This window comes from Balearica regulorum, chromosome 1 (assembly GCF_011004875.1).
Source record: "Balearica regulorum gibbericeps isolate bBalReg1 chromosome 1, bBalReg1.pri, whole genome shotgun sequence".
In the NCBI taxonomy this organism is placed as follows: domain Eukaryota; kingdom Metazoa; phylum Chordata; class Aves; order Gruiformes; family Gruidae; genus Balearica; species Balearica regulorum.
The window spans coordinates 40,904,119-41,025,233 of record NC_046184.1 but is presented as its reverse complement, the minus strand read 5'-3'; the positions used below and the strand labels follow the sequence as shown (position 1 = coordinate 41,025,233).

Below are 121,115 nucleotides of genomic sequence, written 5' to 3'. Positions count from 1 at the left end.
GGTTTGTTTTTTTTTTTTCCAGAAGACATTTTCAGTAACATGTCAGGTTTAACATATGGCACTGGGGAATACACCTTCTGTTTAGTTTAAAAATTGCTGCTAAGAAAAATGCTAAGGGAAAGACTTTCTAATTAAAAGCCGAAACAGCCAAAACACTGGATTGTAAAACAAGCTGACACATGGTGATTTGTGCTGGCTTAAACATATCGAGAATAGGAACTTTCCTTCCATCGTTCTCCTCTGCTCCTTCACCCTCATTGTCACCTGTATAAATGACCTTCTTTCTTACTTGAGTCCAGTGGCATTAAGCATTATTTATGTTTAGTTTATAATTAGAGATGGCCAGATGACTAGATACGGCTTCATCTTGGACAAGTTTTATTTTTCCTTTTATAAAGGAATAGACATAAGAGGAAAAGGCATGGTGCTACACTATGCTGTGGGTAAAGTCCTATCTAATGAGAAGCTGGAAGTTTGCCACAGGACAGATAGGCTCCCTAGGATTCTGGATCCTTCTCTTCTCCTCCCTCCTTTCTCTCTTATCATTGCCTCTTCTCAGTCACCTCTCAAGTTGGAAGGAACATCTGAGGAGGCATCAATGGAGCGTTGCCTGTGTACCACCAGGCCCCAGTGACCACCCGCTGTTTCCTATTCACCCTGTGCTTTGAAATCATGCCATCGCCATCCTTTGCTGTGGAATTTTCCTTTTTATTTCAATCCTTTTAAAACTATTCAGTACTACTCTACTAAATCGTAACAGTTTACTCAAAAGCCAACATTTTCTATCTCAAGTTTTAGGCTAAAAATATCTACTTTTGTATGAGAATTAAATATTTTAAATTTCCAAATTAGGTGGCTGAGATGCATTATTTTCCCCAGATGTTCTGTTTTCATATTTATCCATGTCTATTCAGCAACTGATTTTTTCTTTTTCTTCCATTCATTTCTTTTTCCTCATTTCAGCAGCAATTAGAAGGAAAACAAGTGTCCTTATTCTCCACTAGCAAGTTTTAGTTAAAGTATATTTTGATTCCTTTACAAAGGGTTTTTTTTTTTCTCAGTGTTTTTAAACACAGCTTCTTGAAGGTGTTTTTTTTCTAAGTGTGAGCCATTTCAATTCCACAAGTTCAATAATGCCATGTTGTTAGTAGTGGGGTGCAGAGCATAGATATAATACTGTTTGTTTCTTTCACTGAATAATTACACTTAAAACTGGCTAATTGGAATCAATTAGTAGTAAGAAGTTAGTCTCAGGGGGAGAACAAGAATTTGTGGAAGCTCCAGATTGTGTTAGGAACCAACATTTCCACACCTAGATCGCGTCTTATCTGCTAGCTCAGCACCTTTTCACTGAAAAATACAAGGAGAATGATAGTGAGCAAGGCACGGGTTTATTTCCATTAAAATTTATTTTAAAACACATTATTTTAAAAATCTGTGGATAATCTCTTTGTCCATTTAACTCTACAATACACGTTCAGATTTCTGGTACTGGATGTCAATGCAGAGAGAGTTTAGTGTGCTTTGTAAAGCATTATAAACATCCTGCGCTCTTTTGTTTCTTTCCATTTCCCATTTTACAAGGAAAGAATATGGATGTTCCCTCGTGGCTCTCCTGATTTAGCTAAGCTAGACAGTCCCTCCTTATGCAAGAGCACTTGTCATACTTTACCATCACCTGCCTCAGGCCCATTTTTGTGTCCAGTAGACACTGTGTAAGTATGTGAATGTATTTACTCAGCTCCACCATAACCAGTCGTACTCCCCTATGGACTCCTTGAGTTATTGCAAGGATATACACACTGATCTTCACCTTCCCAATCAAAACACCTTAGGAATCCATGCCATATGTCCTGGATAAGTATAAAATAAACAATTTTTAAAGAAATGTGGCCAAAATTTAACTGCTGAGGGAAATACAGCCTACAACAATCCTTCAAGAAGAGTGATCTGTAAAGCCAATAACAAGCTTCTACAAACAGAATCACTGTGAAATTCCTCAGTCCAAATTCTGATGGAGTCCAAACTTTCTCTGAATGAGGACTGCAAGGAAGCAGGTCAGCATGTGTTTATGGTTGCTGTGTTTTTGTAATTGATTCCAGTAAAGCACTTTTTGGTACACGCTGAAGTGTAGCTTTCTTCTGGCTAGCCTTTAAAAAGGAGCAAGTGCTGAAGGGAAGTCCTAAAAAGGGGGGGGCTAAACAATAAAAGGGAAGAGGAGTTCAACTGGACGGGCAGGAGCATTTGCCTCAGTGCTTGTCTTGGCCAAAATTTGCCCGGCTTTGCTTTTACTGGGATCCTGAGGAATAGATGCTTTTTTTTCCTCACGCAATGAATAATGCGAACCAATCGAACAAGGTCTTTGAATGTTAGAATACCAGCTATTGATTGTTGTTTGGGGGTTTTTTAAGTAACTGTTTGCAGTGATAAAACTACTCTGAATGCACCAGCAGCACTTAAACTTTAGCCAATGTTTAAAATACTAGTAATCCCTAGTACTTCTAGATTCCAGTCTTTCAAGCTACACAGGGGTCACTCTTGATTTCCAGGGTGGGTGCAAAGATGCGATTTCATTAAACATCAAAATACATTACCAACACATCTGATCATTCGGGAGGTCCCAGAGCACACTACCAGGTATTTGGTAATACTGCTCACCTCACAGAAAAATATTTTAGAATCACTTTAAGGATTTATTTTTTTTTCCTAATGCATTGATACTATTTAAGTTTGTCTCTGCAAGTAAACTTCTGCCCCCTATCGCCCTTAATAGGACTGATCCCATAGGCACACATCTCAGAAGAAATAAAAATATTATAGCCGGTCCGGTCATAACGGTCTAGAAATTACTCTGATGTAATTTATATCCTTATGTCATAAGCTTCATGTCAGCAGTCTGCAGAACAGTCATGGCTGCTACTTTGTTGTTAGAAAAATGTTAATCTGACCACTCTGTTGTAACTGAGCTCAAAAAGAGTTTCATTATTAAGATGTTTTGGTGAGAATTCATACTCATTATCAAAGTGACAAGATTTAACCCCTGTTGGTATAAAATTCTTGATCACAGAACCACATTATTTCAAATAATTTGTTTATGAAATAACACCAGAGCACTTAACAGCAAAGGCATAAAAATTAAGCAATCAAAACATTCGAGTAGAAAACTCATTCACATCGCAGATGATAATTCCTCGTGTCCTATCTCTTACCAACATGACTAATAACTGAAGAGAAGATTTCAGCTTGTAGTTCATTTGAATTCCTTTATTCCTTAGAGAAGAAAATTAATTAACTACATTTTGATCACAATTATCCTCCTTGAGATTCTGTAAGTGTGATAAGTAGACGTCCTACGTCTGGTTCATTCTGTTTAAAACTTAACTTTTGATGTGGGATGGGGGCAATGAACTATCTTTGCTGCTATATAGCTTTAAGGCTTTTCACAAAATAAAATTTAACTGACAATAAAGGAAGCGTGCTCCTAATTAAAATAATATTGATTCAGCATATGGTATTTTGCCTTTGGTTTTCACTTTTTATTAGCCAAGTTGTCACTTTTCTCTTTAGTGCCACCTTGTGGGTCAGCCAGTTATAAAAGCACACCCATCTCCGGCTGCACTAGAAATGGTCAGGATCTGGCATTCAGAGCATCACGGGGAAGGAGGGAGGTTCTGGTTTTGGGGGTTTAGAGCGTCCTTTTTTTTTAAGAAAAAAGCAATAACGTACGGAGAAAATGTTTGCTATACATTTATAATAGGTATGCAAGAAGACAGAACAATCTCTCTGGGATAGAAAGTAATGGGATCTACAGAAAAAAAAAATCAATGCTCATTTACAGGATAATCATCAAACTTATCTTGGAAAATGTAAGTGGTAAGCTCTGACTTGTGTGATTTCTGCCACAAGAAAAATGCTCCTGTAGCTTAGTGCCATTACTTTTACAACAGCTTTCCATGAGAAGTAAAGCTAGATAATTGTAAACTCCCACTAATCCCACTTTCAGAAAAGATGACTGATCTGATGCAACATCATAGCATATTTGCTTGTGAAATTCAGGGTGGATTTGCACACAGCAGCTTCAGATTCTGCTGATGATAAAACACAGACATTCAAAAACATATATAAAAAATTAAAAGTGTCAGGGGACATATGTACTGCAAAGGACATTCAGATCGAGACTTGACTGGAGTATGGTCACAGTACGTGTTCCCTAATACAGCACTAATAACTCAGCTGTCCCCTAACCTTACAGAACTGAACAAACACGTCCTCGTACATTCCTGGGAGAAACTGTGAACAGGGGAATTACGTTCAGTTTGTCTTCTTGAAAGGAACAGAGAGAATGTTTCTGATGTTTCTAATTTTTAAAGAGCCATTTTTGTTACTTTTATTAACCCTTTTTGTTGCTTTTCTTAATGCCAACAACTTCTGAAGCTATGAGAAAGAAGTTTTTGTACATTATAAGCCCCCAAACAAAACATCTTCGTTTTATTCTGCACACACATTAAAAGCAACAAACCTCTTTACGCTTACAAATTCTGATTTCCAGCTAGCCAGCTCCTTTGCATTCTCTCTTTCTAAATACAGACTTATACAGGAAAATAAGTCATCCCTGAAAATCTCTTAAACTAAATCACATAGTCCTATATCAGGTAATCTTGCTGGTAAGGAGAAGGGTCATTTTAAATGGTAGCTCTTGGGTTTTACTGAAATTAGATTTCATCCTTAAGACATGATCAGAGCAAGTGACAGAGAATATAAGACAGTGGAAAATGCAGTTTCCCATGATCAGATATAGCTATTATTTAGATGGAAAGAGACTAAGGAGCACATGCCACAGCAGGCATCAAAATTCAGTGAAATTTCCCAAGGATGAAAAGCGCAGTAAACTCCTCTGCATATACACCCTACCAACAAGTAAGTAGGGGTCCAGCAGTTTCTCCGAGTCTTAGTCAAGTTCAAACATAATAAGTTCAGGTCAAGCAAACGAAATAAAGTAGGAAGAATGGTCTAACAGACAGCTCACTAGCCCAGACTGCAAAAAAAAATCAGCAACTGACTTCTCGGTACAGCCACAGCCTTCTTCCATAACCCCTGTCTTCCTGTACCCCTTTGCTAGCTTTATCCCTCCAAAGAGTGCCAAAGCCTTTGAGGAAAAGAGCTATTAATGACTGTGTGGCGTTCGGATGCTACACGCCATGGAAATACTGAGACAGCAACGGCTGGCACAGCCCATCACATTCCAAAATTTGCTGTGAGCTGAACAGCCACCCACTGCAAACCACTGATGGGTAAATGCTTCTCCACTGAGAAGACAAGAGGAGGGAAAAGTAGTTGCAATAAGGTTGAGCGAAGAATGACACACAAGCGAGAGAGCTTTCACCCTGTGCTCACATCTCAGCAGTTGCTCAGGATACAGCTATAGAGACAGCTGTCTCTGCATGACTCCACCATGCACCAGTTATTCTTATCACTCTTTCCCCACCTTTTCCCACCCAAACCTTCACATAGACCAGACTATATGATCAGTTACCAGGTACTTCTATATATTTACTGGCACCAGAAGACATGCACTGGCAATCTGCCTCTCTGAAAGTTGCACTTACTGGACTGAGGAATGGCCACCTGCTTAAAAATGGGCTTTGGATATTTAGTTGGTTGCTTTGGTTGTTTGGGGTGGTTTATTGTTTGCTTTTTTTTTTTTTTTTACACTCCTGAAATGCTACAAAAGCATCAGATGAAGTCTAAGTGGGGAGAGTGAGTATAATGGCATAAAACAAATACCTAAAGAAAAAAGTATCAGGGTACCCAAGACTACAACCATTGTTTCTACAGAAGGTCCTTGTGTTATTTTTTGTGAAATACTTAGCAGAACAGGGTTCTGTTTTCTACAAGGGGTTTTTAGCCTCTGCTGCATCAGAAACCATGTACATGCACTACAAGCTATGCTTCTACCAGGCCTGGTCTCCTACCAAACACATCAAATGCGAGGCCCCTCACCCCAGCCGGCTGGCAGCCCGGACATCTCACCGGCAGCTACACTCACCCCAGCCCTGTCTCAAGAGTCAGCCGGCAACGGAGTCACTAGGAGTGTGACCATCTTGCCTGCTCCACTCCTCAGACAAGCATTTACCCACCTACCTCCCTGCCTGAAGAAGCTGCTCAATTTGCTTTTGAAAAGTTACATAGATAAATAATTTCACATGTCTAAGGTTTTATTCCTATTTGAAATGCAAGTTCTCCACAGCCCAGGAAATTCCAGTTTTAACACTATATATATATGCAGATGGCAAACTTAATTTTCCTAGACTGCAAGATAGAGAAGACTAGCAGTGTCACCCTGCTTCAGTAAACACCAGAGCCTTGCCTTTGCAGTATTTTTAGTTACACTGAATGGTAGGTATCTGTATATGTATATAGCATAACATCACCTGGAAGAGCTGTGATCCAGCTGGGCTGAAGGGGTTTAGCTGCTTTAAACACCATGCTGTTCAGACTGCTCCAACATGTTTTTCAGCAAGATCATCTGTGCAAGACCAAGTGCCCCACAGGTGCCACACAGTGCTGCTATTAGAGGTAGCCTCAGGGTCTCTGCACAGCACGGAGCTCTACCGCACAGCCGAATCCCACCAAGGCAGCAGAAGCCCGCTCTGAGCAGCAGAAGCCTGTTGCACATACTTGCAGTGAAGTCAAGCATGCCCATCCCATGTCACCCTCTCCAGCCACAAGAGAGCCAGTCTCCACAGATAACAAAGAGCTCAACGTCATGCATTGTAGATGCAAGGGGTTGCAAACTCAGCTACGAGCCCCCACCCTAACTTCAGACGCTCTAGCCCAGCCCATTCAGGTGGGAGCAGAGATGGCCAGAGATGCTCTTTCCAGCCAGCTCTAGAACAAGCAACAGCAAACCATCATTCCCTATCTCTCTCCCTCTTCCTTTGCAGCTTCCTAGCTCCCTGCTTGGCAGTTTTCCTCTCCACATTGCTTTTTCCACCACTCCCGTCAGCCTGTATCTCTGAAGCCTCTCCAGGGCAGCCTGCAGCCTCACCACCTGCTGCCCCATGATGCCCAGGCAGCAGCCTCTTACAGCAGCTGGTTCAAATCTGCAGCCTGATCTCAGCTAGGGGAGGTAATTAAGCCATTCATTAACACTCCCTGAGCTGTGAGCAGGCAGACTGTATTTACCCCATCCCAGTAACTGAGGGCAGTAATAACATCTGTAGGTTATCATCCTGCATATGGGCCAGCACTAAGGAGCCCAGGTGCCAACGGGCTTTACAGACACATCTTTATCAACATCAGAAGGAAAGTTAAGTCTGGGTGAGATTTTGGAAAGAGTGTGCTCTTTTTCTGAATATCCTTTTGTCCTCCCCTCCTTCCCTGATGCTTTTTGCTTCAACCACTTCATCCTGCTTTAACTCCCTTGTCAATCCCTGGATGTCTCACCTCGGTTTTAGTCTCCATTCCTCAGGCTCCTCATCGCAGCATCAATCTCCTGGAACACCTCGGTGCAGAAAATCATGATGTGACATTTACAAATAAGATTTTTATATGAGATTTCCAATTTTCCAAATTCAGATCTCACCATGAGGGCCTAACAGTCTTTGTACAGCTAAAATATAACAAAGCAATTTTTTTTTCTGTAGTTTTGATTCTGAAATGCATCACAGCAGAGGACAGTTTAAATATAGGCAGAAAACACTGCTCAGTTGTAAAGCCTCTCAGAATTAACTTCCTCAAAAATTATTTTTAAGGCTGACAAATCATGTGCAAGGTCTTTTCCCAAAGGAGAATTTTTCTTGGATTCATTTAGTAGTTGAAGGTTGTGTCATATGTCACCGGAAAGGTAATTTTTCCTAGTTTATGAAAAATGCCTTGAATTTGACTTTGCTGTCACAGGGGAATAATGATATCTATACAGGTAATAAACTGGCACACAGAGATTGTTGTTGGTAGCTTTGCAAGAAGTATACAATTTTATAGAGTATGATAGGAAATAACAGGGTGAATTAATATCAAATATGCAATTTATTTATATATTGTCTTCCTGACTCAGGTTTCCAGCATTTTTAATATTCTTTTAAATGTTAATAGTTAAAGCATAACAAACACAAGATCATTTTAGAGGAGCTAATGTACAGCTCTGTAAACTCAGTAAGCAAAGGCTATTAATGTTCTCTTTTGTCTTCCAGACAGAAAATCAAAGCTATTTAAATTAAAGGATGCATATAAAATCAATGTATGTTGATAAGGTGTGCACATTAACAATAATGTTTGAAAACATTCTTCGTAACTTGTGTATATAATCTTCTCTTTCTGGATAGATGGCCACGTTAGATGGCATCATTAAGAGCTCCTTAAATTAATTTTTTCCTTTGTTTTCTTTAAATTATTAATTTTTAAGCCTGTATAGTAGAATTCTAGGGTAGGCTATAGCTGTGCAGGTGTTATGGTGGCACAATGGCATGCGCATTCCGATGGGTGGGATATACCTATACAGCCTGTTTGGCCCAGGCCGAGGCTGAGGAAGCCTCCTGGTTCGTGGTGCTGAGCCGAAGTTCGGACACAGGCAGACACCACGGCTGGGGCCAGCCAGCCCTGGCCCCGCTGCCAGGCAGCGACCGCAGCCAGGTCCTTCCTCCTGGCTGAGACCCCCACCCGTCCAGGGGCTGCTTCCTCCCATGGTGCCCCGGGAGGGTTGATCACCAAATTGTTGGAGCATAGGGTAGTAAGCCAAGCCCCCACAGCTTTGCTGGAGGCAGCCGTTCATGTGCCGTGCAAGTCCCATGGCAAAAGCACCGAAGATCTCATTTCCTGAGCTGGTTTGAGTCCATTGTGAGGGGACCCAAGTGTAGGTTGCTGGCTGGGTGGAAAACAGGCAAGTGAGAGCACAAACATAGGCTGAAACTATGATCAAATGTGCAAAGGAGGCTTAGCTTTAGCTTAGGAAGTGATTATCAAAATCCTATGTGATGTACTGAACGTGCAGCTTTGACTCATCACAGCTGTAGAGATTTAACAATCTAAAAGGAAGCAAGAATAAACCAGTTTCGGGGGTTTTTTATTATCTATCCATTCAGCATGTCCACATTTGCACCCATATCGTCTAATTAAAACCAGTTAAAGAATTATCCACATAACAGCTATTCATTTCACTTGGAGTGGTCTAGCTAAACCTTGTAGCTGGCTCTGTAAGTCTCAGCTTTAGTATTTATCATATTTAGCTGTGGTCTATCCAGCTGTAAAATTACCTGCACACCAACTTGCAACCAGTTCAGAGGCCAGAGACTTTCAATGCAGAACATTTGTCCCTAGGCCCCCTGCTATCAAAAGTATCCTGGAAAGGATGAAAATAGAGATGGCCTTTTACCCACTGGTAAGTCATTGAATCGGAAGGAATCTTAAATATCTAGGGAAACCACCCTGACAGAATCAAAAGAGAGGACATGCAAGGCATCGTCACTCAAGAAAAGCAAGTCTGTTGGCTGTGGGGAATGGCACTGCAAGGTGTCATTACTAGGGGTGTGCACAGAAAGGCGCAGGGACCACGGCAGCTCCCCAGAGGAGGAACATCTCAGCAGGTTTTGTGGAAGGCTCCAGCCCAAACATGTAGAAGCTAAACACATCAGATGATAACCTTATTTACATGAAGAACCTGTTTTTTTCCAGCTTCTTCATAGGCTGAAGCCCCTTTTACTCCAAAGGAAATGTTTCCCAGTTAAAAACTATCAGAACCGATCTCCTGAAAAGCTTTTTCCATATGAATAATTCCACCTTAAGAAAACCATGAAAGGTCAATTTATCTGTGGTCTCATGTTGGCAACGGTTACTGGAAATATCTGAAACATGATATATATTTTTCAGGGAGATACACAGGAACAAAGACCTGTGTTCCAAGTCATCAGTCATCGCTACAGCTTAAGAATTTTATTTCTGGGATAACCAGGAACGCTCCGTTGTCTCCCAAACTTGAACCCAGATACACCACCAAAATACCAGATCTCACTTTCAAAGGTGCCACTTTAAAAGAGACCGTTTGACAGGAAAGTTGAATCAGCCTTTCTCTCCTTGGCAAGGTGCCTAATGAGGTACAGAAAAAAGGGATACACCTGTTTAGAAGCCAGCTGAGCCAAAAGGCTTTTTACAGAAATAGAAGGGGATGCTCAGTAAGAATGAGAACCTGAATCATTATTGTCAGGAGCTTGACTGGATGCCAGGAACAGGGGCACAATGGGAAAGTCACAGCCGCATAATCAATGCCACATCTAAGGCATACCACAGACTGCGGTTTATTTTGGTGTTATCTTCTTGTACTACCTCCCCATACTGAGGATAAATATAATAACCATCATCTAAACAGAGTATTTTACCCAGTGTCAAATATTGAAAATAATTTCTCGCAAACGGCTTCTTGCTCAATAAAAATTAATTAAAGGAAATTATGTAAAAAAAAATCTTCTCGGGAAGAATATGCTCAAAACAATGAAAACAAAGCATCCTTTTGGAGAGATTCTGTTGACAATAATCCCAAACACCACCGTTTCCAGCCGAGGTAAGACTTGTTACTTACACAGTAGTCACTATATTAAGTTGCAGATTTGTCTGTCATGTGTTAATATATATTCCTATGGCAGATGAAAAGTTCAAAATCAATTTGAGCTTTGCCAGTGGCTCCAAAATGAACAGTCATGCACACAACTTCATATAATGGCATTTAAAGCGTCCACAGATGCACGCATCTCACATGCACTTTAAATCTTGTATTTAAAAGGAATTGAGAAAAAGTATGAACTATTTCATACATTTACCCAAGACTGCTGCAGGAAATATCGGACAGTTTAAAGTGAAAACAAAATTATTATATGTCTTTCTTCATAAACCAGGAAATTATTCACATTACGTGACACCATGAAGCTCTCTATGGGCAAAGCAAAATTGTTGTAATGATAATTGTATTTAGCATTCAATTTACGTGCTTCTTACTCTGAGTAGAAAGTATAAATGGGTATTTTCAGGGAGAAGGGAGAAGAAGGGAGAATCAGACTGTGTCAGATTTAGTATATATAAAGGATTTAATATAAAATGGTTCCAGTCTTGGTTAAGGCTTCTTGGAGCTACTGTATGCATGTATGTAAGTTAATAATACTAAGGAAAAAGAAAGGAAACCAGTAGTACCATTCACTTTTCTCTTCATGAATTGAAGTATTTCCTCTCCTGTGCCTCTGTATTCAGTCCTTCATATGCTTTTTCTGAATATCTGAGTGGATTATCCATTTCCATTAATTTTCTAATTTTATCTGTCAAATATATTCTCCAATTTCCTTAACTTTTTAATAAGACTATGCATGAATATACATCTCACTGGAAATTGCTTCTGGAGGATACTATAATAGATGCTTATCAGGTATATTATATGAAGAAGACTTTGTTTATTTCTCCATGTAAACTGACACAATTAGGATACTACAAATTAGAATGTAACTCGTGTCCTGTGTTTCCTGAGGTCTTCTGAAGGAGCTGAATGCTGTGCAACTCATTACTTCCCCCTAAACATGGCATCTGCCATTTTTTTCTGAAGCAAGCTATTATATGTTGACTATCGACAAATATTTTACAGGACAAGTATTTTCCCCTCAACAGGGTTAAACATTATTAGCATTTGAAAATGGTCTTTTCTAAAGGGTGATTAATGTGCGATCAGCAACCACTCCGAGGAAACTAGAGAGTATTTTTAATGTATAACCAAATTACATAAAATATCCTTTATCTTTGTGAGCAGGTTTCTCATCAGTGCATGTTTCATTAGCTGTCAGTACCCCGGACACGTCAGCTGGCCATTGATCACCCTCAGGCAAGGGCTATCTCAAGCATTTAAGATGGAGGACTCCTCAACTGAGCTGCTTTTGAAATCCAAAATAGTGATTACGCAGCTCTTCTAGATTTCAGTAGTAATTAGGCACAAAATGCCAGAAACTGGGCTGAACCACGCTTGAGTGGTAGAAGGGACAAGTGACACTAATTAAGAAGTCTTTCTGCACAGCTGCTTGGTCCAAAATTTTGTGGGTTGAACGAGACTTACTGTAAACCGACCGTTGTCACGTTGTCCTGGGAATTAGTTTTGTAGGCTTGGCCTCATTAAAGGAGGACAAGCATGAATCATGCAACTGAGCCCGCGGAACCACACAAGGAGTTCACCCGCTCAGTGCTTAGTCTGGTCAATGAGGAGTGAAGAACAAAACTGCCCTCAGCACAGCTGATTCCCAGGTCAGGTGTTTGGAAAAGGGACGATGTCCTATGGAGCACAACCCTGCTCGTTGATCTGGGCTACCAAAGATTCGCGTGCCTCTGAACACACTGACAAAGTATGAGGACTTACTCTTTGCGTTGCTTTTGTGACTCCAATCCACCAAGCTGTAAGAAAATTGATAGTAAGCTTCTTTTACTTTTCAGAAAAAACCTCTACATAATTAGGTTGGTATATTTGAAAAATAATCATAGAATCTTTAAGGTTGGAAAAGACCTCTAAGATCATCAAGTCCAACCGTCAATAATACTTCAGTTACACACTATTTCAGAAATCTGAGGGTTTGAGCCAATTCCAATATTGGACTTTTACAACACCCACACCCACCTACCCTTTCTCTCCTTGATGCAATGGCTGCAAAGCAGTGTAGGAAGATAGGAACAACTGCCATTTACTTTACTTACTCTTAACTGATTTTTTTTCCTTCTTTATTTTGTCTCTCCTTCAAAGGAGTCTTTTATGATTCTGGGATATGATAAGCCACCTTTACAACTTTAAACCATCTCACTACTTCATTCTTCTTTTTCCCCTTTTATAATATATTTTCCACAAGTAATGTGTATCACAGAATATTAGGCAGATCTGTTTCTTTGCTAGGTTAAAGAATGATATACATTTTCAATTTATTTTCAATGAAAGTTAGAAAATGACAGCTATATTTGTTTTTTACTATGTAAAGTGAATGATAATGGTTCACCAGCTGATTTATTTATTTCTGTTCTTTCCACACTATGCTACTTTGGTTGTATAATATTATCTAGTTTACCTTGGAAGAACTCTGCTTGACTATAAGAAGTCCTTTGCTTTTGAAATTTTAACATATATAAATAAATAATGTTTTGGAGAATAACCTTTTGCAAAAGGCTTAAATCTATACAGGGTTCTCCTAACTATTCCTTACAGAACTCTAAGAGTAAGGATGCAGAGAAAGGGATGCTCTACAGGACTTCCAGGATTACAGATATTGCTCATCTTTCTTCAGCTATGTAGGCATTATTAAAAGGAGCTAAACTGTTTCTTTTATGTTTAAGAAATGGTTTAGAATTTTCTCTGTAATTGAGTTAATTTCAATCAAAATCATCTAAAAGCTTTTAGTCATTAAAGAAAAAATGTATAGAATCTATCAAACAACTGTATTAATAATATGTGGGATAAGAGGGTGTGAGGAGGCTGAGGAGTGACATTACAATTACCTGTCAAAAACTCTTCTGGACAAACAATTATGTTTCTTCTTCTCATATGAAAAGACCAAAAGTTACTTCTCTTCACTAGCTCTTTCAGAAGAGGTCTTGATGTCAAAGGAGGTAAGACAACTATACTAAGGTCAAACCCATAGATTTGTTGTGATACTGCTACTGTCAGCTTAGCAATGCTGTCATCATTGTGCCCGTGGGACTCTGGCCTGGGTATCCAAAAGGGAATTTAAGTGCAACCTACATGCTTAAACTCAAAACTGTGATGCTAAAAGCTTTGCTGAAACAGGCGTCTGCCCAAAGAAGGTTCAGATCCATATCTCCCAAAATAAATGATAACATAACACTGTCTTCTTGCATATGGAGATGTGGCTTTGAATCCCTTGGGAAGAAACGAAGGTTGAGCCTCTGTTTCCCACATCTTGCCTAGAGCCTCTACCCACTGGGCTATAAAATGACGAGGAGTCCTTCTGGTTTTAAGAAAAACAGTGATTGAAAGAGCCATGTGATGTAAGACATGTGCCATTTGGACTCCCCTGTCCTCCATGTTTCCTTACTAGCTAACTCCACATTCTGACCTATTTCTCATGAGGTCTACTGTTGATTCTGAGATTTTATCCTTTTTATAGTAGAGTAGCCTGAGCATCTATCATCTAGAGCATTTGTGTACATAGATATTTGCAAAGAGGGAGGTATTAACTGTTATGTACTAGAGTCATGGCAATTTCAAATCATATCATAATACCTTTTTCCCTACCTGTTTTCTACTCATCACTAAGTGGTTACACATACATTTATATCAATTCTTTAGCACTTCCATGAATTAAAGGCGGGTGAGCAGTGCTGATCCCTGTTTAGCAGCACAGGTTTGATTAGTCTTCCCCTCACCCAGCTGGCAATGTGGTTCAGTTTAAAAATGTGAGGAGGGCTCTGTGCTCAGTACCGAATGTAAAGAATAATCTGAACAACAAACTCATGCTCACATATCTCACACATTTATTTTTGGGCTTAAATTGAAGTTACAGCTAAACACTTAAAATCATTCTCAAATGTGTAAATAAAGCACAGGGATTACTCTGTATGTATGAGGTCATAGCAATAGTCTTTCAGTGATGGTATAAACATCGTTCATATGATGTGATAACATACAAAGAAGTATTTTATTAGAAGCAAGGTATGATCTGAAAAACATGCCTGTCACTGAAGCATCATGTGCCACTGCTTAAAGTACAGTTTCTAGTCTAAAAAGTAACTTTTTAGAACTTCTATCATAAAGGCTCCACATTCGCATCTCACATCTTGACAACTGTCAGCTCAAATCTGCTGAAGTCCCAAAGAAAAGTTATCTTCCGCTAATGGGCAATCCTGCAAAGTGGGTCTGGGAGCAGAAAGCTGGGTCCATGCATCCAACTTCACGCATCACCAGCAATAAGCGTGCTGCAGCCTGAACTCAGGCAGTTTACCTGCTGACGAAGCACAAACCTGAGAGAACCTGGCTCACGCTTCCACGGTAATGGTGGCTCTTCAGCAGTAACAGAAGGAAAAAGTAGCAAACATATATTTTAGTCAGTAGTCATCATTTATGACTGAATACGCAAGGGGAGAAGGTCAGCTGGTTACATTATCCCCTTTGTTCAAAGTGACCTGTCACAGTTGAGGCAAAGCATTTCAAGACTAGCTAGAGCATTCAAATACCTCTAAGCCTGCTGATTCAGGTAAGGGCTTCTGCTAGAAAACCCAGGCCTACACCAGGGGAGGCAGGACTGTTGAGAACAGGGGTGGAGGAAAGGAGCAAGCTAGGTCTACACAACAGCAGCTGCCAGCCATGGCTGGGTGCCTCCAGGTCCTTCCTCCCCAGCGATGACTTGCAGGGGCTTTCCTCGCTGCAGGTGGCTGCTCCTCTCCTGAAACATCAGCAAGGCACTTAGGGCAGCTGAGGCTTTTGGATCCAGACCCGCCGCAGGATCTGTGATGAGCTGGGCCTGGCAGGACTGAGTGGCACAGCTGGTGCCCGGAAAGATGCATACTGGTAGCTGCTGAAATTTTTTTAGGATGCCGTTGTCTTTTTTATTGTGGTGCAAAGAGACGTGCCTGTGAGAGGAGAGCACACTCCACAGGTTTCTGTTTCCTCTGCTGTCATTTTCTTCAGTCAACAAACTGATTTAAACCAAGCGTGGATCTGAGCTAAACAAGAGCCCCAACAGTCTGATTCTCATAAATGTTTAAGGACATTTTGTACCATTCTGTCAGCTTAAAAGGGCCTTGTAGACTTCGTAAACTATTTTTGCATTCACTGTAATGCTTCTGATATTACTTATAGGGAGCAGAGCAGCATTCATATAAATAAGAGTCAAGACCTAAAATGCAGTCTTTCAAAATTTCTGCAGAGAGAAAGCAGAAGTACTTAACAATGATCCCATCCCACAAGATAATCCCACAGCTATGCAATTACCTTACTGCTTACTACAAAAAATGCTACCATAGTTGTAGCAGTAATTGGTAAGTGAAAGAATAAGTGAAGTATATTAGCATTAACAGTCATTAGTGTCTGGTGCAAAGGTTGGCGTGAGTTTGGCTTCATCTTTAGTCAGTTTAAACATCATCGGATTTTTGCCTACATTAATTTTTAAGTAAGAAGCAGCAAACAATGGTGAAAGCTGTAAAGTTACCTGATCTTTTTGAATTGCACGTGCCGGGCGAAGCAAATCCCTAGTTATAACCCTATTTTGTGCTTCCAACTTTTGAGGACATGTCCTCTGCACTGGGGACACAGAGGTTTTTTTGTTGGGGAACAGCAGAAAAACCTCAATCAGCCATTATTGACAGCAAGCCAACAGTATGGTTTGACTGGTAGGATTCTCACAAAAATATTGACTGTCAGTCAGGAAATATGTGCTAGAAACTGTACTAGCAAAAGCCTTTTTTGACCACCACAGGCCTGATTCATGTTCCTTCAGGAACATAGTATGAGATGGGCTATACAAGGAGGGGGATACAAGAAGGGTGCAAATTTGGCACAAATCCCTTTCAGGTCTCCTTTACAATCCCAAAACAGAGTAAGAAGGACTTCAGGGAGTATTTACAAGAGTTGCCAACGCTGGTCTCCCTCCGTGGCCTCTGTAGACCTCGCAGAGAGGGAGATAGTCCCCCTGTTGCCCCCCAAAGACTGGTGCCCTCTCTGACCTGCTCCCTGGAGCTGCCTGTTTCACCCATGGACCTTGAACAGGAGCTGGGGGCCATTAGCCTTGGCAAGCTGACGATGACTGCCACGAGTCCCCCATAATGTGGACAAATGCCAGAGCACAGAGTGAAGAGACCAGAGAATCAGACTGGAGATCCAAATTCCAGTCATGCTCCCAGCCCAAATTAACCATAGCGGCCACTGCACAGATATAATAATTGAAGAATAGGCTGCATAAATATAAAGGTGTGTGATTTTTATATTTGCCATTTTAAAAGCCAGTGATAGTCACACAGCGAGGAAAATGCTGCATTTTATGAGTCATCAGCCCCCTTTATGAGATACATTTTGGACTGTATATCACTGTATTGCGAGGGAAAGTATTTCAATAAGATTAATTAGCTGATGTTTGTAAAACATTTTGAATCTGGAAAGCACCGTATAAATGTGAGCTATTATTATTGTTATTTATTATAAGGGAGATGCAAATCCTCTCTAAATGTTGACTAAAGCCTTGAAATTTTTATGGTCACAACTTTGTCAAAAAGATTTTTATCTTCCTAGCAGCAATGTGCTACCAAAGATGTTGTGCCTTAAATCAACAGCTGTTATACCTCAAGCAAGTTATGAATTTTCCTTGATTTACAGCAGTTGGGTTTTTTTTATTTTTCTTCTTAGGGGATGGGGCGGGGGGGGAGAAGTGTGTGCTCTTGCAAACACGTAACACAAGGCCAAGAGTTCCTTAGGGGAAAGCCACATCCACCCCCAGTGAGGCTGTTAAATTCACATTCAGACACTCGGCACAAGACCTGGCTTTCGTCACGCAGAGGAGGTAGCAATTCCCACCAAACACGCCAGGAGCTGCTCTGGGAGCACATGCCCTTAACAACATCGCTTATTTGCTTGGCTAGGTCTGGCTGCAGGATCCTTCATTCTGATACCAGCTACGTTGGTTTTTGTTTGGTTTTGTCTGTTTGTTTGCTTTAAATCCTGGTCCATCATAGAGGGAGAGCTGTGCAAATACCAAGGGAGCTTGAGTTATTCAACAGAGTCCCCGAAGGGGAAAGGCAGCTCCCTCCCAGCTTCCCTGGAGCACTGCTAATTATCCCATGTTAAGAAATTCTAAGGGAATCCCTAAGGAGAGTTGTCAGCAGCATTTTTATACCCTCTTAACCTCATGCAGACAGCGACACATGTGCAAGCCAAGGACAGGTAGCTTACCTTGGGCTTGAATACAAACAGAATTAGGACCCTTCTTCTTTCACATTCCCCTTCTGAGTGTCAGCATGAGCAATACATTGACTGCAAACAGGCCACGTGTGTGAACGAAAGCTATTCTCTTTAGCAGTGCTATTGAAAAAGCACCTGGAAGAAGCAGAGGGTGAAATTTGTGGTATTCATCCTCTATTTGAGGACTTCTGGGAAGCCCTGACTCTCCAGTAGCTGACGGGAGTGTTGCACATTTGCCATATGTATGCATACAGCCTGCTCTTGCAATTATGCACTTTGATCAGGAAAGTTTGGAAACAGTGCCTTTTTACGCACCTGCAGCGTGATGTTGTTTTCAAGAGAAGAAGGTGTGTATTGCACACGTTCTTTTCTATCCTGGCTGATTTTCTGAACAACAAACATTTCTGGCCAGCAGTGCACTTTAAGGGTATCGGCAGAGAAACCATCTGAATTATTGCTGTAACAAGTTTGCTCACTGAAAGGGCCACAGCTGTTCCAAAAGCCAGCCAATCACACCATCTTATCAGTGAAATATGTATTTTCTCCTTTTAGGACATCCAATGCTGGGAGCATGTGTACAGCTCTCCCTTCCTCTGCCTGCCTTCACAACACATGGGTCCACCAGGAGGTCCAGCTCCCATTAAAGGAATCCTCTGTAGACCCATGGTCACCTCGATCCTGACTCAAAGCTCTGTGAACTCTAAGTCCCGTGACCACAACTGAGTGCAAGTAACAGTTACCTACTTACATATTGCCAGGTTATTGCAGCAGTTTTTTTGGGCCAAACCCTGCCAATTTCTTCATATGGATGTCTCCAATTCAGCGGACATTGCAGTGCAGTTATAGGGTAGGACAGAAGAGGATCAAAAACCTGCTGGTTTTTAAGTAAGACTCTATGACTAATGGACCAACCAGCCATCCCCCATGGGAGAAAAGGTGGCAATAAGAGACACAGGAGTCTCATGGGAATCCTACTTGCTTCTCCCACCCAACAGTACAAACTCTTCATCCACAGAGACCTCTTCTACAAGTTCTTGAATTTGGCCATAAATAGGACTTCAAACCATACATACAATAAATGTGGACTTCAAAACTGTGTTTCCTTATTTATTTTGCCTGTGTACTGTAGCACTGATGTTTCAGGACAGATGTAATATTTTTTGCCAAAAATAGGCATCTTTTAATTAAATCCTGCAGTAAATAATGATATTTGTACTCCAGGGCTGTCAAATATTTCATTAAAAAATCAACTTAAAATAAAAAATATGTATTAAATGTGTTGTATTTTTTTCCTAGCTCCAGTTTGCATCTACAGCCATGCCAAAAGACATGAATGTTTCTCTCTGACACATATTTGGCTGAGAGGGTAATATTTTGCTCTAAGTGTTTCCCACTAAACATTGTGACAAAGTTATGTTGATGTTGCACAGCAATTTGATGTTTAAACCGAGATTTTAAAACTGCTTGTACATGCATATCTTTATGATTCACTAGATCGTACCCATGAAAGTCCCTTGTATCTCAGTTTGTATTCTGTTGAATCCACAGCTACCTCAAATTTGTAGACATTGCTATCCCTGTACAAGAATCACCCATTAAATTGAGATGATTTGAGAACTATTTCTGGGCTTTACAGAGATTAACCAGACTTTACTTCCTACTATTGAAAATGCTTCTGCGACATGCTGTGCATTGGCAACAGAATAACAGATTGACAGGCGTGAGAAATTGCCGTGTCCCCTCAGATGCTCATTGGATTTTAACGAGTAGATAAGCCCCCAGAAAGCTGCTGGGTACTGCTGTACTGGAGCAGTTACTGTGAGTACCAGGAAAGAGTGTTAACCAAGCAGTCTGCGTGTAGTCGGCTGCGGGAGCTCCACGGGAATGGAGCCGCTCCAACATATCTTAAGGGACAGAGTGTGCAGTTCCCACCCTGCAAACCCGGGTGTGCAGGGCCGGGGAAGAGGCAGGGAGGAACCGAGCGGCTGCTTCATTTCCTCTGCATCCCTCTCACCCCGTTCAAGCTCGTGGTAGTCAAAGAAATGAGAATGAGTTTGGTAGAGTCAAAACCTGACCTCTGAAGCTAAGCTTGTCCTATGCCATCAGATATTCTGTATTTAACAACACAGTCATGCAGTGACTGGAAGAAAGGTTTGCTGTGCTGGATGGGGCGTGCATGGCTAATTTATCTGTGAAGACAGCCTGCCGCACTGAATCCAGCCTTGTCAGAGGTGCACTGAACGAGTCCTTGTACTATCAGTACCTCTAACTATGGACATTCAGGCGGAAGAATACAAGAAAGTGTTACAACAACATCTTTTAAACCTGTCTTTAAATTATTCTAAAAATAGCTGTGTTGAACATAAACAGAATCTGTGCATGATGTGTCACGTGGCAAATTTTTTTATTGGTATCTGCTGTGCTGCAGAGAAGTCTTACACTGAAGTAACCAGCTGTTTTCTCAAAGAGCTTGTGTGACTCTGAGCTGATGCTGTGGCCCAAATCAGGATGACACTTGCCTGTAATACTCCATGACTGGTTGCTTCCTATTAAGCATGGGCTTGCAATTTCATTTCTTGCATTCACAGACAGGAGCACCAAAGCCTGCTTAGATCATACCCGCCTCAGTAATCCCTCTCTTCCCTGTTACTCCTGGCCTCCAGCATCAGCACCAATACCTGATCTGAGCACCCAGGAACAGAAGAGGGAAGGAAGAGCAGGGAAGAGTCCTTGTGCTTCACCTCTTTGTCCTGGACAAAAGGAATGGGAGCACACAGCGTACAAGGAGTGGCTGATGGCTGGGTTTATGCAATCTTAAGAAGAGACTGCTAAAGAGGAATGTTCTTGCTGTCTTCAGCCACCTAACAGAAGTGTACAGCGAAGGCAGAGACAGACTCTTCCCAAAGATAGTATGAGAGGGCAAGGACACAAGTTGCAACACAGGAAATTCCAATTACAAACTAGGAGGAAAAAATTCACCCTGAGGATTGGATCTGTTTGAGGTTATAAAATCTTCATCAACAGAGATGATACTCAAAATGTGACTGGACAAGATCCTGAGCAACCTGATTTCAACGGACCTGCTTCGAGCCAGCACTTGCACCAGACGACCTCCAGAAGTCCCTTCCTCGCTCTGCCATTCTGCAGTTCCAGGATTAGCAGCTTCTTAATACCTTTCTCATACTTCAATTCAGAATTGAACCCAACCACCCTATTGCACTCTGACCTCCAAGGGCACGGCAGTAAAGAGTTATGTCGTGTATGCTGGGGAATTTTAATAATTTGCACAAGTTTCCAGCCTCAGAGATGAGTTCTCACCCGGGTTAAATATCTGGTGAGGATGCGCCTCAGCAAGCACCCCGAGCTCATGCTGATAATGCTTTGCACGCATTTGTTCTATAGCTATCTATCTATCAAAAGACTTATGTGGTAATTTAATGCTTTATGGCAAGTGGCTGATAGTAAATGAAGCAATCAAAACCTGCCAAATATTCTGCTAGGCAGTAACAGGGAAGAGTTACCAGGGTCTCATGTGTCATTATCTCCCCCACTGATCCTTTGGGGGTTCTTTCCGACATTTCTGTCTCCATAGCACAAACGTTGTGCTCTTCCCACTACTCACTCCGTTAATATACCACCGCACTGTCACAGCACTTGACTATAACAAAATTAGAAAAGCAACCTTGTTCCCATGAATGTCATGGTGATAGCACAGCCTCCTTCTGCTGGGAAAACTGACCTTACTTCCTATTCTTGTGATCTTAAAGCCAGCAAAGCATGCAGAGACAAGTCATTGTTTCCTTTCAGTGACATACCGCTGGAACAAAAGACCAAGCATTTCTTCGTCATAGGAAATGCATCTATCCATGATGAAATAAATACCAATTTAGTCAATAGATTACATGGCTTAATGGGAAACCTCAAAACAAGTGTAGGTCTTCCTGGTAGGGAAATGAAAATCTAGAAATCACATTGCCTTTGGCTACTTCAAATCAATCAGCATCAAATGAAAAACATATACAAATATCACTTAAGTAAATTCATCCTTCTCCACTAAAATCTGTCAATCACAAGAACAATGAATATCACTGGACAACTAAATTTTGAATGCTGAGTACATTTTGTACTAATTGTAGTATTTTATTATGTCATCAAGAGAAGGAAAACTGTCAGTGTTCTCAATAACTGTGTGCACAATAAATGCCTGAGAGATTGTTGCCATGAGTATTATCTGTCAAGCAAATACCAGTGCTTCAATTATTGTTTTCTTTCAGCAAATATAGAATCAACCCACAAAGAGTGACGGTGGAAGAGCGCTGGCACCCTTATAGCTCTGTAACTCTGCCAGGGAACGATTTCGCCAAATACCCAGATGGTGTGAACCAACACAGCTCCATCAACTTCTTCAGAATTAACCCACTTTAGACCATCTGAAGACCTGGCCCATGGAAATCACCACCAGGTCTTCCAGTCACACACCAGTGCAGGGGTGGCCGCTGCAGCCTTAGCTTTCCAGCCTCTCTCAGGCTTAGCCCAGGTCTTCCTCCATCTGATGCTTCCCAGGCCATGCCAGCACTGAGAGGGAATACCAGCATCCATGTGGAAAAAAAATATTTAGTTTCTAGCCTAACTGCTTGAAGAGAAGCTAAGTATCAGAAATCTAAAAAAACCAAAAAAACCCCACCAACAACAACAAAAAACCCAAACCAAACCAAAAAAAACCCCACCCACCCAGAAACCCAAAGGTGAATAAAATGATCCTGCTGTTTGGAGGGGTTTTTTTAATGAAAAATATTGTCTCCTAATTTCTAAACTATACCTCCTCATTTTTCGGAGGTGACAGTCCTGCTACTATGTTTTGATTGGTTAAGATTTAAAGACAAAAAATTAGTGCAGCTTTACCATTTTCTGCAAGAAGCCAACACACACTTTGAACCACTTCATTCTTCAGGATGTTCTTCCTGACACTCTGTCCCAGTTTTGTTCTTCAGGGTTTCTCTTGTCTAAGCAGCTGGGAGCAGCATTTCAGATTTCAGGCACTTGATATTTCCTATTATTTGGGGTTCTTGTTCAGAAGTTGATTGCTGTCCATTTATTGGAACAGATAGACCAACAAGGAACTGCATTCAAGAAAAAAAACACAGCATCCTGAGTTCTGCAGATCTAAAATACGTCATCCACACAGACATATAGCTTAACCCTCACTTGTGAAGACTGCAATAGCTGGTAGCACTGATGTGACTTTAAATTGTACCCATCTTCAGAATCTTTTTGGCTTTCTTTTATGTGCAATATCTCCTTTCATAAAGTCTTCAATTCGGATCAAGTTGTGTTTATGAGAAGAGAGATGGGTCCTAAAATCGGGATCCAATTTTTGCAGTAAATTCCTCTCTCTTGTGTATACATAGACTACTGTAGAATAAGCCAGCCTGACTCCTACTGAAAAACGTAGGAGTATATGTAAAGCACTGAGAGGGCTTTATGAACCCCTGGTGAATCTGTTGCCCACACATTGGATAAATTTGCAAGATGGCTTTGCAATAGTCTGTCTGAGTAATTATCTGTCTGTTAAAGAACAATTGTTGTCTATTTCAGTGGCTTTCTGCCATGTTATAATTAATGATTTTTTGAGCTGATTAATTTTTTCTGTATTCATTAAGATGATACAATCAAGTCATTTGGGCCAAATACTTAACAAGGGTTTTTGATAGGGAATATAGTCTTTAATTTTCTTGCTACTGAATAGTTACAGAGAAAAATCAAATAAGAGCTTGTTTACATGAAGAATTAGAATAGCTATTTCACTTTAAATTCATGTCCTTCTTTAATCCTAAATAACTTTAAAAAGTCCTAATTTAGGGAGCAGGTAGAACAATGAAGTTGTGCCTGTGTGACTTTGTTTATACTCAGGACCTACAGTAAGTGTCTCCATTTGTTTTGCTTGATTTTAATGAATTGCTATTACAAGTAGGGGATTTTCTAGGCACGTGCTCCCACCCCTGTGCAGGCCTGTCCCACTGACATTTTGTCAGCCCTATTCTAACACGCCGTGTATGTGCATATATGTGCGAGGGCATGCACAGCACCTCCTATCGCCTCAGACGCCTAATGTTCACTCTATGTAGCTGACTGCTGCTAGATACGGGGCTCCGTGCTGTGACAACTAAAGAATTTCTTCTGGCTGAGTGGTTGTGGGCTCTGCTTCTACAGTGGCAGTTTTTACACTATGCTTAACACCATTCACAGCTTGATGAAAGGCTCTGTCTCCGTATTTCAAGGTATTTCAAGGATTCATTGGAATACCTTTGCACATTGTTCCTCCCTTTAATATATTTAAATTTCTGTCCTGAATGATTCAAGAGCAAACTCTCAATTCAATTGTATCCTTTCAGTTGTTTCCCATGATATTTCCAGCTCTGCCTGAGGTCAAGTTCCAATAATGGGCCAACAGGAGCCTTATGAAATTCAACAAGGACAAATGCAATGCCATGCCCCTGGGAGGAAGAAATAAGGCAGGCTGGGGAGCAGCCCTGCAGAGGAGGTCGTGGGAGTGCTGGTGGGCAGCGAGCTGAGCACAGGCCAGCAGTCAGCCCTGGCAGCGATGAAGGCCAAGGGCACCCTGGGCTGTGTCAGCAGGAGCACAGCCAGCAGATCAAGGGAAGCGACTATTCCCTTTACTCAGCAGCTGTTAGACCACATCTAGAGCATTGCGTCCAGTTTGGGGCTCCCCACTATGGGAAAGGCACCGATAAACTGGAGTGAGTCCAGGGGAGGGCCACCATGATGGTCAGGCTGGAGCATGTGCCCCATGAGGACAGGCAGAGGGACCGGGGCTTGTTCACCTAGAGAGGGAATGGCTTTGGGGGGACCACACAGAAGCCCCCAACACCTATGAGGAGCTTATCAAGGAGATGGAGCCAGGCACTTCCCAGCAGTGTGCATCTGGAGGCTGAGAGGCAATGGACATAAGGTGAAACCATGGAGGTTCCGACGGGACAGAAGAAACATTTCCCCACAAGGACAATCAAGCAGATGAGCAAACTGCCCAGAGAGGCTGTGCAGTCTCTGTCCCTGGAGGTTTTGAAGCCCACACTGTGGGTGCAGCCCAGAGCAATCTGCTCTGAACTTGTAGCTGAGCTTGCAGTGAGCATAACATTGGGCTAGAGGCCTCCTGAGGCCCCCTTCCAGTCTGAATTACCCCATAATCCTATATATATATCATAGAATTAAGCTATGCAATATATTCCCTTTGTGATCAGGGCAATACAAAATGTCACTGATGTCTTTCTACCCCTCAAGACATGTATTGTTGTTTCAAATCTTGCAGGCATGCCATAAAGCTTACCTAAGCAAATCTTGGAAATAACCTGAAAAAATTCTTCCTTTTTTTGATTCTGAAAATTATGAAACATGAGCTCAAGATGAAATAATGTTTCTCTAAAAGCAGAATAATTTACAGCAGCATTCAATCAGATAGTTTAGGAAGAAATAAAGCCCTAGTATTAGGTTATGCTAAATATAAAGAGCCAGACCAAGTCTGGGTGTAACTCTTTAGGGTTTTGATTAAATTACTTGAGATCTGAGTGGAATACGAAAATACTTTTGAGTTTTCCTACCACAGACCTAATGCACTGCTGGCCTGCAAAAGGGATTAGAAATTGAAGGACATATGGACAATCGTGCCAGAGCAAGAGTCTGGCTGTGGAGGAACATCACAGCATTTCATAGATGCTTTCACTTAGTGATCTGTCTACGACTAAATGTCTCCTCCAAACACACGGAACACAGATAACATTGAATTAAGTACAAATGTCTTATCTGGCTGCCTTGGATATTTAGACCGTAAATTTCAGGTACAGAACTTAGCACAAAGGAGTCAGTGCTTGTTAATTAGATTTCTGAAGAATTATCACCAGACAAAAAGTTAATTATTAGTTATTGGTATTATTAGCATTCTGCAATACTACTAATAATTCTTATCAGCTGATCTTTAGCTGTCTCTTACCAGAATCTAGCAAGAACCCTGAATCTCAACATCACCAGCTATTGAGAAGGTATGGATTGAGAGCTATGTGATTGTAGTTATAAAATCATCTCGTTACTCTCCCAGCAAAATAATCATTCAGTATAAGCTATTGGAAGATCCTTTCCTGTTAGCTAATATTAGCATTGTCACTACTTAGCAAAAATATTAAAGCAAATATGAAAGTACCGTAGTCTGAAGTGAAAAAAAATAATGTGTAGCAAAACTAAATCTTCCCAGGTTCTGGACGTGTCAAAAATAGTTAACTGCTCAGCAATCCCAGCTCCAACTGCTAATGGGATAAATCTAAACTCTCTTTGTCAATTAATTAACTTATCTCTGCTTCTCAAATTAAGAAATCAAATAAAGATAAACATGTAATTTTCTTTCCTTCCATGCTTCAATTCCCAAAAGTGCTGCAAGAACATTTTCTACGAAGAGCATCAAATGATGCAAATGATGCAAGAGGTACAGTAGATAAATGCAGCCAGAAAGAAACCTTTGAAGTACTGTTCTCTATTTGTTTAAGAGAAGAAAAAGGAAGTGTTGAAGTGAAGAGGTGTACAAAAGTGGACAAATAAGACTCTGTCCCGGACAATTGTGACCACAAAATTCCCACTGAAGTTATTTCTGGACAGAGAAGGAGCCAAGTACAGCAAGCACCTTCCCGCACCTGTTTAATAAAACGTCAAACAGTGCTTCTCCTGCCATTCACTTCTAACATAAAGGTAAAAAGCCATTTGTTATCCTCCTCCAAATCCTTATCGTCTTAGGACCTCCTTACTCAGGAGGGACTTGAGCCAACCTCTGCTGCAAGAGTCCAAACCAACAGTTTTGCAGGAAGGTTGACAAAGAAATAGTGAAACTGGTCCACTCTCTCCAAAAAGGGAGGAGAATAACTGTTGCTGTCAATCAGTGGACGTTCTGCTATCTCAGAGCCACTGGGAAGAACAGCAGGGCACAGCAGTCGCAGAGGTCTTCATGATGGTGCGGCCCCACCAGGGCTGTAGACCTGTAAGAGGGACCTTCAGCATGGAGACAAAGCCATTAGTTTGACTTCTGCTCCTGGGACACTTTTTTTTTTTTTTTTTTACAAAAATATCTCTTATTAATTCCAAATTTCAAGGAAAGAGAAAGCTGTTGGTCCCATATTTTGATCAAATAGGACTACCCAAGAGGAACAAATTTAGGCTGAGAATGGTGGTGCCTTTCCATCACTTTGACTTCAGCACTGGAATTCCAGACTGGTGTTGAAAAAAAGCAGCTTTGCACTGGTTCCTGTTGAGTAACTCTGAACTGGTTCCTGTGAGTAACTCTGCTTGGTTTTCCACTTCAGTGAGGGGCCTCTTGGGTTACCACTCTGGGGCACAGTTAAGCATTTCACTTGAGGAGCTGGGACCCAGATACCCAAAAAGTTGCAGCGTGGCACCTGACTCTGTACCACTCATGTCCACAGGTAGTTTTTATCTTATCTTCCCAGTTAATTCCATACCTAAAACTCAAGAATCCTAATCTGGGACAGAGGAATTTAAATGCTGTGATTTTTTTCATTTTTTTTCCTGACAAGCCAGAAAGGAAGATTAGGGAAAGGAAAAGGACTTATGGGGGAAAAGCATTTGCTTATGAATGAATAGATAATCAAACAGAATGGGTTTAAATGTGAAAATCCATCTGAAGAAAACAAATTCTTAATCTACCTAATTTTTACAAGATGTTCACAGGTGTTGTAGATTTTTTCTCTTCAGGGAGCCCATTTGCCATTTCTCCTGCTCATCAGAAGCCTCCATCAACCAGTGATTGTTCTTGAGATATCTCCCTATCTCAGGGAGATCCCCTATTGCCATTTAAGCCATCTTCTTGTCTAACATGCAGAGGACAAATCTGAGGTCGAAACTCCTCTATTTTTCAATGTAAGATAAATATATAACTAATTTGCATCAGCAGTCACTATATGGAGCAGAAATTATTTCAGATTCCTTTAGGGATTCTCTAAGCCTAAGCCTATCAGCCCAGCAAGGTATTTGGACATCCTAGCTTAAAGTATATGAGCTACCCTAGGATTTAGTGTGCTTTAGGTAACTTGAGTTCATTTACTGAATGAGGTTGGCATAAAACACTAATCCTTCTCTTGCCTGCCTCCAACATGTATTACTGTGGACGGTAGGTACCCTGTTTCATAACCAGGCACAGAATTGCGACAGTAGTTGTGGTTTTCAAGGACATGGCATTAAAAATGATGCTCAGAAAGAGTTTTACCTGTTGCTGCATTTAAAATGGGGACATACAGTTATACGATTAATACCTAGTGTAAAATTGTACATGCATTGCGTGTTAGTAGAAGAGATCATATTCTCTAGCTATTCAATTATGAGTCACATCAAAAGACCTGCTATCCATCCACTGTGGACTGACTCCCTCAAGTTATCCACAGAGATGATAGCTTCAATTTATGGCCGAAGCAACTCCTAAGACCCCACTGTTTTGGTAGATCCCTTAGACCACAACCTTGCTACCTTTTTTCTTTGGTTTTCAGGTTTGTTTTGGTTTGGGGTTTTTTGTAGCAATTATGCACCAAGCCCTCACTGTACTGATACCCACAGAAAGAAGCTGTGATGACGGGCGCAGGCTGGGTGTGCCAGTAGCTCGGCCGTGGTTTCTGCAGGCACAGCATGCCTGGGGAACTAGGCTGACATCTAAAAGGTGAATGATGCTGCCACTGGGAGACTGCTGCCTCCTCACCCGGCCTGGGTGTCAGACAGGCCCCTCTGGGTGCTCAGGCTGGGACAGGCCAGCTGAGCAAAGCTGCAGTTAAGCAGAAATATGTTTTTTTTGCAGGGGTGGGTGACCCTCGCTTATCACTTTATTTAGACACCTGTTTCGACACATCATTTTTTGTCTATAACCTGTGCCTGCCTAAAGGTGTTATCTGTAGGATATTCTTGAGGTCATTAATGATTAGATTTTCTTGTGCCCACGTATACCCACTTACCAGCCCCGGCGTACTACCATGTTGTTAGAAATCTGGAAGACATGCAAACTAACATTCCCCATGTGTGATATTTTATACTACTTTTATCACAGCATCAGCATACCAGCTGAAATAATACTGAGAAAAACGAGGAAGAATCATAGTACACCTGCTCCATCTCTGTTTGTGCATTAAAGTATTAGAACAATATCCCCGAAAAGGCAAACTGCCACCGACAAACATCTCTACTGCGCATTGGAGGTAGCAACCTCCAGTCCCTATGAATGGTCTGTTCTACTGCGACAACTGAATCTGGCCCAAGACCTGATCCCGTCCTCTCTCTTGGGATATTGAATTGTTTTGCCAGCCCTGCTGCCCTCTTTCCCTGTAGCCCCACATCATGTCTTCACATGGCCAGAAGGAAGCACCTTCACCATATAACAAAACACCGAGGCTGGCTGGCAGGTGCGTGCTGCACTCTGTGGCCAGGACTGCTTGGTGTCCTCTCATCTGGCTGGAAACACAGCACAAGGTAAGGAGAGTACATGGGTGAGGTTCAGGGACCTTCCTGTCACATGGGGAGATGACCACCAATCTACCCACGTGATGGAAAAATCCTGGCCTGTGATGACAAGTGGCTGGAGTATTGCCCCCAAAAACCTTATCCGACCTGCTCCAGTTGAAAATTCCTGCCAGTGATGCACATCCTGATGTATTTTTTATTCTGTTGTCAGCTGCTTCCAAGCCACTGCTTACCACATACTTAATGTATGTTCATCAGCTTGATCCTGCACTCAAAAGCACATTCTTACCTAAAAATCCTTGTTTAGCCTTATGGGAATCACTCACACGCTCAGTTCCTTGGGTGAATGAGATCAGTTTATTCATAGAATGGCATGACCAAGCCCTACAGAAATAGATGTCCAAGTCACCCTTTCCAGCCTTCCTCCTCCACCCATTTGTCCACATATTTGCGCCACAAGTGGACGGGCACCTCTTCTCTTTTCATCAATGGACGTAGTACTTAAGCAGAATTCCACACAGACCACGTGCTTCACGCCATTCCCTTAACAAGTGCAGACCACTTAATGGGAGAGTTTAAAGGATAAACTAACTGAAGCAAATTTATTAAAGCAAAAGCACAGTTTTTGCTTTAATAAATTTCCAGTTAATGATGGTTGGCATCACATGAATTGCTCCTTTTCTGAAATACACACTAAAAAGGGTCTTCAAAGGAATTATATGACAGTTTCATTTATACATTTCTATAATTATAGCCTCCAGACTTCTCTCTCAACCTTCTTTATTTCCATTCACACACACACACACAAAAAAAAAAAAAAAAAAAGGTTGTAGAGCTTTTATTTTCTGCAGAGGAATAGAGTTTATATCTCAGAGTTTATTTTGACAGAATAAGAATCAGGGCAAGCCTAGTAAACAGTACAAAAGAGCCTTGGGGTTTGTTCATAGAAGGGGAGGAGGTTCCCTTGCTAAAAAGTAACAATTATACACCGCATGAATATATTGATTCTGGACACACTATGTACATCTACCTTGTCAGATACAAGTAAGTGCCTGCTTCTTCATGCACATGAAAATCTTAAAATGTTCACTTTTAGCAAAAGAAAATGATCTTGCTTCCAAAGCAGGTGGGCTGTGGTAGTCTAAAGTAATCTCTAAAGCAGAAAATGCTTCAGTATTAAGTCTTTTGTTATTCCATGCATGTGCACAGTTTACAGTATGTACTAAGCACATAAATATTTATTATAGTTTTATAATTGTGCTTTTACTATGTGGTTCACTGACATGGGGCTTAGAAGCTTTCTCTGTTTCTCAGTTTTGCATTTAATAAAATGTACACCGAAGTACAATCCTCAGATCGAAAAGTGCGGAATGAACTGAGATGTGCAGACACTTATGTCTGGCTGTCCGTGCACTACGTAACATTGCCAAAGTGTATTTACGAGACAGAAAGCAAGCATCTCCAAGGAGCTACTCTCTCACATCTTCTAACAACGCTGCAGATTTGTTTCAAGTTGAAAACTTCCTGGCTTGATACTTCTCTTCAAGAACTGTAAATATAAGCAAACAAGTTTATGACAAATGTTGCCTTCCAAATTCCAATCATATCTGTTCTTAGTTACAGCAATTTCTACCAAAAAAAAAAAAAAAAACCACCACAAACCATTGGAGCTATTTAGACACTTATCATTTTTAAGACTTAGAAATACAGACCTGGAGTAAAGCCAGTCACTTGAATTGTGGAGATGTCCATTCCAAGTATATCTTTTATAGTGATCATTGCTGACTTGTCGTCAAGATCTATTGGCCTTCTCCAGTTTCTTTACTGCTGAAAAATAATTTTATTTTTCAGTATTTATCCTGATCCTTTTATAAGCTTTCTGCTTTTGTTCACAGTATTATTTAACTTGTCCTCTTAAATAAATCTGGAGGAAGCTTAGCCTCAAAATCACAATGCCAATTTTATCTCCTTTATCATCTTTCAGCTGGAGTACATGCTTTCGGACCCAGTGAGTCAAATTCCCAAGTTTCCTGTGGCACATTGAACCATAAGTTCTTAATGAATCTCTTCACCAGCAAGTAAAAAAAGGACTTTAATGCAATCCACTCTGATAGGTATTCAGAGAATAGTGACTGCATGCGCTCACTCAGCTCAGAACTGGTCTGAAAAAGGAACCTGAAGCGCATTAAGCAGCTTCCAATCTTTATATCTGAGTCCGACAGTTCATGATTAATGACCAGTTGCAAAAAGGCCTCTGCTTTGCACCTGCAAAATGATAGCGAGCAGGAAAGTGTCCAGGCGTCTGGCTGCCGCTGCAGTAGCAGGAATGCCTGCTTTCCCATACAAGTTATAAATCGCTAAACAGTTAAGTCTCAAAATTACTCGGTGAACAAGAAAAAGGATGAGAAAATGCAAGTGGGCATGGTGGTGGAGGATTGATGTAGATTGGGACTCCTGGAATGTGGAGTGCATGTAGATGTTTAAAAACGAGAGGCTTATATTTGCTGTAAGGCAAACCTGTGCATGGAAATTTCTGTTTGCCAAATACAGAGAATATATCTTCAGCCTCTGCCGTGATTTGCCCCTAAAGTCTTAGGGGCAAAATACATACATCGCATCCAGAATGCTCTTAAAAATTAAAGATTTACTAGAAACAAAATCATAGCAAAGCAGAGCAACAAATGCTCTCAACGCATTTTGAAAAATTTATCAACCGTGGTATCTCTTTCCGTGCAAATACGTCTACTCCTCCTGAGAGGGGTCCTGTGTCAGTGAAGGAGCCATCCTCTTTGACAAGCCAGCTATATTCTTGACAACAGCATGTCAATGAACATAACTTCCTCAACCTTCTTCAAACATTTTTATACACAGCTTTACATTTAGGCACTGTGTAAACAGTGCAAATGAATGATTCCTCTGCAGTGGGGTGCTGTGATACTGCTGGAAGTAGTACCTCCTTTTGCTCTGCAGTCCCAAATCCACTAATTTCACTTGAAGTAGCATCCAATCCAAAGCACATAACTGTTACTTATTCCATAAACCAAATCCATCTGGGATGCTGTCCACAACTCAGAAAAATCTCCAAAGGCAAATGGAGACGCTCTGGGTATTGCAAGGCCTGTTGGGCCAGAAAGAAGGTGCAGGATGGGCTGTGACAGTGGAGCCATGCAATAAGGCCACTGCGGGAGGAAATTCATGGGTTTCATGGGCTCCCACACTTTTTTTTTACCCTATCTTTGCATGATACTCAAACTGTCACCCCCTTTTCTGTGCACAGAAATAGAGAGAATAGCAAGTAGGCCAAATAACACGTCAAAGACAGAACACCATATAAAAGGCAGGTACAGATTTTTCTCTTCCTTCAGAAGTTTGTAGAGCTAGGCAATGACTGTGACTCTCCAGGAGATCATTAAATCAGACTACAGCAATTAGCACAGCCTAAATAGACTCCAAGCAAGTTCAGGGTAAACAAAAAAAATACAGGAATGAACCCAAAGAGAGAAACTACGCTGCAGGAGTTTGGGTGCCATCAGCTACGAAGAAAGGGAGCTCAGCTACGATGTCCCAAAGGGAGCACAGCTCCTGCAGTGCCTTAGCCCTGAGTGGAGAGCGACACGCAGCAGCTGGATTGCCTTCTCTCTGGCTAGAGCTGACTATATTTATAACAGTTTGCTATACTAATTTCCTGCAGGTCCACCTGGATTTTATCAGCTTATATATTTTCCCCAAAAACATTTTTTACTTTATCTGTTTTACTAACATTATGATTTGCAGCAAGTGGCTTTGTTTTGATCTTGGGATTTCTTACAGTCTTAACTTTTCATGCTTCCTCAAATATAAATTCAGTTCTACAACTGAATAAACATACAAGGAGTGCAGCTTGTGGTCTGGTGATTGTATTGTCACAAAACTATTTCTAAAGAAAACAAGGAATCATTGAAATCATCTTTTCCCTTTGGAACTAGTTATTCTTTCAGCTCTGCTCAACCCAGCAAAGAAAGCTTTTCTATCTATCTAACATGAATAAAGTACATGCAAACAGCATGAGCTGGCCATGCTAACTATGTTTTTCACCAACATGCGATTACAGAGGGCATTTTCATCCCTTCTCTCTTTCCTTAGTGTTCTTTAGCAGTCTTGTTCAAGACTAGCACCAACTTTACTTCAGTAATACTACATTGGGAAGTAAATGAGAGTCCCACTCAGCGGTAGAAAATTGATGTGCAATACCATCTGACATGTTTATAGCAGCATTTAATTATTTAATCAATTTAATAACAGAATATTTAAACCAGCATAAAAAAAATCACTGGGCATAACCAATTCAGTCTATAAATCAGACATTTTGCTCTTCTATTTTCATTCTTCAATTACATTCTGAGAACTTATCGGCAATACTTGATGGGAATATAGGATGTAGACAGACTATAACAGGTGGAGCAATCAGATCTTCACAAGAAAATTAATTTGTACAGCCACTATTACTCTCTTATACACACACATTCAGATTTGCCAAGCAAACAGCCCTGAGTATTGCTAATTGTGATTACAGCCAAATGACATAAAACACATTTCACTATATTCAAGGGAATGGTAGCTGTGCTCATTCTTTTATCTCTTTATTTTCTTTGACATTATCTTTGTAATCTTCAGATATGCTTTTCTTGGTTTTCTTCTTGATTTGCGAACAAAATAATTGTCTTGTATCCCAGTATTCATACTGGGTTTATGTGAACTTCATTAAAACCACTCTGTTAATTCCTGAATTGAATAGAAAGTATGTCAAAATGTCTAACGATGGTTCTTATGAGACACAATGAGACACTTCAGTGCGAAAAGTAATAATAAAATGTTTATAAGAATATTCCATCAAGACTAAATTTCTCCCATCATGTATCCTCCTTTCAACCAGCTAAAATTCTTACTTTCAGAAAAGGAAGCGATTCTAGCTCTGGGAAACTCTGTTAGGCATTAAGATTTCCTCTCTGGGTGCGGTGTTGTCTTTCTGAAGCCCCCAGGTGCTTCTTCGCACTCACGGCAGGTACACCGCTCCGCTCCTCCAGCAGGAGCTGGAGATGGTGACTCTTGCCCATGGATGGGACCTCCTCCAGCAAACATCAAAGCCTGGCAGACCCTGGCCTGTCAACGGGGCTTGGGAGGGTTCAGGCAGCTCAGAAGAAAGCCTCTCCCAAGGCAAACTATAACTGAACCTCTTTTTCAGACAGCTGTTAAAATCAGCATACGAAAGATAGTACCACGTACAAGGTATCCTGTGCTGCATTTGCTGCTCCTGGGGACCGAGACTTCTTAATGAGCTGAAGTGGGAGTTGAAGGATTGTATGGATTACTTAAATTTTAGGGATGACTTTAGAAGTAGAGTGTTTAGTTAAAGCACCTTGCGCGCCTGCTGCAGGCTGGCTCCTCAGAAGTTCAGCATGAGGAGCCGCCAAACAGCTGTTCAGCATGGAATTAACAAGAACGCTTAAATCTCTGTATCCTGAATACAAACTAGATTTCTCCCTTGCGCAGCATCACTACGCTGGAGCAGAGTTGCAGCAGAACTCTCAAAGGAAAGAACAGATACAAGGTGTATGATTGCAGCCCAGATGAAAGGACCAGAAGCTACTCGTAGTATGTAACACCCGCCGTCTCTTGTGCTCCCAGCGTCCCTTCTCAGCTCATCCACACTGCGCATCTCCCACCCGTGTGGGGACTCTCTGACAGGAGGGCTCGGTGGGACTTGCAGACACCCAGAGGGACAAAATCCTCCACATCCTGCATTTGGATACTGTTTGGTCCCCTGCATGACCCAAACATGTTTTGTCTTCAATTTATCATCGCTATACTGGAAAGAAGGAAGCATTTACCTTGTAACTGGCTGATTGGAGAACAAAAAGCCACATCATTCATAAGTTTTGTATTTGGTATTCCAGCATAGTCTGAATCGCAAGACGCTGCAAGACACTCTGGGGCTGCCTTTATTGGAGTTTATCTTTCATTCTTCCTACCTGCCATTAAGTAAAAGAAAATGGAGGGATACTCTAATACTCTGTGGGTAGAAGGAAAAAAGGAAAGGAACAGAAGGTGGGTGACCACCACTCCTCTGACACAACAGGAGGAGCAGGAAATCATTCGCAACAGAGCCGGGAAAAAACCAGCCCCTTGCCATAGGGACGTGCCTGTCCGAGTTCCCAGCAGAGTAGGGATGTGTCACCAAAGGGGTGGGGGTGTTTCCCACCCAACTCTGAAAGCTCTGCTAGTTGGTAGAGGTAACTCGTATTCAGCCACAAATTTGTTATCGCCATAGCTCAGCAAGATGCTCTGTCTTCCTCTGTCCCGAGCCACCCATTTTGGCTGACATGACTGACATTTCCAAAGCAGTCAGAGCTACAGACAGAGCCTGGCTGGTAGTCAGGTCCACTTCCCAGAAATACCTGTGCTGCTGAGCACTGTCTCCCAGAGGGTACTTCCAGTAGGGCCTTCTCAGCATCGAACGTCGCTCTCCCATCATTTGGTGGTCAATAGTTCATTGTCTTCCAAAACGTAAAGCAAAGCCCATACATCCACTGTCAGTGGAAAAAAAAAAAATTACAGAATTCTCTGGTGATACCATCCAGATCACATCCATCCTCACGACTATTTTATAATACATGCAGGTTACGTGTTAAGAAATAATCAGTTGATGAACACACTTATAACAAGTGTTGGAGCACCTACAGCAGAGAATCGAGGCTTTGTTCATTACATGAGTGTGCAAATGCAAAGGAATACTTCTGGAACCTGAATTTACAGCAGCTGCAATAAAGGCCTTTTGTTTTCAGTTTCAACTAAGCTCAAAAGGGGATGCAGAACAGCCAAGCTAACTTACTAAAATAACTTTTGTACTTAATTAATAGCAAACAGAATGGCTGCAAGTGATAAATCATCCAGAGCCAGGAATGCAGAGTGAAGTTTGACATGGTGTCTCTGCTTCACACCATTAAGTTTTTGTCACAGCTTTGGGGGTTAGAGACAAAGCATCAGTCTTAGCTTTAAAATAGGAAATGTGTCTCATCCTTCATATTGTTTCAGTTTAGCCTTTATATTTCATTGTATATTTAATTGTAGATTACCCTTCTTATGCAGAGAGCTTATTACAGTTTTCATTTTCCCTTGTTTACATTTTCATACCAAATTTTTTCCCACCAATCTGCAATTTAGAGGCTGCTCAATGACACTAATGTTAATGGCATATATTACACTTCTGTTCCACAACAATGCATGTTTTTTAAAAATATGAAGTGCCCATTTTGCAGATGCTCTGACAGTCTCATACTCTTATCCCTGCCTCCACTCTGCAGTTATACAGAACCTTGACTTACCCAAAAGGGACATCAAGAGACCAAAAATATCTAAATTAATTCCATCCAAGGTCTTCTCTCACAATCTCACTGCTCAGACAGAGAGTGGTTATCCCCAGTCCTGTCAATGCAAACAAACAGCGTCCAAAGAGCTAAACAGACATGGAAGAGCAGATGTAGGCAAGTGAAATTTTTCCCCAATTTATCATTGGGGAACTGTCTGGTTTCAGGATGTCATTGGAGATCACAGCGGGGATCGTGAAGGGGACAAGATGTAGGCAGCACATGTGTCTTTGTAGCTTAACATTCAAGCACGGCCAGGTGGGGAGAGCTGTAGTGTTTTCAAGAATAAGGAGGTGCGGGTCTTCCCTACTCAACCTGAGTTGAGTGTTTTCCCTAAACAAGCCTGTGCAAACACACGGCTGGCAATCCCACTGTGCTTTATACACCAGAGTGAGGGCTTTTGTCAGGCGCTCACAAAGCTTTCTGAGAAATTGTAGAAGCCATTTCAGAAAAGATCCTCATTTCATGGGATTTTTTTTAAAATCTCCATATGAGGCCAATACAAAGGGTCTACCCGGTGCTGGCTACAGACAATAACAAGGACAAACGTTCATCTATCGTGCTAGCAATAATGGGAGAACCGTTGCTGTTCTTACTGCTGAGCAGGAAGATTGGGCCTGCTCACACTGAGAAAGTATTCAGAACCTGTTCCGAGGAAAATGGAAGTTCACCTTTACTGTTCTTTTCCTGGAAAAGTAACTTCTTGCTTTCTCCAGCAGGAGTGGTCACAACTGTTGGTCAAGCTTTTTGTTCCTTCACAGAAACTTGAGTTTCCACATAGATGTGTGTAAAAGGGCATGGGAGGGAGATGTTAGGAGCCGTTGTGAGGAAGAATGTGCCAATATTTTAATAAAACTGTTTTTTCATTACAAACTTAAACTCCTTTATTTTGTATCCAAAACACTAAAATAAAAGATCCATTCTTCTGCCCATGCCTTCCATAATGTCTTTCTTTTTTGTCTTATCTTTATAGACTACATAGATCTCTCCCCTTCCCTCCTGATGCTCATCAGAATAAATGGGTCCACAAATGACAGATTTATCCCTTGGCAGAGGAGATGGGATGCAGTTTTCCCACTGCTGAATCTGGGAAACAGTTTGTCTTATGTCATTTGTGCATGTCACCACTAATGTGGGGTACTTTGGCTAATAGTAGCTAATTACTCTCTCAGAAATATGATTTTTTTTTCCCCTCCCGTGAGGAAAACTAGTGGATTACGTCAGTGGTTCAGACTATGATGTATAACACTGTGGGGAAAGGGATGCTGAGTGTGTGGACAGATCAAATGTTCTCCGAAGACTTGGTCCTCATCTCTTATGAATGAAAACAGAAGATCCCAGCTGTGCTAGCACTGACCAGGTCAAGCAGGAGAAATGCTATTTACTGGTTTACTGGTTCGGTCGCAGATTTTTCAAGATGTTGCTTGAAGTATGAACAGCTGCCTACGTACATTCACAGAGGGCTTGACTCTGTTTCTGAGTTTTCATAGCTACCTGCAGCTGTGGAACACCAAGCTACTGATTTTACTGTAACTTCGGACTAAACCGTCCCCTTTCATCCAGGCTGTTTCTCACTCTTATTTATTTTTTTAATTAGTTTTGAACTTGATGAAGCCTGTTAGAGGGAATAATTAAGATGGGCTTATTTTAAGGTTACTCCATATAACTGGCAGGATTTTAGTTCTTTTAAAATACGATACAATTCCTCATACTACTACAGTTGAAAAAATGTTTACTGTCCCAGATTTTTTCAATCCTCCATCTTTTTTCTTGTAAAACTAGCAAAGGCAAAGACAGGAAAGTGATATAGTCTGGTCCACCCACTACAGCAAGATATAAACACTTGATTGTGTCCTGCCAACACAGGGCTATTTTAGGCTTTAATCATATGAGTTGTCCTTGCTCATTAGCCGTACACTACTGAAGTGCAACAAAAGTAAGTAAGTGATTCATTGCTGACACATGGCATTTCATGAGCAGCCATTAATTAGCGAAGTAGCACTTGGATATAAATTGGCGAAGATCATCAGTAAATGGAACTTTAATCAGGATCTCCCTTAACCCTCCTCTTCTCGCACGCCTCCGTGGCGTTCAGTGGCAGAGCTCCCGTGGAAGCGCAGTGCTTCCCCGCAGCGGCACAGCGCTCACCACCGGCACGGGTCAGAAACCTGCCAAGGTGGGGAAAGCGCACCCAAGCAGGAAACAGAGTGTTTTCTTCTTGAAATCAAGAGGAAAGGAAATTTGTTCCTAGTCTGAGACCCTGCAAAAGGCCTTTGCGTGAGCGGAGTTTGCAGGCTGGGGAGAAGAGGTGCAGGGGGTTAGCCTGCTGCACGCAGGGCTGTGCTCCTCCCAAATCTATCTGAAGGCTGGCACATGTTTTCGTTCCACAACAAGTAGAAGCCTTCATAATCTACCTCTCTAGATTCTTTACAGCGTATATAACAGTCCTTTAAAAAAAAAAGTAAAGTGAAGGTATAAAAGTGAGAGCATGAGAAGTGGGCTTCCCATGCCATGGCATGTAACCTTTTTTGCTAATACAAATGGACTTCAGTTTGATAAACTTCGCTGCCGTGAGAATCAATGGAATTAATGATTTGTCGATTCTGCCACAAGGCTAGGACAAATCTGTATTTTATTTTCCAGTCCCAAGAAAAGGAAAATCAAACTTTTACAACAACAAAGCTTTGTGGTCCCCTCCCGGTTGGTAAATGAGGCATTTATCCACATGACAGATTACAGAACTGGAGAATGGCATTTACTTGAAAGCACTACCCTTTCAGGGTACGTTTTCAGAGCACTTTATAAGTTCATGCGGTGATTTCTATGTATTGCTGTAGTGCAAATACCCTTCTTAGGAGCTGTACTTACTTACAAGAGAAACGTGAAACTTGTGCTGGTTTCAGCATAGGCTGATTATGTATTCAGGATATATTTGCAGATACCTAAGGCTGCTGGCTATTAAACCAGAAGAGTATAAAAATCAAATTCTCTTTTGAAAGTTACTGTTATTTTTCTCAGCTGGAACATCAATTTAACATTTTAGGGGAACTGCTTTCTTTTTAAAGTGATGCTGTGAAGAGAAATTTCCACTGGTAGGTGACTGAGAGCAATTTATTCATCCTGTCGTAGCTATGCTAATTTCTATCACAGATAAAGAGTTATTAGACATCAGATCCAGGCGACCCCCTTCCTGGAATGGTCCTACAGTCTCTGCAGGAACGTACCTGAAATAGTCTACCGATTTTACTCGTGAAGATGTTTTAGCGACAACGTATCACATCATAGAAAATCTCAGGAAGATTTTTGAGAGGAGTTGTGAGGAGCAGGCATTCCTTTAGAAAAATCTTCAGGTTCCACTAAAACAACAACAAAACCAGGAGAAAGCTCCTAATTTGTGTAGGGACTTTTGGTGATTCCTGCCCTCAGCCTACCTGTACACACTGCAGTATTATTCTGGACTCACAGGGGAGAGCAGAAAGTATTTACAGGTACCACAACGTACTAAGTCTACCGGGAAAGAAAACTTCTGTTTGTTATTTGAGAATTCACACTAGTAATGTTAGGGCCAGAAATGTAAGAGGAGGGCTATAAAGCAGGGATACTTAAAAAGGAGCTGCGCATTACGCAGTGGCTCACAGGTGACAGTAAAGGCAACCCCCCCGGGTGCATTTCGGAGGAGAATGCCACGTCCAGGAAAGGTCAGAGGTGGTGAGGTCTAGCTCCATTAGCTAGATCAATTCAGATTCATGGCAAAGCTTAGCATTCACCATGAGATGTGGCCCAGCCTGGGGTGCTCAGAGGATCGATAAGAAAATACAAAACCCTCAGGCAACCAGTTAAATTCTTGTTCCAAATATTGCCATCAGTTGACCCAAGCCCTTCATTTGCCTTCTGAGCCGGAATGAGGGTGATTTGCATTCAGCTTCACAGACAGCTGCAATGTCATGGCTGCAGACCCTGAATGGCAATTGTAAGACCGAGGCCAACCATTTAACAAACACAAAGGCATTTCACCTTCTATAGTGGATAATGAAGAATAAAGGCGAAGCTTATACAGCCAGGCATGGATTCAAATTGGGCTTCCTTGCACTGTTACCTTTATTTCCTAAACTGTGTTGCAGCACAATTTCTCTTTTCTGGATGAAGAGAACAAACAGGCCTCCACTGATAACTCTCCAGTATCCCCTATGAAATCCAAAGCTAGATAGGAAACACCAGTATGTAACTATGCAAGACTTTTTTATTTAAAACAAACTGCCTGAAGAGTGAAGTTGGATTACTACGCATGCTGCAATGATTCATCAAATGGCTGCTATTTACTGGTATGCAAGAAAAGAAATCTTCATTTTCTTGTGTATTATCAACTTTTAAAACTAAATAGCATGCAAGAAAAAGATACTTTTTTCTCCAACATGATGATCAATCCTGTGAAAATCTGGGCAGTGTTATCATTGGAGTTCCACATTAAATGAAAAGTGTATTGCCCTTTGATATAGCCTGAGATATATTTAAGACATTAATAACACAAGACCTCATTAGTCTCACCACTAAAATGGACCAGGAGTACAATCAGGTCACTAATTATTTAGACAAAGTAATAAAAAATATAGAATTTAGAAGACATCAGAACAAGTCAGTTCTAAATTTGCACTAAAATTTTAACAAACAGCTAAGTTTAAACCTCCGTGTTTTCTGAGAAGGACACAGAGCAGCCTTTGTAAATAAGTAAGAAATACACTACATACTGAGTGAATTTTTGTGCACATACGTTACAAAGTCTGTTAGTTTATGAATCCATCATTTAAAATCATCCTTAGAATAGCTCTAAGAATATTTCTACCATTCAGACAAACAAATCAATTCCAGACCTTTTAGAGGTGACAACTGTCTTACTTGCTTCTAGTTTGTATGGGCTTCTAACCCATGCTGCTAAATTATATTTGTGTTTTGTTCTATGTTTTATGTATTTCAGTGTCACAAGAACCAGAAGACATTTTATAAAATAAAGACGACCACAGAAATTCAGCATTTCAACCTGTAATTGAGGCTAAGCATGTACCACAGTATAAAACATATTCTTTATAACTATGTAAGAGTGTTATGCGGAACATACTTAAGGACAAGAAGTCAAATACCCTGCTTTAAGGTCATGCAGATCTCTTTTGGAGACTCGGATGAAATATCATGTGGGAGCCAAGTCCCACACCTGTTTGCTGCAGAACTGCTTCACCTGCTTTTGAAGCACAGGACGCAGGACTTTAAGTCTGCTCCAATGCTCTTATGATCCTATGAAAATCATGAATAGATGCCATAGGCACAATGGATTATCTTGTCATAAACCAGTCTTCAAACACACGCGCGCGCTAAACAGGAAACATTTTCATATTCTGCCCTGGTTGGTTGCTAGCCCTTTCCGGCAAAGACATGGCAGGATTGTCTCGCATTTAATTATCTACCAAAGAAGTTCAGTGCAGCTCCAGTTCCTATTGCAAACATCACATGTGACCTTAGGGAACTCATTTACTCTGCCTGAGTTTCAGTTCTCTGTGAGACTGAACGCAATATCCCACACTGACACCTGGAGACTACAGTCACTTAAGTGCTGTGTATATTAGGAATATAAACAAGAAACAGGGAATGGGTAGGTTTCAATTGTCCGTTGCTCTAAAAACCATGATATATTTTAATAAAACATATTAGAAGTGTGAGTTTTAGGTAAAGTAGGATATGCAGAAATGATCAGCTTGATTTTTTTTTTTCTTCTTTTATGGTAAAATTTATGATTTTAAGATTCAATGCATCGGTGTCTAATCAAATACTGTAACTTTTAAATCTGTGATTACAACATAATTTTTCTTTCTTGACTACACACAGTGACAGTATTGCTGCACTAAAGGTGAGTGTGCTGCATTGGTCATCGGTGTGATGGTATAATTGAGCTGCAGCAGCACTTGGCTAATGTTTGGAAGCACCTCTAGCAAGAGCCCTGAATGCTGCCTCAATTTAGGATTTCTTTGCACTTTAGGGTTTGTGGTGGTGTCAAGAAATGTACTTGGGCAGCCTTAATTCTCAGGTAAAACTGTGTGCGCTGCTTGTCTGTCTGCAGCAGTTAGATCACAGATGAAGTTACAGGTGACCCAGCTCTCCGTCCGCAGTCCTACAGAAGGAGTCAGTGCACAGAGGGACTGGTTCTCCAGAAGATCAAATGAAATGAAAAGCTGCCCATATCTAAACATGGCACTTATCTAAGTACATAAGCCATTGTGGCCATGCTCCTGAAGTTAGCTGATAATAAGCATAAACAGGCAGGTGGACAAATATGTCTGTAAGAGCCACACTTTGATTTCTAGACAAATGGCTTTAAGAGACAACTCCTCCATAAAATTTTGAAAGGTGTCATGCACATCTTTGCCGAAAAACTGGGCCAGAGTCCTTGTACTCCTCGCTGACGTGTCTCCCCCAGCCCCGCGGAGGATGAAATGATGTATTAGCTCTGCGCTCGCCGTGTCTCGAACACGGTGAGCTCTGCAGTTACTCAGCCCAAGCTCAAGCCAGAAGTCACAGCAGGCAGAGAAGGAGGCTGAAAATGTGAAATGGGATGAAATTACAATGTGAGCAAAAATTGTGCGGAGTTCTGCTTCTGAAATGTTCCTCATCCCTATATCTGAGCTAAGGATGGTGAATTTCAAAGGGAGAAGCACAGCTACTATGAAATCAAATCAGAGTAAACCCCAAAGAAAGGAAATATGAGACCTGCGCTGATACATTATAGATTTATCTGTTTTATTTCTCTGATAGAAAGCTGTATTCCCTGAATGCATAAAGTATTTTTTAACTTTCTTGCAGACAGCTGATTTGGATTATACAGAGATCTCATGGGTATATGTATTGTTTCTCTTCTTTATTTTTGATGTTTATATCCTTATTTTCATCTGTGATATAGGAACTTATGTTCTGAGAAGCCAGATTTGCCACTAAGGGTCTATATATTTACTGGCCATATCCTAAGAAACTAGCATATATTCCCCCAGTCTCATATTTAAGAGTGATTGAGTATGTGTTGTTATTCATTGGTCCATTTTGGTTTTTTCCTGTTTGCCTATTTTTATGACATTGTTTTGCTAAAAGAAAAAAAGGATACCACACTCTTCCAGCAGTAAATCATCTGTTACCATTTACATATACATAGTATAGCAGCAAATATGTCTTCCTTTCCCTTCTGGGTCTCAGTTTTTATCTTCATATAACATCTGTACATTCTGAATTCAAGATACAACATGACCTTTATTTTCTTAGTCTGCTGTGACCTCTGGGATAGAACCAATGGTCTTTTTTTCTTTCATAAAAGCAAATTCAGATGTTAATTGAGCTGGAATCAGCAATTGGCCAACTCATATAAGTGAAGTGAAAACACATAGCTCTCAGTCAGGCTCATTTTATGAGTTTTCAAAAGAAAAAAAATATGAAAAAAAAATTACACGTCATCTACTACTAAAGCAAGAACTGCACTCAAGCAAACGAGTACAATTAACAGATTGGATCCCAGGTTTAGGAAATGTCCAGAACCACCAGACACCAGACCACCAGTCTATCTGGAAGATCTCACCACTGGCCCACAAAAAAACCTGACAGATGCTCATCAGAATCGTTACAAAATTTTCTGGCTAATCCCTAACAATTTCAAAACAGATGCTAAAGTCCCTACTTTAACTCACTCTGAATTCAACAACTGCGGACATCATAAAACTGGATGAGGTGGGTATTTTTAAGTATAAATCATAAAATGGTATGTCAAAGTGCTGTTTTCCCAGTGATAAGAGAATAGAAAAATATAATAGCAGATAAATGGGCTGTGTGGGAAGAAGATACAACACACTGTAGCCAGCTCTCCATAGATGTTAAAAATTAAGGGCATCAAATTTAAAGGAGAGACAGCAGAAAATGTATCTTAGAGGTTGTAAATGGCACAGTCCAGAGACCATTTCATTAGCGGCTTTGAATTATCCACAGTTCTTTTTGCCAAAGTTTATGACTAAAAAAAATAAAAATCATTTACGAAACCATTATTAAAACATTTCAGCTCCTAAAAACTGCTTTTCCAGGGTATCTCTTTTTTTTTTTATTTTATTAGACCATAAATACGTCAATACAATTTCATTAAAGGCGTAATGAAAGACATTACCAGCAACGTTGGGAAATGGGTTCATCTGACAATCTGCAAAACAAGAACCGTCAGTATTCCTCTAGCTTTTCCAGATGCCACTTCAGGCTTTGGACTACCTCCCCAGGGGAAAAAGCAGATAAAATGAATAAATGGCTTCCCCCCAGAGATGTGAGAATTCTATTAAATGGCTCTGTGACTGTGCGCTTTCTAGGAACAGGCGCTTGGCACAGCGGAAGGTGCCGACCTCTTCTGAACTAAACCAGGTAGAATTCAGGCCAAAAAAGGGGCTCAGTTTCTGCCTCCTCCCCCTTTGAGGGGGAAGCACAGCAGCACATTTCTGAAGGCAGGAAAAGCTCCTGGGTATGGTCCCCATGTTGGCAGAGGAAAGGGGGGTTGGTGAGGGACCGCGGACCCGAAAGGCAGGTGCGCACAGGCAGAGCAGCTCCAGGGGAGGAGAGATGCTCCCTGCTGCGGAGGCAGAGCCCCCGGGAGCTGGGTGCTGGCACGGCTCCCTCGGGGCTTGTCCGGTTTCTCTTACTCTCTCCCCAGGGACCCGGTGCCAGCCATTAGCAGAGATGGGATATTTGGCACTCTGCATTTCTTACCACACCGTGCCTCAGTAAGGCAGGCTGTATTTTTTCTGTCTCTGAATCCACAAGCCATATGGTGCAGCAAAAGTGGTGCAGAATTGCTAGATGACGTATTTGAAATCATCTCTATTGAATCTATCGCATTTCAGGGGTCTTGCTTTGATGCTCTTTAATTCTTGACAAACTATCTCCTTTTCTAAATATACTCCTTCTCCCCACTTCCAGTACACCCCAAGGAGGAACCAGTCTAGGATGTTAAACCACATGAACTGAAGCTACCGTATGGATATACTTTTTACTACCAACAGAAGGAAATGAGAGGAACACATATTAATTCATAATTCCCTTAGGAGAAATAGCTCCAGCCCCAGCCTCCCCATATATACTATTACTTCAAGGGTTGTCTTCATTAAAGAATATTCCCACTGTAAACAAAAAAGTCTGTATTTCCTCAATACTGAAAAACCACGTTTTAGCATTGGTTTAGTTGAATTCTTCTGCCTGCTTCTAACCAAAGGAAAATCAACAGCAAACAAACAAATCAGCTTTTTACACTATACATTTTAATCTTTCAATCACCAATTTTTTGAAACCTGCCACATCATTAACACCACAAAAAGCCATGCAGGACAAAAATATTGTATCAGTAGAGTTATGTAGCTCAAGCACAGTCTCACGAAGGAAAACGTTTTTACAGCGCTTGCTGAAAAATCCACATAATTGGATAGCCTCTGCAGCGGAGCTGCCTCTTTCCCTGCTGGGACTGAACAAACCTCTTCCAGCAAAGAATTACTTGGTGCCTGGCACCAGGACCAGCAACAGTCTCTCTCTGTGTCATTATGACTGAGATTGGACACGGCACTCATGTTGACACATCTTGGGTTTGAACTCCTGCAGACTGCAGTCAGGCAGTTTTTGTGTTTGAATTCATTCATTGAAAGCGCAGTTTGGGATGGTTTAGGGTTTTCTTTATGAAAGTTTTCTATTACCACTTACTATGAAATATATAGGAATTGCCTCAGTGCTAGTCAGGTTGTTAAAGAATTGACTGTTCTTTCTCCATGACCTTAAAAGTGGACCTATTTTTGAGAGCTTTTCTGGTCACGTGCAGGCTGGACATTAAATGAAATTGGAGAGCCTATCTGAAGTGCCAGCAAACAGAGAACGTGAGCACTTAGATTGTGGGAAATCTTGCGAGGGGCTTCAGAATTGTTTGAACATGCTGTCAAAACAAAAATTAGTCAAAAAATACCACCCTCTGCAGCCCGCAGTGTGCCAGTCAATGCATCTCAAGCTTTTGCTTGACCCAACACAGCCCTCTGAGATCAGTCGTCCTGACTGCTGGCACACCTGCCCCAGGGTGGAGATGCTGGAAGCTGTGTGGTCCCTCAGCTGGAGCCAGTCTTCTGGTGGATCCCCCCAGAGCCTCGTTTGGTGGCAGGCGACAGCATCTGCTCAGGGAAATTGGCATCGCTGTCCATTCGTGCTGGAGGTGGCAGTAAAAGTGACAAGAACATCAGTCTCACTGAGCTGAAATGCCCTGTCCTGGGAGCTTATCACTTGGCACAAAAAATTTTGAAATCAGAAAAATGCTTCTACTCCAAATAACGCTGAGATCAAACCCAGAGAGGGTGGGGAGGTTATTTCATATTATGGAAGCTTCTCTTTCAGGGTAGCTCTTCTCGAGGGTGACAAATAACTCCACAGTACCTGTGGTTCCACAACATGCCTGGCCCCAAAACTGCCACACCATCTTGCAGTTCCAGCTTGCTTCCCTCCTCCAAGGAACCAAGAGTTTTCCAATATGTCATAAAATCGGTCTTGGCTCTTCCAAATTAGTTTGGGCACAATGCATTTCAATTAAACAAAGCTTCCAATAATGTATTTCAAGGACTTCTGATTGAACACTGCAATGAGTAAAAATGGCTGGGAGGAGTGACAGAGATCTTCTTGGGGAATTTCTCCTGCAAAGGAAATAAATAGGAGGTTGTTAGATACTTTTGTGCTGCATAATCAGTTTGTACTCTTAGTATCCCCAGACAGCAGCATGTGTATAGAGGGTGCTGCAGTTGGGATCATTTCTCCTCGCTGGCAACCGCTGCAGCAGCATCTTTCTGACACCAGTTTCCTGCAAGAGACCCAGAGGAAAGAACAGCAGTAGACTATAAAATTGCCATGAGCATAAAGTTACTGTCCTCTCCCCAGAGTCTGACCTCCACTAGCAAAAGCCCCCTCTCCAGACCCTGAAGGCACAGTTAATAAACTTCAAGTCTCTGTCCTGCTAGTGAGAGTGCTTTCCTGGAAACTGGGACCTGGATCCTACCCCAACTCTAAGGACCATCCACAGGTTTTGCATGAAACAATCATTGGGTAAAACACGAAAACAGCCGGCAGGCAGAATGACGAGGTGCTGCCAGCAGTGAATCGCCAGCAGTCCCCTCTCGTCCCCACACATCTCCTTCCTGCCCTGCAGAGTAGCAAGGATCTCCCTGCTGCTTCCTCACTATTTCACTGCCAGTTTTGAGCCTCCTCCTCCCTGGGAAGGTCTCTTCTGCTATCATACCCCCTTCTGCCAAGCTCCTGTGGGAGCAGGAGGTGGCTCTCACGATGAACATGTGCATCCTGAGTCCGTAGGAAAAATATCCATATGCTGTAGCACAGCCTGAAATTTCAAAGCAGCAGCTCTTTCTGCATCAGAGTTGAAGCAAAGCTTTGGAGGCTTTTCATGGTGCAAGATTCCCCACTGACTGGAAAGCACAGAATGAGTAGGAGCTGGGTCCGAGTCTTTTACCAACATCCAGTAAAATGAAACCTCCGCAGAAATATTCCAGATCTATGATGTCATTTACCTACCTTTGAAAACTATTCCCACTTCATGGCATTTGAACCACATCTGTCTTCATAACATAGACTTCCCCATCTTCCACAACAATACATTTCATTCTTTAGTGTTCTGGTGTCAGTAAGGTCGTTGTTTAGAACTGTTATGAAACACACCAGTAAAACATATGCCCATTACGTAAACGTATATGAACATAGTGGAACTAAAAGCTGTGCCATTATGTTAATACTATTGAAAACACACATCTATATGTGTAATGTGTGCGTAGCTATATCGATACAGTAAGTGTATGTGTGAAATCCAGCCTACTGCTTTCAGTAGCAAAACTCTCTGTAGATCCAAAATTATGTAGAACTTCGTCTTATATAAACTAAACAGATTTACAGGTATTCTAGCTGAGATTTTGAAGACCACCAGGAGGATTTGGCATCCAAATTCCATATGCAACTTCAAAAGTCTTTGCTTTGCCTTGAAAATTTGTGTCTGTGTAGTCAACTGCATTAATCAGTTGTCATATACAACTGCAGGTTGCTATCAAATTATTGTTTATTAGCTGCAAATAATTGCATGTGCACAGTTGTATGAGCTTTATTTATGAACATGTTTTCCCAAGAAGCACACCTGTAGGTGCAAACGTGTACATCCCATCCTGACAATTAAGTCCTTATTTTGTACCTGTTATTTACTCCCTGAAAAAAAAAAATAGTCAAAAAAACCCAACTAAACAAAAAAAGAATTAAAAAGCTTTTCCCCATACTTTCCCTGGAGCAATATCCAAAATATACTGTTGGTTTTATCCCTGATGAAGTCTTGAAATAAAACAAGCAAACCCCTCAGACGAACTCCCCAAGCCTGAGAGGATTTAGTTTAATTTGCCACAGTCCTTTGTGGAGCTGCTGTTCCAGGGAAAGCAGCAGGTCTTGATCTTGGGCTCTAACAGATGGCCCCAACAATATGACAGTAATAGCATCTGACATGTGTTGTTTCAATGATCTCTCTAACTCTCGGAGAAGTATGCAAGCGTTACATACCGTGTGCTGCTTCAGATTGTTATTTTTGGCATGCTTCTGCTGGCATATGTTATGATGAACCATTCACAACATCTTACATTTTCATCATAAAATAAAGGGGAAATAAGAGAGTAGGTTCGTAAGCTTGTCATTTAACCTTGTTCCTGAGGTAACATTTCCTTTGCATATGGGTCAGCTCCACAGAAACCAAAACCCAAACTGCATTTTGAGGGATTAGCTGTATCGCAGGAAGTGGAGTCCTGGGGATGGTAGAGAGACAAGTTGATGGAAATATTTATGGCCCGGCTCTCGTAGTATTTCAGTGACACATAATCAGAGTTTTCTACAATATGCATTACACAGTGGCAATCTACAATCTGAATGGCACCTGGTGATTAGGGAGCTGTGAAGAGGAGAATCAGGAGGGACTGAGCACCACATCGAGGTGGAGCTTTCCTGCTAATTGCAGGGGTAATGAACACATCCCCTTTCAAGCCCGGAGGATTTTCGCAAGAAACTTGTTAAACCCGGCAATGAGTAAAATCACAACACAGGATTTCAGGCAGTGAAATGCTTTCAACTGCAAGCAGCAAAATCTAGCTAAAGCAGAAACATCGATGATTCTCACTGAGTGCAAGTCATTGAAATGTCTTAGCTTCATAAACTACTCTTGATTGCTTTTTCACAAACGAGCTGCTGCCAAATAGAGGACAGACGGCAACAGGGAAACCCATCTCAGCTGCTTTCCTCCTCAATTTGCAGTTACACCCCCTACCATTTTTCCCCTTAAAAGCTTATCTAGCTCCTCATAAAATTATTTATTGTTATTGCTATGTGGGTTGTTTATTCAGTCGATGAAGGACAGGCTCCAGCAGCCCTCCCTCCCCATCCCTCCAGGCCCTTACCTCCCCTTGACTTCAACCAATGCTGCCTTTTTCTCTGGCATGGCTCAGCCTCGCTCAGCTCATGTAGCCCCATCTCCCCTTCCCAGTCCTGTGCCTTTTCAACCACCTCTTCTCCAAACAAGCAGGGATTCCTTTTAGTGCATCTGAAGGGGCTGTTAAGTGGAGAGGTGTGAAAAAGCTACAGGACAGAGAGAGAGAGAGGTGAAAAAAAAAAATCATGGGGTTTGGTTGTTAGGTTTAAAAGAAAGCCAAACATTTTGCAGCATAGCCTTGAATTTTCCTCTACACGAAGAGGAACATTCATTACGTGCATTTGTTACAAAGGTACCAAAGCTTGAGCACACAAAGCTACAAGTATTTGCACCAGAAGCGTTAGAGAAGAGATACTTCAGGAGTCGTAGCCTCCAAAGGTGGCCACTTCTCTCTCATTCCAGCTACAGACCATGGGAAGGGCTTAGAAAAAGGGGAAAGTAAATATAGAGAGTCTCATCCAAGTGACATGGAGAAGAGCAGCTGACTGCAGTTTATTGAAAACCCTCTGGGAAAAGGCAAGGGGAAAAGCAGGGAAGAACGAGGAAGGGGAGCTCTTCTGCAAAAGCACCTGAGCCACAGTGATGGAGACAGGGCCAAACACAGACTGGTGCTCTTTGCATACAGAGCAGACAGGAGACTTGAGCCTCCACGGAGCTGCTGGGGTGTCAGTGCTGACATCTCCAGTTAACAGCACGCAGGATATTTACACATGCTCACCTGCACCGGTCACCACGATGGCTCAGATTACTTCAGTAGGAGGAGTGGGACAAGGCAGAAGGACAAGAAACAATCAGCCTGCTTTGCAGGAGGGACAGTCTCAGCCAGCTTTGGGAAAGATTTCCACCTTTGGCAGCAGTGCAAGACATGAAGGGACTGCCCTCGGGGCAGGTTGCGATGGGTGAGCCGGCCAGAGCTCCAGCTCCTCTCTGCTCTGCGGTCACCAGAGGGGCCCAGTCCATCACCCACATGTAGAGGACAGCTGATGCTGCCTTCCTTTCTGTATCACTGCTCTCGGTTCCTGTGCTTTCTGGTCCTTGTATGTCCCAGCCTGTCCCTTCCAAACCTTCAACAAAACACTCAGCAATAAAGCAAGTGGCACTGACATTGAGTGAAACCAGGGAGTGTGAAGTTGGCACTTCATGGAGATGAATGGGGTTCATGGAAAGGTTCACGCTTTTCTGTTAAGGCTATCTGCAGACTCATACAGACAACACTACATTAATTAGACTTTGGGAAGATTTTCTTGGCAAACAACACAGTTAGAAATTCACTTGTTTTAACAGAAACTTAGATTTGGTACTCTATGACGCAGTCATGCCAGTTTTGTTAACTCATCGAATAGCTGAGTCTTGGACACAAGGAAGTTATTTTACATGTAATTACAGAGAAAAACTGCAATTTGTCCCTAAACAAAAGGAACTTTTAAAGACAGCTCCAATCCATGCTTTTGTCTTTACAGTTCAGTACTCATTTAAGAACAGTTCTAGTCTGAGGATCATCTTTGCATTAAATGGCACAGTCAGACTCCATATTTACAATTTTTCCAGAGACTTCCAGATCAACTCACCTTGTGAAATGTAAAAAGAACATAATTTCTTTTTCCCCCACACTACTTGTCCTCCAAACTCAGCCTGGAACCTAAAATTAAAAAAAAAAAAAAAAAAAGGGGGGGGGGGGGGCTACTGTAGCTTTGGTTTTCCACTATTTCAGAAATCATCATTAATAAGTATCTAAAATATAGTCAGGAGTTTTAACCATTTTAGTCATCACTGTGGTGCCCCCAGGGTATGCAGGAAGACTGCAGCCAGCCTGTAGGTCCTTACTGTACGGTTGCAAGGGCACACGTGTGGTCCCGCTGCCGCTGTGCCTGCCGCCGCTCACCTGTTAGGACACATGGTGCCTGGCACAGGTAGAACCATGGAGCCTGCTCTATTGACAGCCACACTCTTTTTCTCTGACCCTCAGAATAAAGGGTTATGCCTTCCTCCTTCATTCCTGGCTGGTCATAAGGTGGGCTCACCCAGCTGCCAAACTGCAAATATCTCCATGAAACTACATACAGAATTAAGTTTGGTTTGTTTTTTTTTTTAAAATCAGGGTAAGTTACCTTTCATGCTAATTCAAATTCCCACTGTACCTCTGGGAGGAAGGTACACTAAGGTACACTGCTCATCCTAAGCAGTGGCAGCTAAGCTAAAGGAAAATAAGTAAACCCTAAGTAACTACATCCTAACACCAGGCTTCATCTTGCCCTCTCTTGATGCACAGAGTCAGAGACAGGCCATGCATCCATGGCTGGGATGCCCAGCCCAGATGAGAGGTGCTGGGCCCTCTTCTTTCAGGCAGAAGACTGCTTATGCCTTTGGTCAGTACAGCTAGCTACTGTATTTTAGAGAAGGAAGAAAGGACTTTCTCTGCCTGAGTTTTAAAAGGGAAAGATCACACACTCCTAATTTTGTGAAATTAGTCCTCCTGGTTCCAATCAACTTGTTCATGACTTTCAAGAGACTTGCTCTGATTTCCTGATTGGAAATCACAGTCAGGCTTAAGCAGTCACCTAGTCCTGACAATGGCACTTCTGGGTCTTTCCAGAGATTTAGGCACTGGGAGATGCCAGACTCAAGGCATGTGTGGCACTTAAGGAATTCAAATACCTCCAGGGTGTAAGTGGGAAAGGAGCTGGCATTTTCCATGCTCTTCAACTTAGGTGTCTACACTTTGCCTAAACTACACTTTCACACCCTCTATTTTGGCACTGATGCCTAAATTCAGGAAAAGGCCCATTGAAGATGCAGATATTCTCCTACCAACTGGCTACCACTTTAATTAACTGCTACATGAACAGAAAATTGACAGCCTGATGTCACACCTGATGTCAATGCTGGTGACATTAAGGTTGGCAGTAAGTGCCTCTCCATTCTGTAATGAGACTGATACTTTATTCAGTGCCTGGTGAAAGCCAGAGAACAGGCAAGATTAGGCTGGTGGAAGATGAAAATGTTACTGGGAGAAGCAATCAAGGAACATTATAAACAGCCTTTGGGTAGAAGGATCATTACTTTGCTTTGCAACTGAAAGGGCTTGGTTAGATGCCCAGCCAGCACCTGACAATCATGTAGCTGCATTAGTTGGCATGGGGTCTCTCAACTCCAGCTGGTCAGGAGCTTGCAAAACTACTGTCCATTACATTTATTATCTCCTGATTATTCTATTTACAACACGCTCTCCCCAGGGAGTCCCCCGGAGCCCACCGGATGAGCTGCTGCAGAATCACCGACTGCAGCAGTTGTACTGTGGAGGCTCCTACTGTAAGCACACGCCTTGGGCATTCAAGAATCTGCACTGGCAAGCTGTTAGTTTTCACCTATAATTACCAAAATGGCTTGGGATCTGCCTGTCTGCAAGACACTTATCTCCCCAGGTGATCAGACTTTCACAGTGGCACTCAGCGGATGTGCTCAAGCTGTCACCTTGCCAATTTAAGAAAGAGCAGGACCTGCTTGCAATGATTTTGCTGAAGAGGGCTTCAAGCTTTGAGATATTTTCCCTTAGCTTGAACAGAAAGGTAAAATTCCCTGGAATCTCTGGACTTTTACAAATACTCCATAAAATCTAACAAAGCTTTTGGAGTGATAGCAGTGGTAAAGAGGGGGCGTGCAATCAGTATGAGTTGGACAGATTATAGTTTATCTACATTTCACTACTCAGCAATTAATCTGTAAATAAAAAGGACACCAATGGATTATGCATCCAAATCAGCAAAAATGAAGGACTGTATCTTTTTGGAGAACTTTAAGGAGACTGGGGGAGGAAGGGAACACAGGTCACTGACAGAAATAAACCAAATTAACAGTAAAATTTGTGCTGGCAGAGAGATTTTACATTTCAGAGTGGGACATGAGAGCCCTCCACATTTTCATTAACAAAAGATCTCACGACCCACTATTTCCAAACAATCTGCCCACAATGTTCAGATCAAACACCCAACTATCAACACCATGAGAACAAAAAATGTAGCCTGAGCTTAATTTGTTCATTTTTTCCTTTGTAAAGCACCACACATCTTAGCCTGATACTCATTTTCCCTACAACTCTCCACCTGATTTACATTCACATGCCAATATAGCTGCTATCAAATTTGCTCACACCATTTCCTTGTAGACCCCAAGAGCTAAGCATAGAAAGTTAATGTTGGTAGTTTAATGTCTTGAGAGGGAGAATTAAAAGCTGTTCTCCTGGCATCAAATTAACCCCAGCTTGTTTGAATATAAAGCATATAGCAAGGGGTGAGTCCCTTGATCCTTATCAGACGGGTGAAATATGCCCACATGTGCAGAGATTGAGATTAGCATGAATTTACATAAAACATTACAGACCTGTGTGGAAGAGTGGGCTGTGTAAGGGAATACAAGCACACACACACACCACACGTGGGCAATCGCTGTTCAGTAAGAACAGTCACGTTTGTTCCGTGTGATGGATGAACAGCAGATTAACTGACTGTCTTTTGACACTAATTTTGGAACAGAACTTTGAAATTAGCTGAAGTCTAGATAATGGGGTCAAAGAGATTGAGGATATGAACTTATGGACTCCAGATAATAATTTTCTCAGTTTTTACCCCATTCATAAAGCCATATCCTTGGTGTATGTCCTACTTCACCACCTCCAGAAGTTCAAGAGAATGAGGTCCCATCTGTGGCTCTCTGGAAGCTCCCCTAACCCAAGAGATTTCAAACACCTTCAGACCAAGGCAAAGTGACCCGGCCTTTGGACTTTGACACCCAAAGCACTAAGAAAATTCTACTAATCTTTGTCCACAGTGACAGATCTTCACAGGATTTCTTTGCTGAGCTGTAGGGGCTGTTAGACTCTTAATGAAGCTGCTGCTCACTCCGAGTTCTTAGAGGAATAAGCCAGCCACAGGCTTACAAACTAAATGAGCTACAAGTTGCTGCCTTCTTTTGCAACATTGCGTTCCTCCATGCAAAACCTTGTTTTACTTTACCTGCTTAAGTTTGCTTTAGCCCATTTATGGGAGATCTTATTCTGTCAGGAACAGAGCTTACTGGTTAATGTCTCAAGCAAAAGCATGGAATATAGTCAGAGAAGAAAACATTATGCAGACAGCACCGTGGATCCTACTACAAAAATAAGATGCAATCTGCAACACTATCCACATTTGGCCTAGAAAGAGATGGCAAAGCTTCCGATGGAATTGTTACTACAAAGTATTAGCAGCATTTGTGAAATGTCCTGGTCACAGTGTCTCCCCACTCCCGGAGATAAGCTTCCCACCTCCTCCTCCTCCTCCCTCCAGGACCACGTGGCCACCAGCCACCAAAGCAGGGCCGTCACCAGGACAGGGTCGGTGATCGCTGGGAGACACGCTGCCCTCGAGTACGAAGGCATCCCCACGAGAGGGAGGAGAGGAGAAGGAAGTCCTGGTGCCACCCTGTGCTGTGGCACCTAACATGGGTGTAAAACCCGGCCTCTCCTTCCCCTTCCTGCCTGATCAGACCAGACAGGGAGCAGGAGCTAAACACTGCCCCTCTTTCGTGCAGGTATGGCTCTATTTGATGGTTTCACGATACCGAAATACAGCCCCTGGCTCTGCCTCCTCACGCTCCCGCACACACTTCAGCCCTGAGAGCCACTTGGGCAAATACTTTCCTGGCCTTGCCCCAAGCTGGTGACTGACCTCCAGGGACACCCCCTGGGACAGCCCCCACGCACAGCCCGAGGATGCAAACCGCTCCTTGTCGTCAGCGGTTCCCTCGGGTTAATTAACCCCCCCCCCCTTTAACATAGCGGCTGTAATTTTTTCAGGATTATATAAACAATGCCTGTCTCCTTATCTATTGAAGTTCCAATCTATCCCCTCATCACCATACTTTCTGGGCTGTAATTATAACATTATTAATGGTTAACCATCCTCTGTGAAGTAAAGTAATCTTGACTACACCAGTTAATCAATACTTGGACAAATGAACTAACTGAGCTTTTCCATGGGCTAGGACAAGTAATTGTAATTATGAGATGTGATCAGCTAGTGAAGTACAGTTACTAACGTATACATCTGGCAGAAAAGTGGAGTTTTAAATATCTATCAAAAGACTCTGGTTTCACAGAGACAGTATTTCTTTAAGTCCAGTTAAGCACTTGTCAGAAACCATTAGCTTTGGCTAATCAGTTATCATCCTTCTGAGGAATGACAAGCAAGAGTCTAGTGGACTGACTATTGATATCCCTTGCTGGCACCATTGTCCATCTGTCTGTGCAAGCACTGAGCAGAAGGCATTGCATTCGCAGCGAGGTCACAGGGCATCAAAGGGAAAAGCATCAGACGGCAAAGTGGATACGGACCAAAGGAAACAGTAATTTACTGCAAGTCTTGAACACTTTGAGGCATCTGGTAGTCAATATGGGTTAGTTACGTTATGTTTGCTCTGTTTTCTGCATGAGAACCACACGTGCAACTTCGCAGAACCCTGGGCAGCAATTACGACATAGGAGACCATAGAAAAATCTGTTCAGAAAATAATCTGGCCTCTTTTTAATTTATGCGTACATACATACGCACACTGAAAAACTGTATTGCCTAACTGAGGAGTCACACACAAGCTTAATTAGGGCAAATGGTAATTTAAACACAGAAGGGAAGGAGGGCAATAAAATATCTGTTTTCTTGTTTGCTTTAATCTTCTAAAAAGACTAGAATAGGTTAGGTTTTGTTTAGGGCTTTACAGATCCCAGTACTGGGAAATGTCCAACAGTGAAGGACGTGTGGAGGCTGCAAGCACTTAGGCAGATGTGTGAAAGTAGATGTACTGTCTGTCATCTTACCACAAAGCATTTTTGCAAGAATTTGCAAGAAATAAAGGTCCTTTCTGCAGTAGCAAAGATGAAGCCATCTTCTGAAAGGGAAACATGAGTCACTTTTCACCATGCTGTAGTGCCTCAGGAAACTGAAAATAAGGTCACAAGAGGGAATCACAGGGAACAAATGCTGTCTACAGCAACTTCTGGTGTGAGAGTGCCAGGGAGGCTGGAAGTGGAGCAGTCATGCTCTTGAACTTGGTGGTGCTGGAAAGGGAAGGTTTCTGTTTGCACCACTTCCTTACCAACAGAGGAAAAACATTTTCTCCCAGTTTGTGGTTTCTTTCCCTTATGCTATGCCCAGTAGAAAGCAGAAACTCAGGAATTTTAAGGAATCCAGAGAAATCTGCTGTAGCTCCCCAGTCACAGCAATGGCTTTGTGCAAATTCTGCCCAGACTTACTTTAAGACAGCCCTGGGGCCACCATGTTCTATACTTAGCTCAAAGGACCATCACAGCATGGTAACTCTTTGGGCAGATTCCTCCTGCTCCTCTAGATATGTGAGTTATTCCAGAGCTAAACAAAATGGCAGGTTTCACTTAGATTCAGACCACTGCCAAGGTTTGCCTGGAGCTTGCTAAGGCCAGAAAGACACAGGGTGAGAGTTATCCAACAGAATGGAGACACCTAGCAATGCTATATTTGCAATAACTACCCAAGGCTAACTTTACAGAGAAAAGCACTCATGGGTTACATTTCATATCATCCTGAAGTAAACACCTCATAGGAAGAATTTGCCCCTATTGCCCCGTATTCACTCCTGCAATCCAAAGGGAATGCTGCATTTCTCCATTTTACAGGGAGTGGATTAATCGTACCACTGCAAATCCCAGCCATGAAGCCAGTACTGCTGGCTTACCCAGCTTACCCTTACCCAGGCGCAGTGTACTGCTTCCAGAAAGGGCAGCAGTAGAATCACCTGGAGACTCAGCAGACATTTAACCGGGCACTTCTATCCCAGTGTCATTGAAGGAGTTAGCCCTGGAACTGAGGATTCTCCTCCTGTGCATGGACAGAGGTACCGATAGCTTAGGATTTATAAGAAACTAACAAAAAAGGGCATTTTTTTTTTCTTTAATATGCTAAGATTAGGCAACTCCAACTCATCTGCTATTGATAATCTTAAATCTCTCTCCCCTGCACAACCAGCAGGTCAAGGGAGGTTCTCCTCCCCCTCTACTCTGCCCTGGTGAGGCCACATCTGGAGTTCTGCATCCTGTTCTGGGCCCCCCAGTTCAAGAAAGACAGGGAACTACTGGACAGAGTCCAGCGGAGGGCTACGAGGATGATTAGGGGACTGGAGCATCTCTCGTATGAGGAAAGGCTGAGAGAGCTGGGTCTGTTTAGCCTGGAGAAGAGAAGACTGAGAGGGGATCTCATCAACACTTACAAATACCTAAAGGTGGATGTCAAGAGGATGGGGCCAGACTCTTCTCAATGGTGCCCAGTGACAGGACAAGGGGCAATGGGCACGAACTGGAACACAGAAAGTTCCATCTGAATATGAGGAAAAACTTTTTCACTTTGACGGTGACTGAGCACTTGAAGAGGCTGCCCAGAGAGGTTGTGGAGTCTCCTTCTCTGGAGATATTCAAAACCCACCTGGACACGATCCTGTGCAACCTGCTCTAGATGTTCCTGATTTAGCAGGGGGGTTGGACTAGATGATCTCCAGAGGTCCCTTCCAACCTCTACCAATTTGTGAATCTGTGAATCTACCAAAGTCATGCAGGCTGTTTTTGTCTAACCTTCTGTTCCTTTTCCATTACATCTATAGGAAAAAGGCAGATACTTTCTCTCTGCTATGCAGAGTTCCCACTGGGTCTCCAGGAGCAATGTGCAAAATGGGTGCTATGAAATTCATGGTCTTCAGTTGCGCTGAAGCCACCTACGGGTGCCATTCCCAACACAGCAGTCCCCTCTGCTGCCCACCCGATCTCCTTCAGCAAGATCCTAGATTTCAGCACCTACATTGACTGCTGCTGCTGCCATCAATTTAGGCTGCTCTCAGACTAAAAGCATTTTTAGCATCAATTTTATACTCATCGTTTATGGTGAGCATAAGGGGTAGACTCAGATTCTCCCATGAAGTGACAGTCTCATCACCATCTAGCAGAAGGGGCTACAACGGGTAATTGCTGCTATTAACTTCTTCTTTATATATATATTTTAACTATGTAATTTGAAATAAGACCCCTAAATCCTCAACTATGCAGTTTGTTACCCTTATTAATAGCCTTCATAGCCATCACCTTCTTCCACCCAATTCACTGGAATCCAACTCTCACTGGATTTGAAAAGCTCTACTGAATTTATACTTTGGGACAGGGATTGCCCTTTTACAATATATTTGTCCAAAAGCTTCATCCAAATAGCCCTGATAAGCACTAATATATCATAAATATTCAATATTAATTACACTCTTCTGGAGGGCTGTTCCTAGATTTGCCCTCATTCCAACACCCCGATCCCCCGAGCAAGAAATGTATGCAGTCAGGGCTGGCTCACAAACCTTTCCAGATTAAAAACTGAAACTCCTTATAGTCCAAGTGATTTCTATTCTCAATAAAACTGGGGTTAAAGGCAGAAAAATGTCATCCTGTCTTGTAAAGCAGCTTAGCACATTTACCAAATGCCTCTGGGAGAAGCATCCCGTTTTCACCAGAGCTTTACGTGGCCAATTCAGCTGTAACAGTTCTGGCTACTTTACTATCGACAATTTGACAAGTGGACTCAAACCGGAAATGTTTTGTGATTTCCTTTCACAAACCTGGATGGGGAAAACATTAAATAGAAATTGCAAACCGAGTTCCGTTGGCATTTTTCTTTTGGACCTATTTTCCCAGGGAATTTAAGTTCATTTTTAGAGGAGTGTTCCAATAGACCGCTGGAAAGATAACACTTGCTTCATTTCCCTTCCCTCCAGCCTAAACAACCAGGATTTATACAGTTATTTTTACCCTTTTCAGATACCGCAGCCTCGCCTGTTTATAAAATGTAAGAGGTAGACAGATAATTGTACTATTTCACTAGTAAACAGGGAGCTGAATATGAAACTGAGCTCAGAATTGGAAACCCTGTCAGAGTGTTGGTGAATCATTGTATGAAACAAATTGTTCACTTTCTGTTCAGTCCATTAGCTACAAGGATGGAAAGAATTGCTCTCACAACGCATAATGCTGCAATTTCCTATATTCACTTAGCACTTCCCCTTTCCCTTCTGCAAATCAGAGGCATTACATTTGAGATTTAATTCTCTCCCTCTGAACACATTTTCATTCCCAACTCAGACAAACCAAGCTATCGCTCGGTGAAAATGCAACAGCTTTTACATAGCATTCATGAATACCATGCTCTTCCTCTCCTTTGGAAATAAGGTAATGGCAGGAAAACACAGAGAATTATAGAGACCCCTGTGCCTATCCATCTGCAAACAGCCCCTCTTTTGATTTCCTTGAGCTTTTTGAGAGATAGCAGATTGAAACTGGATTCACATGAACCCCATGTCATTTGTATGCCAGATTTTGTGCTGACACTGTGATGGGAAAATCAATGCTTGCCTACACAGTTGCCCATGCCCTTTCCTTGTGTTTGTCTGGGGGAGCTGTTGGCATTTTTAATACTCCCCAAGTGTTAAGCTTCCTAAGCAAGCTATTTAAAGCAATTCTGCCTCTGAAATGGGGCAAGAAGATCATACCGGTACAACTGAAAGCCCTGACTGTCCTGGAGGGCTTCACTCCCGCAATGAGGCAGCGCTTACCGTCCCAGGCAGAACTGTGTGCTACCACGCTGCATTCATCCTCAGACCTGCGCTGGGCCGCCCACCTCTGCGTGGCAATGTCGTCACGCACCCCTTCAGATCCACCATTCGCTATCACTGGCCTCAGAGAAGAGGGGGGCTACGCTGGACAGCTGAGAACGACCACCTGCGGAGTTTCTGCAGGATGACTGCCATGGGAAGGAGGCCAGGAAAGGATGACTGTGTCATCTATGTCTGGTACTTATAGGGATGGTGCTGCTGGGTCTCTGTTACACCATATTTTTTTTTTTTTTCAAGTAGAAGCTAGGTATGAGAAGAAAATATTTGAAAGGAAAGCTACGAAATAAAATTCGTAGCACTTTTCAAGCTCTCTTTACTACCTTTCCTGCACATATGACAGTGTATGTTAATTGATCCTGCTGCACGGACACCCACAGAAAAAGCCTCAGGAGCTGCTCTGTAAAGAAAAGTCACAGAAGACAGTGCTTCTTTGAGGCCACGGGAGTGGGAGCTCTTCTCTGGGACTCAGGTGGCTTCTTAACTTCTGCCCCTGTTAATTAGCACGGACCACAAGTCTTCCCCTGGTTGCATTAACTGTGCTGACCAACATGGGGAGGAAATGAGATCTCAGAGAAGATCTGCATCTTCTGCGCACTGCATTTTTATTCTGGAGTTAACATTGCAAAAGAGGCTTTTAAAAAATGCCTGCAAATGAAATAAGGAACGAACTTTGTGTGCCTGACTTACAGCCCTAGCTCCCGCTCTAGCAGACACAGATCTATCTCAGAAAACACTGGCTGGATTGAGGCCTGGAGGTAAAATGTAGCCTTTCAGTCCAGAAACTATCAAATCTATTTTGAGCTACTTCTAATTGCACTGACTAGCATTGGCACTAAAATGCATCTTGGAACATGTGCTGGTTTTGCAGCAGTTGAGATTTTGACTCCTCGGTTTCCATCTGATGGGACACACTTGTTTTTTCACAACTTTACCTGCAAATGATCTATCAGGGGCAATCATTAAAAGGGAATTGAACCAAATTGATCCTCCGGACAAATTCTGCTAGAGTGGCAAATCCACTGTGTGCATAAACTTCTACTCATTTACCATTAATTGGCCTTATTCACATCTCTGAGGTTAGCAGTTCACTACAAGGAGGGACGGTGAGGGAGGGGAGAATTTTAGGCGTACCCATTGGTTGTCAAGCCCTGGGAAATGACAGCATCCCATCCTCAGCATTACTCTACTTTCATGAAAAGTAGCAAGACTGGGTAGGGAGTTTGGTGGCAAGAAAAGAACAAGGCAGAAAGTGCTAAGAACATCAACCATTCCATAATTAACATATCTCTTTATAATCCTACAGAAAAATAAAATAGTAACGTGTCTCAAAAGGTGTTTTGCAAAACGAACAGAAAACAAAATTGGTTTAATGGGAAATAAAAGTGATCTTATTTGTGCCATGCTGGTCTCAAATCACCCACTTCGTCTCCTGTGGGGAAGCAGGGCTCTTTGGCTCTGGAGTGCTTTATTGCTGCTCTGTTATCAGAATTTTATTCATGCTGGAGCTCAGTGACGTAGGCGTATTTGTTTTGTGTTTTGTGTTTCAGCTCATGTGCCAGTTCGACATGGACTGAAATCTACCTCCTACTGCTTTGCAAACTCTTTTCCTCCAAAGGTGGAGTGTGGCAACAACAGCTTCTTCTCCATTATTTTTTCTGGACATTTGAAATTTCTGACTACATTAAAAAAATGTCCACCTGAATATCCATCACCCACTTGCATTTTAAAGCACGTGACTACGTAACCCATTTCACACTTATTCCACCTGAACAGTCCACTCCGGGCCAAATCCCAAGAAGATGCTAGCACTTATTTTTAGTCTCATCTTAACATCTCAGCTGTTGGCAAAGATGAATTCTTACTCTAAGATGTTGGAGGACCTTTTTAAACTAAATGTAGTTGTTGCAAAATGTTTTGAATAGACATCACTGAATTCTGATTATTTTGTGTTTACTTACCTTTTCTCTGGAATCAGATATAAAATGAAACAACGGAGGTTTCATGGAGTATTTCAGCTGAGGAGGACAGCATTTAGCCTCCAAGCTCAGTTAACTATGTCAACTTAGAGGGACTCATTACTAATAAATATTCACTAGTCCAACCAGAATCTCTTAACACCTTGTATCAAATGTACTTCAAAGCTCAGAAGAGGAATCTGTTGCTGTTGACCTGTTCTTCACTGAGAAGGCAAGAATTTGTCTGTGAAATGTCTCCAGATTTGGAGTGATTGATACCACAGAGCATAGCCATTATGTAACAATACCAGAATTACTCCCTTTGCAAATTATTTGGAAATACAGAATCACAGAATCATAGAATGGTTTGGGTTGGAAGGGACCTCAAAGATCATCTGCGGGCAGGGACACCCTCCACTAGACCACACTGCCCAAAGCCTCATCCACCCTGGTCTTAAACACTTCCAGGGATGGGGCCTCCACAACCTCTCTGGGCAACCTGTTCCAGTGTCTCACCACCCTCACAGTGAAGAATTTTTCTCACATCTAATCTAAATCAACCCTCCTTCAGCTTAAACCCTTTACCCCTTGTCCTGTCACTACACTCCCTGATAAACAGTCCCTCACCATCTTTCCTGTAGGCCCCCTCCAGGTACTGGTAAGCCGCAATTAGGTCTCCCCGGAGCCGCCTTTTCTCCCGGCTGAACAATCCCAACTCTCTCAGCCTGTCCTCACAGGAAAGGTGCTCCATCCCTCTGATCAGCTTTTTGACCCTCCTCTGGACTCTCTCCAACAGCTCCATGTCTCTCCTGTACTGGGGCCCCCAGAGCTGGACACAGTACTCCAGGTGGGGTCTCACATGAGTGGAGTAGAGGGGCAGGATCACCTCCCTTGACCTGCTGGTCACACCTCTTTTGATGCAGCCCAGGACATGGTTGCCTTTCTGGGCTGCAAGCGCACACTGCTGGCTCATGTTGAGCTTCTCATCAATCAATACCCCCAAGTCCTTCTCCTCAGGGCTGCAAACCATATGATCACGGTTTCTACTAAGATAGATGGGAAACTGCCAAATTTCTAAAAAAGTATAGACTGTCCTGCTGAAACAAGAAGAGGAGTTGCCAGGTTGGGGTGGAAAGCTGATTTCCTGAGCATTGCATTGATCCTTACCCTGGCCGCTAACATGACACCAGGCTGAGCAGCAGGTGTGGTCCCCAAGTTTCTGGCCAGCTACATCAGGGGCCTGAACCAAAGCTTCCTTCTGGATTACACCAGTGGGTTTCTTTCCCTTGGAAACCAAGGGGGTTAGACAGAACAGACTGCTCCGTGCCCGGATTTCACCAAGACACAAGGTTAATGCATGGCTAGAGTGCTCAGGCGCAGGAGCTTGGAAGAGCTCCAGGTCCTGCAGATTGTTCAAGCGAGCACAGTCTTCCTGACAGCACAAATGCAGGCACAGATAGGATGAAGTATGCATTTCTATTTTGTTTATAAAGTTGAGCAGCTTTAAACCTTGTTTACAAAAAGGACAAATGCTGGCTGCTCACTATCGGTCTTCTGCCTCTGGGTAGCTGTAACTAGCAGGTAACTCGCACAAAGAGCTCTCTGAAATGGCCTGTGAACTCAAAATAGAGCACCATAGTCAGCATTTAAGGCTACACTCCAACTACGGATCCTATTTATTCCCTGAGGGAAGGCACAAAGATGAAGAACCACTCTTTGGAGTTGGTCAAAGCCTGAAGGAGGAGGCAGCAGTGCAGGTGATGTACAAATGCTCTGCAGTGGTGCCTGTTGACCGCGACTGCTTTTGCGAGCCGGCTGGAGCCCTTTCATGAGCAGGGCTGAAGCCTTTTCCAGGCAGTTGCTGTAAGGGACTTCAAGACGTCATATAGCCTCTCCCCTCGCCTGAAGATGGGATCGACTGTGCCAACATCATTCCTGAGAGACAGTAGCTTAACCTGTTCTCTTAAAAAATGATGGAGGCTCTGCTGTCTCCCTAGGCAATCTGCCCCCCACGTTTCACTGTTACATAACTTAATGCTCCTTTCTTTCAATTTCAGTCCATTAGCTCTTGAGGCTGGAGAACAGTTTGTCCCTTCCGTTTTGCAGCTATTTCTATGTGTTTGAAAAAGGTTATCAGGTCTCCCCTCAGTCTCCTCTACTCCCAACTAAGCAATCCCAGCTTCCCAGTTCATCACACAGTAGCCAGGCTGCTGCTGGCTGGTGATAGCGTTCAGTAACTGCTGACGGGGCTGGATTTGTACCAGCAGCCCGCAGGTGAAAGCCTTCAGCAGCTTTAGCTCTCTCAGCCAGGCTGTCCTTTCAAAGATGTGAAACTTTCTTCTGTAATCCATTGCAGCATATCAGTAAATATACATTACAGTACAGTAAATTTCTGGAATTTTCTCCATCCATGAGGATATGATAACAAGAAGAAAGGAGAAGACACCCTATTTCGTGGGTGTCTTAGGCCTTTTCGTAAGGCCTAATCTTAAAACAGGGCTCTAAGCAGGTCTTGAAGAGTAGAGAGGGAAAACCCAATATATTGTGTTAACACCTTCCCCACTCCATCCCCTCTACCAAACAAATGAAATGAAATGCATGAACCATGTCTTGGTTTGCAAATGAAACTTAGTATTTGTATTTGCTGCAATGTCTCAGAGAGTTGTTTTTCATTTTAGACTTTGCATGGTAGTAAACACTGCAATGCTTTACATTCATTAAGCTTGGGCCCATTTACTCTGTGCAGGAAAAGCAAGTGCATATATCTCACACCCATAAAGCATCAGTTCAGCATTACACAGGAAATAAATGAGCCTAAGCCAGAAGTCCAATTTCCAGAGTCCAGCTCACTAAAGCTAAACAACCACCTTAGATAAATATGGCCTATTTTAAATGAAACGTTAGTGTAATTTGATAACTGTCAATAATTCCCTCATTATGCCTAAATGAGCTTGTCATCCAAGGAGATTGCTGCATGGCTGATCTTAATTTGCTAATAAAAACCACAGAGAAGAATTTCAGCTAAGCTGGAACTATTTGATTCATAAAAGTGCAATAGTGCACTTTTTAAAGCGTTCCTTCGCAGTCCCGGCTCCTCACTGGCTGAAGCCCAAAGCCAGTTTGCTCTGCAGCCTGTAAGAAGGCAGCTTTGCTATGTAAGAACAATGAGTAATTGTCTCTCTAAATCACTATTATTCCTTAGCCCATTATATTTAATTTATTTTTAATCATGTTGTATAATAGAAATAAAATCATTGGATTAAGCATATATCTAGCAGCAGGAGCCCATTATCCTTTGACAATGTTCTGTTTCATTGACATTATATCTTCATTGTAGACAGTTTCCTTGCCATCATTAGTCCTAAAATGACTATTGGATTTCAAGGGTTTCTCCCTAATCCATAATAAGATTTACTTGCTAACAGCACAAAACAAAACAAAGATATGCTTCTATTGTTTTACTGCTGTGGAATTCTTATTTTCAGCTATTCAGAAAAGTCAAGAATAAATCCAGATATGATAAGTATTTAAAGTTTTCCTGCATAATTCTGATTCAAGGGAAAGGCTCAGTAACTTTGTAAGCTTTGGATCTTTGTTACTCATCATGATTTTATTTTACTTAAGCCAGCAACAATATTTTGTCTGTTCTTGAACTGAGTAAGATCTACTATTCCTTGCACAATGATTTTTTCAGACCAGTTAAAGCAAATCTCATTATGGTTCATTTTCTCCAGAAAGGGCTATGAGAGGTTCATCAAATTCCATGGGAAGAAAGAGGGAGAAACTTCCAGGCCAAGGTTGCCAGCGATTCATAAGTGCTAGCTAATGGAGTCAGCACTAATATCAGGAAGTTAAAAAACTCCCAGCATGATGATCCCCATGGGATAATTCAATAGCTCTTCAATTGTACCAACAGCAGTCACAGTTAAATCTAAAACTAGATTTTTCCACACCCTATTAACAGCAGCATTAGAATGCAGCAGGGACCATCCGGAGAGAAGAGCGTTTTCTGTTATCTCATAGTTATCTTTGAGGAGGTGGCAGATTTCCCTGTGAAAATTATCCTTATAGATTGCCTCTTATTTAAGGATATGGTGGTACTATCAAGTGGTGCTCCTTTTATGCTGAAATTGCTAGCAACCCTTAAGAGTATCTGTATGACTCTCTCAGCTGGGAGAGCACCTTCAATAGATACCTATTTTCCATATATGTAGACAAGCTATGACACTTTCACTCACACTGACATGATCTGCATAAGCCATGTGGTTTCCATTAAGAAGGGTTCATACAATATAGTCAACTCTCCACTATCTTGGCTAATAGGAGACTAGAATAACCCAGATAAAGGAAAGACATGCATAATTATTGCTTCCAGATAAAAGCCAGCTCAAATATTTCTGCACTGTGCTCCCCAGACAGAACTTGTACTTCTGTCAGAGCTTGCTAACTTAGAGTTTATTAACTCAGGCATTACCTGCATCCATCTGGTACAAGCTAGGCAGCTTGGGTGTCTCCATGATTTAATCACCCCACAAGTAATTTACTACCTGATAATCGTCTTGGCTATAATTAAATAACAACTTCCATATTCACTCTTTTATATGTGCTGACACTGATACAGTGTAGACCCAGTCATGCATGGCCATGTCAAGGTTGAATGTGGCATAATGAGGAAAGGCAAATTATGCATGAAATGCAAGAGGAGTACGTTCAAAAGACAAGGGAATGCAGAAGGCACACAATGATGTAGAAGGGCTTTATATTCACATCTAACAACCTGGAATCAACACAAGCACTTCCTCTCTTATTCCCAGATAGCCCTCGCACAGGAAGAATGCTCAGGACTGTCACAGGTAACACATGAGTGAACTAGAACTACCCTTCTACATGAATCGTCAGAGTTTGTTGGGGTTTTTTATTGTTTTGCAATTACTCAGCCACGTTGAACATTTGTCAGTTGTGAGTTCTTATAATCTGTAATCTCCACAGACCTTTTAGTACTGATACATAGCCTTCCTGATCTCAGCACTGGTATATAAATTGTATTGTTCAGTCACAAGAGACACTCAGTTCTGTTACAGATATATGGGCAAGACATTGTCTTCACCACTACAGAAAGAAATACAGATTCTTTTACAAAGAAAATGAAAATGTTGCAAATATTTTTTTCTGGATTCTTATGGGAGGAAAGGGATTATAAAGAAATAAAGTCAGACTTGGTGAAATCTCCAACACCATTTCTTATACATCGAAGTGAATCATCTTATGGAAACCAAACCCTTGCCAGGCAAGTTTTTAATGGTGTACTTGTACATGACATTGTGTTGAAGAATTGATGATTATATTCTGCCACATTCCATGTTGCGTTTACAAATTAGCATTGCCTTGGTTTGTCTGCACATTACAATTAGAACTACACAATGACGCAAGCCACAGGCCAAGCTGTAAAGGGAAAATTGATGGGTTTGAGAAGTTAGCCATATCATATGATGTTACTAAACTGGCTACAGAAAAAGCAGCTGACAGAAAGGCACAGTGCCACACATCTCAAATCCCTAAATATCTGTTCATTTTGCTTAAAGCATCACATACAGTATTTAGATCACTGCGGAGGTCCTGGACGACATTTTCTATACTCCTGGTATCCTTCAGAATCTCAATGCTTTGCGTATATGGATTGAAATACACAGAGAAGGGACGATTGATTGATTTGGCAAAGTCCCTGAAAGAAAAAAGAAAATTAACACCTCTTTTTTTCAACCGCTAAAGAGGAGAAAATTAGATTTTTGAGTCAAGGGAAATAATTTACCTCATCTTTTCTTTGGCTTCTTCAAAACTTTCTGAAACAAAGTAAGCTTCCTGGAAAGTAGTGATAAGGCATTCTTGCAAACAGGTTGTCTTTGGATCGAATGTTTTCACATTTGCCTTGTCAGAGAGAGCATGCTGCAAAATACACCACAGGATCCGTTAAACCCTATTTTGATACTGCTGTCTATCAATACAACTGTTCATATATACAGCTTTTATATTGCTGTGCTGTGTGTTTACCATTATTTGGTAGCCTCTCTTGTTTTACATACAGTGTTTTTTCAGTTTGAACAGAAGAAATAATTTGTAACTTAAAAAAGCTCTTTTTATGAAAGGTTTTTTTTTTTTTTTCAAAAAATAATTATTAAAATAATAAATAGGAGATTAGAAATGCGCCTGCCATGTAGGCATACAGACCTAAATCTTCAGCTGGAAACAGGAAAGTCATCAAATAACCACTCCTGAAAAATTATCTATACAACGACAAATATGTATGATGTCCCAAAAATGTCACTTAAGTAGCAGAATTGATCATTGTCTTGGTGGGTGAATTGAGTCTGACCAAACCATTCATATAATCCGTGCTTTACATTTTTAGGCCAAAATCATATACTATTTTCCTGACAGTGAGTTTAAGAGTGAAATGATATATCTGAAAACCCACTAAATAACGCCCACTTATTGCGCATTGATGAAATGTATTACCCTTCTGTACACGTACACCTGAGCAATAATGTTCCATATAGTACTGCAAGGAAAAAAATAACTAAATAAGCAGGCATAGATAAGTACAGAGCAGACACTGGGCAGATGAGGCATCAAATGCCGCTACCCAGAGAAGAGATTTCCAATCAGACTATCTTTACATGAGTGGCACAAGCCACTACAAAGGGCACAGAAGTTTCAAAACTGAAAATCAGGTAGTGAGACATTTTTCAACACAATCTTTTTGTAGCTCCCCTTTCCACTTGAATACTTGTGTTAGCTTTTGGATCTACCTTAACTTTTAGAGCACACGCATTTTCATTTTCAGTGCTCTGTAAAGAAGTACAAGTTTAGGAAGGAGAGCATATTTAGGTCAACTTTCAACCTTCTTTAGTCCCTTAGTATCTATCCATAGTGAAGATGTGCATGAAAAGCATAGAGAAATGACAGGGAGGGAGCAGATCCCTGAGGTCTGAAGGTGCCTCATTTCTTTACTTTCTTTCTGCATAGACATTCTTTATAGCAAAGTAAGGTGTTAACCTTAAGGTATTCACCACGCCTTTTATCTGAGCTCTTGCTTATGCTCATTCCTAAATCCCTGTGAAAGGCTCTGAAAATATCACACTTAGCTCTCAACCTGCAGTTTCCAAATAACAGGACACAAAACTGGAACAAGAACCTCTTCCTCCCACCTCCTCTTTCTCCAAAAATAAATACATGAAAAATTAATGCATGGAATCTTAAAATGTCAGGGAACTAACTTTAGTTCTAAACTAACTTTTCTCCTTCTCACGAGGTTTGCTGTTTCTAGCCAGCCATCAGTTAAACAGGTTTGAAAACAAAAATCAAAAATGGTCTAATCTTAACCAGAATCCTCTTCTAAATAGATTGCAGGAACTGGCTCACCTTATTTGGCCCCTGTCTATACCCTTGTTGTCACTGTCCACTTGCAGAGCCATGATGTGGTTGAGTGCCTGTAAATTTAGGCATTTACCTCCTTCTATTGAAATGAATTTGTTTATCTTGACTGGGAATTATAATAGACTCCCTGGGTGGTTAACTAGAGATAAAAACATCTCCTCTTAAGGTGCCTTTGTACTTCCAGGTGAGACTTGATGCCTCAAATATCTAAAGCACAAAGTTTTAAAACTCTGAGTGGATTCAGCAAAGCCCTGTGCAGGGAATCAAGAGAGTGATACTGGCAACATTTTCTTAGGAACTGAATCAGCAAGTGACCACTTCTGGTTCGTGGATTCTTTCCTGTACTGTGACAGCTTCAACAGAAATGGTGACAGTGTTGTCCTCTCCTCCACTCACTAACAGCCTCTGCTGGGACAGGCCCGCTCCTTGGGACTGAAGCCATCAAAGGCAAGAAGGGGTTCAGCCTGTGGCTCCTACATCATGAACAACTGCTCTAATCACTAATTTTATAAAAGGGGACAGTTTAAAGAGAAGCAAAAGCTAATTCTTTATCATAGTGGATGCCCTCCAAGAAAGCCTTTCTGGTTATATGAAATGACTCCTAATTTCTGGATCCCAGTTTAGTTTACTCAGGATCAGAGCTGCTGCTTCACAGAGCAACTCTGCCAAGACTGGGATGTGCAGGCACCAGGAAACACACAACCTGGAAACAGAGGGTAAAGAATTCAGACATGCCTTCAACGTTAGGTGTCAACTCATCAGTTGTTCTTAAGATCACAGTTTGGGAATGGAGTGCCTAAATTCTGATGAATTCCCACCCAAAATGCCTACCTCCCTTCTAGGCTATGGACTCTTGGCTCTTGGATCAAGTTCCCAAAGCAATGGGAGATGTCTTTACAAAGCTGGATAGTGTTTTCAAATTCTGCAGCCTGGCGCCTGTAATGTCTACTATTGAGTTGATATGCTGACATCAGCAATGCCAGAGTTCAGCAACTGAACTGAGCCTGCAGACAAACCTTCAGATAGACCACAACCTGTTTAGTGTGAACTAGGATGGTCAGGACACTGACCCAAAGCTGAACTAGAGTTTTTTCCAGAAACATCACAGTGCTCTAAAATGTTGGTCCTTGGCACCCTCAACATTATGAAGTGCAGAATCTCAATGAAAAACTTTGTCCAGTGAGTCCAAAAGCTTTCAAGCTCAGGCCCGTACTTATTTTAATGAGTGCTATTTACTTATGTTTTGGTTGGACATACAGTTCTTCAGTGAACTCAAATAAGTTAAGTATCCAATATGGATTTCTCCATCACAAACCTCTTCAGTTATCCACTTCCAATGAGATGTCAAGGCTAAGAATCATATGGAAAATAACTTTTGGTCAAATAGAGCATCTTACCATCTTGTGAACTTGTGATAACTGTCTCTAATGGCCCATTCATACACGTTTCTGGAGTAGCAGAATAGTCAGATATACTGGGGCAACTCAGATGACACCAAACATTTACACTAAGTAATTGTGAATCATCTCCTAAATGACCACTATCACTGACACATGAAAAAAAGAGTTTGGTCTTCTAATTTCTCCTTTGAGTATAAAAAATGGGGTGTAATAATATTACATGGTGCTTTTCAGTTTCAAAAAAAACAAAACAAAACCAAAATACAAAAAAAAAAACCAAACCAAAAAGCAAAATCTTTAGCTAGCAAGGGGAAAAGTTGAAGTGAGCTATAAATACTGCATTGTCTGAGGAGTATGGGAGAGCAGAATAAGAACACAGGTGAGAAGTTGCCTGTGTGCCAATACTTATTTTATTGCCTTGTTATTCTGTGGGAGAACACAGAGTCTTGAAAAACCTGGTCTTAAATGTTTTTCTGCTTACCTACAACACAGGACACTTTCAGATTTGCAACCTGATTTTACCAGAATTTTTTTATGTTATCAGTATAATTTTTTATACTTTTTAGACAAATAGAAACAGACTATTTTTTAAAGGCACCAAAATGAGCATTTGGGATCCAGGAGGTGTCTTCTCCATCATCTTCATCCTCTTCAGAAAAGAGAACCAAAACTTGTATTTGAATCTTTTTTGTTATAAAGGCTAACGTTGCCTCTTCTTAACATAAACTATCATTAAAAAAAAAGCCATGACTGGATAAAGTATTTGACTTAAAAAAATCTCTACAGAAAGATTTGAAGTCTACCTCTGTTAAATACAGAGGCATATAACAGATATAAGACTTGATCTACAGCCAACTGAAGTTGATAGGAGACTCCTTTAATGAAAGGGTTCAAGAGAGCATCGTACAAAGTAAATGGATTAAAGTTTCCAAAGACATTTGGATTGCCTTTTAGACATAGTTTTAATAATTGAAATGTACATTATTTCTGCCTTATCTCTAAGCCCCAAATATATACTGTGTTAACCTGACTATATTAGGCAGAACATTTTATAACTACTTACTGTATTATTCGGTTCCCCCCCAGGCTTCATTTTTAATTTTCTCTTTCTCCTTACTTTGTTGTGCTTTTACATTTTTTTGCTTGATGCTTCCATAGCATGCACATCAGGAATTGCATTTTTCAGTATCTGAAATTTGAAGTCTAAATGCTGAGTGGGAAAAAAACTTGAAGGGAATCCTACATTGATAGGCTGGCGCCCACATTTCTCTAGCTTTTATAGTTCTTTGTTGCTAAAGCTGTTGACCAGATTTGCAAAGTGGAACAGTGTAATATAGAAACAGGGATGACTGAACAAGCCATTCACTCATCTGAAAGGCCCAAATACTGCTGGCAACTTCCACCCTGCAAATAGTGTGACTCACTTATTTCTAGAAATTTCTAGAAATTATACATAAAATTGCCCACTGTTGTGTTTCCTGTGCATTGAAAAGAGAACCAAAAGGGAGGGCAGCTAGAGAAAGGCTTTTCTTCTTGCTGAAAAAGGAATATTGATACCAAATGCCTGTAAAGTCAAGGTAGCAAAATTCAACATTGAAACAAGATCTACCTTCCTACTGACAAGGATAAGTAAGTATTTGAACTTTGTCACAGAAGGGACTGTGGGCCCAGAATCACCATTGTCTTAAGAATGGCAGTGGTTATTTCTGAAAGAACTTCTTCACTCTGACCCCTATGAGAAGTATGGGGGTTGCACACGAGGGTCAGACTTCATGGCCATGCAATCTGGTCTCTTATTCATCCTCACTCACCACAGAAACAGCCAGTATTGTTCTCTTCATTTTCAGAGCAATTGCTGCTATCCATTAGCATTTCAGTAGCAATCAGGATATTGATATCATCAAGATTTCAACTACAGTCTATTATATTAACATTATCTTTCAGATACCTTCAGGTCAAGGAAGAAATTCTCCCTCCTAGTGGGTGCTAGGAGATAAGGGCGAAGGTAAGGGAGGTTGCTTTCCCAGGAAACGTCAAGAGACCGGCAATGGCTTGATGCAAGGCTGTGCGCCAATGTCATGGATGCCCAGACATTCTCTTTCCCAAGCATCTGCCTGGTGTATCTTGTTGACAAGAAGCACACTCAATGCCAGGTTTCTGGTTTAGAAAGAACTTCTCCCATAGTCAGATTAGCAGAAAACTTAGTAGTTTTTTGCATTTTTTTTTCCTTACGTTTTACCTTCTTTTTAACCCTGGAGCACAGTCCCACAAAGACTTCCCAGACACTTTTTACCTTATCAGTTCTTTCACGGAGACTATGGCTATGTGTGGTATGGTGCTGTTCTGTGCCTGCAGCACACAAGTGCTTAGTATCTCAATAACTGAAATGTCTAACTTAAGTCCCTATGCTCGGTATATGCAAGATCTGGTGAAATTTAATAGCTTATGATGCACAAGAGGCCAAACCAGATGATATAATAGTCCCTTCTGGCTTCACATCTATGAAATATATATGTAGTGTAATAGAAAAGTGTATAATATTATTGATTTATGGTAAAATTATTATGATATATGGCTGTAGCTTTGAAGCAGATCAATATAGTCCATTAATGTGCACATTATTTAATTTTTACTGTTGCTTTTCAAAAGGATTATTCTTTGCATTTATACTCCGAGATGATTGCTGAGTGAACACCACAGATTTGGGATCACAAATGTGTGGTAACAAAACATGCGCACTTGACAAGAATAATGTTTGTTCATGACTTTGATGGTAGAAGATTTATTATGTTCTTGACTATTCATTTTCTCACTTTTATGCCCTTAGATTTTGTAAATGATGTGATAGGCATTTTCAGGGTCATCACCTAATGACTGTAACTGTTAGTTTAAATAAAAGGCCCGATTCCCTGCAGAATCCTGCACAGAGTTTATGGCCCAGCACTGAATGTTGTTCGGTCGGAGGAAAACAAGTGGGACATGTTCATTTCTTTGCGTTTAACCACCTTTGCACCATGGGTATAAAATATTGCCAGGCTGATACAGAATGCTTCTGCAGCTGAAGTATGCAATGAGCGTAGAGCAACTGTAATGCAATCAAAGAAAAAATATTGGAGAAAGTAATTTTCTTTGACCTTTTTTCTACTAATGAAAGAATAGCAATTTGACTAATGAGCTTCACCATGAACACTCTCAGTTACAGGTGAAACAAACAGCAAAAAGGGACTGAGATACTGCTATTAAACTGCCAGGTAGTTCACTGAAAGCTAGCCCAGGAGGGTGGGAAGATGTTTAAATGCAAATAAACAGCAGATATATTGCAAAACAGTTTGTAAATACTATTCTGTATATGCTTTCTAAAACCAAATGTTTACCTGAAAAGCCACCATGAATTCATTTGGGTCCCAGAACATGGTACTCCCCACTCTCCTTCCCCTTCCAACAGAGAGATGTCTTATGTCCCAAAATACTACACTTGTAACAAAATATCTTTTTCTTGTTCCCTATGTTTTCTAGGCATAAAAAGATGCAATAAACAACCCACTACAACTACTCACACTGTGCAAGGTTAAACACTTTCACCTTTATAAGAACAGGGCTCTATGTACTGTCACCCAGGCATGTACTTCAAATCTAGCATGAGTTTGTATGCATTCCTTAATTTTAAATATGATTAATCTACTGAATCAGGACTTTAATAAATGTTGTTCTTTTAATAATGACTCCATTGAAATACATTGGATTACTTATAATAGCATTGTGTCTGATTTCAAAACAATTTTTTGTGTGTATTAAAAATATACACTTTTCTTCCGAATAAAGCTTTAAGAGCCCAAGGCACCCTTACCTGTTAGAACCTATGAGCCTCCTTTTACAAGAAATGCAAATTCAAACAGAAATAAGTTTTGTAGTTTATAGTTGCCTTGGTACTTCAGTCCTTACAAATCCATTTCATGCTTTGAGTACTAGCTGATATTTCAAACAAAGCTTTTAGGTCAATACCGTATTTTTAAAGGAAGCTTTTTATCTTGAGAACTTTAACTGTTACTTGAAAGTCAAAATATTTACATCCAACTATTATTTTGTTAAGATTAAAAGAAAGTTGATTCTGCTTTAAGGGCACATACCTTTAATTCACCAATAGAAGACAAAAGTCCTGCCCCATAAGCACGTAGTTGTCCTTCTTGCTTGCAAAGGCCAAATTCAATCGTAAAAAAATAGCACTGTAAAATACACAGATATACAGATACATATAGTGTAATTGCAAACAGGCACTTCAGCAATGATAATCGGTACCATGTTCACTTGATTGCCCCACTTCAGAATTTCATGTCTTTAATATAAATTTGGATTAAGTATGTTGTTACTGCTAAGTACTTTAAATGTCACGTTCTGCAGTAAAGGAGCTTTGCACAAAAATGTGAGATTCTGCTTTTTGTCTGGGCACTCAAGCAGTTCACAGGAATGGCCAGTTAGGAATAGACAGGCAATTTCATTTAGGTATCAAAGGCACTGATAGTAATCTGCAGAGATTTTTGAAACTTTCTGAAATAAATGGGGTGCCTTAAAATAAAATCCTACAAGGTAGTTGGTCCACCTGTCTAGGAGCCTCTGAACATCTCTGAGATCTAGTTCAGAGCACTCAGCTGTAAGCTCAAGCTGATGCCACTTTAAAGTCTGGCCCATATTTAAGTGCTGTCTTGAGTTAGAATTAACTTACTTATGTGTATGTGCTTAAGAGCCTTCCTGAGCAGAGGCCTTAGTCTTCACTAGATTTTACTCTGTCCTAAATGAAGAAGTAATATGCCACTTGGCTTCTCAAATTGCAGAAAGAAAATTACGGTCAGTCAAATGAGTTCACTTGACCAATCCATTACAATTGTTCTTTGGGTCTACATTCAATCAGGTAACATATCTGAGCTGTAAAACTGATGAGAAGCTGTGAAAGAGATGTGCTAAATGAGTTTAACAGTACTGTACCTAACTTAGCTGTATCCACCCAACAAAGTTAAATGTTAGGAAGACCGTAAGAAGCACAGATAGGCAGCCCACTGTCCTCTAAATGCAAAAGACAACAGTCACTTCTGCTCCTATGGTACTGCATTTGGTTTAGTTATGACACATCAAGATTGCTTTCTGATCTTAGATCAAACAGATGAGATTAAGCTAGCAACTATTTCCACATACAAAGGGTTTAAGTTGATTCCTAATTTATACAAAAATACTGCATACACATATATATACACACGTACCTGACAATTTAAGTTTTTGTGCAAAGGACATAACTCCTCTGAACCTAACGGATTTACATGTCTTTGCAGAAAATATGAATTTAGGATAAGAAACAATCCAGCATTTGGTACTAAATCTTAATTTTTTCTGAATAACTTGAGAATGGATCCTAATACAATTTTTCTCATCCATTTCCTCCTTAAACTCCAATTCTTCCAGGCTGAGTATCACACTAAATGCAAAAGAGCAGAAATTAACAGCTCTTTTAAGTTCAACAAATGTTTAGAAATCGAGAAATGATTCATTTCTCTGCCTCTCATAAAAGTTCCTGTAGAGCTAGTGATTCATGCAGCACGGCACTATGTAGAAGGGTGTAATAAAAAAGAATAAAAACATGAGCCCTGTGTCTGTTCCAAACCTGCTAAGTCAGCTGGGAAGAAGGAAAGGTTGCAGTGACTTCAAATGTCTTGAGTCAGATTTCATCATAGCAGTCAAAGGCAAAGATATACACAAGAGGAGGTGAAAGCACAACATTGTCAAACAAAAAAAATCCACCTCTGGCTTTGCTATTGACTCAGATAAGTGGAGCTGTAATAATTGTTTTCATTAGATGCAATGAGTTGACTGTTGCCACTTAGAGGAAGGCCCAGACAACTGGTTTCCAAAAAAGACGTCTCAGGAACAAACAGTCAGATACACATAATGACAAAGGCATCACTGTAGGAGTAGAGTGAAGCTGAAAGACCTACCATCAAGAAGAGTACAAACTTAGCTTCTCTAAATATTTTGCCACAAAAACCTTCAGGGGGCTACAGTCCTGGTTCTGCCCCTGCTGCCACTGTCAGCAATGAACCACTCAGCTTCACACTTAAATCCCACTAATATCTTTGAATTTGTCCCCTCCCCCTCAAGTCTCTTAAAAGAACCCATTTGGTAGTAGTTCTTATGTTCCAAAAATGACCATCCCGACAGATAGACAGCAGGACTGGGCTCCTGAAAAAACACACTGATCACAGTAATTTCCATTCTTAAAACCAACAACAGCTAAAAACAGAGGAGTCTGGTGTTTGTCTGTTATAGATCTGTAAGAGCAGCCAGGGCTTCATCCCCATATGTGGGACACCTTTACTGTAGACCTTCCCCGTGTTGAGGAGGACCAAACCGATGTCGTGCGGCTGCCAGGAGAACGCCCACTCGGCAATCTAAGGATGTCGGATGGAAAGAAGAGAAACGCTTTCCGTTTCCCTGAGAACATGCACTCACAGGGAAGGAAGGAGCAGAAGGCAGAGCTAATACTGGCCCAGGAGACAGCAATCCCTGCTGCCCACAGGTAGGGTGCTCACAAGACAGAGGGAGACCTTGATTTCACTTCCTCTTTAATGGACAAACAGCACACAAAGAGGGATCTTTTTTACTTGAGCTGAATAATAAAATAATACTAATAATAACAACAACAACAATATAAAATGGAGTCATATTTATGAGCCAACACTTGCTGATGAGAGCCTATCTCCAGTATTGATAAGACTTGCACTGTCAGTATAACTAACTCAAATAAAACACAGACAAAATGACCAGATGATAAAATACGTCTGCCTACTACTAACTTGTGGTATAAAGCTATAGTATTAAGAAAAGTCCTTCAAATGAAAAGCTGATTTTTTGATAAATTTGCCATATGCAACAACTACAATTTCTGTATTTAAGAGAGCTCTGCTTAGCTGAGAAAATGAGATAACTCACCCAATGCTGCCATCTTCAGATCATTAGTCAGCAATACACGATTCCCCCCACCCTCCCACTCACAGACAGACATGCAGAGGCAGCTTGGTGCATTACCAGACTCCGCAGGCTTTGGCAAGCTGTGCTCTCAAGTCTACAAACATTGAAGCATACTGATAAGGAGGTTAAATATTAACTATATAGAGACACTTTTTATAGACCAAATGCATAAATACCTGCTCTATGCTTCTCTTTGTATGGTAAACTATACTAACTGGAGTACTCTATATTATATACAGGATAACTGTACTAGAATGGGAATGACCGAACAAAGAAATGGCTGTTGTGATGAATAAATTTTTTAAAGCCTCACCTGAAAGTAAAGAGCTGATTATGATGATGTTATGTGTAGGCTGGTGAATTCAAGCACAAATGGGGGCACACGGGCTCCTGTGTTCTGATTTCGGATTTTGGACCTGTCCCCGGCTTACTCCCCAGCCTGTGGTGCCGAATGTGTGGCTCCTCTACAAGCTACAGCAATGCCCTGTCATGTCCCTTCTCTTCCAGTTCCACTTCATCTTTGGGGTGAAGTGTAGCTTTGCTACAGCCTATAGGTAGGCCCTTGAAGTGGGAAAGGTGTCTTTCCACGTTGTATAAATTCTGTAGTTCTTGAAAAGCCTTCCACTAAAATGCTGCTCCATCACCCAAATAAGCAAAATAAGATGAAGAATCAAAGTGCCAAATGAAGGACTAAAAATAATTTTTAAGCCAAAAGACATCAGTGTAATGATCAAGACTAGGATAGTAGGATATGATTTTAATTTCTTTTATTTAACTGAAGTACACGAAAGATAATTTACAGTCATGCTCATGAAACACTGTCTACATGCGCTCAAAAATTATTAAGTAGATCCATGTAAGAAAATCCTATCAAGGGATATTAATTACTAATATAGCAGATCTCTTCCTTCAGAGTCCCTGAATCAAAAGTCATTGGCAACTGAAGTAGAATACCAGGCAAATATCACCACCATATGGCTTTAGACCTACACTGTTCTCCAGATGTCTGCAATTTGCCAGTGTCAGAGACAAGATACCAGGATAGCTGGTCTGGTCCAGTATATCTGTGACTGTAAGAGTCAGATCAGTTGTCCTACTACTTACTGGAAAGATAGAGAACAGATCAAGCCCTGGAAAACTCCAAACCTGTTCTCCAGGGTAAACACAATGTCTGTTCTTCATGTTGAGGCACTGTCCTGCATTATAAACTGGGCTACCAAAAGAAAAAGAAAAAAAAAATCAGTGACACCTATGACAGCTAATAAAAAAAATACTGTTATTCAAGAGTATTTCGAAATTTTCAAAGGCAGGAAAAAGGTCTGATAAGCTCAACTCTCCTCATCTGACTGGTTTCTGAGGCTTTGAAAATCACTCCTTACATCATGTCATTTTGCATTTGGGAATCTCCCTCCTGGGACCTGTGCGAAGAATTTGTGCAGGGTGTTGGGTGCTAACGTCACAGAGACAGTACTTCAAAATCTGACTTGTCCATAAAAACGCCTTTCAAACCATTCCACTTTGCTTAGTTTTCTTATGCTTAGAGACCGATATTTGTGTTCACTTGGCAATTTTCAGCATGATGTATAACATGAGATTTTATCTGTTCTCTAAAAGTACCTTGTAAAGATGTTGTCAAGATGAGTCCTGAGAACACCAACCATGTCAAAAGCTGATTCACTTGCCCTCCCTGTTGCAAGGGGGAAGGAGGAGAGATTGAGTAACTGCATGACTGCAGCCCTGGCACGTGGAAAGGAATATCCATCACTATAGGAACTGCTAACGGGATGGGGCTACAGCCCCAAGCTGACACATAATACCACAATCGCTTTATACATATAAAGTTGCACTGAAGACAATACAACTACTAATGTGCATAAATACTTGCAAGTCCAGTGCCAAATAAATATCCTTAAGAAAACACCTTTACATTCTTTCTACTGGATTTACTATTTCAAAGGATATTTAATGGACCACTCAATTCAGAGGTGTGTGATATGTTCACAATATGCAAATATTAATTCCTTTTTCTTTAGACCTTTGATATTTTAGCTCTAAAATTATTCACATAAAGATTAAATCTCTCATATAGTTGTAATTATCTCATAAGAAGATAGTAATATACAACTGAAAGACTTTCAAAGATCCCGTTGTTAGAAATTAATCCTAAGAATTAACAAAGTAAAGGTGTTTTCTTTACCCCTGTAAAAGTTGCTCAAATTGCAAACAAATGTTGATTCAGAGATATGAGTGACCCCGTTTGTGCTTTCTGTCTTCATTCAGAGCTGGCACAAATAAAGTTGTGAATAGTCACTTATTTTTCAGTCTCAGAGATATCAATAGTCACTAAGAAAACAGCTGGCATTTCACATTTGACTGAATTATTCAAAATTCACAGTCTGTTGAGTAGTATCAGGAATGCTCCGCTACAAGAAACAGATAGATGTACCACAGGTAACCCAGGCAACTAGCCAGTACAGCCCAATGTTGGAGTTCAGACATCAAGCAATACCAGCTATTTGACAGCTATTCATGCAGGAACATTATTGAGTAGCAATGCAGGGAGATTTCTGAACAACAAATAAATCTCATGATGAGCTCGTGAATAGATCAAAAGCAGAAAAGAAGTAAAATTCAATGGCTAAGTCTTTCATTATAGATGATTCGACTACCTCCAACAAAGGCAGTGACCCTATTCAAAGCCAACAGCATTTCTAAATAAGAAAACAAAGTTTAATTTTTCAGAGTTACCTTCTTGAAGTATTTTGTTTAGTCTGCCACTTTGAAATGTATTTAGGCTCACTGAAATGAGGTTTCCTTCGGGGATTTCAAAGTGTATATATTTAACGATATTCTCCTTTTTCTCTCATCTGTCTGCTTTGCATTCAGACCTTTCATTAAGGGTGAATGCTTGGAACAATCTCTTTATAAACAGAAGTTTGAGTAGATGTGGTGCCGCTCATTAGAGCACTCGGGGATAGACACACACCAGCGTTCGTATTTCTGTTGACAGCCATAGCACACTTCATCACTACACGCAAATTCCTCTAATGCAGAGGCTTGGCATGCTCAGTGAAAGCATGCACTGTAGGGAGCACAGTGGGGCTTAACCCCTTGTGAATACTTTGAAATTATATGTTTCTTTATTCAGGAGTTTCTGGAGAAAAAACTCATAATGGTAACCAAAATAAAATTATCATCATGAGTTTGTAAGGAAGCAGAAAATGTACCTCAAGCAATACAATGCTACAGGGGTATCAGTAAGGAGGTAACTCCATATGTCCAACACTGGGGAGCCCAGACAAGACAAGACAATGTAACTGGCAGTTGCCTACCTTGTAAATGTAATCCACCTTCTGGAATAAGATCTGGAGGGCATTCCTACTAAGACCTTTGTGTCTCTTGAGAGAATGTGTCTTTCTGTTGTTCATTCTCACATGAAGGAGGCTCTCTTGCTACTCTAAAGAGCAGGCAGAGAGAATGGAGGACGAAGCACTTCTGGGATCTTCCTGCTGCTGCTGCTCCAAAAGAAGTTAGTTCCCACAAGTTGAAGCCACTAGATATCCCATTCCATGTTTGCATACTTCTAAATAATCTGAGTTTAGGCTTGCTCTGCACAAAGATGATTATCTCTCCACCCCTCTCATTTTATCTCAGTTGAAAACCTTGGAGACCCTTGGAGCTGCAGAATTGGGAACCTCAACAATGAAGCAAAAGTGTTTCTGTGTAAAAGGCTGGTGTTTCCTGGCAAGGCAGCAATTCCCCTCCACCAAAGCTAGTGGGCACAGAGATGATGGGAAAAATCAATCCCACAAAAGCACACTTGCTTCAACTTGCTCAACACCACCAGAAAAAGAACTCCTAGTTTTTTCAACATAATTAACTAATAGTGTTGAAGCTTAATATGCAGCTAAGGAGATGAGACCATAGAAACTATGAACTGCTGCTTAGATCATTTGTTAAACATAAGGCATTGAAGCCCTAATGCTTTACCCTTCCTATTTCCCCTTCCCTATCATTTGACTCTTATCTTGAACAACTTCTAAAACCTGAGGTTTTAAGGTTTATTAATTTCATATGGAGTTATTAAGAACAAATGATGTGCAATAATGAGCCATTCCCTTTCCACTTTATTTTACAACATGTAACATGAATTCATGTTCAGCGCTCCCTACGGTAGCTGAAGTGAATATTTGCTCATTTCTTTTTCAAGCTGTTGCTTCAAATCTCAGCTGTCTAGAGCTTTCACACAGTTAACATGTCTTTTGACATGTTAGCTGGGACTCCAAGAGATGAGGTTGTCTGAAAGTCAAACTAAAAAGAAAATTTTAAAAGCTGAGGAAATATATGTCACCGCTGCCCAACCATACTCTTCAGTCTATCCTGCCTCACGTGACACACTCACTCCACCAGGATGCAAGGAGGGTCAGTCTTTAGGGCTCTGCCATTCCTGTTTTCCAGATCTTTGTCCTGCTACTCTTTCAAATGAGGACTTGATGTTAAAAAAATCCTATCAAATCAAGAACAATCCTAATTTTATACACTACATGGGCAAGGGCTGGCACCCCAGAAGTACTCCCTCAGTATTGTGGCTTATGCTACAGCTTGGAGAATGACTCTGTGGGATGCTGGACTTGTCTAAGTTTGTTGGTGCCGAATACAGGGCCATTATGAGCCAGCAGAAGGGGCCCTGGGGGAGTCCAGCTTGCGCGAGAGCAGGAATTGAGCAACTTGCTTATCTTGCACTGATAAGCACTGAACCTGAACAGGGGCAGGAGATGAGCAATTTGTTCATCTTAACAAGATGCAGCACCTGATGGGTCTACTCCTTAATCAACTAAGTGACCCCTGGGGTGAGGGGGAGCCTTCACAGCTTGATGTTACTTTGGTAAAACTAAACAGACCACCGCACCTCTACACTGAACGCCTTTGTTCTCCACCACTCCCCCCCCCAGTCCCGATCAACTGCACAACAAGCCTTGTTAAGGGCCAATCGACACACAATGCCTGACTTAGTCCCACCTCGCCAAAAATATAAATCTGGCATTTTGAATCCTCTTTTTTGAGGACGCGAACTCCAACTATCCGGACGGATCGACGGGCCTGGACCTCTCTCCTCCCCAAGCAGGGATGCCTCTTTGGTAAGACTCACGCCTCCGATTATGTCGGATGTTACCCCGGGAAAACTATCATTAACAAAAGCACTGAACTATTAACTTGAGCTCAAAATTGTTGCAGTTAGTGCATTTATCAACCGCAATTCTGAACTTTTATATCTGTCGCTTCAATAAAGTATCTATTTTTCTTTTCAACTTTGCAAAACTGTTTCAGTGAAAGTCCTTAGTGGGGCTCTCACAGGCAAACGTTGACTCTGATAAGTGGCTACACACATAATCCTTTAGACATAAACCGTTGACCAAGTCTGGGACTAAGACTGGACCTAGCCGCACCTAGGCTCCTCTCTGAGAAGGAGTTTAGAAAGCAAGGGGGTCCTTTCTGAACCTCGTGACTCAACGGGAAGGCCTCCCTCAGCCACACATCAGACTTGTACCCTTTCACGCGACAGACTCCTCTAGCAAAGGGCCAGGGACTTGAACACTGACAGGTTGGCATAACTCAAGAGAGAGCAGAATTTGGAACAACTACGCATACAAGAGATCATTTAGCTGTCCTTCATCTGACAGCATTCCCATTTTATGAAGAGTCATCGACCCTAGGACTGTTGGCTCAATCACGAACTGCATTGCTCTGAAGAATACCCAGAGAACAGACAAAAACAACCTCACACACTTTTCTTCCTCTGGCATCCAGAGCCAGCGTCTCTACAAAAGCCTAGCCTAGACCTCAGGACCTCTTTCCCACAACTACCTGGAAACCTCGGCACTGGTCCAACATAGTTTCCCCTTCTCAAAAATGCCTAACTTCCACTCCTCAGCAAGCACGTTAAGAAAGAGACTCAGAAAAGAAGGCATGAAGTTGCAACACTCCCTGAAATACTGAGAAAACCTCTTCAGGCTGGGGAGACAGAGTCTGCCCTTTTTAATGTGCTGCAATGCTCTAAGGAAACTGCATAAGGGAAAACTGGCACTGGAGCCTCTTCCACTTCTCCAGGGAGAAGCTCTTTGTAGACTGGTAAGGTAAATCTACAGATTAACAAGAAGCAAAGGCGTAGCAACAAATCACAGCACAGGCAATCCTCATTTTATAAGCAGAGAGTTTACTGAATCACTGTCCTATGCCAGTCCACTGTCAGAATGAATTACTGCGGGCTGCAAGGCCTCTTTAATAACGATCCTTGGCCAGCCCAGAGACAGACCCACAACATCCTCCCTGAGGCATTCCCCTGGGGAAGGCACCAGGCACACGTGGTGCTTCTCACGATGCCGTTCCCTGGAGCAGGCTGTATCCCACCTAATTGCCAAGCCAATTAATGCATATGGCAATCGCACTGCAGGGACTGATGCAGAAGAGCCACTGAGCCTCCCATGACATTTTAGCTGAGGAAGGGTATGAGGTTCTTGTGTACATGATCAGCAGGAAAAGTCCTAATGTATCTGCTAATGAGGGGAAGTCGTATCTTCAGAAAGGGGAGCAGCCTCCGGGGCCTGAAAGGATCTCACAACTTTTGCAAGCCCTGAAATTGTGGGGGCAGAAACACCATGAACAGACAGGGACAACTGGCCAGTGAAGTTTTAAAATTCTTATTTCAAGGAAAAAATGCACTATTTCTTCGCAGTCATATCCACTTCAAATTTATTTTTGAGGAGCAAAAAGGGGTAGGACTTCATTCCAAAAATAACAGCATCCACACTAATTTTCTAAACATTTGAAAAAGAAAATTAACTTCTTGCATCTATTTACTGAAAAGTGATTTTAATAGCTAAGACTTGTTTTCAAACATCACAGTTTCCAACAGCAACACTGCATTTAAACTCAATGTTCTTTTAATCACATAAATGCAAAGGGACTCCCAAAAGCTTTTGTGGCTGTTAATGCATTTGCTTAACCTGCCTTGCAAAAAATACCAAAAAAAGATAGTAGGCATCAGCACAAAAGTGTAAGTTCTATTCATGTCAAGCTGACAGACAGATCAAACAAGAAAAGTAGCTCAGGGAATTTTAAATATCTATTAATTTTGCTACTAAAAATATATCCAAATTGAAGATGTTTTTCACAGCCCCAAAGAAAACCTTTTTCAAGTATAGTTCAGCATCTCCTTGTAGCTCCCTGATTTTCAGTAGTGAGGGCATGAATCTATCACGAGCACAGAGTAGTCAACTGAGTCACCATTGAGTTACCTGCCAGAAGTCTGTAAACACAAAGCAAATCATATGAACATGTATTCAGCAAGGTGGAAAAAAGTTACACTGAGCAAGTACCTGTAAGCAGAGAGATCACAGCTTTTCACTGTACCAAAGTCCAAGGAAACTTACAGTGGCTGTGGTCTAGGAGTGACTTACCAAATGAAGATCACTCTAAAATGATCAGACTCCCACTGATATGCAAGATTTCTGTGCTCGAATAGGTCCTAAATTCATTGCAGATGTATAATATGGATCTGTTCATAAGCTTGTATGTTTATTCAAAGTTGAAAAATTAATCCTGTAAAGGTGTTTGCATTCTAGAAATGTAAAATGTCTTGTTAAACTATAATTTTAGCCACTTTTATATAGTCAAACTATATAATTGTAACAATTACAGCCTACTGATTCAAGAGAGGGAAGAAAAACCTTTAGAAAAAAAGAGTAATATGTTTTATGAGGAAAAAAGGATAATCTGGGAGTACCCACTCTTTCCAGCATGTCTTTAAAAAGCTCTCAGTTCAAACTGGTTTATCTAACACTATTAATAGACAACATCTTTATCAATGCCACAATGATGATCTATAGGAAGTTCTCTATAATGTACAGAAAATACAAAGCTTACAGATGCTAACTGAAACAAGGTTATCTTGACAAAACTAATGCTTTGTCTGATGCAAAAGCAAAATCCCGAACCAAGCTTGAGCCTAACAAACAGATTGATGGTGTGGGGTGTTCAAACTGTGCCTGAAATAGTACCATCATGTTGATATTCTGTGACCTTGCACTGAGACAACTTCAGCCACAGCTGGAATCAAACCAAAGCAACCAAAATTAACAGACACAAAGCCCTTCTCTGTAAACTTTTCTTTGGCTTCAACAATGCTCTCAGGTTTAGAATATTTGCTTTAACTTTCCAAAATTGTCAACAAATCAAAAAACTCTTTATACAATAACATCAGAAGGCCTGCCAGCACTAAGAAGTAGCTAACAGAATTTGTTGCATGCTGTACCATGTGAGCTTGGTACAGGGAGGGAGACACAACTGCAAAATCACACGTCCTCCGGAGTCAATTCTTTCCCTGCAGAAACCCATATTCCTAAATAACAAGTTTTGGCAAGTAAAGGATTAACATTAATTTTACAGTAACAAATCGTACCTTCATTTGCATGTGTACAACCACATTGACTTTTAGGAGACTGTATACATGGAAATGAAGGTAGTATTTAGCCCACAGACCTAAACTCATTGAAAGCAATGGGAAACCTCCCCTTGGCCTCCTGTGGTGTCAGAGTTGGACCTATAAATATGTAATTAAGCTATACTTACAAAATCATTATGGTAGATCACCCAAAAATATCTCAATTAAAAATTTATGGAACCATATTCTATCCAGCACTTTGATGCAATTTGATAGAAAGATGACGACAGGCACAAGAACTACTTCTGAAGCTGCAGCATTAAGTAATTAAGCCTTAGGCATAGTTAGCTCTTTATGGATACCAGCCATATTTTGTCTTACTTCTGTACTTTTATCTGTGCATACAAAGAAAATGCCCAGGAACGTGCTGGGTGAGAGAATTAGACCGAACACATGCGATATGTTAAGTCCATGAGCCAGTATTTAAAACGATTCACATTAGTGCATAGTTGTGAATATTAAGTTAGAATCTTTTCAGCTCTGCACAGACATGAATTTTAAGACTCCTTCCATAAGAAGATGGTATTTGGGTTATGCATAATAGCTACATGTATGAATGTCCCTTCTGGAAGCAAAATTATTTACTGAGATATTCCAGACAATAAAAAGGTAAGTCCATGGTTTGAGAACTTTCTTCATTAAGCATAATTGGCTTTGTTTCTGCCTGAAAGCAGAATCTCCCTTCTTCTCCAGATGGGCCCACTGACCCCCGAAAGGAGACGGGCTTGCAGGGTCGCAGCCATAGTTGCCCTACACAGTGCAGCAGGGTGCACAGATCCCTGAGCAAGGGGAATGTGGAGCTGGCCCACCCCAACAGCATTGCCAGACCCAGCCATACAACTGGGCAGCTGCATTCAGGGGTCTGCTCCCAAGAGAACCCCACCTGCAGTCATCACAACTTTTTTTGTACAGCACTCCTCAACTGCTCTGGCTTCATGGAAAGCATGGATAAAGCCAACTCCCTCACCTGTGAACTCAAAGCACAGACATTCCCTCGGTCCTAAATGAGACCTAGACATGGTTGAAATGAGTTGCCACATGCTGAACTCCTTCACTTTCCCCTATACCTGTGTGCCACTGCCAGAGGAGCTCCACGTCTTGTACACATGACTCAGTTACCACTCTATGTTACAGAATCTTGCAGATTTAAGTAAAAATAAATAAATGCAATAGAAAAAACAAGTAGCATTATACAATTTACTTCGTTAGTTTGCTTCGACACCTATATATTCCTCTAAAAATACTTCTTAACGTAGTATGGGACATCCTACCGTACACAAATAAAGCTCTAGTAGCATGAGACTCCCGCAGTTCTGAACTGTAGATGAATACATTTTATGAGTGAGTTTCACATGTATGTGCTATGACCAAAGAAAAATGAGTGTAGCAATGTCAGTATGAATGATATCTATGGAGAGCCTAGGATTATCTCTTTCCTTCAACATATCAGTGAAGGCACAGGGGCAGCTGGGAAGAGCAGTAGCAATATATTCCAAACTTTTCCTCTTCCACTTTTTTTCCCCATTTTCTTTATTTAATCCTTTATTCGTGTAATTTCCACCCTATATTTGTAGTTATTACCCAAAATAGTTGTGCAATTGTAGCTCACTGAAAGCTTTTTCTGGGTCCTTGCTTTTGTCCCAGTTACATATGTTCTATAAAAGACACTTCATGCCTTTTCGTTAATACATTTCCTACTCTAGGTCAAAAGAGAAAAAAATATGCAAAAAACCCTATCAAAATTCATAGACTCCTTCCACCTATTCCTCAATCTATCTCAACTGAATCCAACAACAAAATGGTAGATGCTTGCCACTTGCATGCACTCCTAAAATCCACAAGTTCTTACTGAGCTTTTTTTTTTTAAGGCTCACTTTCATTACTGTTGTTGCAGAGCACACGTTCAGAGTGTGAGCTATTGAACTACCAGCAAAGATTACTATTGCAGAATCTGCAATTTCTTAATGAAAATGAAATTGCTTCTGAAAATAAACAAACATAATTAGCAAGCCAGTGCTGTGTGAAATTTGCACCGTTCTCTTGTTAACCTATATGTCAAAATGTATTACTTGTGTGCGTGTAAATTTGCATTTGAAGTTCAGTAACCTCACAGATTATGATCTAACCACTTTTGGAAACATAATGCTACAAGAAATAAAAACAAATCCAGTGTCTGGCTGTAATTTGTTATTTTATTAGAAGTTTTTTCTTTAGTGTGTCTAATTGCTTAGGGCTTGATCTTCATAAACTGCATCCTGTCTAAAAGGAGCTATATTATTTCTACAGAGAAATTTCTAATTCCTTCCCTGCTCCTAATTAAGTCAAATTAGTTCTCTCTTGCATCTAGCTGCCTCATTACAGGGTTGGGCCCAGGCATACAAACACACAAGCATGTTATAGAAAAACACTATTTCTAGTTACTTGTGAGTGCAAAATTTTGTCTGTTAGGTGAGTGCAAAATTTGTCTCAAAATTTTGTTTTGAGATCCGCTCAAGAAGCAGGTTACTGGCCTGACCAACTAGGCACCCTCACAGCAACAGGCAAGGCCTCCTGCACATTCTTAACTTTGAGTGACACAGTACAAAGCACAAAATGTTTAATTTCCAGATGTAACACGTCCTATGGTGACCTACTTAGCCCAGAAACTAGTTAAAACAGGAGGTTTGTATTTAAAAATGTTTTGAAACCAGTACTTTATACCTCTACAAATGAAAAAACCCCACCACAGTTCCACCATCAGTAGTCCAGCTCCTCCCTTCACTGCAGTGGCTGACACATGATTTCTTCACCACCTGAATTACTTCTCCCATGCCCCCACAGAATTTGCAGCAGCAGAATCACCCCTTTGTATCTTCTGCTGATCAGAAACAGCAGGGACATGTATCCTTGAATAGTGATGCTGGTTGATAAATAAAGATGGATCCACTGAATTCTACTTCCCTCCTGCACCTGGATGCAGCCCATTTCTCTCGTCTCTAAGCAGCAAACCATGTCAGCTCTACAACATCAGGCCCACTCTTCCAGCCATACAAAAGGCTCCCAATTCCACAGCAAGCACATCCAAAACTGACGTAACTCTGCAGTGGTGCTCTCAACCAAAACTCAGATTAGGGTTCAAACTGCTCCTTTACTCCACTCCCTAGCATGGTGATTGAGATATCCTCTCTCTTTTTTTCCAGTTCTAGCTGGAAAGGTGGAAAGGGTTCAGGGAAGCAATAACATGCTCAAAGTTACAGAGCATCTTCCACATGACAAATAACTAAACGAACAATTGATTTTCAATCCAGAAAAGGAGACAACTAAAGGAGAAAATGAAACAGTTCTGTAAAGTCACGATGGCATAGAGAAAGCATACAGGCATGATCTGATTGTTCTCTCTTAAAATACAAAAAAGCTAGTAGGAATCAGGTTAAAAACAACAGAAGGAAATAGTTCACTGGGCAGTGAATAGTTGAGCCATAGAGCTCTTTGCCAAATTTACTGCAGGTACTAAAAATTTACATGTCTTCAAAGATAAACAGCTGACTCTGGACAGAAATCTATTCAGGATAATTAAATACAGAGAAACTGTATTTGGCTCAAGAGTTCCTCAAGTTTCTGAATGATGAGAAACTTGAAAAATGTTTGAAAAGAATCAGATATGCTCATCCTGTTCTTACATCCCTCCTAAGTAGCTATTAATGACTGTGCTTGGGCACGAGGCACCAGCCACGTGGCCTGACCAGCACAGGATTCTTACAGATCCGAACCTGGAAACAGACTCTCTCCTCAACAGGCCTCAACAAACTGTCACAATTCCTGCAGAAAACATTGAGCATTTGCTCCCATTTCAGCAACAGAACTCTTCAAATTCTCCCTGTAGTAACTTCTCTGGAGTGCTAGCTTATTTTTATATAGTACAGAGCCATTTCTTTTGAGCTACAAAGCTAGTTATGTATCGCTGCTGAGATTTTGTTCTTGTGCCGTGAATCTCTGACATGATGACCGTGAATATGCACTGCAGGGGAACACTGCAGTATTCTAAAATATTAAATATTGATCCCTGGAATCTACAAGTTTTTTTCTCCTTTAGTCTGTTTCTGTGACATATACATACACACTATCTTTTCTGCTCACCTATTTGATTATGTATACTGGAGGAAGGACTTGACATCAGTGTTTCAGCTATTTTGTCAAAAAGTATTGCGGAAAGAAACCCTTAAAAAATGGGGACCATTACCCGTTATTAATTCCTTTAGAACATTATGCAGAGCGAATCACAAATTAGGGCATGCTTTTAGAAGAGCAGTCAGCGTGCCCAGCAACACCTCACCAATCAAAGGAAAGTAATCCATCAGTAAGTTATCCTTCTCTCCTGATTCAAACAGACCTGTATGACCTTGTGATGATTAAGCAAGCCACAAGGTTTCACCAGCTTTCTCTTCTACATCTTATACCAGTTTCAGGTTTTGCACTTGGGCAATTTCCAAATACATCCGCATATGGGTGTTTTGGCCTGGTCAAAGTCAGGAACAGAAACACAGCCCAAGCCATCTACCGATGAACAATACGGATCACAGTATTTCTAGTCTCGTGCTGTGTGGCAGGACAACGTCTGGCTATAGAGATCTATCATACCTGATTTCAGCTTTATAGTCCTAGCTTTTACCCTGGGAATTGGCTCATCTTCCCTAAGTGACACACATCCCAAATCAGAGTCATTTCATATGTCTCTCGTAAGTCCGTCAAAATTTACTCAAGCAGTTTTTAAATCACATTCAGCCCCAGCTCTTCATGCTACTGCTCCTTTATTTATTAACTACAGGTGTAGCTGGAAGCGACCCCTTTGCAAGCAACTCCATTATGTTACCCCCGGACTTAAGGTACTCACCGTGCTCACTCTCGGCATTCATCACACGATCATGGCATGCAATTGGGATACAGAAAAAGACCAAGCAGAGATTTGGATGTTAAACTTCAATATGCTCAGTGAATGCCATAGCTCTTGGGCTATAATACCAGGTTTCAGTTGGCCAATACATAATTATTTTTATATGGTACAATAACTTCAGCAGGGGAGCTGATCACAGACTTATCACAGTGGTTAGTTCACTGTCTATCATTTTGCAACTATAAATGAGAAACATACAAGCAGTCTTGATTTTTCAGATGCACAGGGGGAATGTTCGAAATCTCAAACATTTTCATGGTTATCTTCTCAGTTCCATTTGTTCATTCATGGAGGAAGACAGTAATCCAGTTCACAAGCTGTACTTACAGCCTAGCACTATCAAACAGCCCCTCTGGGAAATCTAATCTGTTGTTTGTGAGGATGAGAGACTGCAACAGTCTGCTCTGTCTAGTGAGACCATGAACACCGCATCTACCCTAAGTTACCAAATGCAACTCAGTCTTTATCTTCAACACTCCTGTTTCTTCCATGCTGGTTATCTCCTCAGCAAACATAATGTGTCATTGTCCTGAATTATGTGCCAGTTGTTCAGCCTGGGAGAAGAACTAGAACAAAGCCAACAAGACCAGATAACATAGATCCTGATGGAAGAAAGGCAAGAAAGGTCACAGGAATTACCACTGGCTTCTCCCAGAGAGACAGTTCTAAATGTTGTTCTTATCCCAGCACGTATCTTTAAACTATTTTGTTTGTGATAAATACACAGATAAATTAAATTCAGCTGTAGGAATAAACCATTGGCCTCAGTCATCATCCAGGCATGGAAAAAGATTAGATTCATAACAAGCCTGAAATGCATTTACAAGACCTCATCACACACAATTCCTTCAAATTCAGAAGTAACTCACTGTTGTGGTTTTCTGCATAAAGGATAGCAAAACCAAGAGAAATTTCTTGATTTCTGCGGTCCCATGCTGTTAAAATACCAGAACAAATATTATCAAGAAAGATGAAAAGGTGACAATTTTACAGTTCTAGAGAACTGAAGGCTTAAATGTAACTTCCAGTAAGAAACAATTGGAAAAACACTTAGTGTGACTAACTAGTCCCTAATGACCAAATTCTTGAGCAGAAAGATTTGGTGATAAACTGCATACAAGCCATAGACACTCTGCTAACCTTCTCTTTTCTGAAGCACCAATTAATGTGCCCCACTGAATTTTATATACACAAACACATCCCATACATACTGCCTGATGAAGGGGCAACCTCAGCTGCACTGAAACAAGTCAGCAGGAGCTGGGAGTCATTTCTGCCATTAGCAAGAGAGACAGGATCTGCTTATCAACTTGCAGCTTTACAAAGACAGCTGCTCTCTGGCTCCCAAGTCCACAAATTACAAGGTAATGCTGAAATGTAAACTGAGGTGTATTTTTTGTACAATTTTCCTGACAAAACCTTATGTTATGTGCTGTTAAATGTGTTGTAAATGATATATTATATAAATTAGTTGAAACACCTCACGTCAAGTCCTCCCTACAGCTTATGGTTTGATAGGTAAGCAGAAAAGACAGTCTTTGTTTATTTTTGTACTAGGTGAAAGTAGAAAGACCAGGCATGCTTGAAAAATCAACACAAAAGCATTTTTAGAAAGTGACACAGAATAGCACAAGACATTAGTGATGATGACGATAATAATTAGCACCCAGGCATGCATGGCCAATGTTGTATTTCCTCAAGTAGTAACTGCATTATACCACACTACAAGCAGGGGGAAAAAAAAGTGGATTCTGCAAATATTTTGTCTTGTTTCAGTAACCCTACTCTCAGTCATTTGTTTTTGTGTCTCCCCTCTTTATTATTCTCTTAAAACACTGTAAAGAAAACAGCATGTCTCAAAAAAACACTGCAAAGACAGTTTTTTGGCTCTTTCAATATTCCACTCTCATGGTAAGAACGAGTAAGTTTAAAAAGGAGCAAAAGCCATTCCTTTCTTCTTGCCCTAATCTGACTACCAAACTCAAACAAGAGGATGAGCGGAGCTTGCATCCTTCCTTTTCAGCCCTCTTCCCCAAAGCCATCCCTCCCCCTCAGCTGGCCAGCACCAGGGCCTCTGCAATGCTCTCTGCTTTAATCCCTGCCCTCCGTGGGGCTGCCCCTGCCCTCCATGGGGCTGCACAGATGTGACTAATTGCAATTTAGCAAACAATTCTAGTCTGACTAGGCACCTGGCTCCAGCTTGCTCTACATCTACCGTGTCAGCTCTGCAGGGACAAAAACATCAGCACGTTTCCTTTGCAGCTCAGGACTGATGGAGCACAAAGAGCACATCTATCAAGGCCGATACACCGTGGCTTTTGAGAGCAGAATGAAGCGAAAGATTACAAAATCACCTGTAATAATTCTTCCCTTACTGGTCTGAAATCCTATGAGGTGTTTTCCTCTCTTCCTAAAGCCACTGTCCTCCCTTTAACGGCTCAGCTGTTAATGTCACTATCTTTTGAAACAGGTCATGCTAATGGCAAGCCTTCTTTGGGCATATTGCTTCAAGCTCATTAATATGCATGTTCTCTCTCTGTTCATTTGTTTCTCTATTTACTTTGAAGTTGCCTCACTGGAACCTGCGCTGCTTTTCTGCGTTAAGACTCTTGGCTGGCATTTCTCAGCTCACTGCATCTCTGGTTGTTTTCTAGGATGGAAACGGGACCAAAAGTTGCAAAAGTCAGTTAATAGCACCTCAGGTGACATTTGGTGCCCAGCTGAATGAATTTCTTGGCCTCCTCACCCTCACTGCTGAGAGATGTTCTTTATACTTGCTCTCAAGTTGACTGTTTACGTTGCAAATTTTAGGGCAAGGAACATCTCTGTACTTGTCAAGCACCTGCCCCAGGGGAGTACAGCCCCTCATTGTGCTTCCACGAAAAATAACACCAGCTGGGTTACCTTAAGTCTCTCTCTAAATGTCTCTTCCACTTGAAAGAGCTATTTCCAGCAAGGGAGGAGAAATCAACTTTGACTCAGATATCAAATTCTCAGTGTGATAAGAGAAAGTGATTCAGCTGTCTTCTTTTATTTTTGGCTTTGTGATTCAGGAGCAGCTCATTGTTCGGATGACACAGTCAGTCATAACTGGGAACTTCTGTGAGGGGGAGGAGTAAAAGCATTTATATAATATTCAGAGGTCACTTTATATTAATTCCTCTCCCCAAACAGATCAGTCCCAACATTGTCCTCTGCAACAAGCCTGTGTCATCCGAGGTTATTTTGGGGTGAAAGACTTGGACATACTCTTTTCCTCAAAGCACCTACAGGGACAGCCAGTTAGCTAGTTTTTCTGGAGGCTGCAGGCTGTGACAAGGTAGGTCTGCTTCCTAAGTCCCTTCCTAGCAAATGTGCAAACAGACACACAACTTTCACAATTCCTCCATACAAAAACCAGTTTCTTCTCAGTAGACATCCATCAGAAAATGAAGGAACACATCCTGAAGTATGTGAGAGGAACTGACCGTGAGCAAGACATCGAGCCTGTCTAACTAAGGAGTGAGGCCTGTTTGACTAAATAAATTTGGTGGCCACTTCCGGAGGGCTACAGGAGAAAAAGCTAACAAATAGGTACAAACTCCTTTTTCAGCACATGGGACTCTAAGCCACTGCTAAGCCAGTTCATCAAAATTATCACAGTTTAATTGAACCTGGTTTGAATCTGCCTTCAATAACTTCATCCAAGTTATTTCTAACCCTTTAAATGCCCACTGCACTTCTCACGTAGAAAAGCAGTAGTATCCTGGATAAGATTTAAATAACCCATTCTTTTGCTGGTTGTCACAGAGTTTTTCATGAGATAAAATATTTAAATATAGAGTTGATTTTTAATACAAAATAGTTCATTAAATGATTTGAAACATTAGTTTTAACAGGATCCACAAAAGGAAGCATACAACAAATTAAAACAACTGAACAGAGCAAGTGGTATAGACCAGGGGTCACCAACCTATGTCAAGATGCAAATGGCTGCATACAAGTTATTTGGAAACGGCAATACAGCAGGCCTGACAGGTGGGCAGGAGCCGAGAGTTCTGGCAACTTGACAGGGCCCTTCAGTGCAACCTGAGGGTCCCTCACACAAGGGCCAAAAAGGCTCCAGTTGGGTGGTCAGTAGCATCTAACATCTTTAACACGCAGTCTTCCAGTCTAACATCTTTAACACATCTTCCAGTTCACACTATCTACTGGCATGTGCCTCATTTGAAGCAACATAAAATCCATCTCACAGCCACTGGCTGAGGCACTTGACCTAGGTCTAGATCTACTGCTCCACAGCCTTGGCTTAGTAACTACATATTCTCCAACAGGAGCAGTAGCAAGGATGCAATGTCATCTCAAAATCCATCACACACTACAATACAGTGAACAGCTGCAAAACAGAACAGTGAGTACAGAAATAGCAGTACTAAGAGCCAAAGTGGCCACCTGTGGAGGAACTAACAGTGTAGAGCTGAGAGCACACACCAAAATGTGCTGTTGTTTGTTTGGGGTTTTTTTTCAAAATTACCTTGCTTACTTGTTTTCAGCACCTTAAAGTAGACAAAATCCATCTCAGCTAGCCCTGAAAATCGGTAGTTATTGCACAAAAAAAATAAATCTGACTGCCTGAGGACTACCTGTTCAGCTTTGCTTTGCTTTGCTCCAATTAAAAACAATGGAAAAATACCTAAAGCTCTCTGATTGTCACAGCATAGTCACCTACAACCTGAAAATGCAGTCAGCTCTAATAAGACAATGCATGTCACTTCATCAACCAAAGAGAAGGATAGATGAGAGAGCATGCCACAAAAAGATTTTGACTCACAGTGGCTAATTTCTGAACATCTTCATCAGACGCTCCCAGTGAAGCAAGTCCTATCTCTTGTGAAAACTGTGCAAACTTGGGATCAGCAAGTAGAGGTACATGTCCCAAGAGTTCATGGCATGTATCCCTAAGGGAATGGAAATGAAAAGAGAGTCGTTACAGAAATTAATACCATAATCATTCCATAATTAATTTAACATAAACCATTTTACATGGGTCTGACCTCTGCTTTAAAAGTCCTACCAGGAAATAGGTTTTTTACAGTGTAGTTCTTCCCTGTGTATGGTTCTGTAGAAACATACAGGTTGGCTTCTATTAAATGGATTATATGTCAGTTAACCCCATTGATTCCATGATTTCCCCATCATTTCCAGATTGAGTGGGAGGGCCTGATCACTGCTGCCTTCCAGGCTTAGTACCATGAAGAACTGCCCAAAGGAAAGTCAGATGTCTTACAAGTACAGTTTTCTGCATTTCTCTCCACATGAATCAGGTCCAAAATCCAACACATTCCCTCTTCCTCTTCTCCATTCCCCTTTCCGCACCTGGGTACAGCTCCACAACCAAACATTTTGCCACTTGCCACTAGAAATTCAGGGCAATATTTGCAGAGGTTTCTGTGTGCTTAATTTCTCATTTAGTCTTGGCTTCCTACTGCAATTACTGGGTACTTTTGTTATGCAGTCCACTTTTCACGAAGCAGATTTCAGAAAAAGCAGAGAACCCGAATCGTTTCAGAACGAACTACTGTCCACACCTGTAAGTGCGCTATTAGTCACAACAAAGTGCAGATATAAGTGTACAAAAAACTGCTAGCCAACCTAACGAAAGTGCACATGCATCATCTACAAAAGCTCTCAAACAATTCTGAAAGTTTTGGTGTATTTGTTCACAGAAAATAATGGACTTGGTAGTAAAGTTCACTTTAAAAATCGGAACTGACATTTCCTTTGCTTTTGTCTCTTCAAAGACATTTTTCTCCTTTTTTTTTTTCCTAAGCTGTAAACAAATGTTTTAAAGGCAGGGAGAAAGCATCAAGTTTTCTGCCTTCTATCCAAAATCATCCAATTTGTCTTTTCTAAACTATTTCTGTTTGAAAAGACACAGAACCTGACACTTCAGATAAATCACGAACAGAAAAACAACCCTCTATATAATTTAAAGTCTCCTTACTCGGTACTCTTCACCAAGAAGCCTGCACCAACTGCGTCTAGGTAGACAGTAGCAGTTTCTGAATGCATGCAAATAAAGATTAGCATTTTTGGCATTCCTGGTTTGCCTCACCAAAAGCTTATCAAATATAGTTCCAGTATTAGAGGGTTACATACAAGTCTCTCTTCTCAGCCCAGATGGCCTTGCTGACAGACTCTTACCAACACTTGCTCGTGTTATATTCATACTTTCTGGTGAGACAAGCACCACTCTGAAATTGTGCATGACAACTTTAAGCCAACCTCATATATGAGTAATTCATTCAACAGTACAGAGGAATTACCAAATCTCCTTTCTCTTCCTTCATAAACATACATATTTCCCAAAGAAGCAGAGGAGGTAAACAGATACTCTTGTGCCACTTGATGAAACAAACATAGTCCATGGACAATGACTAAGAGATCTAGTTGCAGAAATATAGGCTGAGCACTCAAATTTACTGTATGCCAGTATTTCTAGTCAACACCTATGAAATATGTTTGATATGGACAGCTGGCCAGGAACAGTATCAGACATCATACTTACATAAGGAAAATTGTTTGCATTTGTTTTCCACTGATTGGTAAAGCTTGTCCTTCCTCCTGAAAGTAAGATCTTTCCTCCTTTGTTTCCACATCATTGCAAGTCATTTCAGAGCCTGGGAAACTCCTGATTTCTCCTTACCTGTTCTTCTTCAAAAGCAGCTGGTAAGAAGGCTTTCCTTTTATGATCTCCACACCCCTCTGCTTGGTGAGGCTCTGAGTCTTGCAAGATGATCAAAGTTCCCTACCACAAGACCTGTAGCTTAGATACTACTCACTTCCTCACTGGAGGTCAGACTTTAAAAATTGGCTGGCACTGCATGGTATGCATCTCGTTGTTCAGGAGATGGTTTGCATCACTTGAGTGGATAATCTTCAAAGGTTAATGGCCCTTCTTTATTTATTCAGTTCCACTGACAGCAATTTCTTCTGTCACCTCCTGAAAGGTTTAGCTTGTTGACAATACAAAGGACAGCAGGGAAATGGAGTTTGCAGCCTGATAGGTCCACCCAGAGAATTCCCAGTACCAAACAACTCACTGGAGGAACCTGACTCCTCCAACCATCACCTTCCAACACAGAAATGGGCCACAAAGCCCATTCTCTGGAAGTCCAGAGCTCTAACTCCACTTCCCATCTTCACTAGAGAAATCAATAGTGATTGCTGAGTACTTCACCTAGGCTGCATTGCATCAGTCCAGATATATTTAAGGTAGCTTCATATCAGTAGTTCAAATAACAAGAGCAAAGAAGATACAGCGGGACTGGCTTCAAGTTCCTGGCTTCAAGTAAGCACGCTTGTCTCCAGGCAGGCTTCTACAGCAGCATCACCACTATTAGTATCTGAGTGAGTGTCTACATCTCTGTTTTCCTGTGCTGAGGTAACAACTCCCAGAAACAAAAAGTGAAGACATGTTACTTCTAGTTCTGCACTGGGACACAGGCTCTTTGTGTCACTTTCATCCTTGCAGACAAAATGAGAACAGACAAAGCCAAGCCCCATTAACTTGTCTCTCCTGGCAAGAGGAGGAGGATGAGGAAGCAGAAGATATTTCTCTCCTGCCTTTAGCTTGTAGATTCTTTGATTAAAACTATGCAAAGAAGTATTTTGAACATGCAGTTATAAAGAAGGGAGCTTGAGACAAAAACATACGAACAAAACAAACAAACCCCAACAAAAAAACCCCAAATCTTCCAAGCAGAACCATGAACCAGCATTTGGGATTGTCATTGGAGTCTCTTAGATTTCCCTGTCAGTCTGGCCCTTTATAGATAGTCTAAACAATATAATTCTTCACTTAACTACCAAGGCTTGATTCTTTTGTTTTATTCAGAAAATAATTAAGTTCCTTTAATTTATTCACACACATTGCTCAGAGAAAATAAGATTTTTGTAATGTACTTTTCACAGCAAAAGATTTTTCTTGGAGTAAATTAGTTAGCAGAGCAGAGGAAATCTATATAGCTCTGTGAATGTAGTAGAAACATAATGAAACTCAGGAAGAAATGTTTTAAAATGCATATAGTAGTGATACAGATCAAACCAAATGAACTCTCTAATTTGTATCTAGCTCTATAGCCTGGGTGTTAAATCTGATGGAAAGCCCACTGAAGTCAAAGGGAGTCTTTTTACCAGGTTTATATCATTGAAATGCAACATTCACCAAGTCAGGGACCCGCAGCAAACCTCATTATGGCCTCATCTATCAACCAGCAGATCTCAGGGCACTGCAGCTACTGCAGAAGATGAAGAGCTGTCCCCACTCAAGTCAATTTAGCTTTGCCATTGATTCAAAAAAAAAAAAAAAAAAAACCAACCAGGATTTCACTCTATATTTCTGATAACACTTACTATATCCTCTATCATCTTATGAAAAAAATTAAACACATTTAAAAAGGAATTTTCAATATTTTCCTATGAAGTTCCTGATAATCTGTACACGTTTTTTAATTTATGTGAACAAGTAGGTTTCCAAGAAGAGAGTAACATCATTAGAAAATGACAACTTAATTCTTCTATTAGTCATATTTAGAGGTGTTAAGACTATAAGCTGGATTTTTAAGTTCAGCCCAAATAAGGAATGAAAGTCTTCATTCTAACCGAACTATTATTACTACACAGTGACTTTCAAGACACTATGACCAGAAAGATTACAAAAAAAGGTAGTTGTTGTTACTACTAAGGATCAGCTATGATACACTGCATAATTCTGAATGTAGGCAGCATCCTTGAAAACTACAGGGGTCTCAAATATAGAAATCAATGAACCAGAGAACATCAGCAAAAGCATAGATGCAATTAATTGTTTCCTGAAAGATGTTCCTTCCTTCGTTCCTGTTGGAGTTATGTACCTAAATCCCCTATCAATAGATGAAAGTGTTCTTCTAGTTTGTATTAAGTTAACAAATGTTGTCGTTCTTTTGCTGAACATTGGCAGGTGCTGCAATCTGAGACAGTGACTTCCCACGGGAGAGGAAATCATTGGTGCAAAACCTGGTACTTCCTAAGTATAATTTCTTTTTTTGAAATATCTACAGATAGTTTTGGATAGATCAGAAGAGGTCCAGCATCATAAATCCAAGCCCTTCTTTCAGAATTTTACATTGTAGCAATTTGCCTAAAACTTGAAGAGATTAAAGTTCTAATACAGAGGTTACAGAAGTGAGTGAATTCCTTCAGGGATTACCACCTGCTTCCCAAAAAAAACACACACACAAAACTAGCCTCATATAATTTCAAGAAACACTTTGCCCAGTTCAGATGCTGAGGAAAAAAGTAGATAAGTGTAGAACAGCACCACCTGGTGACTCCTGCCAGAATGATGTTAAAGCATTTTTAGATACAGCTCAATATGTGGTTCCATTAATCCTTTTATATTCAAAAATATTACTCCATGGTTTCCGCAGTCTATTCATGAAATCAAAGTTAGGCATAGGTTCAAATGTTTACAGGACTGGAGCTGAATATATATGTATGAACTCTTTGTGTAAATTTTGGCAAAAATAAAACACACTCAAATAGTCCAAGCTGACTAAACAGCTACAATTTCATGCTAACCGCCTGATGACTGATTCACTGTGAAAATGTCATTCCTGTGGTTACAAGATCAGCGGATGCCTTTGGTAAAACTACCTCCATATTATCTAACTGACATGTATTGTTCTGTTATTACTGCACAGAGCACACCATATATAATACAAGACAAGAACTACAATTGCTTCGATCTTTTTTTTCCCTCCTTTTCATCAAGAGACCATATGCCAAAATATTTCATCCAAACTCACAACATTCTGTTTTGGAAAAGCTGCAATGCTGTCCCTTGAAAGTCATAATTAAAGTGTCTCTTATTTCTATCATGTTCCCTATAACAGGCTTCATATCTAATATCCTCTCTGGGTGAAAGAATAGTGCCTCATTACTCGCTTGCGTTGTGTTATAGAAGAGAAATGAAGTTCAGCTGTGGAGTCTGGCCCAAGAAAGATAAATGGGGACACAAGAAGGCCAAATTACAATTCTAAAAGCCATTTTTTTCAGGGGATTCAGGGCTTTTTTTCCAACTTCTTTCCTTAGTTGTCCAACAGAAAATAAAATTTTAGACACTTTTTCAAAATACTTAGTTGAAAACTCCATTTTCCACTGAAAAATAATCCAGATAGATTTTTTTGACCCACCATATAAATAACTCAGTTATTTAAGACCCTTGTAAAAAGTCCAAAAGAAGCCTTTGAATTAAATTCTGGCTCACCAATGTGAAGGGGTTTGTCATCAACGGTGTAAGTAAATTTTTACATTTGTAGGAAGGTTCCTCTTTTCTGCCTTGGCAAATTCAATTGCGTCTTTTAAGAATCTAATGAGCACATTTTTTCAGCACTAAAGCAAATGTAGGAACTTACGGTTCTGGTGTGTAGAGAGGATCTGAGCCATGTCGTATGTACTGAGTACAGTGAAAAACTCTATATGCTAAGCCAGCTAAAAAATCTCGGGGAGACAGATATCCAGCAACTGGTCTCACTGTGAAGCCAGACCTTTCTGAAGTGAAGGAGATAATAAAATACCATATTATATATATATATATCACTATATCAGTTTCTGAGGACAAGTAATGATCTGGGGTTAATTATTCTAGCAGAAGCATGACACATAGAATCTTGGCTACAGATCACCACGCATCATTTTCACCTATTATGTACCAGAACTATGTTGCGCTGCTAGCATATGTTTAATGAAAACAGCTTGAGGTATTTCAAAGTTGGTTTGAATACCTTTGTCTAGAAAAGATGGTAAGGTACCATAAGTGACGTTCTCAAGTCACAGAGCATCTGATTTTTATGTCTGGTGCAAAACATGAGAAAAATTTCCAAAACACAAGATGACTTCTGTAAAATATATTAAAAACTAACAGAACAGAATAGGATTAAATCAAATCTGTCCTTATTTTTACAGATAAAATACTGTTTGTGACAGTAAAATACTGACTTTCACAGCTGAGGTCCTCATTTAAATTTTTAATGAAGTGTTCCTTTGTCACATTAGTCCCAGTGGGGAATAATTTCAGACTCAGTGACTTTGAAAAGCACATTTCTCTCCCAAATTCATTCTTTACTCTTTCCAAGTGTTTACAGGAGAATGTTCCAAGTTTTTCTCCAACAGACACTAGTATTTAGTATTGCTGTATTTAGTCTGAAAACATATTTCTGAAAGAAATTTTTTCTTTAAATTCAGTTATCTTGACATTTTATTCCCTCTTTTACCTGCCTGGATATTTGGGGGCTGCTCTCTATGGTTATCAGAACTCCCACCTTGTGGCAATGTGAAGAGCAAAGCTAACTCTGCTCTTTCTTTATATTGTACTGAAGGACTTTTCTCCCTGTGCAAGATAACACCATGTGATACATGTTCAGCTGTTTAATCCCTCTCAACTTCATACCTGCAAATACGTGCATAAAACTGTCTTGACTCAAGAAACACTGCCACGGGGAATGTCAAAAACAGAACAACGCTTCTCACTAAACCAAATGCTGGAAGTCTTTTCATTCAATGTGTTTTGTATTTCATATTAACAGAAAAGAGTGTTTTCCTGAAACTGCATGTATTGAAAGACCAAGTATGACTCTTACCTTTAAGAAAAATAGAAACATCTTCCAACTGAGGCACATTATCCTCTCTGTATCCACAGTACTTGGTCAGCAGAGGAAAGTTTTTTAAATATTCACGACAAGCATGGGTGGGATAGAGTTTACTGAGTTCCCTAAATACCACCCCCCATGTTTTAATTTCTTCAGCTGTGTACTCCACTCTGGGAATGGGTTGACCACTGTAAAAAAAATAAAATAATACAAAATACATTTGAACACACCAGATTCTAGAAAGATTGTGGATGCTGAATTTCTAAGAAAACTATTTAAATAAATAAAAGCAGACAGAGCCCACTAAAACTATTAAAAAGTATTCTTAAATTACAGCTAGATGCTTTTTTCTTAGAATTACTTCTTGATGTTATATTGTACATATTGCATTTATTTCTTAAGAACTGTATTTCTTATCAAGCAATGAGATTCTTTCTTAATCTTTGTATATATCAGAGTAGAAAGATGGATTTCTTATATGTCATGTTGCTATACCAGAGTAATATTTCTCTATTGCCACTGATGCTTTTGCAAGTGGTTAGCTGAACATCCTGATTCAGTCTAACTTGTAGATTCAGTAAGACCATCAGGAGACTGCATGCTCTAGGCATTCTTTAAAATGCATACTGTTCACACAGCATCATTACCTAGCATTTTACAAAGTGAAGATTAGACAATTACATAGATGTTCAGAAATGTGTGGGTCCAATTAAATACATATAATTATTGTTTAGACTGTTGCTCACATGTGCAGATGTGTTTGGAACCTCAAATTCATGCAGGACTCTATCATGAGGAAGCTCACTTCAGAGCCAACAGCCTAGCCTAGGTGAAACTAAGCCTCTAAATACCTCTTTTTTTTTTTTTTTTTTTCCTTCTGCACCGTACCTCTGCCACCTCCTCCTTACACAGATGTACAGAAATTGCAAAGCAGGAGCCTTCCAGGGTACCTGCTAATCAATCTCCAACATCCAAGATTTGCCTTGAGTGCTTACAGCCAATTCAACACCGACTGACAGTGTGAAGAGTGTGAAGGGCTCCTTCCAATTTGCACTGCCTTGCATTTAGCTGTAAGGAATTTCCCATGCCATGGTCACAGGCCACCATCTCACCTTACGAATTCCCCCTAGGAACTTTATTATCTTTCTCTGGATTTAATGTCCTCAATCTATAGTATGTAATCTGTGCAATCTGCCTTCTCCTCAGGTACCACCTTTTCCCACACTGCACTGAAGTACAGATTGGCAAAGGGATTCACAGGATTTCCTTCCACCCCACCAGCCCCTATCTCCCACTCCCTTGCACAGGGCTGGCAACGCGAGCAGTCCCAGCCCAGTGCTGCGGCTTCCCCGTTGTCGCAGAGAGCAGCCCAACGGAGTATTGGGCACAGGGAGAACTGCAGCGCCGGGCTTTTGCTGGGGTTTGGCTCTCCATCCTGGCTGTCGCCTGGTTCATAATCCTGTCTTCACTGCATGAGGTAACAAGGAATGAACCCTCATGTCACATGCAATTGCTGCTATGCAGTTCCTACATGCACAAGAGAAGAGCATCCACCCTACATTCCTCATGGCTGTCCCCTCATCTGTATTGAAAACTTACAATTTAATCCCCTTGCCTTTCACTATATCAGAGTATTTCGATCCAGGGCAGTATGTATCAGTCAAAGGCTACTTTGTATGAGGTACTCATACTTGTTAAGGACTCACTGAACATCCAATATATCCACTAGTTCCCCTTCAGCCACTCGTTTGCAGACATGACAAGAATTGCAACACATTCAGTGAAGCATTTCTCACCAACAGAAGCTGCGCTGGGTTCGTGCCCATTCTGCAGTGGGAGTCAGTCCTTCAGGTCTAGTATCTGTCTTCACCTTCACACTTTATCAGCCTTAAGCTGCCTGCCAGCTCATGGAAAGCACAACACAGCTATTCTAAATTGTACCGTACATGACAGATACAAGCAGGTTGCTACTCCATCCACCTTGGATTGCCAGAATACCGTGCAGTAGCCTCATCCCTTTTCCTTAGATGTGACCTCTACTACAGATACTGCCAGTATGGGTCAGTACTGGCCCAGCAAAGAGGAAGAAATGTGTGCACCAGTGGAAAAACTCAGGTTTCTATTTAGCCTGTCACTAGAGAGATATAAACACAATCAAGGACCTGAAGCTTGTTCACTAAGTTTATAACTTAGTTATTGTTTCAATTAATTCATCAGTAAGGTTCACTGAGCATTAATTCCTTAACAGGATTTATGCCTAGGACAGCTGATCTTATTTCCAGCTGATGATGATACTGCTTTCTTTATTGAGAGGACCAAGGCAGTCAGACTTGAGGGAGGACCTATGCCATTCTTGCTCAGCTCTACAAATCTCATTTTTCTCACCCTCTTACTTCAACAAGCAAGACCCACCTTGTGCTCAAATTTTTCCATAAATCACAGGAATGGCCAGCCTGCATATCCAGTTTTCCTGTGGCTGAGAAAGATGACTCTACAAGCTAACCTCTCCTGAATTTTTATTTTCCTTTATTAAAATAGGGTCTTTCAATTTTGCCATGGTGATGAGCTATCAACTCATATTACGAATTCCTTCTTAAATCTCCTATTTTTCCTCCAGGTTTAATTTTCTCGACACTTTTGCAATCCCTGATCAGTCTCAAAGGACTAATTAGCAAGATTAACACATTTTCACTACCTTTAGGATAGAAGCTAAGCGAAGGAGGGATGAATTTTTTTTTTGGTCCATTTATTTCATACAGCTGATCCTCACTGCTGTGTTCTGTTAACATGCCTTTCCCTTTAACACCCAGCACCAGCAGACACCTACTCCTCCAAGTTAATTTCTTAGTGTTTTTTTCTCTCTCTCCCCGCTACAGAAGCCTCTTTATGTTCAACCAAAGCAAAACATCTACCACTATAGAACAGCAGCAATTCATAAAGGAAATGCTGATCCAGGATTTTCAACTCAACAATTTTTTTTTTTTTTTTTTTACAGAGCCAATTCCTTGCAGCCAATTCTTTGCAGTCAAATCTCTTTGTTATTTTTTAAGGAAACAAGTGTTGTGGCTTTTTCTTTTTTCTACACTGGAAAATGAAAAGTAGAAATGCATCAAGCCTCAATAAATGACTAGGAAGGTCACTTACCTGAAAGGCACTCAGAGGTTCAAGACAATGCTCTCAATTTATCCCTAAGGGAAGTAGTTCTTACAACAGAGCTGTTCTTTTTGTATAAATAAGTAAATAGTCATTAGACCACAGAAGCAGGTGTGATGAGACTGCAATGTAGTGTTAAGACACCTAAATTAATTGTGAGCTCCCCAGCATGGGTAGCAGAAACAGCTTAGCTGTAGCAGCACAGACTCCTTCCTCCCTGAGCAGATTTACCTTTCCTCAGCATGGCTTCTGCTGAGCTGCAGGATGCTGAGGGTAAACATCTCCCTAGGCTGTTTCTACAGGCATACCTGAAGAGAGACTGACCATACAGCCCGGTAGATATGGCACATCCTTGGGGTTAAGATTACCACTGCAGCAGATCCGAGGAGTATGGACAAGGTTTTGCCACATCTCAGGTAGCTGCCGTAATCACTGGCCTCCCAGCCATTTTGTGGTCCCTGGCTAAAAATATTTGAAGTATATTGTTCTCCTTCTGGTGATAATAATAGGAAGATTTTGAAATCTTTCAAAGGTTTGAAAAGATCAGTGGGCTGAAGGAGTAGTTCTGAGCAGTTTTGCTGAAGTACAAGATCTGGGCCCCAAATAACCTCTTGTCTTGGGTTGTTTGATTTTTGTAATGTGCCTACAGAAATGGTTCTTGATCCTTCAAAATCTAAAGAAGGAAAAGGTCTTTCCTTTCCTTTATCTGGGAATATGCAGGATTACTCTATGTGATTTTTGTGAAAAGACATTTCTCACTGGTTTCAGGGCGAAAAAGAAAAAAACTTTGTAGCAGAAGACCAACCACTGCTTAGTAAGCCAGCTGCATGATCTTTCTAGCACTTAGGCACCTGAGAGGGAGAAGGGAGGAAGATATTTCCAGCAACTTAGCAGCTGTGAAATTCATGGCACTACTGCTACCGTCATGGGTAAATGGAGAACTATCCAACTTACTGAAAGAGCTCTAGGAGTCACACAGTCTGCCCTCATCCACAAGTAACTGCTTGACATTTCACACTGCAATAAATGCTAGGCAACAAGAAGCCACAGCAAGCATTAGAGTGAAAAACGAGATAATCAACCAATCAATCAGCTGTAAACAAACAAACAAAAACTCCAACCACAAAAGTGTCTCAATTTACATTTGAAAACTGTTTAAATTTAGGACTTACCTGGTCAGCCTAGGAGGCTTCTCCACTAACCCTGCTGCCAGGGGCAGCATCCAGCAGGCAGCAGCACAGCGTGCTGGATGAATGTCATGAGCACCCAGCTAAACAAATGCCTCCATGGGCAGAAAAAAGGGGAACCAATGCTAGCACTTACACGTTTATTAGACTGCTAATAGCTTAACAACAGGAATGGGACAAAAGTAAAGTAAAAATATAATCAGGATTATACGGTCACAAAGCAGAGTTAATCCCCAGCCTTCTGCAGCCTGTATACTAGCCTTATATCAAAAACAAACAAACAGAATTGAAAAACCTTCAAAAATCCATTTCTGAATTGCTCCCTGACAAGACGTGCCTTCTACAAAGGGAGAAAAAATTGTTGTGTTTTATATTCTTTCAACAACGTAGGCAGAAATCTCAAAGGAGAAAAATGAAAAACCTGAAGAAGTGTGGTAAAATGGAAAATAACGTGAAATTAGTACGTTCTTTCCTTCAAGAATGAGGGCTTAGGCCTCTTGCAAATAAAACCTAGAGTATGATTAGAATTAGTTGAATGCTCCTGTGACAAGAAAATTGCAACACAGTGGGTATTTGTAGGTAGCACAGAAAGTTTTCTAACTGCCAGGGACAGTAGAAAAATGAAAATACTGACTTGACATGGAAAAAAAAAAAAATCAGAATGAGAAAACGTATAGTGTTTTTGTGCACAGGCACCAGCTCCACTCCAGAGAAATCCACTGACTGAATTCTGAGAAGTTTAGAGCTGTGTTGGCAAAATTGATAAATGTCATTTTGCAGCATCTAGTATAGTAAGTGCATGAAAAGAAATTGATAATTTTGGTTTTTAGTGAGCTCATCCAACTACATAGGGATGCAAGATACATGCAATTCAGCAGTGCATCAGTTTGTCATTAAGACATACAAGCATTTGTTAAAGAGTTTCTTAAGTTTAAGCAGCTATGAATAAAATGCTGAAGAGATAGTGCTTACCTTTCAAATGCTTTGCTTGCCTGTATCTCTACTGAAAATGTAACAGGATTTCAAGCATCAGGTTTGTCGTTTATAGCCTACACTAAACTAGTCAAAGTTTAGAGGCTGACTTTGTCTACTGTTAAATTTCATCCTACAGAATTAAATAGAGCATGAATTCTAACTAGTCAGCAGCACAGGAAAGAATTGTGACAGTACTTACTATTTATAGCTCATGGCAACATCCACAAAGTACTTTCTTCTCTGTCGATAGACATTGTCTTTAAATCCCTAAAGTAAGGAAGAAGAGAGCACTTTACAATAAGGGCAGAATATTAGCTGTAAGAATTATAAAATAAATCATTAAAGTGTTTATTTAGTACCTAATTGTTTTGTGTTTTGATTACAACTATCTACTGGACTGCAAGAGAAGATAAGGATTTTTTCTTTTTTTTTTCCCCCCCAAAGTTCCACGGGAGTTTTTTCAAGACAGGTTTACGCATAGGTACACTCATTCATCCAAGATTTTGAAATGGAAACTTTTTCCTTGTCAGTTCATCTCACTCAGGTTTTCTTTAACCCAAATGGAGACACACACACAGGCACAAAGCAGAGTAACTGACCTATCCTTAATACCTCTTTCTTCACTAGAACAATCAAGCGTCCAGAGTTCATACACAACTCATTTTGAAGACGCTACTTTAGCACTTGCCATCTTAACCAATGTATTAGAGACTGAACCATCAGCCTCAAGCAGTAAACTGCATATTGCTCCAATTTGAATTACAGAGGAAAGGCTCATGGGCTACAGTAAGCTCATACCTTTTGCATGTTAGGTGCAAAAGAGCTGTATAACACACACACACCAGCCCTTTGAGCTATTCAAAGCTAAACCAAGATCTCTTCTATACCTATAATAGATGTAAACTTCAGGTTTTGGACTACAAAAAGAGTTACCTATTTTCAAGGTAGGACTGTCAACCTCTTGAGGATGAAAAAGGGTAAAGAGTCTACCTAAGTTCCCCAGTTAATAGCCTAGAAAGTGCATTTAAGTTTCCCCCAGTCAGAGCTGAAAAGTAAAATGCATTTTTTCCTTATTGCTCACATACACAAACACAAATCACTGAAGGGAATGAAAAGATAACATTGATTTTAAATATTTGTATGAGCTTCCACAAAACTCAGAAGGCATTTTACTGCCCCGTAACCAAAGCTGCGCCACTGGGGCAGAGTAAGGGAGGATGTCAAAGGACTGCAGAAAACCTTCGAACCTCCACTCCTACACAGAAAAGCCTTTTTACTGGCAAAAAAAGTGCTGTAATATAGGGGTGCCTCCTTGTCTGCTTAATACCTTTTGATGTAAGCGTTGAGTTACTCAGCTGCAGACCATTCAAGAGCTGAAAAGTGATGGAAGACAGCACAGGGGATTTAAAAGCCTGTCACGTGTAGTGAAACTGAGACTGAAACCATCAGCCAATATTGGAGTGGGTTAGTAGCCAATATGGAGTGAGTTAGGTTTATGCTGCTGAAGTGGTGCTATGCTGGTTCTGTAACAGGGTAATTCTCTTTGGTCCTCTGGCACCTACACACCACCGCTAAGGAATAGCGAGGGCACCAGAAGTGGCCTTTGAAAGCCCCGTCAGAGATTTTACAGGTTTTTTCCCCATCTCTAATACCTAGCATGCTGCATAGGCTAACAAATGGTGCGTAAATTACGTTTATAAGAGTTCTCCCAAGTGTAAAATATATATTCATATAATGCGAATGTCTTTTTTCATTGTCTGTAAAACTGAAGGCAGATTTTCAGCAGAGCACTCAAGCATTTAATGAAGGCACCAGCTCAGAACATAAAACAGTATCAAACGGCTCGTCACAGTCATCGACTTAAGGCTAGAATGAGCTGCCACTACAGCCTCTGTTTGAGCCAAATTACTGTTAAGGGTTGCAGGTAATCAACAGACTTTTCCATTCTGAAAAAACACGAGATAAATCCTCATTTGTCATCAAGAAGTACATGGTAGACACCAGGATCCAGGAACGCACTCCCCAGCTGTGGGCCCACAGCGTGGCAAGGGCTCACACATGGTAGAGATGGCTGGGAACCAAACGAAGCGATGATGCTAACCATGGCTGATACACGGGCAGGTGACACCAGGGACAGGAAAGTGGGGCTGCCAAGGGACATCGCAATGACATGTGCATGAGCATGAGGGTCTGTGCCTGAGCCTCCGCCATGGCACGGCCACTGTAGGAGCTGTGGAGCAGATCGGACAGAAGGCAGCGGTCTGAGTGCCATTTCTGCGATGACTAGAGCCCCTTACCCAGGGCCACCAGGAGTATCTGCCTCTCCTCAGCCAAGGCAGTCACCAGGGAGGAGTCTGCACAGGCGCTGCAGTACCACAGCATAGCACAGCTGCATCACTAGAGAGTCCCCTACACTGAACTGATCTTTCTGCTGTCACTTACAATCTCTCTGGGGCCATTTTTCACCACCTTGGATAATACCAACAAAAACGTGTGTGACAAAAATCAAAAGGAGACTAACGACTACAGCTACAGTTTAATCCGATTCTATTACAAGACAATCTTATGGTTAGGTATCTTAGTAGTTCATTACCCACTTCCTTTCAGCTGGAAGTTTCCTACAATACCAGTTTAATCCAGCCTGTATTACTTTGAAGTAGGAATGAATACAACTAGCTACCACCAGTATCTTTCAGCCAAGTAGTCTAAAGGTAGAAACTTGGATTTATAACAAGTGAAAATGTTGTAACACAAGTGTTTGCCATCATTTGCCATTAGAGACCCAGAAGTTAAGCATTTATGGATATTATCCAAAATAAATAAAACAATAACAAATCTATTTTTTTGCCTTTCACACTGAGCATTTGGCACTATTGCAGATACAGCTTGTGTGAAATGTCTCCTGTCACCAAAGTCAGGAAACAATGTGAGACACCTTCCCACCTGCTGCATTCATGCAGAAACAGGAACATGTTGCTCTGATTTATTTTGCAATTATCTCTTGAGTGCCCAAGGAAGTCTTCCTTCATAATTCTTTCTTCTCTGACACCTAGGTTAATATCAATTCTTACCTAAGAGCTGTGACAGAACTGAAGGTCACATTGTTCTCAACTCTTCAGAGTCTGAAAGCTTCTATCAACTAGTTAATTAAAATTAATAAATAAATGGAAGCAGTACAAAAGGGGACATAGTTGTTCAAGAGTGAGTAAGTTTTCTGGAGGACCTCCTTTTTGGGTGTTCTACAACAGAAAAGGAAAATTAATTCACTGGAAAGGAAAATTAATCCAAACCATTGAAGAGAACTAAATCTCCATCTTCTGAAAACCATATGCTCAAAAAAATACTCAGAATCAGCAGTCAAGAGGCTTTTTGTTTGACTGGCAAGTAACCTGAACAAATTATTTACAATGCAATTTTATTTTATACTTACAGGGTGATCCGCATCCAGCTCAGATCCATACATCAAAACTCTCTGTGAGCATTTATCTAATTCAGATATCTTCCTGGGGAACCAAGGGACACAGTCGAGATCTGTAGAAGACAGAATGTGAGTTGAATGTACTGGAGTGTAAGACTATGGAGATACCTGTGCAAAACATTTGTGACTGTCTAAACCAAGTGATACAAAATCAGCCTTGCCTTCTTCATCAGTCCATATATTTTCCGGTGGATTGAGAGATACAATATTGGTTTGAAACTTGAGCAACTGGATTAGTTCATTAAATTCTTTCTTACTGCAGTCACAATCCACAAAAATTTCCACCTCCGAGTTCCTTCTCTTCGATTTTCGTGATTCAATATGAACCATACTCACATGTTTCTCCTGTGGAGAGATGAAATAGCGTATGAAATGCAGACCTACCAGCTATAAGGGGAATATTGATGGCATGTTCCTCAGGATATTTTTCCCAGTTATTAAAAGGTGTTTTCATTGAAAGTACTCACTTTGGACCTACGTAACTGGTTAGTGAGGCTTAATAAATAACAACGACAAAAAAATCTGTATACTGAATGTAAACATAATACTATTGTATTTAATCAAGAAAGTTAACCGATGATTTAATTTTATCTAACAAGGCAATCTTTTATAAAGGACAATATTACTTCATAATTTTTAGAAAGAAAAAAAAATTGCAATGCAATTGTATATTTACCTTTTTTAAATATTAAATGCAATTTTATTAGGCAATATGCACAATAATACCGTTCATCTAACTGGATTTGAGTGTGTTTACTTAGATGCTATTAAATGTGTACTACTTCAGCATCTCTTATAAACACAAGGGAGAAAATATTTTTTTAAGGATAACCGTGTATCAGTCCTCATCTATCTTTCTTGCAGCAATTATGAATTACCTGAAGTGGTAATAGTAATAAAATTAAAATCTAATTAAATTTATTCTCTATTATAATTTCTCCATTAAAACTGAACACATGAGTGTGTAAATAGTTCCAGTGTTAAAATTTTCCTATGGGGTATTTCTCCCACCACAACTACTGGTCTGCCAAGGGTGTCATACAATGACAGACAGCCCTAATGTGTTATGGCTGACCTGATCTAATGTCATGATAGCCTTGCTTCAAAACAGGAGGTCGGACTAGACGATTACTTTCGACGAATATTTCTATTGACTGATTTTTTCTATTTTTGCCAGACACAAACTATCTGTTACTTTTCACAGCCATCCTTTCACTTACTGAAGTCAATAAAAGATTTTTTGACTTCCAAACAGGGAGAACTCTGCACTTGTACTTCCACCTGCCTGCTGTATTTTTCAGAAATGTCCATTTCAGGTGAAGGTCCCCTCTGGTACAGCCAACCAGCAGTCTCTGCTTTTATACCTCTAGATATATGTACCTCATTCTTTAACTAGCATGCTCCATAAGGTATGTATATGGTGTATCCCCCTGGCTAACCCATTCACATAACAAATTCACAGAACAAAAACCCTCCATCTGCTGAGGGTTTTGAATCTGCTATTTGTAAACTGGCAGATTACAAAGCTGAGCAGCATCATTTTGATCATCTGCTCCTGAATAACACAGGCCACAGGACTCCCCTGTGTGTTTTCAGCTGACACAGAGCTACCAGTTTCAGGCATTCTCTTCGGAAATTGGGCAAGTGGCTTTGATCTACCCTAGGTTGAGAAGAGAACAAAACTCTGTGCTTCCCTTCACAGTACTCAAATTGTTAAGTGACTCCATGAATGGGGGTGACACCTCTGCAACATCTTCCAGGCTGAGAGAGTTGGGATTGTTCAGCCTGCAGAAGAGAAGGCTCCGGGGAGATCTAATTGCGCCTTCCAGTACCTGAAGGGGGCCTACAGGAAAGATGGAGAGGGACTGTTTATCAGGGAGTGTAGTGACAGGACAAGGGGTAATGGGTTTAAGCTGAAGGAGGGTCGATTTAGATTAGATGTTAGAAAGAAATTCTTCACTGTGAGGGTGGTGAGGCACTGGAACAGGTTGCCCAGAGAAGCTGTGGATGCCCCCTCCCTGGCAGTGTTCAAGGCCAGGTTGGATGAGGCTTTGGGCAACGTGGTCTAGTGGAGGGTGTCCATGTCCGCAGCAGGGGGGTTGGAACTAGATGATCTTTAAGGTCGCTTCCAACCCAAACCATTCTATGATTCTATGTTTTAAGAGACCAGAGTGAGTTATATGCCCATTCCCAGGAAGGGGGAGTTGATGTATAAATCCAGGATTTCAGGTACGAACCCATTCAAGCATTTAAACCAGAGTTGCAGTGAGACACTTAACCCTTGGAGCGAAGCTGCACTGAAAACACGATTCCTGCAATTCCTATCAGCTTGCTGTCAAACACTCTGGTTCCTGGTACTCTCCCTCCTGGGGGTCTAACTCGCCCCCTTTTCCTTGGCTGGGGAATCTAGGTATCTACATCAGCCTTGGAAACCTGCTCCCAGAGCCAACTCCTGTGAGTTAGGATTGGTAATGCCCAGGGCTCCCACACTTACACCTCTCTGATGGTTTGACCTTAGAAGTAGATCCCAAGCCACCTCCTAATCTCTTCACTGCACAGTCCGAACAACCCAAGACTTTTGTCGTACTGCTTTGCTTTAACTATCCTCAGACATGCCTCCAACCCCTTTTCAATTTACTAATAAGGCAAGCAGACTACGTGCAGTACCAGCACTCTGACCGAAACCCACCGATTGCATGGGGAATTTATGTTCTAGTTAGACACATAAAGCCCTGACCCTGCAAGCACTTGAAGGTGCATTTAACTTCATGACCAAACATTGTCCTGCAGCAAGGCTGCCACCACCACCTGATTGTATGTAATTTAGATTCTGAACTGCTCTCAAAGTGCCTCCTTTCATTGTGACCTGCACAGACAACTTCAAATCTAATTTACGGTGTTGAGAGTCACACATCGGAAATCTAAAGCGAATAGTGTGAAAATCAGCATCACTGTTAAACTTTATTCCAGAAAGCCCTTAAGGAGTAAAAAATGCTTTGTTGAATGGTCCATAAAATTTTAAGTTACTTTTATTCAATTCTGCAGTGTTACTGCACTCTATTCCTTCCACCACAGTCCATTAGATTTATACCAACAAACAACCTGACCTCGGTAGCCTTTCTCAGTCCAGTCAGCATAACGATTTGTAAGCTTTACCTGGAAGAGTCGGAGAGCTTTAACCAATCCACCAACTTCATTCTTCAAGGAAAATACCACGGCTGTCTTTCCACCTTCAGAAACAGATTCGCCTTTCCCATTTCCCTTATTCCCTTTCTTTTCCTCATTTTTCCCAGAACTCGATCTGTTTAGCTACAAATGGACAAAGAACAGCATCACCTCAGATGCAAATGGGCATTTTCTAAAATTAAGTCTTTTCACACAAAGAGAAATTTTTGGTAGAAAATAGGTGAATGGAACTCATCCAGACTTAATTCAAAAGGTAACGCATTTACTTGAAACCAGAATCCCAGGTCAAAGGCAGCTGTTAGACAAGACTGTGTAAGAGGTCAGTCCATTAAAAAAAAAAAAAAGGTTAAGGAAAAGCATATGAATGTTTGGGATACAAATATGATGCTATTTTTAGGGCAATGCTATCACTAGTAACAAATATGAGTTAAATAGAGATGGTCTGAATTACTGCAAAGCTTGCAGTGATCCTATTCTAACCTGCACCAGTCAATTTATGATGATTTACACCAGTCTATACTTTTGTATTAACCATTAAATTTAAAACATAAAGTTTATGTTCTCTGTTGTAGTACAATTAACGTTGTCATGCAACGTCATTTTTCCTGACAAAACAAACCCTTTGTTGCTTATAAAAATGAGCACAGAAATACAAGCTTAGACTGTACCTCCCATAGAAGATGAGCTGGCTGAGGACCTCAATAATAAAGTACAGAAAAATCACACCATCCTTAGCCACTCCTACATTATTCTCTCAACTTGAGGGTCTGAGACTGCTCTAAGCCAAATTTCAGCCAGCGTTTTCCAAAAAATCTAATTTTATCAGATTAAATCTTGCTGAGATGCCAACAGTACAGTCTTTATAGACAACTGACCATGATTTAAAAGGAAGAGTCTGCATTTTCCAACACCCAGGTTGTGACTCTTGGGAAAAGTAAATCTCCAGTGAGATGCTAACGGCTTTTTTATCATTCACAGTATAGCCACTAAAAAAAATGTGAAGATAGAAATTAAGAATCATAAACAACTATCCTACATGGATTAAATTCTCCTTTGGTAAATTGTAAAGCAGCATACAAAAAACAACCCAAAAATAAATGACATTTTTAAACAGGTCTCATAATACTTGATAAAAGCCAAGTTATTGGCTCTACTCTTATTTTTTCCTTGCAGGTAGGTTATCCCACTTGCATAATGTCCGTGGACCTGCAATGATGGACATTAGCAAAGGGTCTCACTGTGCTGCTATATTTTTCAAGATTTTATGAAGGGCTTTATGATGCAGCAAAAAAATAGTAAGCTTCAGTCTGATTCCTTTTCAAACTGAATTGTATAAAATGGTTCTTAAAAATTGATATCGCTGACAGCGACAAGGTATTTGCAATACATCCATCTTAATGCTTTCACATGTTTCATGTCAAATTAGTTTACTTTTTTATCCAATCCTAGTCCACTCTGAAATATCTCCCTCTACTGAATACAGCATTCACAGCTCTCAAGCCAGCTCCCACTGGATCTTCTGAGATTTTTTTTTTTTAAGGTACAAAAATATGCTGAATTAAAAAGAGGGCTAGCTAAAATGCATAATCTTACCAAAAGCCACTCTTTAAATGGCACAGGTTAAACCAGCCACACTTAAACTAGTTACTGGACATGCTAAAAAGTCTCTGTGGTCTTTTCTCATCGTTTATTCAACTACACAGACAAGATCTGGGAAAGAATTATGTCTGCAAAGTGATATATGAAGGGTTTCAAACATGTTTATTTTTTAGTAATTGAGCTTATATGATTCTGCTCAGGAATAGTTCAGGGGAATGTCACTTTTGGTTTAACTTCAATAATATTTGGGATTTGACTGAGGCATTTTCACATACATCAAGCACACAACCTCCACATGAAATAACAAAGATCCTATTTTCATAGCATCCAGGACTTTTCACTGTGTGCTGCTTTCTGGAAACTGTGTACTGAGGATCATGTAGTCAAACGAGTGCCTGAGAATCTGAATACCGTGAATTCCTCTGGGAAACAGCAGCACTTGGCACCTTCCAAGACTGCCACAGGTTCCCCAATAGTCTCAAATGAGTGTTACCTGAAGTGATGACTGAAAGACCTTCTCAAGCATATAAAAACTAGAATACCTATTTATTATGAGCCCAGTAGAAGAGGCTATGATATTGCAAGAACTCAGATCTTACCAGCCATGCTCATTAGTACACATCCTAATTAAATAATGAATAGCAGATCAACTTTCCTAATGAAAATGAATTATCTGGAGCAAGCGCAAGTACTCGGGAATAAAAGTCATCTATAGCAAAACTCAGTGAAAAAAGTAACTCAAATATAAAGACAGTAAAACAAATTTATCCCATTTAATTCAATATTTCCAATAGAAGTAAGCATGTATAAACAGGGATGCTTCACATTTTACTATAAAGACAATACGCCAGCTCGCAACTGATACAAACTGGTGCATTCTGTTGGTTTTACTCAAGTGATTTGAATCTTCATATGCTGCAAAATTTTATAGGAGGCAAAGTCTTCATAATCCTAAATATTTCACGTATTCAGAGCACGTAATATTATTGGTACCTATTAAGATTCTTCATTCTTATTAAAGTACACCTATTCAAATACATTTCCCTGTAAGCACGCAGTTTATCCCGTGCCTGACACCACCCAACCACCCGTTGCACCCGCGCTGTCACCTTACGGAGATTGTTTCTCCCTCCTGACAGGGCTTTCAACGGGGAAACTGCACATCCTCTATATGTGCACCTCTATACTGCACACCATCTATATGATGCTCCCACACGTTCTCACAGCCCTGCTAGCCGGCTGAAGCTGGAAAAACCCCGAAGCCAGCTGCTCAGCAAAGAAAGTGCCACAGGCACCGAGGCAGCGTAAGTGCGTGTCACTTTGTGTGTTGCCAAAAACGTTTTACATACCGTGCTGTGAGGTTCCAAGTGCCTTGAAAAGGCAGATTCTGCTGACACAGCACTTAGTGCACGCAGCCGGCAGGACTAACCACAGACTTTCAAAATTCAAGCGTTTAAAAACACCTGAACTGGACGCCAATGCTTTTATATTCTTCCAATAGCAATATGGTTAATTTCGGCAGTAAAGGCTTTAATTTCTAAAGAAACTTTCGTTATTGTTTGAAGGCGCATTGAAGGCAGCGTTTCGAATGAGGTCCGCTTAGGCTGCAAAATGAGTTTCACCGGTCCCCGTAACTGCTGAGAAGCTGTTCACATGCCCCTCAGCCCCGAGGAAGGGGGACGACTCCCCGGCACCGGCGCCCCGGGCGCACCAGCCGAACCCGCCCGCCTCGCAGCTCCCCCTCCTGTCCCCCGCCGCCGGGGATGGGCCGGCGGAGAAGCCCCGCTCCCAAGCCCCGCCACTTACAGTGAGGCTGCCGACGGCGGGGCGCTCCTCCGGCAGGGCCGAGTCCAGCGAGAAGCCCCTCCGCGCCCAGTACTTACTGGAGAACATCATCATGGCGGGCTGCATGGGGACGGCTGGGCGGGCAAGGGGCAGCGCCGCGCTCTGCCCGCCTCGCCCCGCGGCGGCTCCTTTTATACGCCCCCGCGGAGACTGATGGAAACCCGATTAGGGGAGACCCGTCTCCGGGTGACGAGAGCCGCCGGCAGATGAACGCCCACGGTCCCCGCTTACCTCAGCCGCCGCCGCGCACCGCCAGCGCCGCCGCGGCGGGACGGGACGGGTCGGGTAGCGGTGTCGCCTACGGGCCCTGCCCAGCTTCGTCGCCCGCGCCCCGGCAGGAGCCCCCCAGGGCCGGGAGGGCAACGGGCGCCCCGGGGGAAGCTGTGCCGATCGCAACCCACTGTGGAGCGGCTCCCCCCGCCCGCCCCCGGGGCACGGCAACACCTTCACCTTCCCCTCACACCGCTGCCCGGCCGCCTGCCTCGGGCAGGGTAACACCGCTTTGAACCCAACCCGGGCAGCCTGCCCTCTCCCCCCCACCGCAGGCAGCAGGGACCTATGACGGCCCCAGGAGCTCTGGGTGGCCCTGGGGAGGAATAGGCCCAAGCCAGGACACGGACAGAACATCAAAGAACAGCAGGGGCTGAGTTTCTACACAGAAAAGTTGCGGTGGGATTCTGACATGAGAAATTCTTCGATGTAGAAACTCATCTCTCTCCCTTTTCTAGAGTACTCCTTTGAAAAAAACTTAGGCTGGTTCAGAGAAGATCTATTAAGGGATGGGAATTATATCTTGTAATGAAAGACTTAAGGTACGTTACATATTGAAGGGTGACTGGCGACATGCAAAGAGTGCTTCACTGAAGGAGAATGCCTAACTGGAGAAATCTTTCCAGTCGAGACAGCAATGGCTGTGGTTTCTGCCTGAGCTGTGCAAGGGCCAGACTCCCATCATAAGACTCTCTTCTAACCACAACATCAATAAAGCAATCACCTATGAAGGTAAAACAATCACATACAGAGCCTGGAGGTCTTTTATATGTATATGACAACTTCACTTGTCTCTGAAATACTCATGTCTCTGGGGTAAAGACTTATTTTATTTTTAAGAATTTGTTTACTACTTAATTTCAGACTACTACAAACTCAGAAATGATAATTGAGCAGAAGGTAACTGCTGAAACAATAACTTGACTGCAATGTTAAGGTCAGTCTCTTAAAATTACTTGTAAAATTGTTTTAGGATTTTTAATTTCTCTTCCACTAACATTCTGAGGTCAAACACTCATTTTGTTACTTTCTCACCCTATTATTTTCCTCCCCGCTTCTCCCATTTCCCAAAACTTTTCCATGACCTACTTTGAATAAATAGGTGCCCTTATAGAGTGTAGGACTGAACAACATTGGATTGGGAGCACTATTTCAGTAAATTTCCTTGAAATACATACACCGTTTGCTCTCTCCCAACACACCGGGCAGGAGGAAACATGACTGCTTCCCCTTGCGAGTTGCCAGTGGTGCTTTCCCCTGCCTCCTCCCCGGACAGGGGCAACCTAGCTGAACATAACACCGGCATCGTGCGGCCTTGACTCGGTACACATATAGATCACACAGATTGAGAGGAAGAAGTTTAAATCAGATCCACTGAAGCAGAGACACTGAGCAGGGACCTGCAGAAGGCAAGTAGCAGGAAGTATCTCTCATAGTGCTGAGCTTGATGT

The 121,115-nt window shown here is 41.2% G+C and overlaps 1 protein-coding gene across 1 annotated transcript; it reads right to left on the bottom strand.

The window, feature by feature from the left end:
- Positions 1-68,571: 68,571 nt before the first annotated feature.
- Positions 68,572-119,460, bottom strand: TPH2 (tryptophan hydroxylase 2). Its single transcript, XM_075742859.1, has 11 exons — positions 119,356-119,460; positions 115,921-116,073; positions 112,926-113,109; positions 112,717-112,817; positions 109,486-109,553; positions 103,963-104,159; positions 102,739-102,874; positions 97,113-97,239; positions 75,986-76,081; positions 68,834-68,967; positions 68,572-68,746 (listed from the first exon to the last, which is right to left on the bottom strand). The coding sequence occupies exons 1-11, from the start codon at positions 119,458-119,460 to the stop codon at positions 68,572-68,574; spliced, it is 1,476 nt and encodes a 491-aa protein (XP_075598974.1).
- Positions 119,461-121,115: the final 1,655 nt, after the last annotated feature.

Bases quoted from the DNA above. Each gene is read 5' to 3' on its own strand.
- TPH2 (XM_075742859.1), bottom strand. From the start codon at position 119,460: ATGCAGCCCGCCATGATGATGTTCTCCAGTAAGTACTGGGCGCGGAGG. The intron at 109,554-112,716 runs GTAAGTATAAAA...TCCTTACTTTAG, and splicing joins AGCTGGATGCGGATCACCCT to GGATTTAAAGACAATGTCTA. The intron at 68,968-75,985 runs GTATGTGCCCTT...TGTATTTTGCAG, and splicing joins CTTCTATTGGTGAATTAAAG to CATGCTCTCTCTGACAAGGC.